Source organism: Chrysemys picta, chromosome 8 (assembly GCF_011386835.1).
Source record: "Chrysemys picta bellii isolate R12L10 chromosome 8, ASM1138683v2, whole genome shotgun sequence".
NCBI classification, from domain to species: Eukaryota; Metazoa; Chordata; order Testudines; family Emydidae; genus Chrysemys; species Chrysemys picta.
In genome coordinates, this window is record NC_088798.1 from 86171820 (window position 1) to 86315998 (window position 144179).

Genomic DNA, 144179 nt, shown 5'->3' on the forward strand with positions numbered 1-144179 from the left:
GGCCCCGCCCACCTCCCCGGGCCGAGCTGCCTGGGACCAGGGCATGGGCAGGGCCATCTCAGCCAGTGTGGAGGCAGTGTGCGGGGCTTGGCTGGGTCCCTTCAGGCAGGTGGGTCCTGAGGGAGCCTGGCCCAGGCAGGCCTCACTCCCACTTTGTCCTGGCTGATTGTGCCACTCCTAAGGGGCCGGAGCAATCCCTGACCGGCCCCAGCTGTGCTGCCGGCTCAGCCCTCACACTGACATAGTCACTTCCCAGCGGGCCAGTGAGTGAGGCTGGGGGGCTGGCAGGGTGTGGGGGAGTGGGTCTCTGGGAGATCTGTGGGGGGTTTCTGTGTGTGTTGGAGCTTTGGGCACTGGGGGTCTGTGTGGGGTACTCCTGGGCGAATGAAAACAGGTCCCCCTGCAGATTTCTTTCCTTCCCTTTAAAAAGTGAAGAAGAAGGAAAGGGAAGCAGCCAGGTGTTTGTGTGTGGGGCTAGGAACGCCCATGGGCTTAGTTTGGTGGGTATTGCCCCCAAACAGAGGTAGCATGGGGGGCACACAGGGTCACATGCCACTGCTCCTCCTTTCTGTGAGTGCAGAGCTGCCCCGCTGAAAAAAGAGGGTGCTGCTCAGCTCTTCTGACTTTGCAGCTGGACGCAACCTTCTGGGTCCTATTGCTGGTTGAGGTCCCCTTCTGTGTGCTGGGTGCCATCCTGTTTCTTGTACAACATAAGTGGCCATGGTGGGGCAGGGCAGGGCAGGGGGCAGGCTGGGAATGGGGGAAAGAGGCAGTGGGGAAGGAAGCGGGTGGGATGGGGAGGGAGTGGAGCAGTGGGGAAGGGGTAGGGAATGGGAGCCCAGCATACGGCATCCCCTTGGCAGCAGTTGGGGCTCCCCTGTTAAGAAGGCCCATCACACCCCCACCCTGACAAGCCCCATCTCCCCTGCACCTGAACCACCCTGATGAGGCCCCCCAGACACCCTCCCCACTGAGCCCCAAGCAGTTGCACCTGGACCAAATGAACATCCCCACCACACCCAGTCACCCCCCCATTGAGCTCCCCACATCTAGACACCCCCTGCTTAGCCCCAACCACCTTCACTTGGAAGTCCCTGCAGAGTCCCATTGCTCCTGCACCTTGAACCCCCCAATGATCTGTGGGAGAAGGGCACTGGGTGGGAAGTGTGGTGTAGAGGGTGCTGTGCAGTTGTGGTTGGAGGTCAGTGTGGGAGGTCTCTGGGTGGAGGGGCACTGGGCATAGAGGACGGGGGGAGGTGTCAGTGAGGGGGTGCTGAGCATAGGGCTCTGTGGTGGAGGTCTCTGGGAAAGGGAGTGCTGGAAATAAGGGTGTGGCACTGGGTACAGGGACAGTGTGGTGCAGGCCCGCCCCTGAGGGGAAGGGGCATGCTGGCACTGCAGGGCGGGGTGGGCCAGTGTGCGTCTGGCAGCTGTGGGTTTGTAAATGCTGCCCTCATGCTGGGCTGCGTGCATGATCCTCCCCCGCACGATTCCCCATTGCCCCCATGAAGGCCCACAAATATGTTTGGCGCCAGGCCCACAAAAAGTTAATCTGGCCCTGATTCATGAAAATTATGTTAACCTCACTTCCAAAATGTATTCTGGTATGAAAACAGGATTAAAAGCAAGGTAGTAAAAGTAGATTAAAGTATATCCAGCAAATTAAAGATATATTTTAGTTTTCTTCCTCAAACTTTTCCTTCAGCAACTAGAACCATCACCGGGGGATACACTCCACGACAGCGAATGGCTATTGCAACCAGAGGACTGAGCTCCTTAACCAGTAATGCTGATTTAAAGAATCACTTTAAAGTCACTTTAAGTACTCAGATGTGATTGAGGGTGGGGTGAAAGTAAACCTGTAACACTTTGCTCGATGGTTAAGAGACATCAGCACATCCTTTTTGTTATTCAGTGGTATATTCAAGTCCTGATCAATACAAGCTGATGGAATTTGGGAAATGGCACACTGAGCAACTGTGACAACAGATGTCAATGCAAAAGGGCAGCAACTCAATTCAGATGTCCCTTAACCTAATGAGAAGTCATGTATGTCTGGGTGAGTAGTAGCTGCAATTACAAAGGATAGAAAATTAGAAGGGAAGGTATCAGTGGCAGTGCATGAGAAGAAAACCCTGAAATCTCACCAGTTCCAAAGCTCATTCTAAATAATTACATGCATCAGGGAGGGAAAGTCAACTTTTGAGGACAGTGGAACATGCAAAGCAAAATCCAGGAAAGAAGAGGGAAGGGACAGAAGACAAATATATAAAACAAGAAATATGCTCCCTTTGACCCTGTACTGCAGGGATTGGCAACCCTTGGCTCGCCAGGGTAAGCACCCTGGCAGGCCGGGCCGGTTTGTTTACCTGCTGCGTCCGCAGGTTCGGCCGATTGCGGCTCCCACTGGCGACGGTTTGCCGCTCCAGGCCAATGGGGGCAGCAGGAAGCGGCGGCCAGCACATTCCTCGGCCCACGCTCCTTCCCGCAAACAAACCGGCCCGGCCCACCAGGATCAAGGCCGGCTCTAGGCACCAGCAAAACAAGCTGGTGCTTGGGGCGGCACATTTTTAGGGGCGGCATTCAGGTGCGGGCCATGCCGCCCCTAAAAATGTGCCCCGGCCGCCCTAACTCACCTCCGCTGCTGCCGCTCGCGCGCCGCTGCTCGCCCTCCCTCCCAGGCTCTCAAACCCGGGAGGGAGGGGGAGAGCCCGAGCGGCTGCGGCGCACGAAACAGCTGATTCGCGCGCTGCGGCTGCTCGGGATCTCCCCCTCCCTCCCGGGTTTGAGAGCCTGGGAGGGAGGGGGAGCAGCGGCGCGCGAATCAGCTGTTTCACGTGCCGTGGCCACTTGGGATCTCCCCCTCCCTCCCGGGTTTGAGAGCCTGGGAGGGAGGGGGAGACCCTGAGCGGCTGTGGCGCGCGAAACAGCTGATTCGCGCGCCGCGGCTGCTCGGGATCTCCCCCTCCCTCCCGGGTTTGAGAGCCTGGGAGGGAGGGGGAGCAGCGGCGCACGAAACAGCTGATTCGCGCGCCGCTGCTCCCCCTCCCTCCCAGGTTTGAGATCCTGGGAGGGAGGGGAAGACCCCGAGTGGCCGCGGCGCACGCGCTGCTTCTTTCTCTCCCTCCCTCCCTCCCTCCTAGGCTTGAGAGCCTGGGGGGAGGAGGCAGGGCTGGGGATTTGGGGAAGGGGCGGAGTTGAGGCAGGGCCGGGGGGCGGGGTAAGAAAAAAACTGGGGGGAGCAGCCAAAATTGATTTTGCTTGGGGCGGCAAAAATCCTAGAGCCGGCCCTGACCAGGATGCTTAACCGTGAGCAGCGTGCCAAAGGTTGCCGATCCCTGCTGTATTGTCTGTGCTCCTTGACTCTTATTTGAACATTATTTGGAAGTTGGAGTCTGAGGCCTTTCCAGGGAATCTTTTTTTCTTCAATTAAATCCTTAAAGAGGAAATATTTCTAAAAGGTGATTTCTAGTTGTTCTCTTTTGCCCCCTATTGGCTCTGTTATTATTTATTTATAAACCAATGCCCTAATGGAGTGTGTTCTTCATCTGTAAAATAGGACAATAATCCTACTTATCAGTGGGATGAATGCTGTATTATGTCAAATCTTGACAATGAGTTGTTGTTGGGGACATAAAAATCATCTCAGATTCCACCTACACTTCGTTCAAATCATTCCCAAAACACATTTACACTCTGAAGCCCATTGGCTTCAATGAGCTTTGGATCAGGCCTTTTATCCATGTGTGCCCCTTTTCTCCTTCAACCCCCCCGCCCCCTCCCCGCCCCTTTCCTCTTGTATGTTCTACCCTTTACTTGTCTTTCAAGTTAATTATTTATGTCCTGATCATGTAACTTTCTTCATGCAGGTAGACCCCTGCACACAACTTTGCACCATTGACTTCCCTGGAGTTATAGGAGCAGGGGTCTCCCCATGCCAAGCTTATTGCAGGATTGACACCTTAGGGCATGGTTATATAGAGATGGGTGTTATTTCACACTGAGATTGAGCATACTGGCTGGTATGTAGTAGGTAGCCTGCAGTAAGAGCATGCACATGCACTACTTCCTGTTTCACTTCTGTTTCAATCCATATAATTGTGTACACATGACAGGGACTTTGTGTGGAATAAGCATGCAACATTCTGGGTGTGTATCCCATGGTCCTTTGCCTTGTTTTTGGGCAGAGTGCATTCTTGGACTTTTCTCCCAGCGCATTGCAAGATACATACTAGAAGTCATAAAATCATAGAAGATTAGGAGGTCTTCTAGTCCAACCCCCTGCTCAAAGCAGGACCAACCCTGTCTTTTAAGTCTTTTAAGTGTTTCCTGTGAAACACTGAGCACATTTATGGATGCAATATAATAATTACAGTGCAAGTTAAAAGGAGAGGTAGCTCTAGGGAGGTTGTTCTAAATGGCAGAGAAACGAAGCAGCAGGTCACAGAAATAAGAACAGGAGAAATGTAGCTGCAGTACTCAGAACACCTGCCTTTAAGCTGCAAGGCTGTGCAGTAACTAATATTTGTTTATTCCACAGGCTATTCATAGACTTTGTGGCTTCCTCTAATTGCCTGAACCCCTGTACTGGCTGTAGGTAGAGGGCATGATAAAAACCTGTTCTAGAAATTAAGGATGAGTCACAAACCCATGATTTCAGCATTTGCCAGGATTCATCTGTGAGTGTTTGCAGAAATTTCTGTGACAACACAGCCCTATTGGTAACCCATTAAGATCTTCACTCCAGAGAAACAACAAGCAATTGATTCAGTATGTACTCTGCTTTTAGTTGATGCTACAGGGTCCCACAGAAGCATACTGTAAAATGGAGTAGGAATAAAACATACATTTTATTTGGAAAATGAACATTGTAGCAGGGTGCTGGTGCAAAAGCACCTAATTACCCCTGCTCAGCCAGCTCCAATCAAGAGAAATAGATTGGGGCTGGTGAAACAGACCTGATGCCTGGCCTGGGGATTGGCTCCACCTGCAGACCTGACAAGCAAGCAGTTATTAGGGCTGGGAGCCAGAAGAAAAGCTAGCTAGGGAAAGGCCACTCTTTTAGCTGCGGGCTGACTGCAGGAAAAGAAGGACCTAATCCTGTAAACCTTGAATATAGCTTAACACTGGTGGTGGGAGAACTCTGTGTGTGTATGCAAATAAATAAAGCCACAGGTGCTACATAACTGGAAGCCTCTCTGCACTTTATTGGGACAGCCAGTGGGCTCTCGAAGAGGGGTGTGACAGAGAACCTGTCACAAATATTTAAAAGGAGAAAGCTAATCTTCCCAACACCATTCTCCTATTAGTGTGGCTGCACTAATATGTTGACTCACAACAGATAATATTCCACTGTCTTGCAAATTTGAAGGTTACTTTAAGATTGAGCATCTGGGGAGCAAATAATTCTGGCTAGAGTACAGCTGGGATGCCCGTGACCTCTCCTAGTTTTCCACTAAAGGACCATGTGGCAAAATGCAAGGGGAAAAAAAACAGTTTAACTCAGCCAATCTTTCATAGTTGGGAGCTATTGGATTTTGGCATGGGGTATGACAGAGGAGCCATGAAAATGAATGCCAGCAAGAACCTGGAATGGGTAACTTGGCTGTTGCAACCAATTAAGTAATTCACTAAGCTCATATTGAAATGCTTTGTAAAATGTAAAAGTCAAGGAGTGCCAGCAGAGTCAGTACATTTATAACATCCCATCTCCATTGAAAAGAAACATCATCTTGAGTGCTGCTGGGCAATCCTAAAGGAATTCTGAATAATTTCCAACTCATAGCTTTATCTTTCTTCATCAGTGCCAGCAAAGAGTAACCCTGAGATGAAACTGAGCCAAATACTAATGTGGCCTCTTTCAGCTTTGAGTTGCTCAAGTACCAGCAGTCTCAAGAAACCAGAGTGACATCACCTGTTCACCTCCAAATTACTTAAGCAAAATACAACTTGCTGGATTTCCCTCAGTGTTCCTGATCTCACTCCTGCCCTCCCAATGCAGTCCCTTGCCACATCACCAATGGGATTTGTTCAAGAAAACGCTTTCTTAAAAAACAACTCCAGCATATGGTGTTATAAAAGGATATACAATGTGAGTTCAGACAGAAGTCTAGAATAGAATCTATATATTTTTAAACAAACACAAATAGGTTTTTTTTTAAATGTTAGCCTCTAAAAATTAAACTGAGGAGCCTTCAATGGGCATACCAGAGATCCTATTGAGCTGAACTTTTAGCCTTCACTTAGTGCCTTTAGTATCCCATTCAGCATGACCAACATTTTAGCAGCTCTGCTTGAGAGTTATACACAAAAGGAAGCACGTTTTAGAAACCAATATTCTCCACACTTGCTAATTAATGTATCAAGTTAATATCCATCCAGAAACTGAAAGCTACTTCCTTGGACTGATGGTTATCATTTCCACAACTTCATGGCACTGCCTCTGTGATGAACAGAACGTCTTTGCATTAGCCGGGATTATTATTCCAGTTGTTGGATACTAACCCTCCCGCTTAGGCCAGTTATCTGCATAGATTTCTTATTGTATTAGAAGAGGAAAAACTTGGATGCTCTCTCCCCAGTGCATTGAGTGTTTGTTGAAATGTTCCAGGTTTATTTTATTTGCACACAGAACAGAGAAATCATGAGGCAGCTGCCGCAGTATCTCCACATAACCAGCAGTGCCACTAACGTGTTTCCACCTGCCCTAAAGAGAATACCAGGCTAGCTCAGTCTCTGTGCCCATTCAATCCTCAGCCTCCCTGAAACTTCCATCAAGGGTGTCAATTAGTGTAACTGTGAGAGCAGACTTGGGGATGTGCCCTGAGAATAGGACTGATAACACCCACACATTTTCACATGCTGTGGGCCACCAAACATATCTAACAGCTTTGAGAGCTACTGTTAGTTTCAATTTGCATCTGTGACCCAGAGGTAGAAAGTGCTGTAACCTATTATCCTTAGCTCGACCATTCTCCTATAATTGTCATGATGTTTGAGAGCCTCATACATTTCTATCCACAGTTCATTCATAGAATATCAGGGTTGGAAGGGATCTCAGGAGATCATCTAGTCCAACCCCCTGCTCAAAGCAGGGTTCATCCCTAGACAGATTTTTGCCCTAGATACCTAAATGGCCTACTTAAGGATTGAACTCACAACCCTCAATTTAGTAGGCCAGTGCTCAAACCACTGAGCTATCCCTCTATCTATTATCTCCTTTTTCTCTCTCCCCTCCCCTCTTTCCCCTGCTAGAGTACTTTAACACCAAGAGAATAGAAATTAACTGATGTTGCTTGATTTAATATCACTCTAAAAAGCTTTAGGGCCTTGCTCACTTTGAGTGCTACTTTATTTGGTATGTAGTCCCAATGAACTGAAAGGAATATTTGTAGTATTCAGCATGGGTAGCAGATTCTCTCCCTTAATTACCAACTGATCATTTGTTCAATAGCATTTGTATGAAACATTAACTTCCTTTGCATAAGGGTGAAATTCTTCATATATTTTTAATTAAACTGAAAGCCTTCCACGTTTGCATAACATGTTTTTTTTTTTTCTATGTTGTATATCTTTGCCTATTCTTTTTAACATTTTTAATGAGTTCTTCTTCTTAGCCAGGAAACCTGCATGGCTTCTCTTTACTGTCTCTGAGCAATTTGTTGTTCTCCACAGTCTGATCCTCACTGACAGTTTTCTTGACTCTATTTTCTGTGCACAAAGAGAAAAACATGCACTTCAGTCTAGATGACTTTCATTTTAGATTAGGGAAAACAGCAATACAAAGTGAGAACAAATATAAAATCTTTATGAGAGAAAAAGCAAAGTATCTGTAAATCGGTAATGTAAAACATTCTGTAAATTCTTTAATCTCTAATCCTCTTGGAGCACTGTCACTAGTGGAAAGGCAGTTGGAGAGACTTTTCATTTCATGGTCAGGGCCGGCTCCAGGCACCAGCTTGGCAAGCAGGTGCTTGGGGCGGCCAGTCCGGAGAGGGGCAGCACGTCCAGCTATTCTGTGGCAATTCGGCGGAGGGTCCCTCACTCCCGCTCGGAGCAAAGGACCTCCCGTCGAATTGCTGCCACAGATCGTGATCGCGGCTTTTGGGGGGGGGGGGCGCTGCTTGGGGTGGCAAAAACCCTGGAGCCAGCCCTATTCATGGTATAGGAAGGATTGTTGTGTAGATAAGGTCCAGAATTGGGAGTGAGTGGAGGGATAGCTCAGTGGTTTGACCATTGGCCTACTAAACCTAGAGGTTCTAAATTCAGTCCTTAAGGAGGGCTACTTAGGGATCTGAGGCAAAATCAGTACTTGGTCCTACTAGTAAAGGCAGGGGGCTGGACTCAGTGACCTTTTGGGGTCCCTTCCAGTTCTATAAGATAGGTGTATATCTCCATATATATTAGGTTCCTTTCTCAGGCATGGGCTTCATGTGTGTCCTAAAGCACATTGAATGCATTCTGTTTCTCATCTGTAAAATGGGAAGATTAATATTTTCTTTGTCTGTTTTGATTTTTGCTCTTTAACAATACCTCCACAGCAATAGAAGAAATATCTGCCTGATATCATTGAAATATCACAACATGTGCCTTAAGTTGTTATAACAGCGCAATTCAGCAAAGCACTTAAGCATATGCTTACGTTTAATCAAGTACTTAAACCCCATTGACATCAATGAGATTAAAGCAACAAAACAAGGATGCCTTCCTGAATCGGTGCCCAAGATTGCAGGGCATTAAAGGGGAGAGTAACTCATACAAAATAAAACATATAACAAAATATAACATAATAAGAATATGAAATGTCCATAGCAAAATGTAAACACTACATTTGTCTCCAAAATAAGGTAGAACTGAGGATGAAGTGAGAAGTGAGAACCCTATATTTATTTTTTAATTTATTTATATTTATTTTGCGTTGCCATCCCCAAACTTTAAACACAAATGAACTTTACCTTTTTGATGTTGCATGGATATAAGCTGCTGTTTTGGAGATAGTTTCAATAGTTTGCAATTCCTTTCATCAACATTGTTCAAAAATTCCCACCAGAACCTGTTATTTTGACTCAAGGGCTACCTGACATACAGATAATAATGTTCACATTTTTGTTTGATGACTTGATGTTATCTCCTGTGTTCTTTGTACATTTCAAGGTAAATAATTTATTGTGAAACTGATTTTGTTCTCAGCAAAGAGGTATAATGTCTCACTTCATTTTAGCCCACTTTCACACTGGCAAAAAATGTGCTTTTTGCATGAAAATTCACTCTTCTCTTTGAACTGGGTCAGTTTTTCACTTTGTGGATCTGACCACTGATGCAGGGGATCAGACATTTGCACTCTGGGTAGAGTTTATTCACTTAGCTGTGGAAGACCGCACAAGCCCCTCTGCCTTATTTAATCCTTCATTGCTCCCGCTGAGTGAGGTGGCTATGAGCAGAACACCTGCACAGGGGGCTCTCTTCAGTCGGTAAGTAGTACTGCCACTTCAGCAGGATTCCTAAAAGTAGCAAGATGTCTAACTAATGTCTATAGCAGGGGTCGGGAACGTTTGGCACGCGGCTCGCCAGGGTAAGCACCCTAGCGGGCCGGGCCAGTTTATTTACCTGCTGACGTGGCAGGTTCAGCCAATCGCGGCCCCCACTGGCCGCGGTTCACCGTCCCGGGCCAATGGGGGCAGCGGGAAGCAGCGCGGGCGAGGGATGTGCTGGCCACCGCTTCCCGCCACCCCCATTGGCCCTGGACGGTGAACCATGGCCAGTGGGGGCTGCGATTGGCCAAACCTGCCACGTCAGCAGGTAAATAAACTGGCCCGGCCCGCTCGGGTGCTTACCCTGGTGAGCCGCGTGCCGAACGTTGCCGACCCCTGTTCTATAGAGATACTGTAGAGAAGGAGATATCCAAGAGAAGATACTCAGTGTCCTGAGCATCAGCACTGTGCTCTCCACTGCATCTCACCCTCATGCATTCCAAAATCATGAGTCAGACCCCTAAAAATCATGAGCTTGTCTTAAAAAACGGGAAAAAATAGTTATTTTAAAAAAATGTGTCTTCTGGTTTTCAAAGCTTTGGGATTCATGTTTCTAGTTTTTCTCCATAGCCTTGTTGTCTGGAGTAACAGGTCTATAAACCCTGCACTAGCCTGGAAGGGGTTAAAGAGCTACTTTGGGCTAGTGTGGTCCTGCCCCTCTGCACCTGTATATCATGCCAGGACTGGAGGAGGAGTTAAAAGGAGGGAGCCCTGGTAAAGGAACAGGCTATTGAGCTTTTCCAGCCTGAAGACAGGGTTGACAGCCTGCAGAGCCTCTGCCATCTCAGAAGAAGGGTGCAGACTTGGCCGGCTCTGGCTTTTTTGCTGCCTCAGGCAAAAAAGCCTCCTGCCCCCCCATCCCCCCCAGCGCGGCATGGGAGGGCGCCGAGCCCGGCCGCAGCCCGCTCTCCCCGACCGGCCGGAGCGCCGGTGGGAGGGCGGCGAGCCCGCCGCGGCTCTGCTGGCGGCCGGAGCCCCAGGAGGAGGGCGGAGAGCCCGGCCAGGCTCCGCTCTCCCAGGCATCCAGAGCGCCGGGGGGAGGGCAGAGTGCCCGGCCAGGGCTCCGCTCTCCCCGGCGGCCAGAGCGCCGGGGGCAGGGCGGCGAGCCGGCTGGGGCTCCGCTCTCCCCGGCGGCCAGAGCGCCGGGGGGAGGGCGGCGAGCCAGCTGGGGCTCCGCTCTCCCCGGCGGCCGGAGCCGGCGCACCACACCGCCCCCCTCCAGGTGCCACCCCAAGCACAAGCTTGGTGGGCTGGTGCCTGGAGCTGGCCCTGGGTGCAGATCCCCTAAAAAGGAAAAAGAGACTGAGACTTGCACTGAGACCTAGTGGAAGCTGAAGTGGACAGTGATACCGAAGCCAGAGCCGCATATGCTGACCCGAGCTGCCTGCAAATCCCCCCCCCCTTTCCTTTTCTTTCCTTTCCTTTCCTTTCCTTTCCTTTCCTTTATATCCTTATTTAATTTTATTTGCTGTGTGCGCTGTTGTTGTTACCCGTGGAGCCACAAGAGGGCAAGAAATAGCCAAGAGGTCTTGGCCAAAGGGCTAAGCGCTGGGCTGCTAGAAAGACACCCCCTTCCTGCAGCACCTGCTAGGGTGTGGGTAATCAGAATCACACATGAATGCTCCCCAAGTAGCCCCTAAAGGAGACACCCTATCACAGACTGATCGAGACAGCTAGAAACTTGCTTTTTTAGAATATAAATCTTGAGATTCTGATGCGATAACATGACTGCAAGACAAGAGCTGAGACTTGGGGGAAAAAAAGACCAAATATTATGAAGTTCACAATAACATTTTGAGGGTTGGTTCACATTCTGCCTTGGAGAGATTGTGTATATGTGATAAAACTGAACAAATAAAGGTTAGAGATAAAAGTTACCCACTTGTACTAAACTAGCTTCTAAAGCTGAGGCATGGGAATACTTTAGTATATATCATGGGATTCTGTTAATTTAGATTAAAAAAATAAAATTATTTTTCTAATCCTAGCAAAAGAGGTTCAGGAACTGGAACTAGTTTGCTAACCCTAAAAAAGTAGTTTAGGGATTTTGTAAAATCTTGTACTCCTTTACTTTACTTATCCCTTAGGACTACATCTTTTATAAACATGTTTCTTTCACCTGCTTTTCTAACTACTCTTCCTTATCTAATACACAATTACTATTTTCCCCAGGGATACAGGGTTGGAATAACAAGAAAGAAGGTTTCCATTTGTTTTTAAGTACATTTTGAAAAATTACTGAATATCTCTAGAAAACTGGTCCCTATTGTACCTATAACAAAATATATTATGCATGAATTCTCTTTTTATGTTATAAATTGGATGGCTTTTGAGTGGTTAGTGGTATTGTCTCATTTACATATGGATTAAATAGCCCTATAAATGTTAACGAGTTTTTTATTGATATAACTAGAGAATCAATTCAGTCCATTTTTATTTTTTGAAGTGTTCAGGGAACACAAATATTTGCTGGGCAACAGGACTGTGTCAGCCTATTCAATGGAACTATAATAAATAATTCACACATGGTAGAATTACTTAATTGTACTACCACTAGAAAAGATGTAGGAAACTTCTGTTTTTCAAGGACAGGTGACACTCTGAGTTGGTGAAGGGTACTTAAGAACAAGGCTTTTAGATATTCTGTGTCTGAAATAGCAATTTTGATTACCGATTTAATTTAAATTCTTCTTTTTAAATAATTTCTAACATACTGCTTCCTAGTTTTATGTGTCGTCCTTCTTTCTTATATTTTAACACTGGATAAAATGTAGGCATCTGTGAAAAATTAACTATGTCACATTATATTGCTCTATTGTACCTGATGAAGTGACAAGAGGAATCTTCCATGAATTTCAGACTGCTAAAGCCTGAATATATTCTTTCTATAGGAAAGACAATCCCTTAACTAAATAATATTACTCAGAACATATAGGGCCAAATCCTTGTGGAGAGTTTTGCCATTGACTCTAATAGTCATAGAATTGGGACATCAATAAGCTTTATGTAGACCAGTGGTTCCCAAACTTGTTCCACCGCTTGTGCAGGGAAAGCCCCTGGCAGGCCGGGCCGGTTTGTTTAGCTGCTGGAGGTGGCGGCCAGTAAGTCCCTCGGCCCATGCCACTTCCAGCAGCTCCCATTGGCCTGGAGCAGTGAATCGCGGCCACTGGGAGCCGCGATTGGATGAACCTGCGGACACGGCAGGTAAACACATCGGCCCAGCCCTCCAGGAGCTTTCCCTGCACAAGCGGCGGAACAAGTTTGGGAACCACTGATGTAGAAAACACCCTGGTATATCTTAATTACTTAATCCCTACAACAGCCCTGTGAGGTAAACATGTATTATTGTTATTCCCACTTTTAAGGATAGGAAAACTGATAGATAGGAAAGGTTAAGCCCAAGGTCACATAGTGAGTAAGAACTTCATTACTTCTAGCTCATTCCTCCTATGTGTTCCTTCCTCAGAGAGCTCCAACACAGGAGCTCCCAAATATGCATCCCGTAGGGTTGGGGTGAATTTTGAGAACTTTCAGAGGGGCAACTGCTCCTGTATCCTCCCTTGTGGTCCTGCAAGGATACCCACTTGTAGGGTCCTGGCTCCCCAACCAGCATCTCTTTTGAGCAGAGACCTGCATCGCTCCCCTTCTAACTGGGATTTCTCCAGGCTGCACATTTCTCTGCCTCCACTGTGTAATCCCAGCATGCCATACTGCCTAGACAGGCCAGCGTCTTTGTGCTTTGCTTTCTCCTCAGAGGCTATAAACAGAGTAATTGCCCACAGTTATAAGTTACCACACTGCCATTTCTAAGCAAGCACATGTACTCTTAAAGTTGAAGCATTACAGAGAAAACGTACTAAAAACAATAAAAGAACCTACACGCATGCTAATAATCTTATCAGAGATCACCCCTGCTCCCGCCAACTTCAGAAGAACCCCACCAAGGAGTTCTTCTGTGGTTACAAGTTCATAAAAGCTTTTTCTCAGAACAATCACAGCCATGAATATATCAACCTCTCCTTTATATGGTTTGGTGTTTGAGCTTCAGAGTCTGGGACTAGGTAGTTAGCAGACAATGGTTCTCTCTTCAGGGCATAGCTTCAAAAGGTTAGATATTTGAATTACTGAGGTGGAATTTTGTATTCACCTTTCCCCAGGTATTTCCTGGAAAACCCACTTAACTTTGTTTGCAAAAGGTCATTCTTGTCTGGCATGTTGTTTCAAATAGCCTTTTCAAGTTCACAACACTTCCCAGGATTTACACTGGTCACATCTCCCCTTTAGAGAAGTTCCATACAATCCTACAGAGAGATATATAAATTTTGTATTTTTAATACTATGGACTCCAAAGCTACTTAAACTTAATTTAATAAGGATTTTCAAGGACACTGCAGGAAATTGCTCTATCTGGCCACATACCCCATAAACTCCCTGCTGGATGAGATAATGCAAGAATATAAACCATCAGACTCTCAACCCCTGAAATGTTTGTGCAGAGCTTTTCAAATGTTGTTTCTTGGGACTCCTCTCTCACATAAGAGAATGGCTGTGCCTCTGTTGGTTTTTTCTATTGCAGCTGCTCCTAAACCCTCCCCCTTACACGGCCCTTCCTAAACATATTACTATGAGAGATAGATTGGTAGAAGCAGGATCAATTTCTGTTGTGCCGCCACTATATATTTTCATGCTGTAAGCACTACCCACCATAAAATCTGTGAGGGGTAGTGTGAACCTGGGTCCCGGCTGCACTGGGGCAGGAGTTCCTGGCCAAGGCAACTATTCCCAGTGCAAAGGACAGACCATCTCCAAGAGCAAATACTTGAAGTCAACAGTCTGCAAGCAAGCCACAGCCTGAACATTGATCCAGAGTATTCAGCAAATATTTATGAATATTGGAAATATTCTTAGAAACCAGAATCATTTTGCAAATGATCCACAAACAATAATAAAAAAAATACAGATAAATTTTTGAATAATTTGTTTGCAATAAATAATTCAATTAATTTTCTCCAGCTCTAGAATGTTTGGACATTATTTATTTATTTGCTTGGGTATATTGTTCTGTTCTGTTCAGCGTCTTATACTGCACTTACCACCATTGGATCTGAGTGTCTTAGATAGCTCGGGTGCCAGTAGGTCAGTATGTGTAGCACCTAAGAAATGATTCAGTAAGACAGTGAACAGGTCCTTCTGGTAATGAGCATGGCTTCTAAAAAGAATTGCATCTCAGTTAGCAATAAGCATTTCTCCAGGATCTAAATGCCTGCATAGTCAGTTACAAAGAACTTGTAAAACTACCGGTGATGGTGCCATTTAGTGATTTTCAATAATATTAGAAATTTCTTTTGGGTCTTCATCCAATTATATTGTTGAAACAATGTTTTGGCTTTGTGTTTGTTTCTTTATACAGGATTCAGGGTATATTTGATATTTTCCTTTGTTTAAGAGGAATTCAGGGACCAAATTTATGCAAGCATGTGCATTCACAATTATCTATAGGGAATGGGGGTGGGGAGCAACTTTTTATTGCCCATAACCATTTCCTAAGCAGATACCTGGGTTATATTGTTCTGCATACTTATTCAGAAACAACTGCAGAGCTGATATTTCTTTAATACCCTGAGGGGACTGCCAGATCCCATCCTCCCAACTTCTTCCATTAATATAATCGGAGTGTGGGAATAATGTTGTGTTACTGTCCCATACATTTTAAACAAAATTATTAGTATACTCCTCACTGCCAGTTGTCAAGATCCTCTATTTCTATCATTTGTAAGGTAAGCTTGTGCCTAGCTAGTCTGCATCCAAAATTCCCTGACATTCTGAAGGCCCTTAAGAACCCTCCAGGGTACATTCTGCTTATGTGTTTATATTCCCTAAAGAATAGTTGAAGCTTCATGAGAAACTCTGAAAAATTATTGAAACTAGAGAACATGGAGGGGAAAAAATATCCACAGATTGTCTCATAAAGTTTAAAATACATTCACTGTGGCCATACTCAAACTCTTTTGTTTTTTTTGCTTTCTGTAAACATTCAGGTGCTATGAGCATTCATGGAAAGAAAATTTCAGGCTTCAAACCCAGTGAGGATCACTACAGGGAAAAGGAGGTGCGACCATAAATAAAGATGGAATATCACTACATCAGGCCAGTCTAGGATGTTTGCAGCTGATGTAAGTTAGGACAGTCTCATATCTGCCCTAACACAGTACAGAAATAACCTGCCTTGCTCAGAGCTGGCACCAGGATCAAAAGAGTACAAAGCTACTCTTGCACATATGTGCCCCTGACCTAAGCGATAGCTCCATCAATGATACCCTAGGACAGTGGTGGGCAACCTGCAGCCCGCAGGCTGCTACGGCCCCTTAGGGCAAGCCACTGGCGGGTCCCCAGACCGTTTGCTTACTTGTTCATGGCCATCCACAGCTCCCAGTGGCTGTGGTTCGCCGTTCCTGGCCAATGGGAGCTGCAGGCGGCCGTGCAAATGTAAACAAACGGTCTGGGGGCCCGCCAGTGGCTTGCCCTAACAGGCCACGTTCAGCCCGTGGACGGCAGGATCCTCATCACTGCCCTAGGATCTAGTCCACTAGCTCCTAAAAGTTCACCTATTATTTCTCAAAACTTATTTCACAGTATTGTTTCAAGGGATAAAATTAAGTTATTATTATTAGTGTTGTTAAGTGCAGAAGATTCATTATAGCTGTAAGGAACAACAAGAGTTGCCACTGGAGATGTATTGGTTGCATGTGACTGTTGGGGGAGGGAAAGAGGAGTGGACCCAATAAATGGCAAGACTTCTTTCACACTGTAAAGGAGCCCTTATTGAACAAACCTCTCTGCATTCCAAGAAGCCAGTTTATAGCCCATCTAAGTTAATATTGTTATGGGCAAACCTGCAATTAGTAACCAGTAACCAGATAGATGGATTATTTTATGTATGTTCATCATATGAATGTTAGGAATGAAATGACAAAGGATCAGCATTTTCCCCTGTGAATCAATTAAGGTGATTGGTTTTCTGAAGCTCTACCTCATTCTCCAAAGAAAAAGATGGCTTTGATCATTCATCTTACAGATCTCATCTCATCTCTAAACTGTAAAGAAAAACAGAGTGTTAATAGGATAAAACTAGGTCTTATCAGATATAGATTTCATTATGCTAGCAGCACAAAGCATGTGCCTGGTGTGAAGATCCATACTTTTAATGTGCTTTGCTACTGAGTGAATTAAATCTTTGTTAATTCTTTCTTCCTTTCTTTCTTGTTTTGATAACAGATATTCATTTTAAATAAGGCAAAATGAGAGATGCTTTTGCACTCTTGCTGTCCTCAGATTTTTTTTCTGTAAAAGAAGCAATCTTACTTACTTTTCTGAAGAAATTCACACTTGGGAGTGAAAACAACGAGGAGTCCTTGTGGCACCTTAGAGACTAACAAATTTATTTGGGCATAAGCTTTTGTGGGCTAAAACCTACTTCATTGGTTATTATTCAAAAGGGTGTTAACTTGTAAGCAGAACTGTAGCACAGTGTTCACGCCCTGGTACTCAAGATGCCTGAAAGCTCATGAACTGTCTCTTCTACATTTTTCATTGTATACCAGAAAACATTGCAATTAAAAACAAACAAACAAACAAAAAAAACCCTCAATGATGTGTCAGCTGGGAACTCAGAGCTTTTCATTCATGGAATTCTCTGTATATGCTGAATGTGAGCATCCAAAGTGGGTATCATTGGGAACGTTGCTTTTGACTTTTATGGGAGGAGGATTAGGCCAATAACTGACATAATGATACTTATTAACCTGTGAAGGCTTCCCTGAGATTTAATTAATCATTGTTTGAAAAGCAGTTTGAAATCTTGTATTAAGGATAATACAGACATTTTAAAATATTATTATTTCTCCTGGGCTTTGGTTAGGACTGGTCTGGTTTGTGCTTCTTGCATTTGCTTTATTCTCATTACAAATGCATCTATACAGTTGAATTCTGCCCTCTGTGTGTGAGGATTCTTCATCAAATGGTATGTAAAATCTGTTCTTTATTTACCATGGATGACACCGCCAACCACCCAGTTACACAGGCCTGTAACTTGGTTTCATTTTTCACTTGGTCCTATCACTGGACCCACATATTCAGGCCAATTATAAACGTTGCTGATTTTTTTTACATATTGCTTCTAAAATCTGGCCTTTCTTCCATGGCCACATAGCCTAAATCCTTGCCCATGCTTTCATCAATTCATATCTTAATTACTGCCACCTCCACGTTTGTGTCCGCAACTATTTCTACCTTGTTCCTCTCCAGGCTATTCAGGATGCTGCTGAGGGAGAATTAATGTGAGCGGGTGGTAAAGATGGTGGATAATAAGATCGGAGAGGCAGGTGGGATGAGTGAGCCCAAAGCGAGGACAATTTTGAACTGAATTTTCATTTATCATTAATAATAGTAAAAACATAAATTCAGTCACTCTGTGTCAGCTTCCCATCTGTAAAATGGGGATAAGACTAATGCTCCTTTTGTCTGCCTTTTCTACCAAAGATTCAAGTTTTTTCGGACAAGTTCTCTTGCTATTCATCTGTAAGCAACTGGCACAATAGGGCCTTATCTTGCCTGGGGGCACTAGGCACTGTCAGAATACAAATAACAAAGAAATAATATTTCTTGGCCGTGCTCTTACCTACCATATGGACATTCCTCAAGGGTGTCCCAATGCAACTGTGGCAGCCTGTGCCATATTGGGCTTGAATGTATTTTAGCAAGTGTATTCAGTCAACAGGCAAAGCGCTTCCCTGGAATACAGCTGGCTATTTTCTGTTGCAGCAGATCTCTGTGGAGAGCAGAAAAACCTTCACTGAGTCCATTGAAATGTCACTTTGCTTGTTGCTTCATGTTTGCTTTGGTAGCCTAACATTACAATACAAAGGTTACCTTTGAGCTTGTATTGAATAAGCAATGGAGCACGTGTTCAGACGAATGTGTCTATTCCTGCTCACTCTGAGCCAGATTCTGTTTCCCTTACTACTGCTGCTTAGTGCCTTGGTCTATGAATAATCCTAGTGAAACTAATCAGGTTCCTTGAGGAGTAAGTTAGTACTCAGCCCAACTAAGGCTAGCAGGATCCTGGCTGTTAGGCAGTGTTTGAGATGGTTGTTTTCTTTCCTTCCTGAAGCTATACATGCTGAGATAAGGATATTCAAATCTCATGCTTCAGATTTAATATGGCTACCACAACATCCTGAAAGGGATATTTTCTTCACTTGTATCACTGTACACACTTGAAGGCCTGATGCATTATTGAAATGGGAATGTATTAGCCTTTATTTAAAATATTTATTGTCTACTACTGGAAAAAGGATGCCAGACTTGATGATGGTGAGTGATCTGTTCTGGTATAGTAAATCCTAAATCATAATAGTTTTATTTTGGTCAATATTTGGCCTGATTTGCTCCTGCCATGCACCTTGTGTAGTCATACTTTCAGATGGAGAATCAAACTAGTATCCTTTTTTAGACCAATACATCCATTCCATTGGTTTTTAAGAGTGGGGTGAACCTAAAGCGGTGATCTACTTTAAGGCCTTGATCCTGCAAACACTTCTTCAAAAGCTCATTTTCTCATTTTGAAGTCAAAGAGCCTATTCACATGCTTAAAGTTAAGCACATGTATAAATGCTTTCCGGATTGGGGGCTAAATCATTATTATTTCACAATCTAACCAGTTTAAAAATAAAGCCTTCTCAAGAGCAAACTGTAATACTGTTCTAATATGCTTTAAGCTACTTTTAACAAAGTAACCACAAGGATACTGTAGAGTGGAGTGCAGCAATTTTATTGAAAAAGTCCACTAGTGTGTGCAGTTCCTTTATTAAAAGGTTGTCAAATACATTGGGCAAGGAACAATTGATGATCAAGAATTAATTATACCTTTCTATACATGTTTATTTCCAAAACTATACAAACAGTGGAAAACTGTCCTTATGTCTCCATATAATCTATTAGTAATTGTGTAATAACATACATATACATCTCTCATTGCAAACTCCAAACCCATTTTTCTAGAGTTGACATTTTACATCTTTGACAATAAAAAAAAAAGTCAGTAATATTTACATGTGCTTAATGTTGCATAATTGAGCATCATACAGGTTCTGAAAACCACTGGCTAAATGAGTTTCAAGATTCACCCAGGTGGGTTAAATAGTTTTTAATACACATAAGCTATGCACATATGATTTATTAGCAAAGACACTCTTCATTTCCTTTTATTGTTTCAAGATTACCTGTAAATTGTGTGCTAGACGGGGTTAGAGTCTGTATTTTTGGAAAGGTACGCACAGAGCAAAAAGCAGCACTGACTAATATTGCTGTTCAGAAACATGAATGGGTGATGAATGATAGGTGTATATATAGTGCAAAGTATAATGAAACAAAATGAACCTGAAGTTTGCCTAGAAAATAAATTTTTGTTGGGATTGGTAAGAATCAAAGTTGTTTCTAATCCTTCTGATTAATTCAAATTGATTGTGTATTATTACTATTATTATTTATTTATTAGTATATTTGTATTACTGTAGCACTTAGGTGCTCTACTCATGGGCCAGGACTCCAGTGTGTTAAGTGTTGTGCAAACACACAACAAAAAGATGGTGTCTGCTCCAAGAGGCTTACAATCTATTTCCCCGAAACACCCTGTGTGAGAAGAATAATCAAAGTTCAGGCTCAATATGGGAAAAGATTCACTAAAAACATATGTATTAAAAGACCACAGATGATCTTGCAATGTATAATAATTGTAAATTCAGCTGAGACATAACAATGTTATCATTGGAAAATGAGGGCTAAAACAGCAGCAAACATATACAGTTACTTAATAAACTAAGTATTCTATTGGTCATACAGATTGTTCTGTCTACGTGTTATTTGTTTCAATCCTTAAGGCTTCTCTAAAGTCTTACATGAAAGTGTTTTTGTCTGCTTGAATCTTCCATGCATGAGGGAAAGGGGCAATTCTTCCAGGGGAAAAAAAAATATCCACATTTCAGTTACAATAGCACAGCCAGAGACACAAAATAAAAGACAATACTTTATGGTACCTTTGCTTCATTTATTTTGGCCAAAAGAGATGCATGCACTAGAGACTTTAAGTACTACAAGGTATTGAAATATTTACACCATTGTACATGTGTTCTTAAAAGGATGGCATAGTGAAATGTCTATTTTTATTTGAGAGGGAAGGATGGCATAGTGAAATGTCTATTTTTATTTGAGAGGGAAAGTTACTTTGCTAGTCTAGTAACATTTATTTGAAGTGAAAGGTGAAAGATGACTCTTCCAAAAAGAAAAGCCCACAGAGGACAAAGATATAGCATATTTATAGTAGATGCTAACAAACTGTACAATACTTTACCTTGAAATTCTAGCCTCAGTCACTCATGATTGAAATGACAATATCCAATCATTACTGAAAGTTGGCATGTTTCCCTCCCTTTTCCCCAATACTCCTCTATTTATTTCTATTCCAGCTGGGAGAGCTGCATGTTACCTGTTTTATTTTTTGTTTCAAATCACTTAAACATATTGAATGGAATCATTTAAATCACAATAATTATATGATAGTTTTAGATGAACAATATGATATGGTTGATATTTACTGGGTTATGGCACTAGAGAATTCAGACCACTATAAAGCGTGTCATAAATACTTTAAGTGGACTTCAAAAGGAAACCATCTCTCTAAGAAATTCAGTGAGTAAGGCTCATATCACCTATTTCCTTTCTGATTTTAAAGGTAAAGGTAGGATACCCAGTACACCAGGTTAAACAAACAGAAGGCAGTTGGAAAGAAGATGCGGGCATAGGAGTCCATTTTGGCAACGCGGATGTGTATTCTTCCATGCCGCCACGCCCCTGTTCGGCAATCCTCAAAGCAGCAGAAAAAGCTGGCACAGTCCTTGCCATCGAGACACTCATACCCATACTCTTCATCCCTTTCTTGGAGGTGTGTGGCATTGTTCATTTGAATAGTAGCTGATCTTGGTCGGATATCAATTGTAGGTGCCTGTGATGAATGAGGGACAAAATGTGGGAGCAGGAAGAAAGAGGTGGTTACAATCTTCGTAACAAACTTGATTTAGACTAATGGTCAGTCTATGCAAATAGGGGTAAATAGGGATAAATAGGGACTTGCTAAAGTATAAGGAGCTTTAATAGTAAATCCTTAATTTTAAATTATTAAAAGAATATTTGCATATATATAGCTTAAATTCTGAGATAAGCAATGCAGATTAATATTACATATTAATAAATATGAGTAGGTAGGTTTAGTGCCAAATAAATTAAACTTTAGAGGTTAAAGGAAACATTCAGGAATGCAAGTTAATGGCAATTTGGATTGCTTTTGCCTTTTATATTTTAAGTAGTTGCATGATATATGAAGACAATTATTGGTGTTGCACATGAAAGGAATTGCAGTAATCAATTGGAAATGCAGGATTTTCTTTAATAAAAGTGTGTCCATGGTTAGGCATTGGCAAATATCTGTAATTTGCTTAAAAGAGTGAAGAGAATGTTAACTGGTTCTTCTGAATCAAGAGGTTTGAACAGTCTCCAATAGTTTGCTTTTATTAATCCATACAGCTCATCATCTACCATTGTTCACCATCTAGATGTCTCTACATGTCCAACACTGTATACAGTAGCTGTACATGTATGTACATTTGCTATAAGTTGAATTAATTAGGCATTTTCAACTATTTTGAGCAATTGGTGAATATAGCATTGCATAACGCATGCCATCCAAACTTTTGGCTGACACCTGGCCATTTTTTGTATATGATTCTAGAAAATTACGACAGGTCAATTTCCACAGAATATGTCAATTCTATTCGCTTCAGCTTAGACCTTCTTAATTTTTTTCCCCTGGAACTCAATCTCTGCATTTCTGAATGAAGATCAGAGTCAGATGTAGTATACAGCTATCTATATTTGCCATTTTGGATAACAACAGCATGTGGATCCAGTGACAGTATTAGAAAATGTATGCATTTAAAACCCTTTCAAAACTCTGACATTAGGCATAAGAACACCATAGGGGTAATTAATGATGGCAGTGAATTTTGAACAGCTCATCATTAGAAGAGATTTTGGTTTTGTTTATTTAAATTAGATCATAAAAGTTAAAGGGGGTCAGAGTTGAGTTCTAAAAGGGTGCATTACTGATGCTTAGTGAGGCTGGTGGTATTGGATCCCATGGGTAATTGATAAAGAGAGCAATACAGATGCTTTAAACACATTAGGCTCTCTTAACTCATGTGATCCAAAAATGTTGGGCTCTCTTGAACTTCAAGTTCAAAACCGTAAGTGAGTTAGGGTTCGGGCTGCTGAATCAACTCTACAAATTTGTTTAAAAATCTGTAGCCATTCTACTTATTTAGGATGTTGCCCTGAGTAGAATGCTTAAATGTCTAATTAAAAAGGAATAATCTCATTTAAGCTCTACTAGTTAATTTCAGCAGTCGCATGCAGTAAATTTCCATTCCAAAAACTTTATACCTTGAAGGAAAACATCCGAAGAAGCTTTTGTTTTGTAGAAGGAAAAGAGAATCAGAATTTTTAAAAATAAAGAAAGAAAGAAGAGGAAGAAAGAGACAAAAATAATATAAATTAAAGACACTTTTTAAAAATATAGTAAGTAAAAAAATAAATAAATTATAAACAGGAAAGGGGGACAGCCTTTTAAATAAGAAACTCTGTTACAATACGGATGAGAAAATATTTCTCTCATCTCGGTAACATGTAATTAAAGTGGACAAAGCCACAAAATAGAGAACCTGGTTTCAATCTTTTCATTGTTCAGGGGAATTAAGAGCTGTCATTTGGGTCATCCCATTTTACAATTAGGGGCTATCTGCAAAGTTTGGATTTACATTTGGGGCCAAAGTCTCTGCTACTAGAAACTGGCCCTTCAACTTTCCACCCTAATGTTCAGGGTTTCTTTGAACCTTGATTTAATATCAGGCCCATCCCTACTTCTGATTTAAGGAAAGAAAACCTAATCTTCTATTGGACTGTAAAAAACAGTTGTAAATGTCCCCAGGTGCCCACAAACCTTTACTGTTTACATGACTTCTTCATTTGGTTATTTATCCAGCACAAACAAATTAATGTTTTGTTTTGTTCTTTTTGGTATATCAGCAGATCATTGACAAGCTTTTAAGGAATGAAGTTAGAACAAAATTATTTACAATAAGATAAAACTGTGCATTTCAGTGACAAAATATGTTATTCTTTATTTGCTCTCCTGTGTATTTGCTCTTCTATGCACTAAAAGTGCCTAAAGGATTTAGGTGCTCAAGTCCAATTGACTTAGGTACATTTGAAAATGTCTCTTAGGTACATTTGAAAATCTCCATTGGTGTACTCCACGTACTGTGAGTGTGTGTAGAGGGAATGCAGAGGAGAAACTTCAAATGCATTTTCTTTCTTTTTATATTTTGTCTCTTTTGGTTCCCTCTCTTCCCCACACACTTAGATTCTGTTGCTCTAGAACAGGGGTAGGCAACCTATGGCATGCATGCCAAAGGTGGCATGCGAGCTGATTTTCAGTGGCACTCACACTGCCTGGGTCCTGGCCACTGGTCCAAGGGGGCTTGGCATTTTAATTTAATTTTAAATGAAGCTTCTTAAACATTTTAAAAACCTTATTTACTTTACATACAACAATAGTTTAGTTATATATTATAGACTTATAGAAAGAGACCTTCTAAAAATGTTAAAATGTATTACTGGCACACAAAACCTTAAATTAGAGTGAATAAATAAAGACACGGCACACCACTTCTGAAAGGTTGCCGACCCCTGCTCTAGAAGAACAGAGTTTTGCTTCAGCATAGAAGGGTAAGGTACCAACCTCACTGAAACCAAATAATCTGCAAATACTGCACTGACAACAGGGGATTTCCAATGGCCTTCACTGCAGCTGTTCTAAAGGCTGTTATCATATATTTGTTGCTGCTATCAGGTAACGCTACAAGTGTTAATAGAATCACATTCTGAGGTAAGAAATAAAAAAAGGGATTCAGGAGAGAGGGTACAGTAAGGAAAATAAAACAAGGAAAGAATGGAAAGGAAAGAGAGACAGGGATTTGCAAGAAATACATTTTGTGCTTTGAAAATAAAAATTCAACACTCAAGTGCTCTGTATTCTTCGCTTTGCCTTTGTCATTCCCCAGGAAATAATGGTACATAAACAGGTATTTTTCCCTACATGAATGAATCTAACAGAGGAAATTCCCATTGTGACCAGAAGTTTTGATAATTATGCAACAAGATGGGGACAGCAATAAAAAGTAGAATAGCTGAATTTTTAAATCTGTCTTGTGCAGTAAAGAAAAGATAATTATTTCAGTGTACAAACAGGAAGTCACTGTATAAGGTCACAAGATATGGGCAGAGCTAAGACAGAGAAATTGATTCTCATATCAGTGACTCTATTAACCATAACATGAAGGCACAGTTTGGGTAATAGTTGTATCTTTCAGAACACTTTGGTTAGATGGAGCCTGCCACTAAGAAATCAATCTCTAGGCTCCCAGATAACTGTAATATATTCATTCCCCATGGCTGACTGAGTTCGTATTCCCATTTACGTCTGTGAACGGTTTACAGCTATAGCACAGTATAACAAAAAGACAAACACAAAGTAGGATTTAAATGCTCTCTCAGAAAACATAATTGAGATTTATATAGGGAAGTTTTTAGTCTTGATAGTAAAACAATACATACTGGGTTTTTCTTCTTTTTGTCTTTATCCTTGCTTGGCTTTCTGTTGCTGACAAAGTAGTGCAGGGTCCCATACTCCACCAGTGCAGAAAAAACAAAAATAAAACAAACTGACACGAAAAGATCCATTGCTGTCACATAAGAGACCTTGGGAAGAGATTTACGAGCAATTGTACTGAGGGTGGTCATTGTCAGGACAGTTGTAATACCTGGTAAGGAGACAGAATTGAACAAAAGAAATGTTATTATTTGAGGTGACAAAGTAATTCTGTCACTTGCCACATGCTGACTAGTTTTGAAGGATGGCCTGGAGTCCTGACATACAGTGCGAGTGTTAAAAAGGAGCATGCTAAGCACTGAGGGACTTGTGTATTCAGTGAGAGACTCCAGGCAGTCACAGGAAATACGAATTACAATGCATTGTTTCCTACAATGGGACTCGCATGCTATAGCACCTGAAGAATATTAGGAAAAAAGATAACTTTTCAGCAGAGGTAGCCAAACTCAACTGAGAAAAAAAGATCATCCTCAACAACTTTGTCCTTCCTTAGAACTGAACTTTTTGAAGGTTCTTTACTGTTGAAATAAGTTTCCTTCATTTTCAGTTTCTGGGCAGTGCTGAAATACCCAAAGAAAAGTATTTGCAGCTATGACAAGAGGTGGAAATGCCTAAAATCTCTCAAGGAAGGATTATGAAAAAAAAAAAGTGAAAAAAGGGGTCTAGAATCTTAAATGTCAACAAAAAGCCAAGACCTATATTTAACATCTCATATGAATATCTCATATAATGAGTTTGATGTTCATTAAATGAAGGATTAAGGATGCAATCCAAAGCCCATTGATAGTGGAAAAACTTCTACTGATTTCATTGGGGTTTGCCTCTGTTCTTCATAAACAACAAGGAGTCTGGTGGCACCTTAAAGACTAACAGATTTATTTGGGCATAAGCTTTCGTGAGTAAAAACCTCACTTCTTATGCCCAAATAAATCTGTTAGTCTTTAAGGTGCCACCAGACTCGTTGTTGTTTTTGTAGATACAGACTAACACGGCTACCCTCTGTTCTTCATAGCAGTCAAATATGTGGGGAAACTTGCACCTCACTATCCACACTATAATTCTGACAATTCACCTTAATTGTAACTAATCCACTGTCTGTGGGACTATCCTATAATTTTAAAGTTTTGGATGCAAAATCAGAATTTCTATAGGGCCTCATCCAGAGAATCCCATAGACTATGATGGGCTTTAGATCAGGCCCATAAAGATTTAACAGAAAAAAAAAACCACAATTTAATCCAGATTTGTGCTTTTAAGGATTGAAAATACAAACAAAATTTTAGGAGAGATAAGGGAAATTACCATTTTTCCCTAATTACAAAACCCCTAATAATAATAAAAAAATAATAAATAATTGTTGGCTTGAGCTTTCACACCTGCCTACATTCTTATATTTTGAGTTTACATTATGAATAACTATATACTTTGAGTACAGAAAACTGCTCATCCACACACAAGAATTGAAAGCCAGCATTGATCACCAAATAGAGACTGAACTTGTATGTATGTGAGTTGACTTCTCCTGTATAATGTTGAAGGTGAACATCACTGATGGTTTCCCACAGTTGAAATAGCCCCAAACCCACATACAAAATGACAGAAACTCTGCTGATCTGAGTCTCCATTGGAAAGAACTTTGCAATCGTGTTGGCTAACCCGTATTGTGTTTTTGTGCAGAACTGAAAATTAGGTTGGCAAATCTAAAGATATTTTTACTTATCAGAACTCAAATCCAGGTCTCTGAAAGTGAAAAGTGGGTGGCCTTAATTTTATCATCTAGCCACATAATTTTACTTTGCATTTTTAGTGCCATCAACTGTTTCTCATAAACAAGTTATATTTATCCTACCCTTAGTTTATCAATCAGCCAATTCATATAGAAATTGCTAATTGTAACTAATTGCATCTGAGACTTTTGGGACAACATATGATAGGAACTCTGATGACATCTCAAAATTCAATTGATTTATAGTTGAGAGGACTCTGTTCCTGTGAAGTTTCCCTCCTAACTTTTGCCAGATCCAGAGGTTTGGAGATTCTTAGAAGGCTGGTTTGAATTTTTGGGGTGTTTACTTGAAAGAAACCCAGACTTGGGCCTTTTGAAGTTTGCCCATCACTAGTATAAAATCATGTGATAAAAACTACCATGAAATATTCCAGGTACATTTCAGAAATGCACATATTCACATGCCTGCCTTCAAAGGTGATATGTCCCATTCTGTAGGTGAAGTAAATCCCATCGATGAAGTTCATCCCTGAGGGAAATTTACAAAGCATAGACAGACCACTGCAAGTGCACAGAACCCTTCTGAATTCAATGGAGCAGGCTGGCTGTGCATTATAAATTGCAGGATCAGAGCCTTAAAGTCTATTTAAGATCTTAAAATAGGTCTTATGTGGTATATAGGCCTTGTGTGTGCCATCTGCAGAGGGCTGTCTGAAGATGGGTGATGTTCAGAGACAATAACTTTGGCAACAGCTGAATATTTTTTGTGGGAGCAGGGGGGCCAGGAGAGGTCACATAATAAACAGTCAGCTATTAAAACACATAATCATACAGAAGGAAGTATGGAATTAAAATACAAACAACTGAGATACCAAAATATGGTGAACAATAACTCTTTAGATACAGACAAAAACAAATCTTATAACTAAACACCACCACTTCTTAGTAGAGGTAAAAGAACAGCTGATTTTTGGTGCTTTTGAGATATACATATGAGAAAAGAATGTCCAGATAACAAGATAATAAAAATAGGTTTTATCCTTTAGGCCAATAAATTTCTCTCATGCATGGATGTCCTTTACTGAACCAGATGTTCATACAAGGAAACTGGGAGTTAGGCTATTGTGCAGCTATCAAAACAAAAAGAATGGAATCAATTTTTCTAGTGGGAACATCACATCTTTTTCCAATAGTCCATTGCTTCTGCTACCATTTAAAAAAATTAATAGTGGGATATACAGACTTGTAAAATGTTAAACTATATGACATGCTGCCCAACACACTTATAACGGATCTTTTTTTTTTAAAGGATATTCTTATTAAGCAGACAAAGGAGGGTAAATATCCATTTTCTTCCTGAATACACATGCACTATAATGGCTAGTACAGATGTGATGGGAGATCTTGCAGCACCCTTAGAGACATCTCAGCAGAGAAAGCTCAAGACTTCACACATGAGACATACCCCTGTGCCATGCATGTACCTTTGTTCATGGTATTTCATGGATAACTGGCCACATTAACTCTTCCTTGGCATTGACTATATTCATGTTTTTGTGTAAAAGCCAAGCTGCTCAAATATCAGAAAAATGTTCCCCAACATTTTTATGGCAAAAAAAAGGATGAATTTCTGACTAGCTCTTCAAAAAATGCGAGGTCTTGAGTATATAACGGAATCCAGGTGCTCCTGAAACTCACCGCTGTGCAGGCTTCCACTGCAATTATTTGAAGTATGCAGTCCCTTTGCAGGACTCAATATAGTAAAAGGAGGATGGGAAAGAGATGCAAATATTGCTCGACTCACATTATACCTTGACAAGTGACATAAATTCCAGTTTCCATCTAAGTGACAAATGGAACTCTTTCGCATGTGATGCACAGGGAACTATACTAGACTTGCAGCCAGATGATCCCCTATACTGGAGCTCTGGTAGATACATAGATCATATCATACATGCTGGAAGACACAGCAACTCACCCAGAGAGGTTCTGGCTGGAACTGCATCCTTGTTAATCCAGAAAGAGACCCAGGACAGCACTACAATGAGTGTGCAGGGGATGTAGGTCTGAATAGTGAAATAACCCATTCTTCTGCTCAGGTCAAAGTAAACTGACATGACTACGTAGTCCCCTGTAAAACAAAGATATACATAGAATAGCATTTAAAAAACCCTTTAGATTTACCATCCGTTACTTAGGTATATACATACCGAGTTGTGTTCAGCATGTTTGGATAGGTGTTCTAGACACAGGCACATACACATATTCTGTAGAGCTGTGTAAACCTCGCTGAGATTGATTTCCTCTTGTTCTTTATTAAATGAACCCTGTTCACTTCCATGTTATGGACGGAAACATCCCCCATGGTCCCACATGTATGATGTACTCCAACCTTCAAGAGGAACAACTGTCTACACCGCACAAGGTGTTCCCTCCCCTACTGTCTTATTCCCCTCAACCTGCTCTCCTTTCAGCTGGATTTATTGACCAATCTGCAAATCCCTAGCATAGTGCTCCATGTATCCTAGCACCTGTCTCACTAGTACTACAGCATGTTTCCAATCACTGTATTCTGCTGATCAAAGTGTTCATGCTCTCAGTTGTGCTTCAGAGTGCTTCTCACACCTATACTGGGAAATCCTTGGTGCAAAAGATTTGGTGGGAGAAGCTGGCCCCAGGCCCATCAAAGGCTCCATTCCAATTTGTGGAAGTCTCTGTTAAAGAGAAGCCCCGGACTAGAATAGCAGGGAGGATTGTAAATCTATATTGAGGTACATTTGCAGAGCTGTAGGAGGGAAGGTCGACCAAAACTTACTCTTGCTCAAGTCAGCGTAGTTAGTTGTTCATTTTGAATACAAAATTTACAGGCATATTAAAATTAAAAACTTGTACTTAATCTTCACTAGAATAATCCCTAAGAAACTCTAACATGAAAGAATTTAGAGGTAGCCTTTCCAGGACTGGTGCTTTTTCCAATAGAAATATCTCCATCCTAGCCATTCCTCACTGCCCATACTAACCATATTGACTATAACTGTTATTATAGTCTTTATCAACTAAAGCAAAAGAAACCTCCTTACTACTATTAGAATACTGACAAACTAATATAATATATATCTGGTATATACTGAGGAGTCCGAGCAAAATGCTAAGGATCTTTTTTTATTACTTTACCCTAATTCTCATATCATTTAATGGACAGGTTACAGTTAAATATTTAAAACATACATGGTTAAAGAGAGCTATAAAATCAAAACCCATACAATTGCAATATCAATGATTCTTATCTCCTGTGAGTCTAATTGGCCACTTTGGTTTTTTTGTGTGTCAATTTGAATTTCTGTATTGATTCACTTTAACATATGCTGTTAACAGCCCTGGAATTTCTAAAATGGGTTATCTCTCTGCCATGCTATGGTAGAGATTACACTATGTATTAGCTGCTGTATTTCAAAGGAAACATCCTTTAAGAGGAAGCCCTTTTCATGTTTAAAGTTTTTTTTCTTTTCTTTTTTTTTTTTAAATGAGGCTAAAATCAGCAGAGGAACAAGAGGTAAAACAAAGACCAAAAAGTCTGAGAAGGAACGGATACAAAACACTGGTTCATGATAGAACTAACAGAAAACCGGTTTTCAATGTGCCTAGATAACTTATCAGAATATTAGAGTCCAAAGTCACATCCAAGGACATACATAGATTGTAGACCCTATGAATGTTGAAAATTGTATTTATATTATATAAAATTACAACAGTCCACTGCAGGGTTTCTTGCTTCTGTCTCTGAAATTGCTGGTCTTGAGCCAGTATGTTGGAATGGATGGACTGGTATGTAACTAATTATTAACCCCACATTTTATTCTAGTTTAGGACTGATCTCTTTTGGCCCAGAGCTCCAGAACCTGTAGCACTCTCAGCTCCAAGCACTTTTTACTCATAAGAATAGGAAATGGCATGGCTAACTCATGCCAATACCTTTTTTTTTTTTAGGCCTTCTAGGACAAAATCCAGACCTCAGAATCCATCCTGACAAGATGGGCAGATTAACTTCAACTACCCAGGTAGCATAACTGCTGTGAAGTCCCTGTGCAAAGCATATTCAATAGGACTTTATGCAACATGCCCCCGACTCCCACCCCTTGCTCCAACTTACAGGGTGGGGAAGGGAGGAATGACAGGAGAATATACTGTTACCTATATTTCCCCAGCTTGCCCAGGTCCTACCCTGTGTGAGACCCCCTATACAGCCATCCACATCCAGTCTTCTATTGTGGTACTACTGTCTGGGAGCTATGAGGCAGGGGCTTTGTTTGTTCCTTGAGGCAAATATAAATTATTACTTTGTTATTAATTAATTATATTATTATTATTATATTATATAGTACATTTCATGGACACATTTTCTTATTTTTTTATTTCTTATTTCTCCCCTACCCCCCCCAAAAAGTATATAAGGAAACTCTCAAAAAGTTAATAAACTAGTAAAGATCTTGACCCACTGAGCACCCTTTAAACATACCTTGGATTCTCACTTTGATTTCACCATGTTCCTCTCTATGAACAATTTATTTCCATGGAAATGTGAGTTCCCTTTCATTTGGCACTTGCTATACACACTGGGGACACTCCAGGGCAGGGGTGGCCAACCTGTGGCTCTGGAGCCATATGTGGCTCTTCAGAAGTTAATATGTGGCTCCTTGTATAGGCACTGATTCTGGGGCTGGAGTTACAGGTGCCAACTTTCCAATGTGCTGGGGGGTGCTCACTGCTCAACCCCTGGCTCTGCCACAGGCCCTGTTGCCTATTTGTAAAATGATAATACTTCCTTACCTCACAGTGGTGTTGTGAAGATGAAAGCCATTAATGATCACACACTACAGTTGGTGGTGATGGTTTATATAAGTAGCTAGTTAGGGAGACCCTCTGCTGTATATTTATATAGGACCAAGCTTTGTGACATATAGAAAATGAAGTGTTCTTTACACTGTAAAGATTTCAGCAGTATCAAGGATCACTTGTAACACTGCTCTACAGCCAAAATGCTTCTGAAATAAAAGTAGTCAAACTTTACTAATTCTGGGTCACTGAGAACAAAAATGATGCTTAAAATTGTTGATTGGCTCTAGTTTTCAAGATATGCTATTGGGTCAGTATATATGACCCTTGACTTGGGAATGGCGGAGGATAAGTGAATTATAAAGGGAAGGGATCTCAATTTAAACCAGAAATGACTAAAATACATCTTTGACTGGATCTAGGAATAAATCTATGACTGGGTTTGGACAGTACTTGCCTTTTAGGCAAAACAATGAATGATGCAATCTGAAGCTGGTATTGCATCATATATGATATGAATTGTATCATGTTATTCCTAGAAGTCATGGATGATGCAATCATAACGAAGCTTACATTACTCTGCTGAACAAAATGCCCTATATCAGCTCCAGAAATCATACAGGGTCGTGCTCTCTTATTTGTCAGTGTTTGATTTTGCAAAGGGACACATTTCTGTTTAGCCAAAGTGAGCAGAGATGCCTCGTACTTGTGTGAACAGTGCAGATAACTTCTGCTATGTTTGTGGTAAAGTGACTTTTGCATCACAAAAGCACAGTATAACCACTATGGTTAAGAAAGCCTATCACCTTTATTTTGGCTGCAAAATTGGAGATCAGGACAAGAGGTGGGCCCCACATATATGCTGCAACACTTGTGCAATAAATCTTCGCCAGCGGTTGAACAGGAAAAGGAAATCTATGCCTTTTGCAGTGCCAATGATTTGGAGAGAGCCATACCAGCAATTGTTACTTCTGCATGGTGCCTCCAGTTGGACTGTGCATTATCCAAACATTCCATCAGCTATATGCCCAGTACCCCACGGAGAAGGACTGCCGGTTCCTGATGCACCAGAATCATTCTCACTTGAGTCAGACGAGGAAGAGGAAGAGGATGAAACTTCTGGTCCTGAACCATTAGTGTCACAGGACCCACATTTTCTCCCACATTTTCTCCTCCTCTGAACCACACCTCATAACACAAGGTGAACTGAATGACCTTGTCAGGGATTTGGAACTACACAAGAGTAAGGCAGAGCTGTTGGGCTCCAGACTACAGCAGTGGAATCTCCTGGCAGGTGATGTTAGGGTTTCCATGTTCCGTGACCGTCAAAAGGATCTTGTCCCATTCTTCTTCATGGAAGGTGATCTTGTAGCCTGCAACAGCATCGATGGTGTGATGGCAGCCCTCAACATCGTTCATGATCCAGATGAGTGGAGACTATTCATTGATTCAGAGAAGACGAGTCTTAAAGCTGTTTTACTGCATAATGGCAATGTTTTGCCATCAATTCCAGTTGGTCATGCAGTCCATATGAAGGAAACCTATGACATGAAACATGAAACAACTTTTGAGGTGCATAAACTATGACCAACATCAGTGGCAGCTTTGTGGTGATTTGAAGGTTGTTGCTCTCTTGCTTGGTCTGCAGACTGGATACACAAAGTACTGCTGTTTTCTCTGCGAATGGGATAGTCGTGCAAGAGATTCCCACTACATCAAGAAAGATTGGCCACTCCGACAGTCATTGGAGCCTGGGAGGAAAAGTGTTCAGCATCCACCACTTGTTGAATCAAGGAAGATTTTGAGAATTTGTTAGTCTCTAAGGTGCCACAAGTACTCCTGTTCTTTTTGCGGATACAGACTAACACAGCTGCTACTCTGAAAGGAAGATTTTGTTACCACCCTTACACATCAAGCTGGGTCTGATGAAGAACTTTGTCAAGGCCATTGACAAAACACAAGCAGCTTTCAAGTACCTCTGTGGAAAATTTCCAAGGTTAAGTGAAGCTAAGATAAAGGAAGGTGTCTTTGTTGGTCCTCAGATTCGTGAACTTCTTTGAGACGATGCATTTGACCATGCACTGCGTGGCAAGGAAAAGACGGCATGGAAAGCCTTCCAGTTAGTGGCAATAAATTTTCTTGGAAACAACAAGGCAGATAACTACAGGTTGTTGGTGGAAAACCTCCTCAAGGCATACAAAAGCCTTGGTTGCAACATGTCACTAAAGAGACATTTTTTGCACTCTCATCTAGATTTTTTTCCACCAAACTGCAAAGCAGTGAGCGACGAGCACGGCGAGCGATTTCACCAGGACATTGCAACAATGGAGAAACACTATCAGGGCAAATGGAGCCCGTCAATGCTTGCAGACTATTGCTGGACAGTGACAAGAGATGCTCCATTTAATGAATACAAGAGACAAGCCAAGAAGACACTGAATAGGACTAAACTATATACATAATAGTTTTTTGCCTTTTGTTTCATAATAAATTTTATTTATATAACCCTTTTGCTGATTTTTAAAGTGTTACATAAACAGGACAGATGAAATACTATCATGTAAAGCAACCGTAAACACATGAAAAGACCTAGGTTTACAATTTATGATTAAAACTCTACTATCTACATAATATACATAGACATAAAATGTAAAAACTTAAATATCTTAGAAACAATAGCCAATCAGTTGTTTTAATTGTCATATTTGAATTCAGCACATCAAAATACATAATAAATAGCACATTTTATCTCTGAAGCAGACGACTTCTCAAAAATTGTAGACCAGTGTAATAGCAGCCACTGTGACCCCACACTGCTAAAGTGCTCTGTTTGAGATGATAGGCTTGTTGCGCTTCTCACACCATTTTCACACTAATATATCACTCTATTGACTCCTCTGAAGTTATTCTTTATTTCCACATGTGTAAAAGTGTGAGACGAGGACCATGCAAGGTATCTTAGCGATCAAAAATAATGTCAACACTTCATCAAAAATCCCACCTGACTCCCAGCCCAGTGTTCTACCCATTATATTCCATATATAATTCCATAAATTAAATATATATTTGCCTATTTTTTCTTGAACAAGGAGTGACATTGTACATACTGATAAAGAGAGCCCAAACTGTGCAAACATATACATTGCAACTAAAATATTTCTCAGTGAAAACTCTGGGATAATTGGTACCATAGCATGAAAAAGAAAATAACTGTTCACTTCAAGACTTTGAAAGAAGATAGCCTATCTTATGCTAACTATAATTATAAGCAGTTTCTTGATGAATATTTATTGGCAGTTGTTAAAAGCCAGGATGCAGTCATTTGGGATATTGCTAACACAACCATATTTGCACCCATCTATGAACACTCGACAACATATGTTATAAACACACCAAATGCTAATTCACTTCAATTATTTTAATAAGTAGCTCTCAGATTTCGGGCAATAAAATTATGCTTGCCTTTTGTTCAACCCTAGATCCAAAGTGCAGGGTAATTACATATCTGTGTTGAAAGTGTAGTCAAAGGTAACAATAAAATATTCTTTTTATGCAGCTTCTTTCAGAGTACCATATTATTGTGACACTATAAGGGCCATTAATTAGCCTTCCTCACTGTTAGCTATACATGTATCCCCATTTCAGAAGAAATTCTTCAAATGGTACCTGCAAACTCCCCTTTCACAATTGTCTCATTTTCCATCAAGCATATGTTTGGCTTTATTTTTAGGTTTCCAAAGTACACCTGGAAGATTCTCTCTCAGCACAGGTGTATGATATGAAAAATAATTGCACAACTTGCAGATATCCCGCTATCCAGATTTCTAATGTTTCTCTCCCCACACCCCTTTTACTTGAAAGTGAAGCCGAAGGTAAAAATAAACATGATTTAAAAGTATGGAAACATGGAGACATAGATAGGAATAACATTTTATTTCAAATTAAAAAGAACAAAAGAATATATGATTTAGACTGTGTGGAGAATCCCATCTTTTTCAATTAGTATGGACTATAAATGCTAAAAGCTAATCACTAGGAAATACGTTTTTGACCACAGGAGGGCACTGTCGCCTCAGAAAGGAAACAGGCAAAGACCATAAGTCTGTCAATGGAAAACAGAATCTTAAAGTTATCAGTGACTGCTCCTTAAAATTATTTGCATAAACACAGCAATGGCATGATGCATTCTGTAATATATTGACATGGATGCTCCTCCAAAAGAATGTACTACAGCTCTAAGACAACCCAAATCCTATGTGATAGAAATGTTACTAAAGTAACGGTGCCATCATAATCAGGGGCGGCTCCAGGCACCAGCGCACCAAGCACATGCCTGGAGTGGCAAGCCACGGGGGGCTGCCTGCCGGTCGCTGTGGGGGTGGCAGTCAGGGAGCCTTCGGCGGCATGCCTGTGGGAGGTCCGCCGGTCCCACAGCTTCGGCGGCAATTTGGCAGCGAGTACGCCAAATCCGCGTTACCAGCGGACCTCTCGCAGGTGCGCCGCCGAAAGCCACCTGACTGCCGTGCTTGGGGCGGCAAAATACATAGAGCCGCCCCTGATCATAATATCAGTAATTGAATATAAACTCCATGTAAATTGTTAATAGGAAAATTGTTGTCCTGTGATGGCAGACCTTACCTTCATTTTCCCCATAAATAACTAAATTAATGGGCAATAGGTCCATCAATAGTCATTAGCCAAGATGATCAGGGACATCCCATGCTCCAGTTGTCCCTAAACCTCCAACTGTCAGAAGCAAGAGGACAGGGAACTGATCACTCAAAATTGCTCTGTTCTGTTCATTGCCTCTGAAGCCTCTAGCATTGGCCACTGTCAGATGACAGTATTCTGGGCTAGATGGACAATTGATCTGACCCAGTATGGCCATTCTTATGATCTTAATATATACATTCTTGATCTGTCTCTTTTATTGTTAACACTACCAAAAGAATCTACCTCCAGCATACAAAAATTCCATTTCATACAGGGTTTAAAGAATTAACTGATTAGGCAAAATACTGGGGTTTAATGGAAAAGGTATATTTTGTTATTTTAAAGATATATTATATGAAAATACCTTCACTATATGAAGGGTTGACTTTCATGAATATAGCCTTTCAATTAGAAGTGATAGTTATACTACCTTAATCAAAGCAATCCTGGGCATCACTCTGAATAAATCTTTTAGCCAAGGTAAAGAAACAAGTGTTAAGTGACTACAAAGGTCCCTTAATACAGGGTGAGCTTGGAGCACAATTTAAAAGGCTGTGGAGCCCCAGACGTGGACCAGGACCCCCACTGTGTTAGGTGCTGTACGAACACCAAAGAAAAAGAAAGCTCCTGCCCCCAGGAGCTTACAAGGTAAGCAAAAGATGTGTGTAGACTTCAGTAGGTGGAGAAATTGGAGTGTAAACTCTTTGGGACATGGATTCTCCATTTTTCTCAGTGATGGTGCAGGGCCTTGTGTAATCAGACTGGGGTTTTCAAAGGCATTGAAGGGAGTTAGCTGCCCAAATCCCATTGAATTCCAATGCAAGTTGGGTGCAAATCTCCCATAGGTTCTTGAAAATCCTATATTAGTGCCATTGTACTGACTGGAAAAGTTTGGTGCCATTGTGATATAAATATTCAATATTATAACTGACATTTATTGGGAAAGATTGTGGAGGAAATGCAAATTTCCCCCTTCTCTCTGGAGTCAGTATGCCAGACTGCCACTTCCAACTCATTGGGAAGTAGCAGGAACATCACAGCTGCTACAACATCCCTTCTCACAGTAGCAGGTAGGGTGGGGTGCAGCCTTGATTCCACCATCCCAACATACCTTGAAGCATAACTACACTGGTGCATGAGGGAGTGTCTGCTGTGCTAGACATAGACTCAGTGCAGTTTGTGCCTTCTCTAGAGCACTGGGAAAACTGGGAGGGAAACTGTGTCTCCTTAAGTCATAATATCCACTCTCTCCCAAGCTGTTCCAGGGTCAATGCAACAATGTGCTGCCCCTTGTTACGGGCTAGATTGCAAAGTGCCAGTCTAACCCATTATTACTAATGACATACATTCGGTAAGATCTGATCTATCTGCCTGATGTTTCTTCACTTCATTATTAATTATTACATTTAAAAAAAAATTGAAAACCAGAGACTCTCTTACTTATTTCCCAAGACCTATATATGGTTTTCTGCAGGAGTCTGCTATATTTATGAGTTACCATGTGGGAACTCCATAGTTAAGATACTACTGAAAAATGCAGTTAGAGAGACATCTTACTCTATGGTGGTTTTGCAAGAAAGACAAAATAGCTATTTTCCAAACTCTCACAATTTACGAAAGGGATGCAGATTTAATATCTGTGAAAAATGTAAACGATTCCACTAAATAAGTTAAAGTTTAGAAGCTGTTCAAAATGACCCATTTCTGATTTTTATAAGTTTTATAAAGTTCTGAGGGTCCGTCTAGTTTAATACCTTTAAAGAGGTGAAGTGTCAAATTTACCATGTGAAGAGATATTGATAGTATCTTGTCTAATACAGCATGGTTTTGTTTGCATTTTTCACAACTTCTTTCATTTCTGCCAAAGCATTTGATGATAAATGCACATGATGATGGATGGATTTTAATATAAATGGGACAGTGAAGCTACAATGAAGGTGATATATAATGAATTTAACCAGGGCCACTGTCAGGATTTAAAGAGCCCAGGAAAAAGAGCCCACCAGCTGTTCCATCCGCACCCCACCACCAAGTGGTAGACCCTACCATCAACCCTACAGCCTCATCCTCCCCTCACTTTTGTTTCTGTCCCTCACAATGATTTTAATTCTGCCCCTCAGTCAAAAATGACTATTTTACTTACTATTTCCAGGCTTCATTGTATTTGTTCATTCATTTTTCAACCACACAAAGACTAAACAGTTTAAAAAAGAATTAAAACATTCATCTGCTGCAACAACAAAAAATAACATTCCATTTCCTTACAGTTGTACAGCTGCAAACTTCAATAAAAAAAACAAACAGATTTTTGGTTTTGGAGAAAACACATTCAACATTAATATCTTTCGGGGGGAGGGGGGAAGAGAGGAATCTGCTGCAGCACTGTAGATAGTTGCTTAAAACAAAACAAAAGCCCTCAGAACCTCTGAAATCCTACAACTGAATGTTCAGTATTTGGTGTGTCTGTCTGTTATGTAAGGGACAAGGCAAGCCGTGATTATCATTGATGCTGCATGGCATCTGTACTGAGTGAGTTCCATTCCTGTCCATTTCGAAACCATGATTATAGTTTGATTATGTAATGAAGTAAAACAACATTAAGGTTTGCACTGTAGTCGATTTATAGAAGATTATCTCTGGGATTCAGCTACCCACAAGCCTGGTTTTCAATTTACATTCCAAAAGATGAATGAATCCTAATTACCTTCTACAACATGAAGAGAGAGAGAGAGTGGTTGGTGGTGGTGTTTTGTTTTTAAACAAAGTGTGTGTGTGTGTGTGTGTGTGTGTGTGTGTGTGTGTGTGTGTGTGTGTGTGTGTGTGTGAGAGAGAGAGAGAGAGAGAGAGAGAGAGAGAGAGAGAGAGACAACACATTCTGATCATGGGGAAAAAAATGGTTTGTGCTTGTGTGTGTAATGACAACCCCAGCAGATGAATCTACTACAAAATTGAAGAATCATATGGCTATCCAAAGAAATGAAATAACTTTACTGCTGGCTACCAGACTGACAATTCATGGAGTTTGTTCAGTCCGTGGCCACTCATTTCATCTTGGATTTTGATATCTCATTTCATTTCACAAATGGTGTTCCAATATCATTTAGTTTCTAATTATAGGAGGGACCACTGTAATGATGCCAGACAGTAGCTAAATGTCCATCAGTTTCATTAGTGGAACTCTCCCTTGTCCCCTTTGAATCTATGGGAACAAAACTCAACCATAAGAATTCACTGTGGCCTGAAAATTTTGGCACATTAGGGGTCTCATTGTGATGTGTGTTTTAAATAGTCCATATTTGAACACTAAAATTTGAAGAAATCTTGAATGTGGGTGGCTTTGCATAGTCCAAACTATTTTCAAATGCAATTCTGTCAGTACTTCTTTCCCCGTCTGGGATGTAATTAAAAACAAACTAACTCTTTTATTTTGAAAAGCAGCAAAGCAACTGAGCTGGCATTAGCAAGCACTTTCCAGCAAAAACAGGAGGATTTTTCGTGTGCGGGATTAATGTGCATGTATGGCAGTGGCATTGATGTAATAGATTGTAACCGCTCTAAAAGAACCGTTCTGTGTAAATAATCTGCAAATTAAATAACCTTCTGCTTGCTCTCCCTTTCCCCTTCCCACTACGCTTCAAGGTAGGATGGGAGCTCTGTGTTTCACCTCTGAGCTGTTCAGATTGGTTAGAGTATTTCTTTTCTCATTAACTTCTGGGACTCAGAGTGATAAATATAATAATGAGGCAAATAACTTAGCAAATTTAAAATAAATGCACATGTATATGACTAACACCTGCAGTTACAGCAGCTAGAATAAAAATAATATGGCCAGATTTTCAAAAAAATCAGCATGTAAAGGGTGGAGTTCTTTTACAAATCTGGCCAGATATGTCACATGGGGTCCTCAGCACTTTTGAAAATCTGGCCCTTATTTAGACGCCTAAATGAAAGATTTGCTCTGTAAACCTGGCCCTGAGGGTGGGTGCTGAACCTGGCCTTGATTTATTTTCAATATTTTGACCAAAAGAGTTATCATTATAAGTGTGAAAGCTCCAAGAAATAACGAGATTGTATATTTGCGTAAGGAAAAAATATTGTCTGATGATATAATCTTGCACAGATGCAACCTTGCAGCTGTTACAGGGAGGCGACATGGATGGATGGATTATTGTTGTGGACCTGTATGGATGTTTCAATGTTTATGAATTTATTTACCTATCCCTGGTGCTTTAGATTAGCTACTATGCTAGGATTATGGAACTGCATGGGATGGAATTTGTAAAGATGCTATTAATTTAGTCATGATAAAAACATAACCATTCCTTTGGATAGATAGTGACAAGGAAAGAAATAACCTAAAATGGTGGACTTTTAAAAAATTGGTTGGGAGGGTGGTGGATGAAGACAAATTTTTAAGAGACCGTATTATGGGGGAGGTTTTGCATTTATGGACTTCCTAGACGAGAATGTATTTTCAATAAATATTTGAATGACAAGAGGGAGGGAGTCCACTGCACTGAGGATATGGAGATTATTCTGAGTATAGCAGGATGCTTGGAAAAAGGCATGGAGGTAGGAGTGAAACAAACAGAGCAGGAGAAGACTTTGTACTTCCACAGTGGAAGGGGTCCAGTTCTGTCTAGTTCTTGCATCTGAGAATGGCAAATGGGGAGGCTTCTTCAACATAAATTTTCCCATGCACATCTTTCCTCATTCTTCCCAAAAACCTCAGGAGAAGGTGCTGTAAAATAAATATAATGCTGATCTCCACAATAGGAGAAATCAAATTAGCTAAAGCTTCTGTTCCAACTAACAAACCACTTGCATCTAGTGTCAGGAAAGCTCCCGAAAACCAGCATTACTGTTGAATGAGCAGAATTTTGTGCATGCCATGGGCATTGGTGAGTGGTATAGTTCACAGAATATTGCCTCACGGATTCTCTTTAAAGTCTTTGTGGATTGTCTGTGATATGGCAAAGGTCAGTTTGAAATTCCTCTGAAAGCCTTTCATTCTGGGAGAGGAGAGAAATTCAAGGGTACTGGGCATTAATTTTTCATCTTTACATTTCTAGTTATTTTCAGAGCCAAGAGACAGCATTATATAACCCCCACTGCTGTAATAAAACCAGATTTTTTTTCTGTTTTTCCCTCAACAGGGTGGAGTACATGAAATGCAGGGAAGTCAAGTTCTATAGGGAGGGTACAGATTTTACAGATTCATTCTGTCTGAACCCCTAGCAGAAAGTACCACTAGAACACCAGCATCATGCTTCCACAGAATGCACACAGAAATCACTCGACTGATGGTCTTATAAACAAAGAGCCAGGAAGATTCTGGGATGCAAGGAGGAACATAAGATGCTTTATTGCTTGAGTTCCTGCATTTTTTTAAAAAACAACCTCCATTTCATTTATTTTTGGCTTCCTTTAAATATTTTAAAAGATTGCATCAGTGTTTCACTGGAATTTTTGTTTTAAACCCCCAGGAAACCAATCTAAACTACCAAGAAAAGACTAAAACTCACCCGGGTATCAGATCCTGGAGGGCAAAACATCAAGGAGCAAAAGTATTTCAGATCAAAACCAACTTTCTCCAAAGCTCATCATGATCAGCTCCCAGCTGTCAGGCACTTCAGAGAACCAGGGCAGCTCAGTGATAAAAGGAGATGAATTTCCGCACAAGTACAAGAGCCAAACAAAGCTAGAGAGAGTGAAAAGTGGATTGATTTTTTGGAGGAAACAATGCCAGACAAATACCGCAAGGAGGCAGTGTGGACTAATGAATAGGTCTCTGGACCAGAGTTTAAGAGTTCTGAGTGCTAGTCCCATCTCTACCACTGACCAGCTCGGTGACATTGAGCAAGTCACTTCATCTCTCTGTTCCTTTACTGGCCCCATTGTTACTTCAGAATATAAGCTCTTTGGAGGAAGGAGTATCTCTCATTTTGTGCTTGTACAGTGCCTGGTAGATTGAGGCCCTAAATTATATGGTATTTTTCACCGAAAAAAGTTTCAGCTGAAAAATTTCACCCAGCTTTCGTGAGGAGGAGATTGGTTTCCTGGCTGCCAGGACTAAGAGTAAGGGCTGTCTGTACTTTCTGAATTTGCTTGTGTGTCAGCGTTCTAGGGAAATACTCATTAGTGAATTACATCCATTATTGGTATGTGCTGAAGAACTGTGAAGCACCCACTAGGACATCCTTTAAGTGTGTACATTAGTCTTCATTAGACATAGAAATAAGCTCCCATGAGGGAAAAAAGATAACAAATCACAGTCTAAACAGCTTAAAGGCCGGTAGTTTCTTCTTTCAGAACCTTCCTCAATACAGTTATGTCTAACAACTAAGGCACAGATGCAAGCTTGAATATCAGATGCAACAATCTTTTCCCTGTTCCAGTCAAAACCAGGTATTTTAATTAACCCATGTCTGCATTTTTGTCTAGAGTCTCACTTGAGCATGCGGAACAAAGGTGTCAGATAAGCATGATAAAGGTGCAGTCACTAAAAAGAAGTTGGCCACACTGATTTTTGTGGATCCTCATCTCCTGGGCATTGCATGTCTTTGTAACAGAAAGACATGATGGAAGGGTCAGGGAGAAAAGGAATGATAATATTTCTACTTCACTCTTAATGATTTAGTGGTTTTCTGGGTAATATCAGAGACCACGAGACTGAAGGAGTGAGCAAAGCAATCGATAATATAGTGGCCTTCAGAATCATTATGTAAGAACTACAGGGCCGGAACCTGGGAGGTTTTGGGCCACTGACACCTCTGCGTCACCACAGGAGGATTAGGCTAGGCTCCCTGCTGGGCTCAGCAGGAAGAAGCACCTAACAGGACCTGAGTGGCATTCCCTCACGGCCTACTGGTTGGCCGATACCAGTATTTAAACCAGTAAGCCATGAAGTAGAGCGGTCTGAGCAACAACACAGACTGCCTGCCTGTCTCTGCTCCAGACCATGCTTGTGATAGACCCTAGGCTTTGGCTTTTGACCCTGGTTTGTCCTCAATTTCACTATTTGACTGCTGTCTGTAACCTGACACCTGACTCTGATCTATTGGTAACCTGATCCTACCTGCCTCCTGAGGCCTGATTCTTAGTTTGCTCTCTTGCCTGTCTCAGACTGTGATCTCCTGGTACCTGACTGGCCTGACTTCTACTGTGACCACTAGGTATGACCACCCACATCCCAGTTGTGACACGTTAAGTGACTTCAGCTATTGGACCCATTGTTAGAGACAAGGAAAATAGCCTAAACTTTCCATATTCTAGCCACATACAGAAGGTTGTCCAATATGTACTGGGGAATGTGGACTTTTTCGAGGTGATCATGTGATTTTTTGACCAAAAATTTTACTCTTAGCAACTGTGAAAGTATATGAAAGTTCATAACATGTCACAATAACCTATGACTTTTTGTCTGCCTGAGAATTAACCTTAGAGAACAGGTCAAGTTATTTTCAATACATAAATGTTGTGAACGGGTGCAAGAAAGCTAGAGAGAAAAATTGAATTAGTCCAAACAAAAATGGCCTATTGATATAAGTCAAGGACTATGGTGACAGCATTCTTAGTAAGCAAGAAAATGTGGGAATGAAGTTACCTATACCAAGTTTGGCCTTATGGAAATGGATTTACTTGGTGGACAAAATAATGAGGATAAAATATGCCACCCACTTTTACACCTTAAAAATAGACTTTAAAAAAAAATCACCTTCTTTCCCCATGTCATCCCCAAACCTGACAGCATTGCAACTCATGTAGACTCTTCTCAGCTTCCTTGACTTCAGGTCAGAAGGAGCAGATCAGGCTAAGGGATTTTCTTTCCAAGAGGAAGGCCAGTTTGCCTTGCTCTTGTTTAAGGACTTTGTTTTTACCCATGAGTGGTGAATATCATCACATCTAGTTCTCAGCCCATCAGAGGGGATATTTAGTTGCCCGCACCACAGAGACACATAAGATCCCGTATTGTTCTCTCTTCCCATATTTTATTGCTTTCTGCCTCTTTCCATCTTTTCTACTAATCCTATCTCTCATTCCCTTGGCTTTTCATCAAATCCTGAAATCCAAGCCTGCCATGTTTAAAGAAAAATGATCAAACCAAATGATGTCCTTTATCAGAATGTGAACCAAGGTCCAATCAGCAGGTGTCATAGTAAACTTTCCATCCAAAGCATCCACTCATAACCAACTAGTAGTCCAATGTTCCAAAAACATCAGCAAAAGCCGTATTTCACTCATCTTTTTTATCCGGTATCAGAGGGGTAGCCGTGTTAGTCTGAATCTGTAAAAAGAACCTCACTTCTTCAGATGCAAGAAGTGAGGTTCTTACCCACGAAAGTTTATGCTCCCAATACTTCTGTTAGTCTTAAAGGTGCCACAGGACCCTCTGTTGCTTTTTTATCCTGTCTCTCCTCCACCTTTTATCTGTCTGTTTCTTAAAAACAGGATAAATGAATGCCCTCCACACATCAGGACTGAGAGTAAAATTAACATGTTCCTTTTCAACAAAGAAAGGTTATTAATGAAAAAAGAAACTTTAATTTTTAATTCCAAAAGGATAAAAACTTTAATTGGGTCCAAATAAAGTACGTGTTGCATAATCACCCAACCACAGTTTCAATATAAATGCTAGTTTTCATTTCCTGGTTTTTTTCTGTGTGTTTAATCAATCAACTTTCAACTTGAATGAATGTTTTTGTGTGTTGGCCAAATAACCAAGTAAATCCAAGATCTCTGTAAAAATAAATAAATAAACGTAAACCTATCACTATTTAATGTTGGACAGTGCAGCCCATAGAGATAGTGCTTGCTTATATTTATATAGAAATGTGTTGAAATGTAAGTAGGATCAAAAATCTATTTCCTAAAGATAGGCTTGACAATAGTTAAATAGGGCCTGGTAAAATTAGTACAGTAAAGTCGGACAGCTCAGAGGCAAGTTAGAGATAAGTTAAGATATAACCCCAGGTCATGTTGTAAACACGTTCTTGTATTAAGTGGTTTTAACAAATGTTTTTGCATTTTCCTAAACATTAACAATTTACCTATCTATATTGATAGTTATTGATTACCCCCAATACATCATTTCATTTTTTCATGCAAGTACAAGTTAAGCAAATGAGCATCACAATATAACCATAGACTGCACTATTTTATATTAAAGGGTTTTTAAAATATTTATAATTCATTGAGTCATTCACAGTCCTCCAATAAATTAAATTATCTGTAACTGCCATGGAGGATCGACCCTTAAAGAATTCGGTTTGGTTTTACTCTTCCTTTTGTAAATTACTAATTGGGAACATGTGCATTGAAAGTTACAATAGAGAAAGAGTTTATAAACACCTTTACCTCTTGGGCATTTAAGAGCACTATCGATACAACATTTCTGGTGCTGTGACTCTAGGCAATGATAAAACTGATCTACTTGCCAAGGAAGGTGCACTAAACAGAGTGCCGCAGGAATTTACATGATCTGATCAGGCATCTCCTGTAAAATTCCAAGTGGGAACATTGACTTGAGGTCAGGGAAAGAAAGCACAAGCTACTTATGATGCTACTGCTTTCACTTCTGCAGGTGGTAGTCTGTTAGACAGAACTGGTATGACCTTTATCAAAGATGACCCCAAAAAGGATTTGCTCCAGGCCCAACTGAATGATCCAAAGGTATCCATTATGTCCAAGATCCTGTTAAATATCCTATTACTGATAACAATGGGAAACAAAATCCAGTACTGCAAACAATGTAATTTAAAAGTCAGACTTAGCATTAAAAAAAACCCCGACCATTGTTTAAAAAAACAGACAAAATTAATCAGGACGGTGCCTGGGTCCTGGTGGTGTCACTGAGCAGAGAACTTAGTAGTGGGTAAAGAGCAACAGGAGAGCTGGTAGGAGCCCCCCTGAGGGATCAACCACTCCAGTGAGCTGTCAAAGACAGCTAAACATGAATGACCTCTGTACAGCCCGGGGGAAGCAGGGACTGTACTTCACATGAGGATCTCTGAGACACAATATCTCTCAGGGCTACTTCTGGGCTGATGCAGCTTATGCGTGACTCCTTGCTGAGGGCTGTGTCTAATTTATACCACCTTAAACAACTTTTCAGAATATGTCCTCCTCCAATCCCCAACAAATCTCAGTTATACTCCATGTCTCTCTGCTTACTTCTGTGTTACTGCTGCACTGTGACTCAATACAGTCCTGCTGCAGCAGTCTGTAGCTGTTTGTGATTATCAGCATGAGTTGATCACACCTGAGCAGTTCACTGTATCAGTCTATGAGCTCCACTCTGTCCATTATCTTGGTATATGATTGCAAGTTGTGTGTGTGTGTGTGTATATATATATATATACACACACACACACACACAACATATATATATGCTGGAATTGGGAGAAGAAAGGGACCATGTCCTTTTTATCTGTTTGTACAGCAATGAGCATTTGTCAGTGTTCACATAATAATAATATCAGTGCTGGTGTTCTCTGCTCTTACTCTCACTCCCAATATGCAGCCAAGTGCAGTCTGTATAATATGTATCATTGAATTCCACACTGTGTCCTTCCTATAGTCTAGCCAAATGCAGTGGTGCAAGTAGAAATCATTTCTTGCCGGTACTGCACTCATGGGAGGGACCCAAGGAAGGTCACGTGACCTTCCCACGTGATCCTTCATGTGACTCATCCCTGTCCCACCCCCAGCCCAGGCCCCCAAACAGATGAGGTTGTAAAATGATGCTTTAGGCCTCTGGTGCCACCTGTACTTCCAGGTGTCATTGAGGACCCAGCAGCACCCCAAATTGAAAACTTCTTAAATGAAAGAAAGATAGGAAGGACAATCACCCCACTTTCCCTTAACACACGATCAGTGCCTCCCTTATGTCCAAACTAAGCTTCTGCCAGCTTGCCTCTATCTAAGTATTGCTGTCCACCAGTCACTAGGAAAGCAAAGATGCTGTGCCATCTGGATTTGATGAAAAAGAGGCATAGAACTGTGTGTGCCATGTGCATCTTGATAGAACTACAGCCCAAATTGTTTTATTTTCCTCAGCATGACATACAGGAGGGGCAATCAAAATGAGCCTGGCAGAACATGCATGAGAACTGTCTCTGGACAGATAAGCAATTGATTGAAATCACATTCTCTGATCTCTTGGGGCCAAATCCTGTTCTCGTTGAAATCAAAAGGAGTTTTGCTATTGAGTTCTATGGGAACAGGCTTTGACATTTGGAGAGGAAAGAACAAAACCACTCAAGCAAGGGCTGTGTTGCTTATACCACAGGTATCAAAGGCTGCTGACTAGTGTGAGAAAATCAGCAGACATCTGATCTTTGTCCATTGCAAGGGAGAAATCAGCCTCTTTGAGAATGTATTATTATTATTACTGCTGGTCATAATGTGCCCTCTGCTCATGAGGTTATGTATGTGTCTTGTAGCACTCTTCTGAACACCAGTTGGAAGGAATTTTTTTTTTCAGTAAGTGTGGACTGATTCTTTTCTTTTAGAAGGTATGGAATTTTTTCAGGTTCACACTGATTAACACAGAAAACAATTGGGGCTGTTAAACTTTCTTCAAATTCCAACTTGAAAATTAAGTTCAGCTATATTTTCCAGTACAGTGATGAAATGGGTGTTTGTATATACAAACATCAACATGTTTAAATACTCACTTTCCCCAAAAATATGTAGTATTTCAGTCTGTTTATATGGAATATGGGAGTTGGGTGAGGAGCCATTTCAGCATATGTATGACTTATTAAAATACAGTTTAAATAGAACTGTATCCCAACTGCATTCTTGTATTGCACCCAAACATTGCATTTCAATGGGAGATTCAACTTCCTTTATAGGAACAGAAAAGACTCCTGAAACTCTTACCACAAAAGTGGTCCATAGACATGCAAGTAGTAAGAGTTCCAGGAGTTTGTTAGACTAGTTTGGCTGCAAAAAAGAATTCTATATACACTGGGGACAACACCTGATACCTGTCAGGCTGCAGAACTGGGCTAACATCAGAATCCAAACATCCTCTGGTCAGTGCAAGCAGAGGCATTCCTCTACTGATTTGAACTTGATGTGATGCAGTATGAATGTCATGGATAATTCAGACCAATGGGGAAAAACAGAATCAAAAAAACTGTTTAAACACCTTCTGTCCCCCCGTCCCACCGTGCTCCTCTTGAGGACTCCTGACCAATTTAACAGCACAATACACATGCTAACAAACTTAAACAAAGCCTAGAGTACCACCATATTTGCACTACTGGTCAAATGCAGCTTCTGTCCAAGATTCTCAGTGCTGCTACTACTTATTTCTGGACAGTGTCATTATCTCTCTTTTGCCTAGAGCGAGTGTTGTTCTCCACAAGGTGGAAGGAATGTTTAATATTTTCAAGAGATGGATGCTGCTCGAGAATGACGATCAGGAAACATCCGTCGAAGTGGGCATTCACCCACAAAAGCTTATGCTCCAATACATCTGTTAGTCTTAAAGGTGCCACAGGACTCTCTGTTGCTTTGATCAGGAAACAGTGCATGGTTTCTGTTTCCAGCTGACACTGGCTATAAAAGGTATCCATGGACCCCATGAGGATGCTTCTGCAGTGAGCTAGGAAAACAAATTGCTGATGTTCTGCTTGTCTGCCTCGGATGCCCATCCTAGTGCAAAATTATGCAACATTTTGTACCGGAACAAATCCACCACAGTAAAGTGACACTGACATATAGTCTTGTATACTGGTGAGGAGCTAATGTGACTCAGTGGCTGGGCGGGGGACATGGCATTTGGGAGGCAAGGGCTCTACTCCCAGATCACAGTGTGAACTTGATCAAGTAATTTAATCTCTAAAATGGGGATAATGATTCCCACCCACATTGTGTAAAGGGCTTTGGGATTTATGGGTGAAAAATGATATACAAGTTTTATGCATTTTCATTATTGTAATATTTCTAAATATTTCCTGAATAATAGAACCTCTGTATATAAATATCAACTGAATATAAATATTAAGCTACTTGCCCGTCCCTAATATAGCTATCAGGCCAAATCCTCCTCTGGTGTACAACCATTGCAGGAATTGGCTAAGGATATTGCATGTTTCACACAGTAAAATGTACTATAGTCTCGTGAAAGTTTGAAAAATCAGTGAAAAAGCTAATAAGCAAAAATCAAAGAACAGGCATGTCAAAATTTGATTGGAACCATTTTGATTGGGGTAAATTTTAAAACAATATTTTCAAACACCAATTCTAAAATGTACAATTTACCTAAAGGAGCTGCATACAACCTTAGTAAAGAGTACAAAGACGTATACAGACAATGGGGACAGATTCTGTCCTGTATCAGAACTCTGCTTAGATGCTTGCACAGTTCCTGATTCTGAGAGCCTGCCATAGCCAGAGAGCCATTGCCATAAAGTCCTTAATGAGTCTTATGCCAGTGCAGAATTGGTGTAGTGGTAATCCACCATTGCTGTTCCCAACACACCCACTAAACTGGAAGAGAGATTTGGCAGAGGTGTAGGATCAATTAACAACACAGATGTGCCAGCAGGGAGTTTTCCTACATGGCGGGGAATTCTTTCCTGGTGACTTGTCTGTGGATTATGACCCCTGTATGCCACCTGAGTGGCACAAAGTGGCCAAAACTGGGCTGGAGATTCTGGACCACTATGCTGACTGTCATGTAGCAAACCTTTCAGAAGCTGGACTGTGTCAGAAAGTATATTTCCACCCCACAACTGTACCAAAAAGCTAGGATATAAATATAAACTTTAGAAATAAAAACAACTGGGCAAAATATGCCTCCAGATATGTGTCTCTTTCTCGCTCAGAAAATGAAAGCCCCAACAATCTCAAGATGCATTGTCTTCATCTGAAGACCTTGCTTTTTCAGCCTTATTTGCTGAACTCAGACAAGAAGAGAGGGAAAAGAGGAAGAAATAGCATCTGTACATTTTTAAAGAATTTGCTAGTTTTTATTTCTTAATTGGATTGCATGCAACCATGCACAAATATGTCCATATACCAGTGGGAACCTTCTATTTTATTCATAAAACAGAACTTTTAACTATGTATGATATTATATTGCTGTCCATTTCAGCAGTAATATAATTATTGTTATTTGTTATATTTGCTTTGGGTTAGTGCCTAAGAGTGCCAGTCCTGGTTCTTCTAGGCACTCTTCAAACAAAAAACAAAAAGGCAGTCCCCTCCCAAAGGCCTTACGAGTAATAGTAGTAGTGGTAGCTTTTGCTCTGTCTCTTTTGTCCATCTAAGCTATGTAATGTGCTTAAATGTGTACTTGCATCATTCCCATCACTCCAATATCTGACTGCCTAAAGCTGAAATTCAACTTCCATTATAATTCCATTTTTCAGTTACTCTTAACTCTTTCAAATAAAACCATTTGGGGATGAAATGTCCCCTGTTTAGTCTCTGCTCAGAGGTGAATTATTCTGAAAAGTGTGAAATGTGTTCAGCCATTTTGTGTGTGTGTGGCCTGCCCCTTTAAAGGTTAGAGGCCTGGAGACGACAGCCTGGAATGTCTCTCTCTGCCACACCTGGAATGAGGTCTGGGATTAATTAGTAGAAACAACTGGGGATGGAGGAGCTGAGTCTCCTGTAAAGAACAGCAGGAACCTGAAGAGAAGGGTATGCAAATGCCAATGCTAGGAAGCTGCAGCGAGAGGGAGAGATACCTGTAGGGATGACAGTGGGACCAGGGTAGTTGCTACAATAAGGCAGGGCTAGGTGCAGCCTGCTAGGGTAGGAAGGACCTAGCGACAACAGAGGAGTTTGGCTGTGTCCAGCTTAAGGTTGGGAGGAAGACTGTTGTGTTAGGAGCTGTTGTATTAATTTAAAGTTCAAAACTAAGGAGGGCTGTTGTCATGAAAGCCTTTGTGGAGTTTATTTAAAAAGCCTCTTGAAAGGTGAGAAACCAAGGCAGGCCACCGCAGAACAAACTTTGGCCATTATGGGTCACTTGTCATTGGATTGGCTATCTCCTGAGTGGCCTCAGGGTCTCCCCTGCAGGAGCCTTGCTTACTTTTTACAGCCTCCTGCTGCTTTTCATAGAAGCTCCACCATGCCCAGCTAGTTCTACTAATTAACCCCACACCTCATCCCAGGCGTGGCAAGAAGTGCTAATTGGAGGGGGCTGGCCACCCTATCATAGTGTGCTTATTTACATATGTTCCGTAAGTTCTAATTAGAAATTTTGCACAACCAACTCCACAGCAGTTAGACCACTGTTATTCAAACTAGGAAGTATTGCATTCTGCATATCGGAGGAGCGGAGGGACTCCCCTGGGGGTACATGGCCCAAATGGGGCATGGATGGGCCAAGATTAGATGACTTTATAGTGCTACTTAGCTACACAGGAAGAGCAGGTTGCACCCTTGAAAGGGTACAATAATGTGCATGCTGTCCCATGCATCAAGTTGATTTGGGAGACCTTTTGCTTTAAAGCAGGATTCTGCCTACCAGGCACAATCTAGCCCTGATTTTTGTAAAATACATGGGCAGTAGGATTTTGTTAGGTTATTTGCTAAATATAAGCTTTAGATCATTGGGGTGCAACTGAAGATGAGGCTTTGCTTTTTGTTTCTGATCATTAAAAAGCAGCTTCAAAAGTTGGTGATGCTGTGAAAAAATTAGCTTACACAAAATCTGCAAAGACTTCAAAACCTGCCTATGACTTTAAGAAGCCTGGTGTATTATATGCTGTAAAATAAAGGGAGTATATGTTTCCCTAGAGGACATTAGACACAAAAGAAAGAGCATAGAGATTAAATCCTAGAACTCTCACCTCTTTCATTGAATGGCCTCAGTAATACATTTAACTTACATAACACCTTACACAAGTCCATGGAGTTACAAGAGAAAAATTGGGATCTCTAGTTAGCTGAGTCTTGTAGAATCTATATGATGCAGGGAAATATCTTTTTTCCCCCATTTACAGATGGGAAATCAAAAGGTTAGAAAGGGAAAGTTATGTGAATCTATGTCAGACCATTCATCAGCATCAAAACTAAGATCAGAGCTCAAGTCTAATAATTTAGGCCAATGCATAACCCATAAGACTGCTATAGTTTACAGGATAGTCACTTACCCACTATACATGGTATTTGTAAACTGGGGATGGTAACTAACTGGTGTTTATATAATGATTTTTCATCTGTAGATCTCAAACCACGTTAAGGTGCTATAGCAGACTCCCTGGGATCATGGAATTTAGTGTTTTCAGACTTCTACCACTTTTAAAAATATAACACTTGGACGCATAGTTCTGACCTTTTATCATTATTTAGGCATGTTTACAAATAAAGAAAACACCTAATACATTTTAAAGTGAAATGTCTCACTAGGATGGACTCTCCCTCAAAACTACCACTGCAGACTCCAGCGGAGACACAAATAAATGCCATTACTCATTCTCATTCTCCCATCAGTCTGCCTAAGGATGATGCCTCCTCCGTCTGTAGATTCCAAAGTAATCATGGTTTGTTGAGCATTTTGTCTTGCAGAGCCAGGTGCAAACCTTCAGCAATGTGCAAATTAATCTTGCTCACAATCACAACCAACATTTAACAGCATAAGCAAACGCTGCCAAAAGGAGGTGCTGCAGAACAGCCCACTGTATGATTGGTGAGGAAATTGAATAGAGGAAACTGTCAAGTTTAGCTTTAAGAGAACAGTTATTTATGTGCCAGGAAAGGAGATGACAAATGTACTTGGGTATATTTTTAGCCTTCTTGAGCTTTTTAGAAGGATATTGTTGCCAGGTGGAGAGTGAGCAGCTTTGGAAGAAAGAGAGAGAGAGAGAAATTCCAGGTAGAGAGTGTGAAGGAAAGAGAGGAAGAGAGAGAAGACATGTCAAACCCAGAATCCCTACAAATTTTAGATAAAAAAATAAAGCTTATGGATGTGAGGAAAGAAATGGAGCAAGAAGAATGGCCCCTATTATGGGAGAACAAGAGGGGATGATTGCACATAGCAAGGACACAATCAGAAAGAGATGGTTGGGGGAAGGAAGGAAGTATGATCAGGGTATAGAAAATATAAAGTAATAGAGACAGATTGAGTCAGAGACAGTGATATGTAAAAAGCAACAAAGAGTCCTGTGTCACCTAATAGACTAACAGACATATTGGAGCATAAGCTTTCGCGGGGGAATACCCACTTCGTCAGATGCATGGCAGTGATATGATATTCTAGAATCATACTGGCTCTAGAATAAGAGAAGGAGACAGTCTTGAGACCTTGAAGCAGCAATCCTAAGGAAAGAATGGAGCAAGAGTGTGTTTTGATCAGGGATAATATCTCAAAAGATCCAGCTGAAGAAACATCAATATTTTATATTCAGTATCATCATTTAAGTCCTAATAGATCAGTTTAGGATGTGAAAAGTACCCATGAGACTACAGACACCATCTTCGACTTACTGTTTCTGAGTATTCAGATTTATATTAGAAAATGAAGCTCTTCCAAACAAATGCAGGCATTCACTCTTCAAAATAAACATATCCAAGGGAATGTTCAGAGTCATGCAAAGTGTGGTCATATGGGAACTTATAGCTTACATTACAATGTGAAAATGGTGGTACTGGATTTGTTTTCAGGACACAAATTGTATCCTAAAAGAAACATACATTTTGAGGTTCATGTGAACCCAAAACTCACAGTGAAACTTGGGCGCCTGAAGTCATAGGCATATCCTAAAAAGAAATATTCCATTGTGAATAAGAATCCAGACTGGAATAAAAAACAGCTTTAAAAATGTTTTACCTTGGGAACCCTTAAAAAAAAGAGGAAACAGCGGAAAACTCTCTTTAGTCTAGGGTGACCAGATATCTCAATTTTATCGTGACAGTCCCGATTTTGGGGGCTTTTTCTTATATAGGCTCCTATTATCCCCCCACCCCCTGTCCCAATTTTTCACACTTGCTGTCTGGTCACCCTACTTTAGTCATTGAGAAATTGTTGAGATTTTCCTTCCTAAATTAGAACAGATAAAGTGAGAGGCAGAAGGGAAATCCAACATAAACCCCAAACATGACAAATAGAAGAAGATAAAGTGACAAGTACAACTATCAGCACAAGCATTTGTGACAGACCCAGACCAGTGCGGTACAGGACTCTGGTAGAGGGCAAATATACTGGTCACTGGATGGAGCAGTTTTCTGTTCCCTGAGTGACCAGAGAAGGGGCTGCACTAGAGTAATCAGGAACCTGCTAGAACCAGTTAAGGCAGGCAGGCTAATTAGGACACCTGGAGCCAATTAAGAAGAAGCTGCTAGAATCAATTAAGGCAGGCTAATCAGGGCACCTGGGTTTTAAAAGGAGCTCACTTCAGTTTGTAGTGTGAAAGTGTGAGGAGCTAAGAGCAAAAGGCGCAAGAAGTGGAGAGGGAGAGGGAGAGGGAGAGGGAGAGGGTGTGCTACTGGAGGACTGAGGAGCACAAGCGTTATCATACACCAGGAGGAAGGTCCTGTGGTGAGAATAAGGAAGGTGTTTGGAGGAGGACATGGGGAAGTAGCCCAGGGAGTTGTAGCTGTCATGTAGCTGTTACAGGAGGCACTATAGACTGCTGCAGTCCACAGGGCCCTGGGCTGGAACCCGGAGTAGAGGGCGGGCCCGGGTTCCCCCCAAACCTCCCAATTGACCTGGACTGTGGGTTCTTCCAGAGGGGAAGATCTCTGGGCTGTTCCCCAACCCACATGGTGAATCTCTGAGGCAAGAAAATCCGCCAATAAGCACAGGACCCACCAAGATAGAGGAGGAACTTTGTCACACATTATAGTCAGTGCCAGGATCATGCTGCGCCATATAATCCAAGTCCAGCCAAATAACCCAAAGGTTATGCCTCCCCCCCATGTCATGTAGGTCATACCACAGTTTTGGCCTATTGATCCTAGGGCTAGTGGCAGCTGAGCTCACAGAACTGTGATTCTCACTCACTTCATTAAGCTTTGGATCAGACTTTTACTTCCCCAAGTAGTCATATTGAGCTCAGTCATGATATGGTAGTGTTTTACACACACTTTGCACAGCTCTGTATGGCAATAAAAGGTATATGGCAGGGGAGAATCAGGTCCAATGTCTTTCTTATCCAAGAGGTTATGCATTAAGACATAAGTTAAAACATTAACCAACCAACAAAAAAGCCCATAAAATGCAACACTTGAGGCACAATTTTGCAACCACTGGTATATGTGGGCACAAAATTGTGAATGCAGTTATTTGTGCTCCAATACAGATACTAACTATTCAGCTACCAAACATAGGTCAGCACTGGAGCTAAAACTAAGGGCATAAAATTTAGTGGAAAAGATAGTATGATGTAAAGATGAAGTCACTAGAACATCTAAAGTGCAGTGTTTTATACCAAGATGCCAATATTTTTGTGGGCAAGAAAAAGTAGGGGTATTGTTATTCTATCATAACCCAAGTTAAAAACCCTTCCTACAGTGAAGTGAGTATTTCTGTACCATTTAAAGTATAAAAAGAGGAGACACTGAAAGTGTGTGGAGGAGGAGGACTGTTTAAAATCAATACATATTTCCTCCTAGACTATTAATGGTTTTAAGAAGTAAATTCTCTCTCTTCATTCCATTACTAACATAAACACAATCACATGGACGTTACAATCACAGAGAATAATGAGCAGCATGGTGCTATCTGCATCATATAGTGTGTTGAAGAGATCTGCACTGAGCCTGACCCAACTCCTCTTTGAATGAGTGGAAGGATTAATGTTGCCCTCAAGAGGAGGTGGGCTGAGCCATAAGATGTGGATGCTCTTATTTCGGATGGTGGAGAGAAGCTGCATGTCTGTCTCAGTACTTCTAGCCCTTAGTAAGAGGGCAGGTCTGCCTGTCATTAAAGAATTCTATAGCAGAAACTTTTGGAGATGGTCAAAAAAGGGACCCATTTTTCATGACATTTTTCACAAAAAATTGTCCTTTTCCCTGCCAAAAAAATTTGAAATTATCCAGTCAGCTCTAGCACCTTTTATTTTATCCATTAATTCCAAACTATGAAAATTAACTTCCAAATATGCCTCTGACCTATTGAATGTAATGGCGTTTTCCGCTGTAAAGTCCTTATGGATTTTAGGATGAGTTTTTCCCTTTCCTCACAAATACTACAGGAGCTGGTAAAAATAATTTTATAAGGTCTTCCTCAGGTCACCAAGGCCTTGCTTATCTCTTAGGCACCATTAAAGATAGACAACAAAGACATTTCCTATCCCCATAGCTCAGATACTATCGTGATGAGGGACATATAAGCACATAAATGGAGACTGATATTGGTATGAAGGATAGCAGAGAAGATTATCTTGGAAAATGGTTTCATTCATCAGGTGCAGGCAAACACCATAATGCAGTATTGGCTGCCACTTCTAAACTTACTGAATCAGCAGCAAGGGCAGAAAAAGCTGATTTTGCTAAAATATGAGCTTAGCCAAACCTAACGGAAATTCCAATAACCTCCAAGAGGCCTCTTTTGGTTTCAGCTGGAGTGTCAGTATCTTCAGAAGCCGTAAGTCCCTGGAACCAGTACCACAATAGACATTGTTTTCTGTTAAAAGCTAGTTACACCAACTGGACTGGTTAAAAATATTCAATTGAAACTTCTGAACCATTTCTTAAAACTGTGCTTATGAAGCCTGTTTGAGGTTCTGTAAAATTCTGGTTAAGGCCTGCGGTCTCCTTTGGTTCCTGCTATTCATACTGGTGGTGGTTGATGGCTTGCAGAGCAAACAGAATAGCTGATGCTATTTCATGTCCGAGTTAACATTTCTACCTTGTTTGCTGAACAAAATGGGAGTGGTATTGGGAATGAGAGACAATTCGAATTTTGGAAACCTGTACCCCAGATGTTGACTTCCCAATGCTGAATATGCAGATACATTACCAATTCCAAGCAGGGATGGACCTATGTTTTGCAGGGCCCTATATGAGGCAAATGGGTCTCATCATCCCTTCCCATTCAACACCCCTATCTCCTCAGCCTGTCTCCTCCTTCCTGCTATAAACCTTTCTTTGTATGGTGATTCAGCAGCTTCTAGTGACCCCCTAAATGGCCTGGGAAGCTAGGAGATAGAGCTGGTGCCATACTGCATTCATGCAAAATTCACTTTTTGCTGTAATTTGCAGCAGTAGAGTAAGGCAGAAACGCAGAGAGGGAATAAGGGATGATACTTGTCCTGGCAGGTTGGATATGTGCATTGTAATACAGAATCTATGGAAGTGCAGGGTTCTGTATGGTCACATAGGTTGCATTGAAGCTGCCACTCTGTTCATGTTATTCATTTTCTACAGATAAAGCCGTCAATGTGACTAAATGTGACTAAACAGATTAGGATGCATAAAACAGTCACCCAAGCTTGTTCATGTTTATCTTTCTGTGGAAGACACTATCATAATAGACCTGAGGTTGAGATGATTGGTTGGATGTAGGAATAATACACTGGCTATTCGCTTGCAGCTGGAGTCCATTACTTATAGCCTCTAAGTGAGGCAAAATCAGTCATGATGTTGAGTCAATTGTTATAGCTGAGCAGGGTACATAAAAAACAAACAAAGCGATAAAAACCCCACTGATAGCTCGTCATACTACATGGAGGTATTTGTTTAGCAGGAGCCCAGGAATTTCCTGGCAGGGATGTGAAAATGCTTCTTTCTTACTGATTGCCAGTGTCTTTAGACAAGTTGACGTTCCTATAAGGACAGAGGAAGCAATCTTTCTTCAACAAGCTGTCTGTCCAGCAGCACGTTTCTTTTTAGCCTCCAGTGGCACCATTCCATAAGAAGCATTTACCATTAATTCACACACGCTGCATACAGGAGAGTGAAGTAGGAGCCAAGAGAGACAGCAGTTCATGTAAAGCACTGCAGTAAAGCGAAACAGGATGAGTAAACAATTCTCAATGACCACAGGCTTTAACTGCATAAACGACAGTAATGGTGTTATTAAATTGCATCCCAAAGGGATGCCAATGAATCTTAAATATTACATCTAGTTTTAGTATAAAAATGTCTCTGTTCAAAAGAAAACCTTTGTGTCTGCTCAGTTTTGTGGGCCAGATTTTGGAGCCCTTATACCACTTCGTGAACACTTACTCATGTGAGTAACCCTATTGGAGCCAATGGGACTGCTTGCATGAGCAAGTTCTCACAATTCTGAGCAAGGGTTCCAAGATCTGGTTCTTTTTTTCACCTCTATTACTACTATTTATATGTATTGCCATAGAATGGAGGAGCCCCAGTCCCGGAGCAGGACTCATTGTGCTAGATGCTATACAGAGAACAAAAAGCCAGTTCCTGCCCCCAAAGAGCTTACAATCTAAGTAAATTATCACTGAAACTTTGTAATATTATAATTTAGAAAGTCAATTTTTATTCCTTGTGATTTTTCTTCATCTGGATCATTACTGAGTCTTTCCTTTATATTTATTTTTATTTAAATACTGTACACCCAGTTTTCAAACTTGGGTGCCTACATTAGTATCACCAATTTTGCATTCAGATGTTCATACTGACAGTCCCTAAATTCACCTTTTGAGTTCCAGTGCTGACTTTAGCCACTTCAGGGAGCTCTAGTTCAACTAGTCAAGTCTGAAAACTGGGCTCTGCAAATGAATTTTAGCACTTCTAAAAGTGAGGGAAATCAGCACAGGCAAGAGATAGGCATAGATATGGGAGAATTTGTTGTGAAGGCTTTTGCCTCAGCTCTGTTAATATACCACCATCCGGATTGGAACCGGTCAATGATTATTAGACAAACAACATATTTTTCCTAATTTTGCATGCAGAGCTCACTAGGTACCCAAAATCCTGGATGATTGTCTGAACATACCCAAACTACATGCATCTCTTAGAACTGAAAATTTAGGTGGAAAATTGCAGAAGAGTTTTATATTTCATGCTTTCAGGGAATATCCAAAAAATGTCATGGGAACACACGTAAGGTATTTTGGCTCTTCCGGTTTGCATCTCATCTGGAAGTTGAAGTTGCAGACGCTTGAGAAAATTAATTAAAAACAAAAATGAACTGAACTTTCTCAGAAATGGCTCTGTTTGGAGCTTTGGTTGAAATTCTGAGTCACATATTACTTTTTAAAAAAATCTAAACTTGTTCTTACAGAGAATCCTCTTATCACTCAGAGAGACACAAATCCTCTTATCAACTTGCATACATTTATGGACAAATGAGAACACACTACAGAGAGGAATACAGGGTAGGGAGCCCTTTTCACTTACCTTACCTGGGAGCACGCTTGTGTCTGTTGGATGGGTTGAAACTACTGAGATGTGCTGAGAGCTCCAGAGGGGGAATGCCCGCTTGTCATCATTAGGGTGTTTTAGCATTACGATCTTGAGGAGTTGTGGTAATTAACACAATATTGATCATGACTTAACACTCAGCATAGACAGGTTTACATGATACCAGCTGGATTTACCTTAGCTTAGCCAGCTGGCATGACATTAAACAGTGACAGTCCTTGTCTGCACTGAGTGTTTAACATAATATTACCATGACACTCAAGAACATGTTTTAATATGAGCTAATTGTCTAGTGAAGTCTTACGTTGGATGGGATGAGAAATAAGGGCATCACCGCTCTCCTCTGTGTGTACAAATACACTAAGGGAGACGCGCAGAACACTTTGCAAAGGTGTAACTTGAACCATTTCTCAAGCAGGCTTCCCTCAGTGCCCAGACAGTATTATGCCTTTTGAAGAGTTAATGGTTCTACGTATCTGTTCTCAGACACTGCATCTCCTTCCCATCTCTAGTACAGCTCAGGCTTTTAGAATCCATATTTGGACCCTTAATGTTTGTACCATTCATTAGCAGTGTCTTTTTCACTGCCGAGTTCTCATCTCTTCTGCTCAACTCAATGAGATGTTGTCTTCACTGGAAACTGAGGGGGAGCCACAGGTGCCAATAAACCACTTGCTTCCATGAATAGTTGAAAGCTTTTTAGTTCTTTCTAGTTCTATAACATGCCTGTTAATAGAGTTGTTGGGTTTTTTAATGATAGAGATGGTGGGGAAAAAAATAACTGGGTCCTTTTGTGTTAGTCAGTAATATCTTTGGTTTTCTCTGGGTGGCAACTTAACACTGCTACTAAGTTGTTTTTCAAGGAATCATGATAAAAAGGACCCCTGGATCTGGAACAGTGGCAGAGGCAGCAGGAGTGAAAGATGCTCTAATAAATTACCTTTGGTTACTGCTACTGAACCTGCACAGGCAGTGGGAGTAAGAGCCATTGTAGTGTCCAAGACATTAACTTTCTTCTTTGTGATTTTACCTTTCTCATTATTCTTGATAGCTTTGTTCCAGACTAGTAGTCTACTGCAGTGAGCTGAGAAATGGACTTCCAATGAGGGAGGCTTGGAAGGATTCAGTTTTTATTTTTTAAGAATTTGAGTGGATAACAGCAGATTATATTCCAAGAAAATCCCCCCAGTTTTTACTAACTTTAATTTTTGCATAATTTAATGTGTCTACTATATGACCACAAATAATAATTATTTATTCAAAATATAAAGGCTTCTGCTCTCATTTATATTGGTTTTTCACTTATTTAGTCAGGAAATACCAAAAATAGCATATGACCAGTTATGACACAGGTTATATGACAAATCAGCGATAGTTCAAACTAGCATTGTCAAGATGTTCTAAACTCAGAGAGAGGAAAAATTGTTGGATGAGCTACAACTTAAGTGATCTGGAAAATAAGCATTTTTCCAGCTATTGACTTCTAAGGAACAGAAATTTGCTGACTAGTACCACAAACATTTTCAGCCCTCACAAACTAGGGAATTTGTTCTTCATGTCACAGTAAGACTTGTCCGCTTAAAAACCAGTGTTGTGAGGCATCATTCATTAGCTTGTAAAGTGTTCTGAGATTCCCTCATGTAGGGCATGATAGAAGTGGGAAGCATTATTGCATTAACTTTATCCTGCAGCTCTTTAGCAGGATATGTTATATTTTATTTATTATATTATTCTAATAATTGTACACTCTGCTCAGTGGCAGCAGGGAACTAATTTAATGGACTGTATTTTCTTTTTAGATAAGTGGCATATATATAGCTGATATATATATCAAAATGAGGAAATTATGCCTTATTTAAAAGGAAATAAAGAAATATGGTATTTGCAATAAAGAATTCATCCTACCAGCAGAAAGCAGGCCAGTTCATCTTAATTTATTAAACTTGATTTCATAAGGATAAAATATTGTTTCCCATTCAGAAGGAGAGATTACTGTATTTAATGTTTCACTCTTGTATTTCCCTTCCTAGGCGACTGATCCTAAGAAGTATACTAAAAATGTTACCAAAGCAAAATGATCTCATGTGTGGAACTAGAGAGTACATCTACCAATAAATGTAATATAACAGCATGTACAGTATTTACCTGCAGGGTAGCTATATTATAGGGAATTCTATTAAAAGCATGCACATGCTGTGCCCATTTCCATTTAATCTCCTATTTCTATTTTCTTTTTATTTCTAACACAATTAAAAGTAAACTCTAGACCCAATGGAACTATGCCGATTGATGTCAGCTGATCACCTGGTCTCTTAAAAACCCGATGGTCTTAAATTTATTTTTCATATCATTTTTTCATATTTAAATATTTAAGTTGATTTGGTTGTTATTACTACATATTGATGTTGTGTGACTCTGACAGGTCTGTTGCACTGCCATGCATTTAATCAGTCTCTTCAATTATATCCACTCAGAAAAACCCACAGCATCTTAGCTAAGTAGGTTACCAAAAATGCTGTGTAATGACATGAAGCTGAGAAGCTAGCAATTGCACTTACAGAGTGAAGGGATTTAATTGGGCAAGAACAACCTTGGAGGCATATGTGTTTATTATTTAGGACACATATACACCAGAGGCAAATCCAAATTTATTTCAAATGAGCAATCCCTCCGTGATGCACACCATCCGCATCAAGCTAACACTGCCTTCACACATTCCTTCTAATGTTAATTTTTAACCAAGCAATTTAGGTTTGTTAAACCCTGATTCAAATATATTACTCCCACAGCAAGAGGAACAGGAAGGAGTTGAGGAAGGAAGAAGTGGAGGAGGGGGGAAAGAGAGAGGTAATCATTGCTGAAATAATTGTACAGTGAGTCAGTTGTTATGTTTGGACACATGGAGTTTCCAGAAATAAAGCATGACTAGGGAAGAAATCCAACAATCAGTGCAATGTGGATCAGCATGCCGTTTACCTAGCCTTCTTCATGACTCCATAACTGCATAATAGCCTTAGTTTGAAGAGTTCAGGATATCAAAGTAGATTCACATTCTACTTCCATTGCAGAATTGTTTAATGTATCAAGTTGTTTAGATATGGAAGTTGCTAGGTGCTGAAAATTCTAAATAGCATTTTAGGCAACTCACCAGAATATTGCACTTATTCCTATATAATTTTTAATATGCTCTTCTATTATACAGAAAAGTCTTCTAATATAGGACTTAATATACAGACTCAGAATAGCTCAAAAGTAATTATGAATCTACATTTTCTTTAGCCACTAAGCCATTGTGTATAATCTTTTTGAACTAATGATTTCCCATTACGATTCATTTTAATTAGATCCATCTTTAATAGCAAACAATAAAATCACAGTGATTTTCTCTTGTGATACTACAATAGTTTCCATGACAATCAATCATTCATACCAATATTATGATTTTACTGCAAACGGGAAGGGGGAAAAAAAAAGAAGAAAAAGGAAAAAAAAGAACTGGGCTGTGTAGGGGAAGTTTTCATTTTATATACATAATGTGCCTCAAAGACTCATCAGTACTTACAAAGCTATATTCACAACTGTGCTAAGGACAACATGATTGTTTTTGTGATGTCTATAAGTTGTTTGCTTTGGGGAAAATGCTTCTGAAGATGGGATCGGACTATGGATTTGCTGTTTTTATCCTTAGAAAGAAAAACAGTCAAGAGACCTTTTTTCTTTCTTTCTTTCTTTTTTTACAAGTTTAAATTTCATACTTCATATGTTCAGATTATTTTTCCTACTATTTTAAATAGGTGAGTAATTTTTTTTCTTGAAGTCACTGTTCTCGCATATCAGAAACAGTCCTATATTTATATTTATTACAAAACCAATTATTGCATTCAGCACAGGTGCTTTTCTAATTAGTACTGCATGAGAAGCAACTGAGATGTTTATAAAATCTGGCAGCTCCTTCACTCTCTGATTGCTTGTATATTAATCTCTTTTATCCCTACCTGTTCTTCCTAAAGCTGTAGTAAACCATGCTTGCAGGACAGATACATAGAAAGGCAAACTTGAGCCTAAAGAGCATCTGCTCAATAGGGCACTCTTACTATCTGAGGGTAAGAGCACTTTTATGACTCAGCTACAATTCCCACCAGGGGAAGTCATCTTTTTACTTTGTTGGGGTGACTCAGGCAGCATTACAGCCATGAATAGACAGGACTGATCAAGGAATAAGATGGCTGAATTATGGTCACTGAAATGTCAACACCCATGTGATTATTGAAACCTTTAATCTTCCCTAAAGAGAGAAAATCTTTATCAAAGAATCTTTCAACTCTTCTTATAGCCACAGTTAGCAGCAAGCAAACTTGAGGTAGAAAATGGAAGTGTAAAGTTCTCAGTATCTTTATAAATGCAAACTTGAATAGAAAAGTACATCTTTCAAAGTATAGGAGTTCAAAATATGTATTTCCATAAGAACACGGGATTTTCCCCAGCAGTTCAGACCTTTAGTCCACAAAGTCTAAATTTCCACTGTAAAAAGATAGTTACAAAGTTAGGAAGTCTTCTTGTTCTGAATGCTTTTATTCATTAACAATGAAACGCTGATAGCCCTTCAAACTCAGTTACAATAGCAGTATGTGGCTAATACATCCTTTATAATTCAGCCTTCTTGGCTGTGTGCTCCCTCTCAGCATTTTGCATTGAGCTGTTTTCCAATAGTCATTGCAGACAACAAAATTACAGAATCCTAGCATGCACTGATGCAACTATCGTTGTCACATTAGCCCAAAAGTTCCCACTGAGAGCTGTTGTTACTGAAAGAATGACATTTATTTTTCTCCAAGCAGCATGGCAGGGCTGCATCACAAACTTTGCTGCACAGTGTCCAAAAATAATAGACCTCAACTAATTATATTTCCTGGATGCCCTGACTGTGTCCTGTTGGATTTCACAAATGTATGTATTAGAAGCCCTTGTTCCTTAACATGGAGTTTGACCTTCACCGCTGAAGTCAATATAAGTTTTGTTATTGACGTCATTTGCACGGGATCAGATCCATGGTGATTACAACTACTTCAGACTATAGCACAGAATGGCATGGTGGATGGTCTTTTCACACTGTTGTCATGAGGTGCTGCTCACCTGCCTCTGCTAGACAGTAATATCTCATTGGATTGTATGTGCTATTGTCATATGTGACGTTATGAAATTCGGCTATATATATATGTTACTGAAACATGTTGTGAGGTTGAACACACCCACAAGCAGCCTTTCAGGTACAACAGTAAAAAGGCCAAACAATAATAATAGCTTATTCAGGAAATGCACACAAGCACAAGGATTACACCAAGAACTGTGTACAATAGAACCCTCTCAGAGATAGTATTACACAATGAGAACTGTTTGACCCAGGTCACAGCAAAAGGGCTTTCCAGCAAGTGGGAAGAAGATATAAAAGGGGGGAAATGACATCACAATGGTTCCTCACTCTCTCTACAACAACACACCTGGAAATACCGGAGGGGCAAGGACTGTGGGAAGTGATGGTCCCAGGCTAGAGGGATTTTTAGCCTGTGTATGAAAACCTGGGAAAGCCAAGGCAGATTGTACCTTAAGAATCTGCCAGCACGTTTATCACTCAGGATGATAATTTGCTAATTCATATCCTATCTATCTAGTGTGTTAAGTTCAGTTTGCGTTTTTGTTTATTTCCTACAAGTAATTTGCTTTTATCTGTTTGCTATCACTTAAAATCTATCTTTTGTAGTTAACAAACTTGTTTTTGTTTTGTCTAAAACCTGTGTGTGGAAAATATAACTTGGGGCAGAAAGTTGTTGCATATCTCTATCCACATTGAGGGAGGGGGTGAATTTTATGAGCTTACGCTGTACAGTTCCCTTTGCAGCACAAGACAGTATACGGTTGGGTTTACACTCCAGAGAGGGGGTGTGCCTTAGCAATGGGGAGGTGCCTTAACTGAGCCTTTCCACGCAGAGGATCTCAGCATCTGTGTGTGAAGCTGCAGCTGGGTATGTCCCGATAGTATTAGGAGACAGAAAAAAAATCAGGCAAAAACGTGAGCATGTGTAAATTGGTTCATCCATGCAGTTGAGTAAATACATTTATAAATATTCATTTGTCACACAATTAACCAATTTGGATGGCCAAAGGTGGGACATGCAGTGATATATTTTTGTGCTCTCACCTCCACCTTTGCTTTGTGAACAGATGACTCATCTAGAGCTGTACAAATTATTCACAGTAAACAAATGTTCCTGAACAGATTATAATATCTACAGATGTGTTCATTATTCATAATTTTTTGATTAATAGTTGTATGACTAAATTTGAACTTCTGGACTATTCAGAAAATGGTTGCTATGCAGATTCACTGATCTTGTTTGCTATTGTAGGATTGGTCACATAAATTATATGGTATTATTTCTATTCCCTAGTTGGGGGTTCTCAATTTTATAAATAGAAAAAGTCCTTTTTCTGTTCACAGATTATCCAGAACTATATAATTGTTATGGAACAATAACAAAATAACAAGTATTTTGTGTGAATAATAAAAAAAATATATTTACTGAAAAGTGGACCCAGTGTGAATCCACTCACAAGTATTATTGTATTAATGGCAGTTTTACTTTCTGCAGATATTGTTATGAATAAAACTTTTTTACTTGAATATTCACAAAGCAATGAATAAAAGGGTGGTCTTGTATGCCATCAACAAATAGGTTTTGTTATCAAAAGTATTCACTAGTATTGTTTATATTCACCCACCCAGCTGTATCCTAAGGATTACTTTCATAGGCAGCAAGACAAGGAAGACTGCTGGGTGAGTCTTTCTGTATCTTCTGGAGTATTGTGTCTATTTCTGGATGCTAGATGTGGAAAAATTGGAACCACTCCAGAGGAGAGCAACAAAAATGATTAAAGGTCTACAAAACATGAGCTATGAGGAAAGATTGAAAAAAATGGGTTTGTTTAGTTTGGAGAAGAAAAAACTGAGGGTGGATATAACAGTTTTCAAGTACATAAAAGGTTGTTACAAGGAGTTAGGGTGAAAAATTGTTCTTGTTAATCTCTGAGAGTAGGACAAGAAGCAATGGGCTTAAATTGCAGCAAAGGAAGGTTGAGCATTAGGAAAAACTTCCTAACTGTCAGGATAGTTAAGCATTGGAACAAATTGCCTAGGGAGGTTATGGAATCTCCATCATTGGAGGGGTCGCCGCTTGTGTAGGGAAAGCCCCTGGCAGGCCGGGCCAGTGTGCTTACCTGCCCCATCTGCAGGTCTGGCCAATCGTGGCTCCCACTGGCCGCGGTTCGCTGTTCCGGGCCAATGGGAGCTGCTGGAAGCAGCGCAGGCCGAGGGACTTACTGGCCGCCGTTTCCAGCAGCTCCCATTGGCCTGGAGCAGCAATCCGCAGCCACTGGGAGCCGCGATCAGCCGGACCTGCGGACAGGGCAGGTAAAGACATCGGCCTGGCCCCCCAGGGGCTTTCCCTACACAAGTGGTGACCCCTGTTTGAGAAACCCGGCTCTAGACAACACCTATCAGGGATGGTCTAGTTCAGTGGTTCCCAAACTTGTTCTGCCGCTTATGCAGGAAAAGCCCTTGGAGGGCCAGACCGGTTTGTTTACCTGCCGTGTCCGCAGATTCGGCCAATCGTGGCTCCCAGTGGCCGCGGTTTGCTGCTCCAGGCCAATGGGAGCTGCTGGAAGCAGTGAACCGCAGCCACTGGGAGCCGCGATCAGCCAAACCTGTGGATGCGGCAGGTAAACAAACAGGCCTGGCCCGCCAGGGGCTTTCCCTGCACAAGTGGTGGAACAAGTTTAGGAAGCACTGGCCTAGTTATTACTTAGTCCTGCCTTAAGTGCAGAGGACTGGACCAGATGACCTACTGAGGTCCCTTCCAGTCCTACATTTCTATGATTTCTTAGGAGAATTCAGCTAGAAATATTTAAACTGACAGAGAACATAAGAGTTACTGTACCACTGGGGTGCTGAATATCAAGATTTGGGGTTTCAGTCTGTCTTTTCTGCCTGCTGCTTTAAATGTTCCATTGTCCTACAGAGAAGATGTTCTTTTGGCTCTTGTGTCTGAAGTCATAATTTAGTATTGCTTTAAAAAAAAAGCAAACAAGGGTTGCGAAATAAATATCCCCCTAAAGCATTAAGAAGGGACCAATAAAAATCCCAAAGATAATCTCAGACTCACTAGTTGTCCACTGCCTTGCACCTGTGCAATGTGATGTTTAGGTGAGTGCTGCCCACTGCTAAATCCGAATACAAGTATTTAACACCTATTAACTAGCTAAATTCTTCAGTTTTGGCCATGGAACACTTGGTACTGCTCAGGAGGGATTATGTGCGTAGGTGGCTTTAAAACCCGCTCCTCCCTACCACCCCTAGTCCTGTGGCTGCTGTTCACTGGGCTGGACCATCAATTCAATTTAGAGCAATTTAAGGGTTGCACCAACTTGCATTGTCTGCCCAAGGCATTGCTAGGTACAGGGACATTTCAGCCATGACCCTTTGGCCCTATCCCTGTACTATGCTGGCTTCTAAACAATCTCAGGATTGTGCTATGTAGAGGAGAACCTCCTGCAGCCATGCAAGTCAGTTTTAGGGTAGCCTTGAAGCAGAAGAGCAGTTTGAAATCTGGCCTAATGCAGATGAGAATTGGGCTATATAAGTCATCTTTGTACTTTCCTGATCCTGGGTTGGCTGTGCCAGTCATGGTCATCTCCCATAAGAACAGATTTAGGCTGTGCTAATGTTCACTGGCTGCTAGTGGCCCAAAGAACTGTTATGGCAGTTGGGGTAGCCAACACATAGCGAGGCATTGGACATGCCCCTGTCCCGTAAATGTGCCACTATTCAATTAATATTGCTGATCACTGCATGAAGCTGCTGTGCAATTGCAGTCTCATGTCTGCTCCCTGGTAAATATGATTTAAAAGATTATCAAGTGGATATGAAATATTTCTGTGAATAATAATGTATAGAATACACTATGTGATGCTTTGCTGAGTTTACGTGAGCATCTCCATTTCCTACAGAGACATCTAAATATGACATACAAGTATATGTGTCAATACCATAGTTCAGATTAAAGCAGAAACATGGGAGAAAACTGATGCCTGTTAGGTGCTCTCTAGGATTTAGGAGGATTGACTGCCTGCCAACTGTTCACTTCATTACAATGGTGCATCAAGATCAAATATAAGAGCATGTAAATATGTTCTGTTTAACAGAACAATACCTCTGACCAAATTAACTTGTGCAAGCAAAGAAGGTTGCTTGGGGAAAAAAGGTTAGTTTCCTACCTGAGTGAAAAACATCAATACAGTTTGACCAAGATTTTGTGAGCATGGACTGAGGTTCATGGACTGCATGAAACCTCATGCCCAAGCTCAGTTCAATATGAATATTTCATACAGCTGTGTGGTAATGGCCTATGGACATGTGAAATATTTGATTGTAAAGCATGTGAGCTAAATCACTGCTGTTCCAACAACACAGATCTCAGGAAACAAAAACTTGATTCTCAATGACATTCTGCCGCTTTGCTCAACTCCACAGCACAGACAGCTCACTTCACCCATGGCTAAAACACAGTTACCTCTGGTGTCGTGCTATAGGTGGCAGCCATTCTGTACCAGCATCACAATAGCTTTTCAGTAGGGAAAAAAATAGTGCATCCAACTGAAACTACAGGGGAATATTTGCAGGCAGAGTGCAATTATTTCCACTTAGGAATCTGATGCTGAAGAGCTGTCTCCTGCTGCACAGTGAAATCGTTTGGCAAATGAATTAACTGCCTGAAAGCTTCCAAATGTTTCAGGTATATCCGCACAGAATGCACTGACTGTTACTGTGCTACTGAGTGTCTAACGATCCAGTCATTTCAGTGGAGTATTCGTAGACAACTGCAACAGCAGCTTAGCACCCTTAGAGTTAATATTTCTTATTTACAGGAAACAAATTCTGGATGTCATCAGAGGCTAGAGCCCATTTGCTCAGTCTTCACTTGATTTTTTGGTTCCATGTGACTTTCCAGGTAAATTAGAGATGGTTTGAAAAGTTCACTATTTATGGGAACAGGTTCACAACTCAGAATGACTCACTGCATTTAAAAGGAGATGATAGAGTGGCTCGTGATATTCTAGTCAGTTTTTTTCTTTTGTAGAGGACAATATTCTAGGGCCAGATTTCCAAATTTGGGCTCTCCCAATTGTGTGCTGATAGTCGTGTGTGCGTCTAACATGTTGGTTGTGTGCATGCACATTAGGTAGTTGCATGTGCATGCAGTCATTTAGGCAGGGCTGTCAGGTCTTACACATGTTATTTGACACTTAGTGAACAACCAGTGGGGCCTGGGTATCACAATATCTGTGTGAGCAGCTCCTGTGAGGCCTGACGCACTCACCACATCTAAACATTGTTGTCATAATCTGCATCTAAAAGGTGTCATGTAAGACATCATATCAAAATTCATAACTCACTAGTCCTGAAAATCATGGGGTATATGTATGGCATGGGTACAAAGAGTTATAATTATGTTCTTAAAATGTGTTGGGCAACAATACATAAGCCCAGTCTGTCACAGATAAAATAATGTGAATTTGCTTATCTGATCAGCCTAGTCTTCAGGCAGAGATAATGGAAGTACGCTTACCCATAAGGTAACAAAGCTATCAAGATAACAAGCAGTGGAGAAGACAGCATGGTGTCTATACCCCAGCAGCAGAGAGAAACTTTGTCCGGGTTTACTTTTCAAACAATACATTTCAAAGGTTTGCTGAACTATAAAAAGAAGGGGAGAGAACCCCATAGTTATCCTTCACCTAAGGAGTCAAGGAAACCAAGTGCTTTGAGCTCTGTGTGTTGTGTCCTGGCTAAAGGTTTAACCAGTTATGCTGAAAGAAAGTCCATGGTGAGAAAAACAACTTTGAACAAAAGACCCTTGCTTGTTAAGTTGAGTTTTAGTCTTAGAAACACATTTTTACTTTGTATTTGTTTGTAACCATTTCTATCCTTATTGCTTATACTTGGTATCATTGAAACCTATGACCTTTTGTTTATAAACTTGTTTTACTTATGCCATAAACCAACACGGGGGCTGACTGAAGTGAAGTGTTTGTCAACCCCAGTTAATAAGCTGCTGTGTACAGTCTCTTCAAAGGAGCAGCAAACTTGCTAAGGTTTTCTAGGTGCTACAGGAAGAGGGTCTGGCATGGCAGAGAAAGTGGTTTCTGGGAGAGAAAACAGGGCTGGAAGAGCTTTGAGGTTCCCGTGCAAAGAGTAACTGGGCAGTGGAAGCCAGTGTATGAACCCGCATGCTTGTATGCTGGCTGTTGGTGTCAGAGCTGTGAGCCACAACAGCACAGCAGTTAAGGCAACCGGAGCTGCAGGGCAGGTGTTGACTGAACCCCTTACTGCCCTGGGTGAACCCTAGAGCATCATCTGCATTCATCTACGTAATGAATTCATCTGCAGTATTGTGCTTCCTCACAGCCCAGCTAAGAGCTTGCACATTCAGCTGGGCTTGGCAGGAAGTGAGGTATCTTCTCTGGGTTACAGGGGGCTGCTATGGCACCAAGTTTTAGGGAACCTTTCTGCTTCTGCTTAGTCTGCTCCTACTGATGGAGCCAGGCCAGCATGGAGTGCTGGGAAGCAGGTGGTTCTGGCTAAGAGGCAGGGTTGGACAGAGTGGGAAATGTGCTAAAATGAAAGAAAAGCAGATTTAGGGAGGCTGTTCCAGACTCCCACTGCCCTAGAACAACTCCCTCGGTGTCTTCCACATCCAACTCTCATGCTGTGCCAGTTCTTCCTGCCACCCAGAAACTCTCTAGGCTCTCTCCCCTCCACATCCAATTAACAGATTTTCCTCCCGCCCCTCCCCCCCAGTATCTTTCCCTCCAGGCCATAACCTGATCCCTATTGGCTCCTCCAACACACCAAGTTGCGCCCAGTTGCCACTGCTCTAGGGGCCCATGAAGTAGTAATCAGTGACTGTTTATCATTACAGAGAAATGTCACACATGGAGCTACACAAAATTTGGCAGCTATGGTAAGGCCTTGTCAATTTTAGGGAGTTTTTTTCAAAAAATTCCCAATGATTGTGCCACTGAGCTACACTATGGATCCACCACTAGGACTGCCACTAGTCCAGGTGGATAGCGTTCTAGGGACCAGACAGGTCAAGCATGTGTCCAAATGCCTTACTTGTGCACACACATTGGGGATTTCTTCATATAAGTTAGCTATATGCAAATGTATCCATGAACGCTCGAGAGGCCGACTTTTAAACTCAGTTGAGGAATAAGCAGCATGAAATAAACACATAGGGAACAAAGGCATTGAATTTTGGACCCTGAGTAGAACAGCAGGAAGTATAGCTTGGTTGCATTGCAGACGTGTAAGTGTGAACCGTGGCTACAAATGGAATGCATTTAAGAGTAAGGACACTGAGTAGAAATGAATCTTATGCACCTTGTCGTAACTGCAATTCTCAGCCTGATCATAAGGCACTTAGCTATATGCTATTATCTTTGGCCTCTCTGGCATGCAGTAGCCATCATACTGATGTAGGAGCAGGATTCCCCAGGCTAATTTTGTTTATACGTGTGACCCTGCACACCTGCACTGGGTTGAATCAAGGCTAGACTCAGTTTTCATGCAAATAGCTCTAGCAATAAAAAACCGAGAAAAGAAAATAGAGAGAACATATGATAAACACTACAGGGAGGAGATGCTTATGAACACAATGTTTTTCCAAGTTGTCTGTGCATCCCCAGCAGGCCTTTAAGAGAAGCTCGGCAGGACTAAGTTGCTTTGGAAAGCATTTCTTGTCACTGATCTAGTGTTGGCTAAAGTAGGTTTTTACTGACTTTAAATGCACAATTAATATTGATTACTTTATTTGTTTAAGTAAATGAAAAAGGGCAATGTGCACCAGCATACTAATAACAAATATGAGCTTTAAATTATATTGGTTCTCTCAGAGCACTATCGTGGTTTCTCAGACCAGATTAATGGTCCCAAAGGAAGAGCTTTTCGTTTTGTGAGAATGCATCATTTCTTTCAATGAACACTCTCTTAACATTACAAGGAACATCATCAAATGCTCTTGATTCACAAATGCAGGAAGCAGTGGAACAATGGAACTGAAGCTTGTAGCATGTTCAAATTGTATTACTTTCTCCTTCCAGCCAAATATTCTCCATTAGAGAATGGAAAAAAACCAAGGAAAGGGAAACAGCAAATAAAAGAAATGCAAGTCAAGTTTGAGTGAAGTCAATGTGATATTTGCTGCAGACTTTAATAGAGCAAGACCAGACCCTAGAACCATCCACTTATTCATTGCTGCCTTTTGTGGATGTGCCTGTTTTAGGGGCATGACTGAGGAGAGATGCGATGCTGATTATATATTTTTCCTTTGGGGGTGAGTGACTCAACCATGCCTTACACAATGCAAGTTATTAGTAGCTGTGTTCCACCACTCTCTCCTTGCCCTCCTTTGCACCTTTCATCTGCCAGAAATGGTGAAAGGTCAAACATTTCCTTAATGAGATGACAAAATATTTTCTACAGCAAGGATGGCAGAAAGTGCTTTAAGACAAATGTGACCACAGGCTAAGAAGCTTCAGTCCTTTTCTTCCTACCCAGAAGACTAAATATGTCATCAGTGGTTAATATCCACTTTCTCAGGAACTAGGAACCCGACATATCCTGAACCACATTGTTTTCACTGTGTATAATGTACAAGCAGGCAGCTTTCAGCACTCCTTTTGATTATGCTGGCAATGCGACCCTTTTATTAATAATTATTATCATTAATTATTGTCACAAACCCACAGATCTCTTTGAAATTGTGGAATAAAATTTGGTATAATCAAAAGAAACCTCTTTCATTTTAGCATTCCTTTTGAAAGTAAGAATCAACAACAAAAGAAATGTACATGAAAGAATATTAGTATGCAATACCCTTTTGGACCCTTAATAACTTCCACCAGTCTCCAAATGGCTAATCCTTTCCACCACCAATGCTAGAGTGTGTGTGTTTCTGACCTGATTTATTAAGTGGCATGCACTTTCCTGCCTAGTTAATGGAGTAATATTAAAAATGGTGAGCTTCTTACTTTATCATTTTAAAGTCTATTACACATACTAAAGGAGGGTGACACAGATAGAAATATGGAGCAGAACTACCTGAGACACACCATATCTAGTTCATAGTAGCTTTTAATAATTCAGAGCTAGCCCCGAGTAAGGGGCAGTGTGCAGCTATGTTGCTGCAGCAGGGACTTGTAACTTTGGGTCACAATTCTCTCCCTGGCTACCCCCTTGCTTTGGGGGGAGGAGGGACAGGTATCATCTAGTATGGCCCAATAGTAGCTTATTAGCCTCTGCACAACAGCTCAGCTACACAGCCCAGTGTCCTTAGGGATCCAGTAAGGCTGCACTTATTCTCTGCTACCCACTCCCCATCCACCTGCATTGGAAGGGAGACTGTGGCCTCCAAGAGGCTGCTCTCTCCTTCCTATGCTGCTGAGTGTGCAGGGCAAGCTTGTGCAAGAGACAGCATTTCATTTTGCAGGATACATGAAGATCTGGTGACTCACAAGGAGTTAAAATCAATTTGTTCTACTAATTGCCAGTGCTGAGCTCCATACAATCATATATCTTTTTTAACATAAAACAAAGAATTTGAATGAAAACAGATTAGAAAAAAATAGTTTCTTACCTGAAGTTGTCTTCACCACCTCAGTAGAATTTCTCAGTCCAATAAAAGTAAACTGGTAGAGCCTCCAAGATCTGGTGTCTCCCACTTCCACCGAACTGCGTTTCCACTGGTAAATAATTTCTTCCCTGGGGTAGCCATCTTCAAGACAATTCCAAATACAGCTTCATACTCTTTTAATTTTTTAATTTTAATTTAAAAAATTATGTTGTGGGAAACATCTTCATTTTCTATTTATCCAGAAAAATATGGAGCAACATAGTCGGGGCGTGGGGGGGGGGTATGTTAGTTACCTTTCAATTCATTTAATATTTTATTTATTTTCCAAAAGCGCATTTTTGGATGCCTCCTCTTTTCTCTCTCTCCCCCCCCCCCCCCACCAACTTGAGACATCTAGGGCACAATCTGGCCCTTCTGAAGTCATTGTCAAATTTCCCATTTCACCCTAAAGCTTGATTTCAGAGATGTCAACCCACATGCCAACAGTAGTCAATGGAGTGGCACACATATGCAACAAGTGTGACAAAGATCCAGATCACAACATTTATTAATAAAAGCTAACTCTCATGGCAAGCATAATAAAGCATTATGAATATCTGTGTATTCTCATCTACGCTATGTGTTTCAAAGCACATACCATTCTCAAGTATCATTATTTATTATACTATATCTGTGAACATATACAATGTGTACACATTTACAGAATAAGTTCCAGATCCTCCCTGATCCAAATTCAATTGAAGACAACAGATTGTGCTGATTTACCCTAGCTAAGAATCTGGCCCTAAGTATGCCAGTGCAAATGAAGGTGGAATAGGTAATTTAGCACACTACTTACAGCTCGAAAACTCCAGCGGACAGGAATGTTCATCCATTGGGAAGTTGTGTAACTGCAACTGACACTCAGCATCTATTGTCAACCTAAAGAGAAGAGATGACAAAGATTTAGTATCAGAATATACAGCGCATGCCATAGTAATTTCTAATGAAAACTAGTGTGGCCCACAAACCAAGATTCTTATCAACATGTCCCCAGCCTACAAAATATACAAAACACAAAATATTATACACACATAAGTACTGTGTACAATGGGTATAATTAAGACATGATGATGGGATTGAAATGGGAGCAGGGTTGGGCACCTAGTAATTCTTTGCTCAGATTATTGCCTTTTTCTTCCTTTCTCATTTCATCCCTCATTGATTCGACTTCAAGATCACCTAATATACTCCAAGAAGGTAAAGCAATCTGCTCATCAGATAACAATATTCTGCTCTCTAAATACGATTTTTTCACTGGTGTCCTTGTTTAAAACTGTTCGAATTTACCACATGCTCCATAAGTTCAGTGACAGTTTGGGTTTGTTTTCTGTTGTGGGGATGTTTTAATATCACTCACTAGCGTGAGTCCAGTTGGATCTTTCAGGCTTGCAAAAAAGCTTAAGTCTGTGTTAGTAATTCTGCCTCGAGGGGCAAGGTTGGCTAGAACATAGTCATACAAATGCCAAGATTCTCACTATTTTCATTAGAAAATCACTTAAGATTTGTTAGGGAATTTAGTGCTCATGAAAGTGAGTGACCAACAGCAGTGGCTACAGCCAGGCATAATTCCGGCATGCACTGTGCAAGCTTCAACACACAAGTCTTTGCTCAATATACCATATTTCATCACTTCCAATATTCTTGTAATATGGGATCTTGACTCAAGCCAAGATTTATTATCAGAATTTGAATGTTACTGGTGCTGATCATGATATTTAATAGAACTACTGATTACATGTTAATGTCAGATCACTAAAGAGAGAAACTGAGTGTTTTGAGGAGAAAGGAAGTGAGGTCTGAAGAGAGAAGAGAGCATGGTTTGAGATATTAAGACCTATTTAACATGTCAAAAAGCAGATGTAGGATGTGATTTATCAGACTGACTTTGATTCACACTGGATTTAAATTCCAATCATTTTCCTATCTCTTCTTCAAAATCTGATGCATAATGAATGTAAAATAACTACAAAATAAAACTCTTGTAATTCAGACATTTCTTCCTACATCAAAAAAAAATTCTTAACCAATGAAGAATGAAGACATTTTTTTATTAACCTCTAAGAAACCAAAAGGGAGATACATGAACTGATAGATACGTACACTGTCCTAATAAAACTTTGATGAATATAAACTCAATAGGCTTTGGATCAGACTCTAAAATGACTGATATTACCTCACCCATTTTGTCTTTATTTCCACAAGGATTTCCAGGAATTAAACATTTTTCACCTGGGAGCTTTATCCAGCTCCACTGAAGTCAAAAGGAGCATGAAATGGACTTGAATGAGAACAGGAAACTTTGATGCAAATTGGTCATAAATATGATTAATTCAATCAATGATTTTAAAATCCTCTAATTTAATAGCTAGAAGAGAAAATGATAGGAGTGGCAAAACAACTGATAAGCGATAAATTGTAAACACAAATCAGGGACAAGATTGTGATACCCTTATATTGAATAGTTCCTTATGCCTCATGTAGTTCTATTTACTTTAGTGAGATTCCTTGAGGAATAGGATAGTAAAATCTGGATGAAAATGAGACCCTTAAACTATGGCAATATCCATCCCTCTAAATAGACAAAGTACAAATGATCTAAGCATTTCACATTTTCCAGGACATTTTAAAACTACAATCAGACAAGTTATGTTCTAAGTCATGCATTCCAGTTATGTTTAAATCTCTCCTATGATTAGAAATTAATTTATAAGGTATTTCCTATTCACATTGCAATTGCATAAATGTACTTCTTTGGCTTTTCCTTGAGGAACCAAATTTAAATTCAAGTGTAAATACCTTAGTGTATATAGCACTCTGCCATCATTCCAGATCCTGAGCATCCTATTGGGCGTTGTTATCCAATGAGCATCAGCCTTCTTGGAGTTTCGGAAAAATGTATCTGGTATCCAGATCTTCCCAACCATGTTACTGTTCAATCGGAGCACTTTTATCGTGCTGTTGAATTTCAGACGTCTGTCATACCAGGTTTGGGCGAAAAATATATCGATTGTGTATTCCTGTTCATTAACCAGAAATAGTAGTGAAAACATTGTGCACGGTAGTGTCAGAGGTGCACTTTTAAAAGCATTTCTCTGAAAAACCTGAAAAGGTATTTGCAGTCACTACAAGAGGGATTGATGCTAAAGCTGGTTGAAAAACTTATTTGATAAATGTTGTGATTTTTATTTTCAAAAATTAAGGTTTGTTGCTCCCCCCCCCCATTATTCACCCAGTTATAACTGATAGCTGCTGGTTGTATCTTTTTTCAAGTCAGTATGTCCCTCCCACCCTCCAACCAGTCTTAGTTGGGAGAGGTATGTTTGATCAGTTAGGTAGGGGATACACAATCCCTAGGGTCCTGTGAGGAGGCATGGAAAGAAGGGGAAGGCTTAGCTGAGCTGGAACCTCCCCTTTCTCTTTCCCTGCCCTGGCACCTAGAATGCACATGGAGGTCATGCCTGATCAGGGTGTGGGGTCAGTGGAAGGGAGAGAATTCTCTGCCTCTCCATGTCCTCCCATTGGCCAGTCTGTGGTAAGGAAGGAAGACTTGATTGTCCCTTATGCTTGTCCCCTTGCTGCAGCCATTCTGCAGCTCTTAGAGGTATCGTTTGAACTGTGTTTCCAAGAGGCTGTGGGTCTGGGCAGTCACTAGTTTGGGGCATGAGGAAAATATTTGTTTCATATGGCAAGATTGGCAAGGTGTCTGATCAGGGTTTTTTTCTCCTTCCTTGCAGCATCCTGGAGGTCCAATTCTAAGTTAGTTAAGAGAGAAATTTAAAAGCTTTATGTTAATAAGTGACATTTGTAATTTTGTTGCAATTTGCAGTCACTGTGAAGATCAAAGGGGCCAGCTACCAACAGTAAATATAAGAGACCCAGTAGAAAACTGGTGGACCCTATCAGCGTACAGACCTTAAGTCTTCACTATCTAACCTTTTATGTACACCTTCATTCCACCTCATGGGGAGAGGGGAAGAGGATTCAGAGGTGTACTGAATCCTAGGGATCAGGATGAAGGGGGCCACCCCTAACTATAGGATATTTGACATCAGGTCATTTAAAACCACAATGGATCAAAGGAAATGTCTGGTATCTCTTGTGGAAGGTCTACCCTCCAAATATTAAAAGTTAATTAAAATGCAGATCCATCCCTCCATCTCTGCTTCATTCTACTGTGTGTCATGATCAATGTCTTTATTTCTATATCAAACAATGCCTCTAACACAAGTGTTATGATGTACGTATTACACAGGCTGTTTCTGGCTGTGAGATGACACGAATACTAAAGTATTGGCCCCTCCTCACCCAAATTATCAACATGTTCTGGACTGGATCTTGCAAGCCCTTGCATGATTAAACAAGGGACCACAACATGGTTGCACAATTGTGAGCTAGAAACCGTGTAATAATGTTATTAAACACACTCACACCATTTTCTGATATAAAGAAAACTTCTGCTTCCACTTCCCCTTACAACCATGCCCTACTCTTCTCCATGAGATTGATATAATAAGTCTTTTAAAATAAAATACATACAGTGCAGTGTCAAAAATAATGGAAGCATAATTGCACTGCAACTATAAAGGAATTATTGCATGCCTCAAACCGAATATACCAATCATTAAAAGTGTAGCAAAGTGTTAAAAACAGTTACCTACCATATTGATAGCATTCACTGGACCGATGCTATTTACATACATGTCAGTGTGAATTACTGTTGGTTTCACTGCAAGTAAAACAATAAGAATTGCTAATACAAATGAAGGTTAAAATCCACTACATAAAAGTGTTTATTTTGTGTGTGGTTGGGGAGTGGGAAGTAGGTGTGTGTGTGTGTGTGTGTGTGTGTGTGTGTGTGTGTGTGTGTGTGTATGTGTGAGAAAGAGAGAGAGAGACGCACATTTCCAAACAGCAAATATAGTACAAAATAAATTTTACAGCAATAATTCCAGTTCCTCAATAGACAGAGAGATACTTCAGAGCCGGATTCTGATTGCACTTTTACTGGTGTAAATGAGGAATAATTACTGGACTCAAAGGCAATACACGGGTGGTGAGTGAGATCAGAATGATGCTATGCCCATGTCGTGTTGTCTGTGTAGGGGACTTTGTTTCTCAAAAACATATTTGATCAAATGCTTCTCCTTGAGAAAACAAACACTTTTTTCAGAGTCCTCTTACACTGTGTTTCATCACTCATTTCACATGATGGGACTCAATGCAATGTGACAGCCATAGCCTGAAGTGATGTCTGCAGATAAACAATCATTTCATGAGTCCAAAACAACGTTTGGGGCTTGCAAAACAGGAATGGAAAACAATTGTTAGACTAATTTAGTTTGAAATATTGTTCCCCCACTTTGACCATATTAATTCCAGACACTCCTACTTAAAACAAAATCAATCTTCCCAGATTATTTTTATGGATGTTCCACTCCTTTTATTCCCTAAATTCTGGGATTGGGAGAACAAGCCATACAACATTTCTGGTTATGTGTTTCATTGGGAATCCCTCTGCAATTTTTACAATGTGTACGTAAATATTATCATTGGGTGTTACCCACATAAACACTCAGGTTAACTTTCTTTGTGGAGTGTAGGTAAAAATTGTCATCCTTGGTTTTAAACTTTTTCACAGACTTGCTTGAGCTAGCCTATTTCATGGAGCTTGCTGCCCCCTACTTCCCTTTGTTTCTCTAGTCCATGACTTCTCTGCTCCTTTCCACAATCTCATTATTATTATTCTATGAGACCCTTCACTTCTGTAGTTTTTATGATCTGGAATAGGGTTCATATGTTGCTTCACTTCTTTAACTACTCCATTGCTTTTCTAAGCTCATCCGAAAACTCATATGAGTGAGAGCCTCAGCTGATGAAAATGGATATAAACCTTCAGTGGTGCTACGCTCATTACTTCAGCTGAGGATCTAATCCATATCGTCTCCCTTTTTCTATACTTCTTTCTACCCTCTCCATCTGCTGCTATGTATTATTTGTAACTCTGTGACTGTATAATTTAACTGTTTAGAGCATTTAGTGATACTCACCAACATTTACAAAACTGAATGCTTAAAGTTAAACTCCTAACTCCATGTTTTGGCACAAAATAGAAGTGGCCTGATTTTCAAAGTAGTTGAGTTTCTGCAGCTTCAGCAATTTCAACAGAATTTGTGGGTGCTCAGAACTATTGCAAATCAGGCCACTTAGGTGCCTTGAGATGGATTTATCAGCCTATCCTTATACACCCTTATACACAAGCCTGACTTACACATCTTGGCCAGAGAGTTTATGATAGATATTATAAAAAATGAAGTTATATTGTATTATATTATGTTTTCATACCTTCTTTGTGTGGATTATGCTTCCAATACATATATTGCAATGTGAGAATTCTCTTCCTCCAGCCCCCGTTTCAATTAAAAATAGGTTAGAAAACATACCTCCTATGTCAGGTCTCAGTTTGTTGTCATATCCTTCCAGCAAGCCATTTAAAATCAGGGTGACATCACTCTCGTGGACTTTGGGAGTCAAAACCCATGTTTTGTTGGATGTATAATCTTCATAGTCATCATCCCCCTTTTGGCTAGAACTGTGAGGGAAAGAAAATTGAAGAACAAGAAAGTCTTGAAAATCTGAATGTTGGAATTACATCCATACACAGCCCCTTTTGAAAACGTGCTAAATGAATAATCCGGTTCTAATAGCACTGCAGTACTTCAGAAAGCATTACACAATGTTGCCCATTTGACGACAGAAATATTGTAGACAGGATGTCATGTATTACCTAAGGTTAAAGTTCACTTTAACCTTAGGTTCACTTTAGTGAGCTTTCCTTTGGTATAAAGAGATCATTTCCTGTGTATTCTATGGTACATCAATGCTTCTGTCCTTTGAGACATCTGTTTCTTCTCCTCTTGACTCAGCTGGGACCTATTATAAAAAAATCTCTCGTTGTCACTTAGTTTCTGCAAAACTCCAGTAGAATATTACTTTGTACAGACACCATGTACTTGCATTATTTCCCTTTGAGATGATAACTTGACATATCCTATTAATGACAAGACCAATAATTAGATGAATTCAGACAAACTGTCATGTAGCCTCACTACTCTACGACGAGCCTGAGTTTGTTGCACAACTGGAAAATTCAACACAAATAGTTTGGGACTTGGTTTTCACTTTCACTTTTGCTCACCAGAGGCCAACCAAAAATAAAATAGTCGATCTGCAATTTTTTTTTCTATCACCAAACTAGGACTCACAGGAAATCCAGTAATCCAACTCTCATACTATAGAAAGGGCAAGTCAGATGCTGAGAACTGTAAATTACAGCCTGTGTTTTCTTCGAAATGCCTGGCTCTAATACCAGGGAAAGTGATACTTCTCTGGCACAGTGTTAGCAGATACTGTGCAAGCTCTTTCACACAGCTCTGCCGATGCTCCTCTATCCTGAGCTGCTGCAAGATTCTTCCTATTCCAGCCTTCAGATCGTTCTTGATTTGAGACTGTTATTGGTGCTGAAAACATGCTAAATTATATGGGGTTGGGGTGTTCACAAATAAGAACTAGAAGGAGGTCGCCACACTCATTTTTGCTTGAAAACACAGTCTCATATCCATAATGTGCAAATTATAGCCAGACCTGTAAGAGGCACTAGTGGGGGAGGGATACAGGAACTCTATCTGCTGGATCATCAGCTGTGCTGAACTCATGCTTGAAGGGAGGCAACCCTAGTGCAAATAAGTGCGGCCACGGGATCCCCAGCGACCACTCTACTGGCCCAAAACTGCAGTGAGCTAAGAGCCCAATCTTTCATCCTTAGATCACCATCTCTTTGCCTCTGGCCCACTCTGGAAAACCCTTCTGTAGAGGGAAGAAAGGCTGGGTGGCATAAATCCAACTATGCTTACTCTATGCCACTATGGGATTCCAGCAGCACAAATGAGATTTAACGAGGGCTGAAGATCTGGATCAGTTTCTCTTCCCAGTACAATATCATGGGAAGAAGCCTTAATGAAGCTGCTTGCTTTCCCTGGTAGTGATCATGCAAGGTTCTTAATGTCTCTGAGAGGAGCTGAATGCCCTGCCCTTGAAGTCAATGGGATTTAAAGGCATTTGGCATCTCTCAGGAAGCAATGCGGGACTGGACTCCAGAGTGGAAGACAGGGCTATTTGGTGATGCCGTCAGAACCATACATTCCGGAGGAGGTAAGGCTGGGACAAGGTCAGCACTACCTTCCCTGTACACAAGCTAGCACTTGGAAGCTGATACTAGAGGTAGTGCATGCTATACCCTTTAAACATGTTTAGCAATACCATTGTTGTGTGCACTCCCCCAGACATCCCTCTGTACTGCTTAGGCATCATGTGCCACCAGCCATCACCAGTCAGATACTACATAATCCTCCTCCACCCAGCCTAAGAGAGATGTACATAATTGAGCCTTTAATGTTTATTGGCGATCAAAAGGACAATTTTTAATTGGCACTGTGCTGCATAACTCTCCGCTATGTAGAGACAAACCGGGCATGGATAATTAAATTGGTGAGGGAAGCTGGTTTATTCAACTGTCTGGAGTTTCAAACATTTAATTGCATTTCAAAGGAACAAATCTCAGGCAATATACACCCTCCTGTATGGCTCAAGAATCCATATAATCTATATTGCAAACACGGGATTGAATTATATGTTTTTTAATCTGTATGAAATGCATAGAAAACCCAAATTAATTTATCACAGCCATGAGTCTTTGATGTAATCAATTAAAAGTTTTTTCAGAGTTCCTTCTGAAGCAGAATTTTCTATTTTCCTACGTGAAAAAGAAACTCTAAATAAAACATCTCTTCACTCACAGAACACATTCCTGAGTACGAGGGAGGTGAACGAGGTTTTTAAAACTTGAGCTGCTGATTACAATGGTTAGAATGACAGAGAGAATAGTATTCTTATTTGGCCTAAAAGTATAATACTGAAGACATAGTCCACGAAAGACTTTAGAGTCTGGATTCGCAGTTTTATGTTGTCTGCTTCGTACTGCTCTGGTGACACAAAATTGCCATAAACCCAATTTAACTGACCAGTGAAGCCAAGTTTATTACAGCGGTGTTGCATCATCAGAGCAGTGCAAGGCAGCCAGAGCGAGATGGTGAATCTGGCTCCAGGGAGTCAGTGGACAATGAGTCTTCAGTAACTGTATTCTTATCTGACCTAATAGTCAGTCTTTTATGAGTAAACCTAAGCACAAGATTAGACCAAGTAGCAGTTTTTGTTTAAACTTGGTTATTTTTAATGTTACTCTTTGGTGCCCTTCTTTTACATTTTTATAATTTATATTTTTGATTAAGTGAATATAGATATATTTTAAAATATCCACATAAGAGCTGGTTTACACAAATGCAAATATAACCTGGTAAATGTTGCCTGTGATTTAACAGCAGCTTTTTAAAAAAATGCATTTACTAGACAAACAGTGATGAAGTTTAATATTGGGCATGCTCTGGATATATAAGAAAGCAACTATTAAATTGTAAATCGTGACCCTGACGGATGAGGCTGGTCATGCTCTGATCAATGCTGGATACAAATCAGGGACAAAATTGGCCCGCGCTGTAGATGTTAGTTTTATGATCAGAAAACTTGCTATGTGAAAATGGCATCTCCTCACACAACAGAGCTGCACCTTGTGTCACTGAGAGACAAAAATCAAGTTTTTGCTACCATAGACAGTAAGCATTAATTTTTGCAGAGTCCACAGTTATAAGGTAATGAGCTCCAATGCATTCTGCTCATGCATCTACTGCAGAAACATTAATCAAAACCATGCCATTTAATGGATATAATACAGTTTGGCCCACCAAATGTTATTACTGGTGATGATTCAGTAGCCAAAAGTTAGTGTTTCAGGCCTCAAGATACATTTTAAGGACTAATATGTAGGAAAGAGTTCTGTCTTTTTACTTGTAAACTAAGCAAATGTGGTATAAAAATCCTACAGAGAACAATAAACCTGGGAACTCCATGATACTATTTTTAGAGTGACTTTTCAGAATAGAACCTGGCTTTAAATTGAATAAATTCTCATATAGCAATATTTCCACAATCATATCAGTATTTATTTCAGAGATCTAAAGTACATACCAAGAAGAAATTCTCTCCTAGCTCTCTAAAATGAGTTTGCTTCATTGTGTTTCTGTCTTATTTAAATAATGTATGACTTCCAACTTCTAGCTCTAAAGAGCATTTTAGGGGGAAAAAGAACAATTTTAACAGCTGTCTCTTGTTTATTCAATGTTGAGTAGAACTTACAAATTTGTAAAAGTTCCCTTTGGCAGTACATGGAAAAAAAAATTTTTAAACTCTTTTTCCTTGTGTGTTTTATATACTTACAATCTATTGGTTTGAATTCTTTAGTCTGTTTAAGATTAAAGTATGCCCAATACTGCTAATCTCTCAATTATATGTAGATATGAAGGACATATATAGCATTTTATAAGACCATGTCTATTACATTGATAGAAAAAGAAAATATAGTGCAGTGCCGAATGTATATGGAAAATAAAAACTTTTGAAAGTGAAGAAATGGAACACAGTAGATGATGCAATAGGAGCTAGAATGCTAGAGGAGCAATAAGACTTCTTGAAATATCATGCATAATTGTCTATCTAATTAGGCTGGAAGCTCTTCTGGTCTGTGTTTGTACAGAGTCTCGCACAATGGCCCAATTTTGATTGGAGCCTCTAGGTGGTAATGTAATACAACTATATTATTAAGTTTTATGATATGCTCTTTTAAAAATATTTAAGTTGAGAACATCTCCTCATTATACCAATGTTTTCTATTCCCAATTGACAGTTCCTGAGTGGTGATGAGCACCTGTAGCTCTCGTTGACTTCATGGGGACTTGCAAGTGTTCAGTACCTGGCAGGATCAGGCCTAATGGTATTAAAGGATGGGAGAGTTTAGGACTTTTCAGATTTATTTTTCGAGACATCTACAGACAACTTTGTTGATTGGCAGCACACTAGTACTAAAGATTCCATTTCATCCTTGATGATGAATTTCAGGAGCGGGACAGTGATCTGTTTGCTCTCCAGGGAGGTAGTGTCTATTAAACCTTCATCAGTTGCCACTTCTGGCCATTTTGAAATCCCAAACCTAAAAGGAAATCAAAGGCTTCAGGAGTGATTTAATGAAGGGACAGTCAGTCTGATACCTAATGAAAGTTATGTTCTTAAAGCCCCATTCATATTCTTAAGACCCTCTGAGCCCATATTATCAGAAACGGACTGGTCTATCTTCCAAGTGTTTTCAGCATCATGAAACTAAACTGGTAAAACTCTCCTATCAAGATTATTTGGAAACACTTAAGGAATTATCTTTTTTATCCTTATGAATACTAGAGGACTTCAGATGGAATACTCAAACGAGTAAGCAAATGTACATTTCTGTTTTGCTAATGTGCATTAAAGCATATTTTTTAAGAAGTTAATTTGTTTTAGTCATTTTGACACAATGATATGCCCTCCTATCCTGTTGACAGCCTGAAAGAATAAAATATAGGAATTCAAGCCATTTTATCAGAGGTGTTTGGTCTACTGTTTTGAGGTAGAACTTCCTGAGTTCTAATCCCTGCTCTAAGCCAACTCTTTCTCTAGTTTTGGACAAGTCACTTAATGTCTCTACCTCAGTTTTCCCATCTGAAAAATCCAAATAATAGTAATACCATCATAGGTCAGACTCTGATCTCCTAGCTTAATATTTAATAGAACTTCAATTTCAATGGGAGTACTTCAGTAAAGTACTATTTAGTGTAACTAAGGGAGTCATAATCAGGCCCCTAGAAACTGATCCTGAAAACACTTATGTTCCTATATAACCTGCCATGCTTGAAGAGTTACTTATGTGCATGTTTGCATGATCCTGTTTGCATTACAGTGGAACTCCTCATTTGACTCAAGCTACTGACATGCATGTTGGCAAAGTACTTTGAAGCTGAAAGTTGCTAAAGACTAATCATTATTTATTAAATTAGATCAGAGAATGCATGAATTTAGATCTAAAGACACATCATCCCACAAGACTGGGAATCAGGAGAATTTAATTGTATTTAATTTATATGTATTTAAATGTGTCTGTCTAAAGCTAAAGGCACACATGGATCAGTCCACAAATGCATACAAAATTAAGAGTCAATTCCCAGTAGCGTTACAGATTTTGGACTTTGAGTAACATAGCCTTTTTTGTCTCAGCTTTCCCAACTCTAAAATGTGGATGACAATACTAGCCCTACCGTAGAGTGGACTTAGTATTTAATTCGTAATGTTCATTAAGCTCTTCAGATTATAGAAGTGCAAGTCTTATTCAAGTTGTTAACTCTTATGGGCCAGATCCTTAGACCCTATGCTGATTTCATAGAATCATAGAGTTAGAAGAGACTGCAAGGGTCATCTAATCTAACCCACTGCCAAGATGCAGGATTTGTTGTGGCTAACCATCCAAGACAGATGGCTGACCCAGCTCCTTTTCAAAATCTCCAGTGAAGGAACTACCACAAGCTCCCTAGCCAGTCTGGTCCATTGTCCTACTGTTCTTACAGTTAGGAAGTTTTTCCTGAGATTTAATCTAAATCTGCTATGATGTAGTTTGAATCCATTGCCTCTAGTCCTGCCCTCTGTCAGAAAAGAACAACTTTTCTCCATCTTTTTTTATGGCAGCTTTTCAAGTATTTGAAGACCACTATCATTTCCCCCTCTTAATCTCCTCTTTTCCAAACTTAAACATACCCAATTCTTTCAGACTTTGCTGATGTGGCTTGCATTCCATCCCTTTGATCATCTTTGTCGCTTGCCTCTGGATCCTTTCCAGTTTTTTTTCTACATGCATTGACCAAAACTGGACACATTACTCTAGCTGAACCCTAACCAGTGCTGAGTTCCATGGTACTATCACCTCCCATGACTTGTATGCTATGCCTCTATTAATGCAACCTAAAATTGCATTTCCTTCTTTTGCAACAGCATTGCATTGCTGACTCATGTTGCGATTGTGATCTACCCCAACTCCCAGATCCTTCTCAGCAGTGCTGCTCCCAAGCCAGTTTGCCCTCATTCTGTATTTGTGCATTGGTTTTCTTCCCTAAGTATAGCATCTTACATTTGTCTTTGTTGGATTTCATTTTGTTTTCTATAGCCCATTTCTCCAATTTATCAGGGTCCCTCTGAATTTTAGCTCTATCCTCCAAAGTGTTGGCAACCCTCTCCCCCCAGCTTTGTGTCATCTGCAAATTTGATCAGTATGCTCTCTGTTTCTACATCAAGTATGGCATTATAGAAGTTAAACAACACCAGACCCAAGAACAGATCCCTGTGGAACCCCACTTGAGACCTCTCTCCAATCTGACATCATTCCATTATTAGTTATTCTTTGTGGTTGTTTAACCAGTTATGTATCCACTTAATGGTAGTTCCTCCGAGCCTGCATTTCTCCAGCTTACTTATCAGAATGTCATGTGGGACTGTGCCAAAATCCTTGCTGAAGTCCAGGTATATTATGTAGGTATATTACCTCATCTGTTAGCTAATCTTGTTACGTGCTTGTAGAATGACTCATCTACTTCCTCTTCCTGATTTGGTGATCTACAAGAGACTCCCACCATAACATCACTACTATTCTTTTCCCTTTTTATCCTCACCCAGAGACTCTCAGTAGGTCTGTTGCTCACTTCCTCTTGGACCTCAGAGCAAGTGTATACATTCTTGACTTACAGCGCAACACCTCCTCCTTTTTTCCCATACCTATCCTTCTGGAACAAGCTGTATTCCTCCATGTTGGTAGTCCAATCAGGTGAGTTGTCTCACTAAGTCTCTGTAATGCCAATTAAGTCATAATTTTCTTCATATACCATGACATCCTGCCAGTGGCGCCGGAACCCTTTTAATAGTGGGGGTGCTGAAAGGTGGGGCCGGACAGAGGTAATTGGGCAAAGTCTGAGGGCAGGCGTGGGGCCAGAAGTGGAGCCATGCAGCCAGGACCCTGTGTGCAGTGCCAGCAGCAGAGCCCCAGATGTGGGACCAGTGGCCAGGACCCTGGGAACAGAGCCCCAGGAGTGGGACCCTGGGCGCACGGCCAGCGGCTGGGAAGCGGGTCTGGCAGCCAGAACCCGAGCCCGAGGGCAGGGCCAGGGACCAGAGTCCCGGGAGCGGGGCCCTGGCGCGGAGCCCCATGCACTGGGCTGGGGAGTGGAATCCTGGGCACAGGGCCAGTGGCGCCACATAAAACCTGGGGTGCTGCAGCACTCCCTGCACCCCTAGTTCCTGTGCCTATGCATCCTGCTTTTAATACCAGCTGTGGATCCAGTCCTCTATATTTATTGCAATACCAACTGTTCACACTTCTGGAGATCACTATTCTCAGGAGAGCAAATGTAGTCTCTATATCCCTATTTATGGAAGCCCTTTGATGGTATAGATGGTTCTCTTGTGCAAGCCCTTAACTAGCACAAAGCCCAGTTCCATTGACATGTGCTCTTCCTCAGTGCACAAGAGTGGAGGATAGCAGGGTTAAAGGATCATCCCTTACAAAGTATCCTGCTCCCATGGTGGAGTTGTGTGGTGCTATGGGGAGTTACTTTATTCAGTCAGTGGGTTGATGCAGCCTGTGAAGAGCAGCTCCTGGGAGGGGATACTTTCCTCCTCCTCTTCTCTTGGCTGTCTAGGGAGACACTCGTAGTGCAACTCAGTACTAACAGACATGGCCACTGTGCTCATATGCTACTCTTTAAATAAATACAAAGAATGGAAATGCACATCCTCATTGTGTATCTGCTCCTGCTCCTAATATTTTGCCACTACTTTAAATGAGGTTAAGGTACAAGAAGTGACCTCAAAAATGACATTTCAATGTCTTAAATATATTCTCCCTTAGAGATTTTGGAGTTGAGTTTGTTTTGTTCACAATTCAACATAACAGGCCTAATTATCTATTTCTATACTATCATGATTTATTTAGTTTCTTATACAATGCCCATCATTACACTTTTGGATTGCCTTTTTTGCTAGCCCTCATTTAATCTATGACCATTCAGGTTTCTGTTTGCAAAGAGTAATGTATGTAGCTGGCAGTTTCCTCAAGGGGAGATCAACTCCTGTTTAAAATTTATTTGGAGTAACCCTAATCAAGTCAAAATTATCCAAATCAGAGACAAATTAGTATAATTGAGAGGTGAATCAGACCCACAATTTCTTGGCCAGCTACACCTAGCATGTGAAAATCAAGCTGCACTCTTTCTGATTTCTATATTATCATGATCAACAATAGTATTTTTGAAATCTAAATCTAGGGACAGATTGTTGACCACATACTCCTACTAGTGATCAATTAATCGTGCAGGTAATCCCACTGAAGTTATGCAAACAACTGTTCACTGATGTGAGTAAAGGGTTCACAATCTGGCATTTAGCAAACAATTTGGTTGGTGTTTCAGGAGGTAGAATAGAATGCCACTCACTTCTCTCCAGCTGTAATGGCCCACACGTAGCCTCAACATTCAGACCTGGGGCCAGATACTCAGCTGGTGTAAATCTGCATAACTTCAGTGTCTTCAGCTGAGATATACTGATTTAGACCAGCTGTAGCTCTGTCCCTTGATTCTTTGGCCATGTAAAAGTTTCCCATTAAAATAAACTTCAAACAGGAGTTGATCTCCCCTTGAGGAAACTGCCAGCTACGTACATTACTTCTTGCAAACAGAAATCTGAGTGGTCATGTTGTTCCTGAACAAAAAACCTGTAACAGTCCTGGACAGTCACCGACTAATTAGTTCAAATCTACTAGAATATGTTTTGTTTGGTTGTTGGTGGTTGTTGTTTGTTCACAATCTAATCTTTTATACCAAAAAGGCCATAAAAGCCAAGCCAGAGTTAATCTATTCACACATACAGTAAATCTTCCACTAAAAGCACTGCTGTTTTCTCCCTCACACTGAAGGATTGCTCTCTTCCTTCGTAATACTATTTAACTTAATGAATGCAAGTAAACACAGTCAAGCTAAACTCATGCTCTGATACATAAAAAAAAATATTATCCCAATCTGTCTGTCATACATTATTCATAATGATAATGTGCTCATTCAGAGGGAAGGACATTTTCCATGTTCCCATTGCGGATACAGTAAGGCATGAGACACTGTGGAGACTGGAGTATTTGCAGGAGGTTACAGTACCTCTGGAGATATAGTCACTGTCGTATCATTTCTGGTTGATTGCAGATCATAGTCTATGTAAATCTAACTCAATTAAAATGAAATATATGTTTACATAAAATCATGGGTCAAAACATTCGATCTTTCTATCTTAGGTACATAGATAGCCACCACTTCCACACTGAGTCTCCCATAATCTTTAAGTCCTAGGCTAGTGCTTTAACCAATGGACAATGTTTCCTGCACTACCCTTAATTCTTTATTATTATTACCAACACAATTTCTACAGTCATGTCTCGAGGCTCCAACCCAGTTGTCGTTTGGAACTATACAGTCACGTAACCAAAGGATGGTCCCAGTCCCAAAGAGCTAACTCAGTATGTAGCTCCATTGAAATAAATGGAACTACTTGCAGAATACAGACAGGCAAATGCTCAAAACTTTTGAAGGTATAATAATGTTAGTCTTGGGTGTGATTTTTTTACAGCATTTTTATTCTGGCAAAAGCCACAAGGTAGAAGCAGTTAAACCTGCAAGAAAGTGCTTTCGCCAGCATAGCTTGTTTTATTCAGGGAACTGGTATGAGTTATACTAGCAGAAGCACTTTTTTTTCCTGGTACAAGCTGTGTCCATATTAGAAGAGTTTGTTGGTAAAGCTATATAGGACTTAGGTACTAATGATTGTCAGTAAAGGTATCATAGTCTTTCTGCAAATGAGACTTATCTAGACAGCAACATGGAAGGGTATATCGAAGTAGCTGATCTGATTTACAACTCGAGTACTCCAGTTTTACAGTAGTATAATTCTATTGAAATAAAAATCGGATCCCCAAAACACAGTATATGTATTTTTTCTAATTCTCCCCCCTTTAGAAGAATAACTCTATGAATCTGTGAATGGCTTTTTTTCCCCATTATTGCTTGGGCTGTGATCACATTCCCCACATAAGCATGTGACATCCTGCAATTACAACACATTACACTACACACAGCTAATAGTTTCTTTATTCTATGAATTTTTAACCAACAACAGTTACATACTCCAATCAGTCACACTAGCATAGAAATCAATTAATTTTTCCAGAAGCAACTAGCTAATTCCCAAGGTAACACACACACACACATGTGACCCACATTGTTTCTTCTAGGAAAAGCAGGATATGAACTTAAAACAAAGAAGCCATTACTGTCTCAGGGGAAAAAAATATTAGCACAAATCTTGTAAATCTAACAAGTAATTATTGGGAAAGAAATTAATGTCTGTTCCTTTACTGCTGCCGAGATAAAAGGGTGATGAGCAAATTGATTAATAGAATCCTAAAATCATAAAAATTAAAGAGGGAAAAGATGGTGCATATAGTTCAACATCTCTGCGAAAGTACAACTGTTCTCTATGGTATATTTTCCAGGGATATGACACCCAGCAAGCAAAGTGTCATAGCCTGAATCGTTCAAATGATTTAAATTTTCAACAAAAATATTATTGAACTTTGCAGATTTATAATTAAATAATCAGATTGAAACTCAAGATGTCTAACAGTAGTAAATGCTGTTGAAACAGACACAAGATAAATTACTAGAGGCCCCCCAACTGTAGTTCAATACAAAGAACTATGAACAATTGTCAGAAAAAAATGCTAAGGGAAACAAAAATGATGGGAATTTCTGTCTTATTTGTCTGTCTATATATCTTGTCTGTCTGTCTGTTAAATTGTGCTCATCAGTGTTGTATCTGAGCTGTTAGTTGGTCCTGTCATTGCTCTTTCTTCAGATATGGATATCCACAACAAGCATCAAAATGTTTCACTTCATTTATTTAACATTTATATGATTATAGCATATGAAGCAATCCTTGATTTAATTGTGTTGACTGCTGCAAGATTTAGTACATTTAACATTGCAATTTTACCATAGTCTGCAGGGATCTTAAAGCAGCCACACTGTATTTCCTTGATATTGCATCGTCCTCATCTGAATTAATAAATTCATATTTTTTAGAAAATCATGTTCAAGAGTAAGAGAAATTAAACTTCAGAGTTACTCATGTAACTGGGGTTGTTCTGTTAGCTAAGGATTTTATTTGGCTCCTAAATATGATTTCTCTCCTTATGTTAAAAGACAAAGGAGCTTTTAGTCAAATCACTGAACCAATATTAATAAATAATGTGACTCTTCTGGGGCAGATTAAGACAGTATTGACTACCCGAAGTGTTCAAAAATTATAAAGTATGCCCTCAAAAGCTCACAAGATTGACTTAAAATGCATGAGATTTCCTATATATATATATATATATATATACCTTCCAGTTTTCAAGTTTTTGAGGCATACATTTTCAAGCTTTTCTCTACCATGAAGATTATTACTTTTCATTACCATGAAGGTTATAAACTCACTTATGGCACCTTTAAGACTAACAGAAGTATTGGAGCATAAGTTTTCGTGGGTGAATGCCCACTTCATCAGACGCAAGCCAGGCTTGCGTCTGATGAAGTGGGCATTCACCCACGAAAGCTTATGCTCCAATACTTCTGTTAGTCTTAAAGGTGTCACAGGACCCTCGGTTGCTTTTTACAGATTCAGACTAACATGGCTACCCCTCTGATACTTGAAACTCACTTATGACTCACGATTTATGTCATCCTATGGGTTGAGGCACTGGAGTTTTAAATAGAAAACAACAAATATTGCAAGACTCACATAGATTCTAAGGACAGAAGGGGCCATTATGATCATCTGGTCTGACCTCCTGTACAACAGGCCATAGAACTTCCCCTAAATAATTCCTTTAGAATATCTTTTTTTTTTAAATCCTATCTCAATTTAAAAATGATCAGTGATGGAGAATCCACCACCACCCTTAGTAAATTGTTCCAACGGTTAATTAGTCTTGCTGTTAAAAATGTACACCCTATTTCCAGTCTGAGAACAGGAACATTATTTGCAATTAAATGCGGTTCAAACCCACAAAAATCACTGAATAATCTTCCTGAAACTAACCAGAGTTAGAGGAACCCAGAGGGCTAGTCACAACAGAAGACTCTTAAATCAAGGAAGAAGCCTGGAAGCCTCTTCAGAGATGGGTCCTGGATTTCAAATATACCAGGATCATGGTTAAGACACATCTGAAGTTTACTTACATATTGAAACTTGCAGCTTTACTTGGTTACAGTGAATATCCCTATGGATTTCTCCTGAATATGGCAATGTCTGTCAACTCACAGCCTATGAACATAGACCATACTTTGGGTTCTACAGGTCTTCTGACAGTCATTCAACCTCACTGGCACTAATCAGCCATCTCTAGCCTAACACAACTGCTGTTAAATCTCTTCAGCGACTCCTGCTAAAATACTGCATGACATTCAAGACTTTATTAGTCACTATAAAGCTGTTACTCACAAAGGACTGGTTTATCTTTCAGTCATTCTGTGTCCACCCCCAAGACATTCTCTCAGATAAGCAACTTCTTGTTAACCACATGATAAATGTAAGTCCCTCAGTAGCTGGGATTTAACCAGCTAAGCTCCACATATGTGGATTCAACTGAGGTTCAAAATGCAGAATTCAAAGTTTTGTTTGCTTTCTATAATAGTTCCTGGGATTACTTTTTATAAATCCCCTTGGGAATACATGTGAAAAGTGCTGTGTCAATACATATTTCATTTTATTGTAAGATGTGATTTGTTTTGTATTCATTGAGATGGAAAGGAGACATAAAGAGAGCTGAATGGCTCAAAGGATTGTACTAGGCTTTGGTGTCTTTCATATCTATGCTACTGGTTCAAATCTAGTCCAGACTGATAGTGACTGAAAGTAATGAAATGGACTGGTGGCTTCTGGACAGTTCCTCAATTGTTGCCATATTACTGGGAATGGACACCATTGTTGGCAATCTCAGCAGAGAGGTCAAAGGTTAAATGGGAATGTACCATGAAATGCAGCATCCCACCCAAAAGAGGTATCACCAGTAAAAAGCTGAAGTGCACTGGTTGAGGGAGTTGATGTTGAGGATTGTGATAAAAAAAGGGCTTTCATTCTCCAGTTCTGTCAAGATGAACTTATACATGTAGCCAATGTTGAATTATCTTGCAATGCAAGACTCCCTGACAGAGATGCTTCAATAAAAGCTATGCTAGCCGGTGAGAAATGTGTACAGCAAGTAAGGAATGGGGTACCTATGAGGAGAGGTTTAAATATTCAATGAGCTGCAAAAACAACATTTGTACCTTTACAGAATCTGATGGATTCATAAAAGTGAACAAGTGATTCATACAAGCACCCACAATATCAGATGATTATTTCAATTTATCATAGGATTCAAACTGAGCTGAACATTTTATAAGAAAGTTTTCTCATATTCTATTTCCAGGAAATAGAATAATTTACCCACCTTCCTCAGGTTTTTTGCTTTGTTTTTCTAATGTGCTTATTTAAGTGGCAAAAACACAAAAGCAGCCTTTTTTGCAATACGTCACCAGGTTTGATTTCCATTTGGCCAGAAAAAGGAAGAATAGAGTCGTAGAGTTTTAAGCCCAAAGAGACCACTAAATCATCTAGTTCAGATATCGGCAACCTTTGGTACACGGCCCGCCAGAGAAAGCCGCTGTTGGGCTGGGACAGTTTGTTTACTTGCAGTGTCCCAGGTTTGGTTGATCGCAGCTCCCACGGGAAGAGGTGGCCACAGCCCCCATTGGCTTGGAAAGGCGAATCGCAGCCAGTGGGAGCTGTGATCGGCCGAACCTGCGGATGCTGCAGGTAAACAAACTGTCCTGGACTGCCAGCAACTTTCCCTGATGGCCATGTGCCAAAGTTTGCCGATCCCTGATCTAGTCTGAGCTCCTGGATATCACAGGCCACCGCTATCACCCTTCACCCGCACACTAAACCAAATAGAGGTATGTATGGAATGTATGCATGTATGGAAATGAACAAGAGGAGAAATAAGTGTGGGTAACCTTTTCACTTTAAATTCTTACTTTATTCCAAATTGTTTGCCTATAGCTAAGCATACAGTCATGACCTTAGGAAAATTATGATCCTCAAATGGGTATTTGCAGTTTTTGAGATCAACACTTTCAGAAGTGGTGTTTAATTTGGAATGCCCCTAATTCTGTGTGCCAAATTGGAGATACCTTCAGCCTGACTGTCATAGCTCCCATTGCTGAGCTTTCATGGTGTGACATTTTGTAGATCATCCAGACCACGAATGGGTTCTGTCACCACCTGCCCTGTAACCTTGAATACTGTGCTTCTATAGCTCAGATCCTTGACACCCCTAGCCTATCCACAAGCACAAGGTCTCATCCTGGCTTCCACCAACCTAGTTATTCATTGCAGGGTAACACCAACAGCTCTTCTGATCCTGAGTCTCCCCAAATCCGTCCTTCCGGAGTTCTTTCCTGCCAGACACTTGGACTTTTCTCCTCCGGTTCATCACCCCCAAAGTTGTGAAACCAGTCACCCAAATACCAGCTTACTCTGTCCCCTATACTCCACACAGTTTGCACAAAAGAGACCTGCTTGGTGTAAAAATAATTTTATTTAATAGAAAAATCAGATTCAAATATGAACTAGTAAGGGAAAGCAAGCATATACAGATTACCCAGAAAATAAATATAATGACAAAAGAGGGTGACCAGATAGCAATTGTGAAAAATAAGGATGGGGTTGGGAGGTAATAGACGCCTATATAAGACAAAGTCCCACATATCGGGACTGTCCCTATAAAATCGGGACACCTGGTCACCCTATGACGAAACCTCAGGCTTTACATTTCCATATTAGATAAAATCCCCTTTCTAATACAAATTACCTATTGTCTTTGAATAATTTCCCAGTGGACCCCCAACCATAGGGGGATCCAGCAGAGCTAAAAATTGCAGTGCACACATTTGAGCTCAGTCTGGAGCCCAGGCTTGGAAATCTGACCAGGGCATGGGGATCTCAAAGCCCAGACTCCAGCTCAAGCCCAAATGTCTACATTGGAATTTTTAGCCCTACAGCCCAAGTCCCATGAGCCTTGATCAATTAACCCAGTCTGGGACACTCAGTAGCCTGGGTTTTTTATTGCAGCATAGACATACTCGAAGTGCCTCATTCCAAGGCCTGGCCTATGACTCTTCCTGGGATAATCACTACTTGTTGCATAGACTCTAACCAAACATTTTTTCATGTTTAGAATCCCATTTTGGGGCTATAAATGTGATGTTAAAAATGAGTAAGACTAAAAAAATAATCTAAATGTTAAAATGTAAATGCCTTCTGAATTTCATACATTCTCATCTTCCATGCCTCATGGGCTGGTAATACTGACCAGAGTATAGGTTATTGGAATGGGACTCAGGCTCTTCCATTTATTTGCTGTATTATAATGCTTTGTGATCTGTGGATGATAAGCACTGTGATAAATATTATAAATTATTGGAAGGACAGTTGAGAAGGAAAAATCTTCCTGCTGCTGATTTCACAATGGATTAGTTACCCAATTTATTAGCCAAATATGTAGGTGCTGAGTTTTTCTTTTCCCCTGGGGTGCTCCACCCACACTCTGCCCTGAGGCCCTGCCCCCACTCCACCCCCTCTTCCAAGGACCCACCCTCACTCCACCTGTTCCCGCCCCTGCTCCATCCCCTCCCTCAGGCTCCTGCCTGCTCTCTGCTCTCTACCTTACTCCAAGCACCTCCCCCAGCTGCCAAACAGCTGTTTGTCGGTACAGTGGTTTGGCGGTGCCTCCTATCAGCTGTTTGGCAAGGCCCTGATCAGTTAAGAACCTTAATAAGAACCCTCTGAGGTATGTAGTAAGAGGTTCAGTTATTGGCAGGTTAACAAAAAACAGTTTTCCTTAGGGGGAAAATAGACTTTCTGCATATTCTGTGTAAATCAATGTTTTAAAAAAAATCTTATAAACTGAGGATTATTTATATTTCTTGGGTGCTATCATGATAGTTGACTGCACCAGGTAACATACAGTCCAAACTGGAATGATAATATAATGCAGACATAGGAACCAGGGACTAGATTTTCTGTAGCTCTACACAAAGAGCACATAGGAGTCAGAGTAGACAAGGTCTCCTCATCTCCTTACATGGTTGCATTTGGGTGTTCCCATTGTGGCTTGGGTGCCACGGGAGGATAGCAAGGGCTGCACACCCAACACTCCCTCCATGGGAAAGTGGACTGTTGGGGTTGGAACCAAGACAACAGCCTCCTTATACACCGGATAGTGTAGCTGGCCAGTTACAAGGAGGGAAGAAGTAACTTACTTCAGAGGACAGGAATAATTGTCTGTAAGTATGAATCACAATTCCATCCCAGAGTTCCTCCTTGGGTGTTGCTCCTACATGACATCTCATACTGAAGGCTGAGCCTAAAAGCTCAAGCAAGCTCCAGATGAGCAAGGATCTTGAGGTATGATTAAAAAAGCAGTGCAGAGGGGGCTTGTTTGTTTATTTTAGTCTCATTTCTTGTTCCTTTCAGTTCATGGAAGGATTTTGATTGAAATACTTCTCAGAAGAAGGATTCTTGAGGAGGGATCTGAATGAAGAGAGAAGGCTGTTTGGTGCACAACTCACTTAATAACTCATCATGATGTTAAATCATTCATAAAAGTTCAAATGAACAAAGCCTGAGCTATTTGAATTCTTTTCTAAAATACATTTGATTTCACTACATTTTGAATACACAGTATATAGTAACTTGTGTGCCTATAAACCAATTTATATCATCTACGGCACGGCCCTGTTTGCCCTCATGCTTGAGGAAACAGAATGTGCAGAGGCGGATGTGGAGTTTAGTCCTGATCACAATGATGATGTGTGATACTTTAAGAAGACAAATGGTATTTAAGTAGCTTTGTGTTGATGAGTGGGAAAATATGCTTTACAAATATAGGCATGTGTAGACACTTGTTTCTTATTTACTCTAATAACATTGCCTGTGTTGTGGTTATCATGGATCTCGGATGTACTTGGTTGCTTGGTATCCATGATGACCTAATAGAAAAGGATGTCAATCACTGATCTGTGACTGTGTGGGCAGTAAGCCCTTTATGGCATCTGGATAAGAACCATCATGCACTTTATATAAATGCAGATATGGTTACTCAGGGCCCAATTCTCCCACCTATATTCCCACAAAGTAGCACCTTATTCTGCAAGTAGTTTGAAAGGCTATGCAAGGAAAGAGCCAACTTTCCCTCCCCTTTCCCTTGCCTGACATACATAAGGGTCAGCTGCAAGTGGGGAGCTCAAGATCTGCTACTGGGATGCTCTGCATTGAGAGCAACTTGCCCAAAGGAGAGTGGTAGTGGCTGAGATTAGGCAGAGGAATGGCTTCACCCTTTCTGAGAGAGGATCTTCATGCTGATAGAAAGCTGTATGGCTCAAAGCGGTATAGCAGACTGTGCTCCCTCCTACAAATCAGGGCAATGAGGGAGCTCCAGGATGCTCATTCTGCCTCCAAAATATAAGTGTTCCCCTCAGAGTGGTGCAGATCTGCAGTGCAACTTCCTGTGTATTTGATCAGTTGAACTATATTTTTCCAATAAAGTATACAGTGGACACATTTAAAATTATTCACTGAACTTTACAAATATTATTTAGTAGGCCTTCCTATTTGTAGAGCACCTTGCAGTAGAGATATCAAAGCATGTCCACAAACATTCATTAATTAAGCTTCAATATACCCCCACAGGTTGATATTAACAAACCCTGTCTACAAGCCAATCAGCAAGGAAGTTGAATTGACTTTCCTATAGGACTCTCAATTAATCGCAATTAACTCAAGCGATGAACACAAACAAATTAACTACATTAAAAAATAGTCACAATTAATCACAGTTTTAATGGCAGTGTTAAACAATAATAGAATATCAAGTTAAATTTGTTATAAATATTTTTGGATGTTTTTCTACATTTTCAAATATTGTTTCAAATAATGTTCTATTTGGAATGTTCCCCTTTAAAGCTTGCAGTAGTTCTACCTAACATGATATCTGAGTCACTGCTGAACTGTCTTTCCCTACTGGGAAACATGGCAAGGGAAGGAAGGAGCGAGAAGTAGAGTGGAAAGCAGTGCTTCCAAGACTTCACACTGCCCTCCTTGGCTAATGACAGTACAGCCCTCTCCTAATGATCTCACTCCATTATTGAAGAGATGAATGCAAACCTAATACTAGCTCAGTCAGACATAATTTTATTGTTAATTCCCTTCTTCAGATACAGAACAAATGTTCCCCTATCATCCATAGTGACCGTGAAGAAGGCAGGTTTCCTAGACAGCCACAGGGGGACTGGCCCTGTTATACAGCTAATGACAGAACTCACGGAGAGCCCTCATTTTAATCACCACAAATGGCTACCACAAACCTGAATCATGGATGGTCAGAGATTCAAATCTAAACTAGGTAGTGATGAAGAGTTGTTAGCATCTGATACTACTAGCCTATCTTGAATTAGTTCAACATAAGCTTTCCTATTCAAAATAACAAAATGCCATATTCTTTGTTAACTGGCAAACACATTTACAGTCTTATCAGGATGCCAAGGAATGAATGGGCATTAGGGTCTTGATTCAACTGTGTTTGAAGTCAGTGGAAGTCTGTCCAAGGACTTCAGCAATTGATTGATCAGGCTTTAACACTGACTTCTCCTCTAATGATGGTCCCCGGGTGACAAATGAGGCACTTTGTTGGTTCTATGATTGGAATGTCCTATTGTGGCTGAACAGCTGGTCTGTGCCAAACCATCAGGTTGTGAGGAGGATTTCCCCCTGCCCCATCAACCTTTTTTTGATACCCTGCATAGAGCCTATTTAGTCTTGATTTGCGTGGAGCAGGAATATTTGTCCCTAAGGATTTAAAGTGATTTAATCTGATGTGCTGCAGTAAGGACTTACAAAGGAAGGTTTATTTATTAAGGTGGATCTTAAGGCATTTTAGCCACAAGTAATGCCTAAAATCCTTACATCAGCGTAATCAGGAATTTTAGCCTTTTCTTCAAAAGGAAGGGAAATGAAAAGAAAAAATAACTGTGTTAAGGTAATGTTCATTGTAAGCTTTTTGAGGCAGGAACCATATCTGTGTTTATCCAGCACAAAGCACAATGGGGCTTTCATGCTGAGTGTAGTCACTTTTGGCATTACCCAATGCAACCTTATTGTATCCCCCGCCCAGACAACCTTCCTTCTTCCTACTACCACATCCCCTCCAAAAAATAGTGATTTCTGTTCCATCCCTCACAAAAAAAGTAAAAACAAAAAAAACCACAACCCCACCCTGATTCTGGTCCACAATGCTCCTAGTCAATCGGAATGAAAATCACGGTTTTCATGTTTATAGAGAAATGAATATGATAGCCATGTATCTGCAGTCTGTTCATGTGTGGATTTTTAAACAGAAACCAGTTTTGTGCTGTTTTTCATAAACCCAGCGGAGAAGCCTTATCTTCCATCCCAAACATTCTCTTCTTCCCTCCTCTTCTGTCATGCTTAAAACATCACCATCCTCCCCATCACTCAGACCCACTTAGGGTTTTATTTTTGATTCCTCCCTCTCCATAGCTCCAGAGATCCAGGTCATTTCCAAACTTGCCACTTCTTCCTCCTCAACATCTCCAAGATACATCCTTTTGTCTCCATCCCCATAGACAGAGCTCTCATTTGAAGCATTGTTATAATCCTCCTTGATTGCTGCAATGAACTGCTCTTTGGCCTCACAAACACACACATTTCCATCCATACAAAATGCTGTTGCTAACCTCATGTTCCTTGCCCACAGGTTTGATCATGTAACTCCCTCCACTGAATCTGTTCATTGGCTTCCTGTTCAATAAAATATCAAATGTAGGCTTCTTGTCACCAAATACAAAGCTCTGCATAATGCTTCCCTACTCAGATCACTTCCATTCCTTCTTCCTTGCAGCCTTCTATGCATGGCACAGTCTCCCCAGGTTCATCCGCAAGGCCCTTCTTTGTATACATTTAAGTCCTTCTTAAAGACTTGCTATTACTGTCCGCAAGTTGACTTGTATATACACTGTCTGTTGTAATTCCCCTTCCCCTGACCTCTGTCTACTTGTTAGTCTTTAGATTGTGAGCTCCTTAAAGCAGAGACTATCCTTCTTAACTGTTTGGAAAGCACATTGTATAAATAAATAAATAATACATAAATAATAATAATAATTAATAATAGCAGTGGCCATTGGAAAGCTCCACTGGTAAACTGAGCTGTTAACCTTGACACTCAGGTCAATGGGACGTGCACCTAAGCCCCCCACCCAACCCCAGAGTTATCTTAAGAACATAAGAAAGGCCGTACTGGGTCAGACCAAAGGTCCATCTAGCCCAGTATCCTGTCTACCGGCAGTGGCCAATGCCAGGTGCCCCAGAGGGAGTGAACCTAACAGGCAATGATCAAGTGATCTCTCTCCTGCCATCCATCTCCATCCTTTGACAGACAGAGGCTAGGGACACCATTCCTTACCCGTCCTGGCTAATAGCCATTAATGGACTTAACCACCATGAATTTATCCAGTTCTCTTTTAAACTCTGTTATAGTCCTAGCCTTCACAACCTTCTCAGGTAAGGAGTTCCACAAGTTGACTGTGCGCTGCGTGAAGAAGAACTTCCTTGTATTTGTTTTAAACCTGCTGCCTATTAATTTCATTTGATGACCCATAGTTCTTGTATTATGGGAATAAGTAAATAACTTTTCCTTATCCACTTTCTCCACATCACTCATGATTTTATATACCTCTATCATATCCCCCCTTAGTCTCCTCTTTTCCAAGTTGAAGAGTCCTAGCCTCTTTAATCTCTCCTCATATGGAACCCATTCCAAACCCTTAATCATTTTAGTTGCCCTTTTCTGAACCTTTTCTAATGCCAGTATATCTTTTTTGAGATGAGGAGACCACATCTGTACGCAGTATTTGAGATGAGGGCGTACCATCGATTTATACAAGGGCAATAATATATTCTCAGTCTTATTCGCTATCCCCTTTTTAATGATTCCTAACATCCTGTTTGCTTTTTTGACTGCCTCTGCACACTGCGTGGACATTTTCAGAGAACTATCCACGATGACTCCAAGATCTTTTTCCTGACTTGTTGTAGCTAAATTAGCCCCCATCATATTGTATGTATAGTTGGGGTTATTTTTTCCAATGTGCATTACTTTACATTTATCCACATTAAATTTCATTTGCCATTTTGTTGCCCAATCACTTAGTTTTGTGAGATCTTTTTGAAGTTCTTCACAGTCTGCTTTGGACTTAACTATCTTTAGCAGTTTAGTATCATCTGCAAACTTTGCCACCTCACTGTTTACCCCTTTCTCCAGATCATTTATGAATAAGTTGAATAGGATCGGTCCGAGGACTGACCCTTGGGGAACACCACTAGTTACCCCTCTCCATTCTGAGAATTTACCATTTATTCCTACCCTTTATTCCCTGTCTTTTAACCAGTTCTCAATCCATGAAAGGACCTTCTCTTTTATCCCATGGCAGCTTAATTTACATAAAAGCCTTTGGTGAGGGACCTTGTCAAAGGCTTTCTGAAAATCTAAGTACACTATGTCCACTGCATCCCCCTTGTCCACATGTTTGTTGACCCCTTCAAAGAATTCTAATAGATTAGTAAGACACGATTTCCCTTTACAGAAACCATGTTGACTATTGCTCAACACTTTATGTTTTTCTATGTGTCGGACAATTTTATTCTTAACTATTGTTTTGACTAATTTGCCCGGTACAGACGTTAGACTTACTGGTCTGTAATTGCCGGGATCACCTCTAGAGCCCTTTTTAAATATTGGCGTTACATTAGCTAACTTCCAGTCATTGGGTACAGAAGCCGATTAGTGCTGCCACCCTGCCCTTCAAGAAACCTCTTTTCATTCTAACCAGCCTTTCCCCGCACATAGAATCAGATCCAACTGGGCATTGCTGCAAGTTCTGAGCCTACAAGTGGTACCTCTGCAACACCATGATATGCAGGTGGCTACTGGCCTAGACTACCAGCTGGTGGCCATACTTATTCTCACCATTTTTGTAGAACAGGGGAACACTGGGTTGTGTCAGAGTTGGATAGGGACAAAAAAGAACAAGATGGAGAGAGAAAACTATTAGTGTATTTAATAGAGAGATGTAATAAGTGTGGCAAAGGGAGACTGAGAGCTAAGGAGAGAAGTGAAAATGAGGAGAAGATTAGAGGAAAAGGAAGGTGAGAAAAGAATGAACAATTGCCTCCGACCAGCAGCAACATCTTCTCCAGACCCAGATACTCTTTTTGCTCCCTTTTGTTGCACTGCTTCTGCAAGTCACCATGCACAGGAAGGGATTTGGACCTTTATCATTTCTTTCTTTTTGGAAGACAGCACCTCTGTTTCTAAAGAGCTCCCGAAAATGAATTACCCCATTTTTTTCATGACGGGAACCCACAGAAGTATAAAAATGGAAATAACTTCTGTTTACTTTGACTTACACACTTACTTTGACACATCTTTTTGTCAGATATGTGCAGCACAGTGAACCAGGGCCCTAGAAGTACAACAGTAAGAGTTTCTTATAAAATGCTGCTTATGTCTTAATGAGGTTTTCTTATATATATATAAAACTCTCCATTAATTATGCTCTGCCTCTCTCTCATTGTTTGCAAGATTTTATAAGGAACATTTTGCCAAAGGATCGGTCAACTGGAAATGCAATTTAGTAGTTAATCCTCAATCTGCCAGGGTGCACAGACATCCGTTTATTTCTGAAGATATCCTGATGCAGATTAACAAAAGCCTCATATGACCAGAACATGCTATTTATGTTACAAAAATATAACCTTGAATGATTATTGAGAAAAAACATTCATGTTCTGATTTTCTACTGATTCCTAAGAAACACTGTACTATTTCCGAGGGGTTATTTAGGGTAAGCATGAGATGCCCTTTAAAATGTGTTTCTCTACATAGGTTTACAGTACCATGGATATTTCTTCTGTAAAGCATGGAAAGTTCATAAAGGTTAAGAAGATAAATGGCTCAGCGAATTGCCAGCCTTTCAACTCAAGGATTTGCACTGAATTCCAAGATGAGGTCCAATAAAAAAATCACAACTTCATACAAGATTAGCAATTTCATATGAACAGGCCTAAATCAAACGTAAAAATTATTTCCCCCCCCCCAATATTCATTTCAAATGTTCCCAATTCTCCTTGTCATTCTTAGGGGTTTCCTCTCCATTCCATGTGTATAAATAGAGTCCTTAATTTTACATTGTCCATATATAAAATAGATTATAATGCCTTACTTAAAAGTAATATTTACTTTTCTTAGATAAAGGCCAGATTGTCACACTTAGGCATGTACTTTCATTTGGGCATGCCTGACTTATGTCCAAATAGCCACTATATATATATACCTTCAAAACACCTAAGTGGCTATGTACATATGGAAATATCAAATTTGCACATATATGCATTGTCTATTTACTCATATACATAATTTACTTATTATTTTGATATAAAAAGGTGCCTATTTCAAGTTCTATTCACCTTTGCCATCTCTTTGAAAATACACATCACATAACAGAAACAATTCCAATAGAGACTCCTATAAAACCTCAGGTAAGTGTGCTAATCACCTATGTTTTTGTGAGGTTGGTTAATTTCTATTATGCTTATCCTATCACTGTCTTACTTGATTTAATCTTGGGAAATTGACAAGTCTGTTTATTTATTTGGTACATTTTTAAAAGGTAGTCAAGGGTGCCCAAATGCTCTTTTCTTATGCTTTCTAAAAAAAACAACCAAATAAATAAATGAGCACTGATACATGATGATCCATCTTCTATTTTTACCACACTCCCAAGTTATAGACTCTAGTGACAAATGGTTTACAACCTACCAACACCGTCTCTGTTTTCTTTGTTTACTTTCTCCGCCAATTAGAACACGCTTGTGTCTTTGAGCAGAAATCTTTAAAAATGGCCACAAATGGCCTCAAATGCTGTTTTTTCCTGCATTACTTATATTTCTATATTTTCAGAATTGGTCAAAAATGTGGTAGGCTTTATATAGCTAGATATAAATAATCACTCCCCCCTCAAAGGAAAAGATTGCACTTACTGATTTAGTATCTTACTGCTTACTATAGTGTTCTGAAAAGTCAACAATATTATTTTCTCATTTTCAAAGAAGACAGAGCCTCCAGCTTCTGGCTAATTGTATTTTGATTTGAGCGATAAATCTGAGGCATGTTACCCCCAATTTAGACCCCCTTGGAGTTACTTAAACTCTCTTATATTTAATTTGTTACTTGTGTCATGATACAGCAAAAATAGAATCTCATGCTGCACATTAAGCATGTAATTAATCCCATTGACTTCAAAATCTGTCCCATTAACTTTAAAATTGTGTGTGTGATTCTAATTGTGTCTAAGGACTGATCCAGTATAGCATGGAAGCATAAACTTAACTTTAAGTCTCGTTGACTTATAGTTAAGAATATAATAAATAATAACAATAATAAATAGTAATATTCAAAGAGTTTTACGAAGGAGGTCAGTATCATTATCCCCATTTTACAGGTCAGTGGCAGAACTAGGAATATAATCCAGGTTTCCTGAGTTCCAGTGATTTGTTGGAGCAGGTTCTTAGTTACATTTAGATTCACATGCACAACTTGTAACTTATTCCTCCAGTTCACACCTTATATCACATCTGAATTTGTCGCAGTGAATCTGACATGCTATAACTCATGTGCCAAGGGGTCAAAACAAAGGAGCATAGTAAGAAAAACAGGTTACAGAGTGTTGCTGGAAGTATCTTATCTTACAACTTCTTTTGCATTCTTCTGGGTCTTCAGCATATAAATTACAAGAATGTAGACTCTTATATCCCCCCTCACCTCAGCAAATGGATGTAATTAGATCTAAGGAAATATAAATAAGTGTAAGGGAGCAATTTTATACTACTTTACAAATCACTTCTGAATCTGAGTCCATGAGCACAAATCCTGTTCCCTGGAAAGTCACTGGGAGGTTTCCCACTAATTTCTTTGGGGGCAAGACTAGACCTGTTGTTTGAATATTTTGTTTAGAAATAAGCATGCATCTCTTTCTTTATTAACACCTCATATTGTTCACAGTCCATGTTTGCAACTTTCACTCAGAAAATGCAAGTTCTGCACTTAAGTGGAGAAATTCTCTCATCTCCAGAGGGCAAAACAAGATGTATGCATCACTTAAGTCCTATTTAAGACCTGCTTTGTTAGCAAAAGTGGAATTTAAGTAGATGATAGTCATTAGGCTGGCCCTCTGTCCAGGAGTGAATTTCACTCTAGAAGGCAGTGTATCTGCCAAATCATTTTTCTGGCCTAGAAACTAAGAGCTTTCTACAATGAGTGAAAGAAAGAAAGAAAGAAAGAAAGAAAGAAAGAAAGAAAGAAAGAAAGAGTTAAGTATACCTGTTTTTTTTTTAAATGTTGAGGAAAATGCTTTGTCCAATGTAATGTATTATGGTTACATATTTTCATCCATCTATAGTGTATCTTAATGTTATTTCCAAGTTCCCATTTATGAAAACATCTTTAGCTATAAGAAATTATACTATATTGTCCAAATTCTCCTCTCAGTTATACTTGTGAGATCTCACTGACTTCAATGGGTATAGCACCAGTGTGAGGAGAGAACTGGGTCCATGGTATCCACTGCAGATTTTCAGTCACCTGGTGGATAAGGATGTCCATTTGTCATTAGAAATAAATGGGAATTGGGCAATCAATTCCCACTATCTGTGTTCAAAGGAACTGGTAATGTAATAAATGTCCATAAAATATGCTGTACTGTCTAGTCGACCTGACATGAAAGTTGAATGATCTCAAATAATGCCTAGGTGAACAATTTATTTTATATATGGTATTTATTTTCAAATCACAACTCCACACTCCTTTATCTCCCATCCTGCTAGGAATAGCTACTCAGGCACTCTCTACTGACACTCTCACTTTTAACCACGGTCTGTCTGTCTGTCTGGAGCCGCTGTTGTGTAAGAATTCTGGGTGCATCTCCAGAGTCCTATGATCATTCTCTATTGTGTGAGACAATGGTTCTTACTACAGGAAGAGAGCAGAGAAATTCAGACTGCAGCAGACTCTAGTTACTGTGTTAAATAATGTTTACTAAAGGAATAATTGGACTGTTAAATACAAACTCTTGTTGCTTTAATACAGATCACAATACACTGTCTATCTAAGAACTCATGACTCTCATCACCATAGTACCTGTGCACATAGGTAGGGATATGAAATGTAGCAATATGAAACAAAAGCAAACACATAAAGCCCAAGGAGTGCATATATATTACAGTAGTTGGTGTGTTGGATGTCTTCCTCTGTGCCCAATCTGCGGAGGATATTAGTTTGTTACAGCCCTATCTTTAGCTTCAGTCTTGAAAGCATGTGGAGACATAGTCCTCAGTACCAGTTATTCATAATAAGATGTGTGTAAGTGTGTAAGTATTTGTCTGGCACTCTAGTGACATTAACAACTCATCAGACATATTTTTTTGTCTGTCATAGCTTTATGTAGCTTTTGTTTTGAAACACTGAACCACTTGGAGATTATATTTCAGTTCAGCTAAGAATTTAAATAAGTCCTGAATGTAACACACATGAACAGGCTTATTGACTTCAGTGGAACTGTAAAGTTAAATAAGTGTAAGTATTTGCAGGATCTGCCCAAAATAATTAAGTACACAGAAAATATAGCAAAAAAAATTCTCATGAGGGTATTTCTTACTATGAAGGCAAATAGCTGCATAAAACAACTTGCGTGAATTGAAATTTCACTTGTTGCACTTTGTGGGCATTTAAAAGCTTAAGCTATATCAGCTCTGGAGGCTACCAGCCCTTATTTGCTGGACACGGAGGCATAAGCAGGGGCTTGTCTAGGATTTAATTGCTGTGGGACTCACACACTTGGGATGAGCTTTCTCTGCCCAGAAGTATGTGAATTCCTACCTCTATCCACTCCATTGAGAACCCTCTTCCATCCACTGAATTCAAGTCTGAGAATTGTGAGAAGAGTATCTCTGTATGTCTCAACTGCTGGGATGGAGTATAAGCAGAAAAGGAACCAAAGTAACAGAAACAAGCTGGAAGGTTGTGGAGTCTGTGGCGCACAGATGTAATATGAACCATATAAGAAACATCACCTAATAAGAACAATAAAAAGAGTAGATTTGTTTATATTCTAATATCCTGGAAATGCTGTGTAAACATCAAAGCTCAAACTTTTCTTTTTTTATTAAACACTTCTTCCCTCTCAGAGTTTGAGAGATGAAGGCTCTCTGTGAAAGACTTTCCAGCATCACTTTATTTTTTAATCAATGTAATTTGGAGTACCCTAAAAGCAAGTTAATTTTCAAGCTAAGGACAACTAATGTAGTTGCTAAAGCGGAAGTTACTAAAAGGGCTTATCTTGTTTTTCAAATCCCTTATACACTTGCCAGCAGGAGACTAGAGTCTTTCCATGGGTCATCTATAATCTTTTAAGATATATGAAGTTATTGATAAAGGGATCTTGGTGGGACTTTCACTTCCCTATTAATGTTTCAAATCCAGCTCAGGTCAGTTTGGTGGTCTAAGTTTGATAAATAGAGGCTGTTCCTAGTTCCAGTTCCTGTTAGTCTGGTAACCACATCACAAACTAACACCATAATTTACACAAACTAGAACCCTTGCCGGAAGTCTCAGCAGAAGGGCCAAGGAAGAATGGGCATGAAGAGCTAAACAACACCTGAAATCTGTCACTGTCCCTGAACTCTGGAATGCTTGTTGGGTGGGGAAGCTCACACTTACTCTCCCTGTGCTGTACCAACTCTGTTGGCACTAACACTTCAGTATCCAGGACAGTCAGAACCCCAAGCTTCACAATAATCTAAACAATTATAATACTAAAAAGCTACATTGTTTAACAAAAAAAAAATCAATTCCATTTTCCTGTAGCCATTTACAACATGACATTTCCTACACTGCTGTTTTTTATGTTAGTAAGATTCATCCTGTGCCTTGTCATGGGGCCATAGCTTGATATCCTGCTCCTGCTGAGTAGCACCTGACTCCAGGAATGGTCCCATTGACTTCAGTAGGACCTTTAATTAATGAAGTGCTAGTTGGTATTTGTGAGAGTATCAGAATCTAACACATAATAAGAACAGCTCTGTGAATACTGCAAAACCAAAGTTCAGCAATATTTATTCAGTTTCTGAATGACTGTTCAGTTCCACAATAGTCACACCCATTTTTACTTCCTATATACGCACATTGCATGTGTTTTTGTTTATATTAATGTTTGAGAAACATGTTCATATGAATATCCATATTCATATGTGAACAAGAGTATTTTTGTGCTAATACATGATGGATATTTGTTGGTCATTGTTCATTATTTGCTACTAAGCATTTGTTATTTTCCTGCTTTAGCCAGTTACAGAGCAGAAATATTACCATGTAATGAGGTGAGCAATCTGACACCACAAATATATAAAGTGAATAGTCAAAGTCCAGCATTTCACAAATGACCAATACTCTGAGATTTGTTCAGATGAACAATTTCTACAACAACTAAGAATAGTGAAAGAATTCAAAAGCTACCCATGAACAATATGCAAACAGAATAAGGGTCTAAATTAGTGAGCAAACTTATTCACAAACAATAGCTGCAGTAATTAGATGTACATTGGCTTGTAGTTGCATGTGCAAGGAGTTTAATTAAACATTTGTGCTCATCAGTATGGTGTCTCTCTGGAACAAATATGTAATTATTGTCGGAACATCAAATAAGTCATGTGTTAATCTATTTAACTTTCTAGAGCTAGAGTGCAGTTAATTTTGATGACCATAGCAGTTCTATTTGACATCAAGTATCAGCATTTTTAAAAATGTACAAAAACAAATATTATAGTGGACAAATTTGATATGAAATATGAACACTGAGCCTGATTCTTGTCTCACTTTCACTACTGGAAAGTAACTCTACTTAAGTCAATGGAGTTCCACTCCTGTGAAACAGGTGTATGTGAGAGGACAAACTGTATATGCAATACAATTATGAATGTCATGAAACTGTATACAAGCATATGTTAACACATTAATGTGCAGGGTCATAAGAATGTGCTTTGTGGCAGTGCAAAAAAAATAATCTAAACTAATAGATGTTGTGAAAAAAAGTAGTCCAGTGTTGTATCACATTTGTTTTGAGACAATGAATGAACTCCTGGTCCCATTGAAGTCAATGGGGCTGGAATTTCACCCAATAACTTTAACTTACTTTATTATTCTAAAAGTCTCTCTTAAAGCTTTTAAATGCCCACAAAGTGCAACAAGTGAAATTTCAATTCACACAAGTTGTTTTATGCAGCTATTTGCCTTCATAGTAAGAAATACCCTCATGAGAATTTTTTTTGCTATATTTTCTGTGTACTTAATTATTTTGGGCAGATCCTGCAAATACTTACACTTATTTAACTTTACAGTTCCACTAAAGTCAATAAGCCTGTTCATGTGTGTTACATTCAGAATTATTTAAATTCTTAGCTGAACTGAAATATAATCTCCAAGTGGTTCAGTGTTTCAAAACAAAAGCTACATAAAGCTATGACAGACAAAAAAATATGTCTGATGAGTTGTTAATGTCACTAGAGTGCCAGATAAATACTTACACACTTACACACATCTTATTATGAATAACTGGTACTGAGGACTATATCTCCACGTGCTTTCAAGACTAATGTTTTATTAGGAATATTGTCTCCACGATAGAAGTAACAAACTTTCTTAAATTATATTTAGAATTAAATATATTCTTTTATGCTGACAGATTTTAATGAAGTGATTATCACCTTTATTTTTCAAATACTAATGTACTAAAATATCAAAGTTAAGATGTCTCTGTTCTTTACTCTCTAGAATAGGAGGTCAATGAGAGGACAGGACCATTTTGAATACCAACTGGTTATCAGCAAAACACAGCACTTTTTGGTGGGTCTTCAGATGTAATTTAAAATCACGAATTCACATTTCAAAGAGTTTTATTTAGTCTTTTAAAAGTTCATTAGGAAATTCATCTCCAATAACAAGGGTTCAGAAAATCCACCAGCAAGAGCAAAGGAATGGGTAAAAGAGAGTTAAAACAATGTTCTGGTTTTATTTTACTTGAAGAAAGATGATAACATAGTCAGGAACCTTGTGTGTATGTAAACTGTGCGCATTTTCCAGTAAAGAAAAAGAAAGACACACATGGAAGGATATAAACAAAGACACGGTCACCTCAAAAGAAGGCCTCAACATTTATTCAGGGTGTTTCTTAATTTTAATTGCTGTAAAGGTTCATTTTCCATTGCTTTATTCGTGGTAATAGTAAAACACTATTTAAGAAATCAAAAAGACTTTACACATCCTTCCCTACAAATAAACAAAATGCTTTTCCTCATGGGCTCATCATGCTTCACATCACTATTACACCTTTGCTCTATTTCTAGTTATTTTACTTTCCACCTGGGATTGTGTGAAGCTCAGTCTTACAGCAAATAACATTATTTTTTTTTGTTTCCCTACACAGAGAAAACCAATGGCTTTTCTGCCTAGGAAAGAAAAATCCAACCAGTGGAACTGCTCAGTCTGATTTCTATTTAAAATCATGAGAGCCTGCTTTCAATATGGCAGTACACATGGTGGGGGATGGGGGTGAAAAAAGAAAGTACATGTGAAACAGGAGCCCATCTGTTTTTCAATATTGTTAAAAATATAAAGGGGAAGGGATACTACTTGCATTTATACATGAAAGAAAGGAGCCCTTGTGTGACTGTGGCGAATATTCTATCAGGCCATGAATGGCCAGGTACTTTGCAATGCAATGATACTTTGTCACCTAACCTGTTAAATGCACAGTCCACAGTTTTTACAAGAATGCCTGGTTCAGCATAATGCTTTGCGATGCAGCAATACTGACCCCCCCCTTTAAATCTCCCCTATACACACACTCCCTCTTTTTTTCTTCTATTACTAAGATATTTGTTTTCTATTTCCATTTGTGTTTGCAACAGACACACACAGCAAGCATAGGTCTTCTGTACTGTACATGTCAGTATCTATGTGTGAGGAATACACCGGTTATCATGCCAGTGTAAACATTTGCCTAACACGAGTGACTATATGGATAACATACACCCTGATACTACATCCCAATGCTGACTGCCTCGGTTCCAAATACCATCAATAACAAAAATGCAGATCTGTCCTGGCTTCCTCAAGCCAGCGAGGTTTGCATACGAAAGTGGATCTCTGTCCTTGGTCCTGATTCCTTGTACTGGTTTCATTACCCTGGTACTGAAGAAATGTAAATATAGGGTCTTGGAGACATACAAGCCCAAGCACAGCCATGATGTGACTGCTTAGGAAGAAGCAAGGATGAATACAGTGAGAATCTGCCCACAAAACACGGCTATATTATAACTCCATGCACTGTAGCAAACCTTAAACCAAAGAGAAAAGGCTTCCTTAACATGGCATCAAATTCCACACAAAAATCACGCGTGTACCACCCTTCACTTAGCCTCCCCATTCCTCTCAATGCAAGAATTGTAAAGCCAATAAAACATAGCAAGATCCCAGCAGCAAAGGCGATCGATGGAGGCAATGCTACTCTCTAAACCTTCAGCATTCTCACAACAGCTCTGTGCATTTGCAAACTGTATCTTCGTCCCCTCCCCAAACCCCCAACCCCCAGCAAACAAGCAGAAAAGCACATCTTACCACTGGATGAGGGAGAGAAGCACAAGTGCCCACACCATCATTTTGAGAGAAAATGCAGGATTCGAGCTCCCCAGGCTTGTTGGATTTGGAGGACTCATCTTTCTTTTTCTCCCCCTCTTTCCCTTTCCTCTTGGTTGCAGATGGATCCGTCCCTTTCCTTCTTTATTTTTATTTTGTTGGTGGTTCCCACCCCACCCCCCCTACCAGGTCCCGTCAGTGGGATGATACATTGCACCCAGCTGCAGGAATTAATATTCAGAGGGGGCAGAAATCAGATCTGCCCAAGCCTTTTGCAGATACAATAAAAAAAAGTCAGCTTAGGCAGCAGCTTCCAAATCTAGAGAAATAATAAAACTGGGAGAAACAGGGTGGGAGAGAGGGAGGACACACACAAGAAAAGCAGGCAAGGTAAGGAGAAACACACTCACACACAAGCACATACTCACACAGACACCGGTACACAGACAACACAATCCATCAGCACAGGAGAAAGGGAAAGGAAGGGGGAGGGTAAAAGAGTGGGGGGGAAAGAATAAAGCAACGGAGCTTCTGCCTGAATGCAGATTAACTCTGAGGTCAAAGTGGAAATGATGCACACTGCTGCAGCAGAGATTAACACATGCGTGGTGTCAGCCGAGGTGCTTTTTAACCTTTGATTACACATATGCAGGCAGCCCAGGTTTTCATTTTGGAGGCAAGAAGGATCTGGCAAGTACAGAAAGGAAGGTTGAAAGAAAAAGCTTCCCCTACGATGCAGAGCATCCTCATTGCTTTTAACAGCCTGCAAATCGTTATTGCAAAGGGTAAAAAATAGAAAGGATGGATGGTGGGGGGGGGCGTGAAAGAGGGGAGGGATGGTTGTTGCTAAGTAACTCAGGAAATGGGGAAGGCAGCATTGGTGGAGTTGCTATGAATGAGGTGGTTTAGTGTGTGATAGGATTAGGGAGAATTCGCAGGGATCTGATCTCCCCTCCCCCTAATAAAATCAGACTAGACAGATGCAGGAAATGCCCTAAAACAAGACTAAATGGATAGGGTGAAGAACAATGAGTGTGTGTAAAAGCTGGACCTTGCCAGATCCTGCCAATTTGTGTCCTCAGCCACCCAAATTCCACTGCCCAAAGAGATAATAAGTCTAGATGCTTTTTGCCACACACACACACACACACACACACACACACACACACACACACACACACACACACACACACACACATTGAGACCGCAATATATCCCAGTGCAAGAATGCCATACAAATCCCAATCTAGCACCTGGATTCTGCCAGATCCTACCAAGTTTTGGCCCCAAATTCCACTGGCTAAATAGAGAACAAGTCTAGATGCCCATATTGGATACACAACAACAACCAAAATCAGGATAATTCCATTTCTTAAATGGAGAACAAGTTGAGATGTAGCAAAAACTTCTGGATCTTAGTACCAGCCAAAATACTTAGATCTAGCATCTGGATCCTGCTGGAAAATGCCAGTTTCTAGCCCCATCCCCCCAAATCCCACTGCTAAAAAGAGAATAAATCTAGATAATCCAAGTGTATCTAAAATTACAGATATTGACACATTTTGTTGCAACAAAGCCTCAGAAACCCAGGTCCAATCCCTGGAAGCCAATTTTGCTTCCCCAAATATGACTACATAAATAGAGAACAAGTTTAGCCACTCTGAGTGCATACAAATATCCTGACCCTGATGTAGCCTCATGCTATGGTGTCTCAAAAACTTATATCTAACACCTAGATCCTATGTTTATAGTTGATTTACAAATTATGGTCATGATTCCTAAAGCCACTGTAACTTGATGGACTTCAGTGGAAATACTCCTGATTTATACTAAAATAAGTGAGATCATGTTTGGCCCTACACGTATAAGAATCATTTCACCCACCAGTGGCATGCAGACAGTTCTGGGATGAAATGCTAACAAATCTGTCAGTATCTCAATACATATATATTATACACATTTATATTTGGGGCCCAATTCATATTGCCCTTGTTCCTCTCTGGTAGAATAAAGGATTGTAAACTGGCCAGATCTGGCCCATGGGGAATACCCCTAGCATTAAAGCGTTCCCAGACTGCTGTTGAACTGCTGTAATGGACCTCTGGTATGCTAGAGCCATGGCCAGAGCATAGCTGCATTCCATTTATTCAGTTGTCAGAACAGCCTTTTGGGAGTTCTTGTCTTTGAGAGTAGTTTAGAGCAGCCCTTAGGCTGAGAGCCAGACTGGCCTCTGGTTGGCCTAGGAACCCAGGGGATATAAAGGTGGTGTTCAGCCATCATTGTCCTACCCATTGGTGCTAGGCTGAATAGAGCTCAGCCACACCTATGAATGTGGCCCATCACATTTCTAAGGAACCTATCACCTTTTTCTCACCGTGTCAATTAACAGACTGTTCAATGGGAAACAGCGAGGCCAGCAGAGAATTCCCCTATTGGAGGACAGAACCCCAGCTGGTGTAAATGACCTGCTGCGCCTCTGCCTCACCTTTCCAGAAGAGAGGTCATGTTGGGCAATTTAGAAGGGGTGCTACACTAATCCTCTACTGGCTTACAGTCTATTAAGGAGTCTGTGTAAGTGGCACAATTTAGAGCAGCCTGGCAGCAGCTCTGTCTTGTCAGAGACAGGACTGGCCCTTATAATAGCGGAAGTATAACTGTGTCCCTGACACTTCCCCTACCTTCTGTCCTTCCCAAGCAAACCTCTAGTGCATGAATGAAACTTACCCTTCAATGGCTATTACCCCAATGGCTATTACATTAGTTTTACATTTCACCCATATTATGGCACAATATTCCAATACCTTTGATGGCTCTAACAGCATAGCATGCATTAAAATACATCAAGTCTATTCATTAAAATAAATTTGTAATTTTGGGGTGGCTATATACTTTGAGTGATTTTAGTGACAAATTTTTAGCCCAAGTCCATCCGGTTTTGTGCCTGTGCGTCCATGAAACCACAACTAATTAGCAGCAAATTCCCCCCTCTTCCCCATTCCTGGAGTCCCCAGCTGAGGTCACTCAGACATGAAAGTAATTGATCACAACCATTAATCAATATTTGGATATCAAAGCAGTAGGAAATGTGGGTGCATATGGTTATGAATGAAAAACTGTTCCTGCAATTAAGGAGTCGCTAGCTATTGAGAACCTGGCCTTTCATGTGTTTTTAGTGCTCTAGTTTCTGGTTATATAGACAACTTTTTCTGCGAACAGGTTGTTTATTTGTTCCAGGTAACAAGTAATGTAACATCTGCTGCTAGCTAAATCTAGTAGGCTATTTGCCATTTATATACATATTGCCAAAGGAAATGTGGCCTTCTAGTTTTGCTGGCAGATGTGATGGAATTAGACTGTGAAGTTTTAATAAGATCTTATTAAATTAACATGAAGGAACAAATTCACAGCCAGGCTGCGATGTAGTCTAATTTTGTGTATGATTTTTTTATTTTTGCAGTATGTGTGCGAAATTAACGCGTGCCCCCCATCCCCCCATGAACATGCCATAGAACTTTTCAATTGAACGTATGATGACTGCACAATTTTTATGACTGCATTTATGTATAACCATACCTTTCTGAAAATGAAGATGTAATAATTATACAGGTAGGTAATTATGCTAAAAAAATTGTTCATTCAGACTTAGACCAGAAGTAGAATTTTGGAAAGTGCCTTAGTGACCTATGAACCTAAGTTCCATCTTCAAAAGTGCTGATGCAGGTTAGGTACCTAACTCCCAATCAGTCAGAATCCTTCCAGATTCTATAAACCTATACAAATATCTGGTAATTGCATGATATTTTCCAAGAAAGTTTAATTATTATTATTTTATTACTTTCCTCTGAGAATCTCAAAGAAAATGAAACAGTTGGGCAAAATATACACCTCTACCCTGATATACCGCTGTTCTCAGGAGCCAAAAAAATCTTACCGTGTTATAGGTGAAACCGCCTTATATTGAACTTGCTTTGATCCACCAGAGTGTGCAGCCCCCCCCCCCCCCCCCCCGAGCACTGCTTTACCGCGAATTTGTGTTATATCGGGTCATGTTATATCGGGGTAGAGGTATAATTACCCCTATTTTATATAGGGGAAAATGGCATAGAGGGATTAAATGACTTTCCAAATGACACAGAGCATTTCTCAGTGTCCAAATTGGGAATAGAATCCACGTCTTTTGTGTCTCCATAAATAACTGTAAAATTCATTGCTCATGAGTGGGATAAGCTAATATCAAAATATAGAAACAACATAATTGAACTTCTAACATCTTAAAATCATATGATATTTTATAAAAACAAATTCAAAGCAAAGCAGAGAGGGTTTTTTAATATGAATACACAAAATATAGATAGATGGTTGTTTGTGTGTATATATTATATGGGTGTGTATGTGCTGTGATCAGTTTGCCCATGAAGAAACTTCAGAACTGGACTTGTCAGAATAAGAGAATGGAAAGTGGAGCCCACAATTAGATCTATGGGTCTAGTCTCTTTTCAGTCCATATTCAAAACACTGATGAGCTTTCAGAGGAGCTATAGTACACATGTGAATTGATTCGAAAATATACCCAGTAGAGCGAGATTAAGATCTCAGTTCTGAGATTATTATCCTCTTCTTAGTGGACAGGATTTCTAGGTCTTGCAAAAAGCTCTTTAGATCAATTCTTCCTGAACACCACTGCAACTGTTAGGATTTATACTGAAACAAAAACACAGAATATTGCATTCATTTATTTACTTTGATTTTGATGTAAAATTTAAAAAAATGTTAATTGTTGACTAAATTCCTCTACCATCCTTGGAGTGCTCAAGTATTTAACTTTACAATCTTCTAACAAAAACATACTCTTATCAAAAATTGCTAATTTTACCATTAACATCTAGCATCTCCTCATCCCAAAAGTCTCTGGATAAAGACTCTTGAGAGACCCTCCTAATACCTGGGAGAAAAGATGGGCTTTGCAACATGTCTGGAAGGTCGGGTTCTATGGGACTGTAGTAGGTTCGCACCGGGGCTCTACCCTCCGGCACGGAGGGGTGCCACACCGACTCACTACAGCACAGACAGTCAAAGCTCAGGCCCCCTTTAGGCAGGGGCTGAGCGACCCACAGTTCAGGGAGCTCAGGCCCTCAGGCAGGGCTGAGCAAACAATCAGCTAGCTCAGGCCTTTTGGTGCAGGGGCTGAGCAACAATCAACAGTTTAAAGTAGGCCCAGGCCCTGGATCAGGGCAGGGCACAAACAGTCACAGCTCAGGCCCTTTGCTGCAGGGGCTGAACAATCATCAGTTAAGGGGCTCAGGCCCTCTGGTGCAGGGGCTGAGCAACAGTCAGTTAAGGGGCTCAGGCCCTCTGGTGCGGGGGCTGAGCAACAATACACTTGGGGGAGGCCCAGGTTCCTACCTGAGCGTTGGGTGAGGGGGAAGCCTGCCACCCATGAGCGGGGCTGGCAGGGGGGGACGCAGGCCCACCCACTCCACTGCGTCCCAGCCCGGGGCCCTAGCAGCGGTTACTGCCACTGCTGGTCAGTGGGGTGTCCGGACCGAAACACACTGACATCGGCTCACATGTCTCTGCAGCCTGACCGGGGTCGGCTACCCACGGGCTACTTCCATGTTCCCCCTCAGGGCCTACCTCGTTGGCGACGCCGAGTTCGGGCCAGTCCAACAGCATCGGTTCCTCTGGTGCGGGGTTTGGGGGCAGATCCGGCAGCTCTCCACCAGGGTAGCTGGCCCGGGGCAGGCTTGGCCCGTCCTCCTCGGGGTAGCTGGCCCGGGGCAGGCTTGGCCCGTCCTCCTCGGGGTAGCTGGCCCAGGGCAGGCTTGGCCCATCCTCCTCGGGGTAGCTGGCCCAGGGCAGGCTTGGCCCATCCTCCTCGGGGTAGCTGGAGAGAGGTAGGCTCGACCGGCGCGGTGGTGTAGCAGGCGGCTGTCTCCCAAGCGGGAGCTCGGCCCAGGACGTCTGCTCTCTCTGCCGGCCTGGGTTGCACTGAGCTCTGCAGGCGGGCTTTTATACTTCCGGGTTGGGGCCGTGACCTCGGAGGGGTGGGCTCCGGACCCAGTGGCTCCACCCACGTTGGAGTTAGGGGAAGTTCGGCCCTATGCGGGACAGAGGGGCGCCACACCACCTCACTACAGGGACTAAATGAAGAAGCACATTCTAAAGTGATGGGGTCATCACACAAATGCCCTACCAGCAACAGCCAGCTCCAGCCTGTAAATAATGGGGTGATTTCTAAACCAATTTCACCTACTGCTAAGGACTGCAAGTGTATCAACATGATTTGCCCCACCTTGGGGGGGAGCTCTAAAAGGCATGATGTCTACATATTAGACACTACTAGCAACTACATTATCATTCCACCCTTTAACAGAGTGCAATGTACATTCATCTCTATATCTAGAAGGTTTTGCTGGCTGATGGAGTAGTTCCAGCTCTTCCCTGTCTTATCTGGAGTAGCTAGTGTCTCTACTTGAACTAGCATTGTTCAGTCCTTGCACTGAGAGTATCACCAGCCCCTGGTTGAGGCTCCATGCACACTCCCTAACATCTCACCTTTGGACACCCACACATGATTTTATCACAGTTTAGCTCATCATGAACTAAGTTGCACATTGTTAATAACGGGGAACTACAACATTGTGTAAAGTAACAAATTCAGGAAATTAAAAATGAATGATAAGATTTGAATTCGAAGAGCTTTCCATGGAAAGTTTTTGTCTTTGAAATACTGTTTTAAATAATTATTTTATGGTATTTGATCATTACAATGACCCCCAATAAATTATTTAATCATTCTTGAAGTAACTTAGGAATCAGCACTTTCTTATGGCACGATATGTCTGCCAACACATTCTACACCTCCCAGATGCTCAAAGTGATCACTGGCAATTTGGCCTTCAAATGATTTAGTAATATTTTAAAGCACCATGTATATAAAAGTGCAATCTCTCCACTCAGTTATTTAACCCAGCTAATGATAAGTTTGTTACTGTATTAAGTCCACTTACTTTTGCTGTAGTGTACATTAAAAGTCAGGCTGGCTAGGCAGTGGAGGACAGACTCATGCATTATTTTTTCAGTTCATTCTTTTCATTTACTCTGTAGAATTGTGGTGTTTAATCTTTTTATTCTTTTGGGAAATTAAATATTTAATATTTTATGGCTTACTATTACAAAAAGGGGACTTTGAGGATGCTAAAATCTGCCCATTCGACACATCTGTAATATTAGTCTTATTCCTAATTGAAGAATAAAAATTCAAGTTCACATTAACCAAGAAAACTTTCAAGTCATTAGCTTCTCTATTCTATCACACAGCAAGCAAGGCAGCATCACCAGATATTTAGTTTCTGCAGAAATGCAAGAAAAACATTATGGCCTCAAATATCCTGAAAGCTGTTATTTAATTCAGGAAGAAGGCATTATTTTATCACCCTTTTCACCATCTTTAAAGACAACATTGTTTCTTTCCAGCTAGAGTTAAATTTGTAATTTCCCAATTTAGACTCCAATTCAGGAAAGCATTTAGGTACACACTTACATTTAAAGAACAGGAGTGCTTGTGGCACTTTAGAGACTAACAAATTTATTTGAGCATAAGCTTTCGTGGGCTACAGCCTACTTCATAGGATGCATAGAATGGAACATATAGTAAGGATATATATATATACACATACAAAGAACATGAAAAGGTGGGAGTTGCCCTACCAACTCTAAGAGGCTAATTAATTAAGAGAAAAACTTTTGTAGTGATAATCAAGATAGCCCATTTCAGGCAGTTTGACAACAGGGCAACTCCCACCTTTTCATGTTCTCTGTATATGTATATATATCTCCTTACTATATGTTCCATTCTATGCATCCGATGAAGTGGGCTATAACCCACAAAAGCTTATGCTCAAATAAATTTGTTAGTCTCTAAGGTGCCACAAGTACTCCTGTTCTTTTTGCGGATACAGACTAACATGGCTGCTACTCTGAAACTTACATTTAAAACCATGCTAAACTTCAGTGGACTTTAATGTGATTTAAGCATGTGCATGAGTGGTGTCCTGAGTAGGGATGCTCTTCTAAATCAGGGCCTTAATTAGCAGACAAGGATGCCGTCTCATGTAGAATAAGATGGTGAAACAAAGGCTAGTGTTCATAGAAAAAGTACTCAACCCCCAAATGTCAGTTTTTATTGTTGAGCTACCATTATTTTCCTAGTGAGTACAAGTCATATGTTATTAAGTTGCTTCTATGCCACATATATAGCTTTATCTCATAGTACTCTAAACTCAGATCTAGCAACACTAGAAATAACTACTTTTGTTCTTTCATGGGTCCTCTAAGATTCCTGTTTCTCACCTCTGTAACATATTGACCATCCCTATGACACACCCTCTTATATCTGCAAACCAACTATATGGACTCTTGTGGTCGTCATCTTTCTGGTGCAGAACCCCCCCCCACTGCAACTCCCTTCAAACCCTATCAGTCTATGTTGAGCATCAAGTAGACCAGAAGGCTCACTTAAGTGTGATTCAAGAAACATCACAAAGACTTGAGCACATTAGATACAATTGTGTCCCCATTAATTCAATTACAAAGCTTTTATTGACTAAAATGTTGCAGGACTCTGCAGCAGTCATAGCTCCCCGCCATCAGGAACTGATCCTTGGTCTTGCACTTCCCTACCTGGTTAACAGAGATAATTTAGAAACCTTCAAAACGATCTGGGCTCCTTTCCTAGAACTGTAAGATTAGTTCAACATTTATCTATTTAAACTGAATGAATGCATGGACTCTTACTAACATTCCTGATGGCTGCCTTACAGGTGTTGGCAACAGTCTTTGGGCTGTAGTAAGGCTTCAGCTCCTATACATCCCCTTCATGGACAATTATAGCTATTGGACCCATATATTTCATCATTCACCTAGTGACCACATCCTATCTCTTAGCAGACTCCTTAATTCCCCTGCAAGCTTCCACACAGAGAAAGTCACCACAGAGAAAGGTCTGAGAAGTTACCTTGTGTAGACCTTTCAGGGACTGTGGCTTACTCTCAGCATAAAGCAAAGTCCAACAGTATAAACGTTTTACAGGAAAAAATGTCCTTTGTAAAACATAAGGATTTACTTGTTAAGTCTTCTACTCTTGGGATGGGGCTGTAAGAGAGTCAGCTCAGTAACAGCTATTATTGAAGATATGATCTGGGAAAAGCTACCTATCAATTCATTCTGTAGTATACGTCACATCAGGGTTTGAAGTTTTCTTTGGGACACAATGTAGTTGCTCGAGACTCTCTAGTGTAAGGAAAAATTCCAAGTGGAAAGCTCTGCTCATCTATGCTAGACTAGAGGAGATGGTTTAGGGGGTCTAAACATATTTTTTGAAGTAGCTACACTTCCTTGCAACACATGTTCAAAAGATATCAGGTCAGTTCAGCAGTATGTTCATCTCTGGTAGATGTGTGGGACAAAATTTAGCTGTTCGTGTAAGGTGTAAGTGGGCACAAATACATATATTTTAATGAGTTTTGCCCACCTGAAAGCTGGACCACATCTATCAAGGCTGGATCTTGACCTATTGAGTTCTATGGAGTTTGTTGTTTAGCAAGTCTTTCTGGTAAACTTAAATTCCAATCCAATTTAATGTTTGTTCTGTATCAATATTGAAGATGGCCCATTATATCTTTATACAAATACTTGTTTATTATTAGTTAATGATTGTATAATGGTAATAAAAGGACACTGATAAGTGCTTTATGCAGTTGATAAAAGATTATAAACAAGAGCAAAATTCTGCAATACAAAAGAGTTAAATTGATTTCTTTTAAGGGAGAAGAAAAACTGGTATAACATGCTGGTAAAGGGTTCCAATTAGATATGCAGTGGTTTGAGTACACTTGACCATGCAAACAGATCATGAGTATGCAAATCAACATCAGTTTTTCCATGTTACACATGTCTGTAAAGCTACAAGAAACAGATAAAACAGCATAATCAGATGCAAATATTTAAAACAATTATAACTAACAGTAATAGAACTTTTATTTGTGATGTATGGGTTGAATGCCTCAGAGGTCAATGAAATACTCATGGGATCAGATCGTGAACAGCACTGACATAGCACCATTAAAACTAATGAGCTACACCAATTACACCTGCTGAGGCTTTGTCCTATGGTTAAAAAGTAGTTATCTAATCCTAAAGAAATTTATCACCACTACAGACTAAGGGATAAGGTTTTTGATACATTTTCTCCTGACACTTCTAAGTGCACTGAGTCCTTTGAGATTATTTCCATAATTATAGGGTGAGTGTGGATCAAGTTTCACCATATATAGGCCCAGCTAACACACAAAGCACTTTGAGGCAAGGGCCATATTTGTGTGCTCTGTTTGTGCTGTGCCTAGCACAATGGGGTCCTAGTCCATGACTAGCGCTCCTAAGCATTATGATAATACAAATAACAAATTATTATAATTGTAAAGTGGCTGTAGGATATTCAGTATCATTCAAATTCTGCCCTCCATCCCTCCACAGACATGTAGGGCTCAGAGAATCATAGAAGATTAGGGTTGGAAGAGATCTCAGGAGGTCATCTAGTCCAACCCCCTACTCAAAGCAGGACCAACACCAACTAAATCATCCCAGCCAGGGCTTTCTCAAGCTGGACCTTAAAAACCTCTAAGGATGGAGATTCCACCACCTCCCTAGTTAACCCATTCCAGTGCTTCACCATCTTCCTAGTGAAATTGTCCACATCCTTTCTGTAGTGGGGGGCCCAAAACTGGATGCAATACTCCAGATGTGGCCTCACCAGTGCCAAATAGAGGGGAATCACTTCCCTTGATCTGCTGGCAATTCTCCTACTAATGCAACCTAATATGCCGTTAGCCTTCTTGGCAACAAAGGAAAACTGTTGACTCATATCCAGCTTCTCATCCACTGTAATCCCCAGGTCCTTTTCTCCAGTCAGTCCCCAGCCTATAGCAGTGCATGGAATTCTTCCATCCTAAGTGCAGGACTCTGCACTTGTCTTTGTTAAACCTCATCAGATTTCTTTTGGCCCAATCCTCCAATTTGTCTAGGTCACTCTGGACCCTTTCCCTACCCTCCAGTGTATCTATCTTCCCCCTCCCCCACTTAGTGTCATCCGCAAACTTGCTAAGGGTGCAATCCATCCCATCATCCAGATCATTAATGAAGATGTTGAACAAAACCAGCTCCAGGACCGACCCTTGGGGCACTCCGCTTGATACCAGCTGCCAAATACACATGGAGCCATTGGTCACTAGCTGTTGAGCCCGACGATCTAGCCAGCTTTCTCTCCACCTTATAGTCCATTCATCCAATCTATACTTCTTTAATGTGATGGCAAGATCACGGTGGGAGACCGTATCAAAAGCTTTGCTAAAGTCAAGGTATATCACATCCACCGCTTTCCCCATATTCACAGAGACCCCTCATCATAGAAGGCAATCAGGTTGTTCAGGCATGACTTGCCCTTGATGAATCTATGTTGACAGTTCCTGATCACATTCCTCTCCTCCAAGTGCTTCAAAATGGATTCCTTGAGGACCTATTCCATGATTTTTCCAGGGACTGAGGTGAGGCTGACTGGCCTGTAGTTCCCTGGATTCTCCTTCTTTCATTTTTTAAAGATGGGCACTATATTTGCCTTTTTCCAATTGTGTGGGACCTCCCTCGATCACCATGAGTTTTCAAAGATAATGGCCAATGGCTCTGCAGTCACAGCAGCCAACTCCTTCAGCACCCTCGGATGCATTGCATCCAGCCCCATGGACTTGTGCATGTCCAGCTTTTCTAAATAGTCCTTAACCTGTTCTTTCACCACTGAGGGCTGCTCACCTCCTCCCCACACTGGGCTGCCCAGTGCAGCAGTCTGGGAGCTGACCTTGTCTGTAAAGACTGAGGCAAAAAAAGCATTGAGTACTACTTTTCCACTGTCTTCCTCTGTCACTAGGTTGCCTCCCCCATTAAGTAAGGGTCCCACACTTTCCCTGACCTTCTTCTTGTTGCTAACATACCTGTAGAAACCTTTCTTGTTACTCTTCACATCCCTTGCTAGCTGCTGCAACTCCAGTTGTGCTTTGGCCTTCCTGATTACACCCCAGCATGCTTGAGCAATATTTTTATACTCCTCCCTAGTCATCTGTCCAAGTTTCCACTTCTTGTAAGTTTTCTTTTTGTGTTTATGCTCACTGAAGATTTCTCTGTTAAGCTAAGCTGGTCGCTTGCCATATTTGTCATTCTTTCTGCACATCAGAATGGCTTGTTCCTGCGCCCTAAATAAGGCTTCTTTAAGATAAACCCAGCTCTCCTGGACTCCTTTCCCCCTTCATATTAGCCTCCCAGGGGATCCTGCCCATCAGTTCCCTGAGGGAGTCAAAGTCTGCTTTTCTGAAGTCCAGGGTTTGTATTCTGCTGCTCTCCTTTCTTCCTTTTGTCAGGATCCTGAACTTGACCATCTCATGGTCATTGCTTCCCAGGTTGCCACCCACTTCTACTTCCCCTACCAATTCTTTCTTGTTTGTGAGCAGCTGGTCAAAAGGAGTATGGGCCCTAGTTGGTTACTCCAGCACTTGCACCAGGAAAAATAAATATGATTTCACTTTTTGAGTCAGAGGGAACGATTATAATGCCAAGGGTCTACACCTACTATGCACCATGGAACTCTGGGTAGCCTTGCAGGATTGGGGCAGGACAGAGCCATGGTGGGACAAATGTATGGCTAATATTTGCAGCAATGAGCATCTACCACCTTTCAACCAGCCCAGTAACAACATACAAAACATAACAGATTAGGGTCTGCCCATGATAATCCTAACTGAAGTTTGTACAGATAATCACGCTGTAACACTAGTCCATCTTGCTACATAGAACACTCATACAGTATACATTCATTGCTTGTTTCTCATTAGCTTTTTAGGAAGTTGCTCTGAAAACCCAATGGATTTACAGGCAGTAGCATACTTTAGTCACCTTATTTGAATACTGCCTTGAAACAAACAAAAAGGATGACAATTATCAGGTCTGCATATATTTTCAACCCCAAGGAGATAAATTCCAGGGTCCCTTTCATCTGTATTCCCAGGACTCAGCCAGCAACATTCAATACTTTTGAAAGCAAGGCCATTATGAATTAATTTGATAAATCCGACTTGTTCTGTTATTTGAAGGATGAGCATCCAGAGCCTTTTGGCTAGACTCATATTCACTCATGAAACTGTAGGCTTTGTTTATTTCTGTTCATTTTTCTTCTTTATGAAATATTTTAATAAGATATTTGAATTGTATTAATTTCTATTCAACACATGTTTGTACACTTCTGTCCTCTGCATGATATATGCACGTTTTAGTTGTCTTCCTGTCTCTGTTGTATAAATAAAAAATGTTTACAACAAAAATGAATTAAAAGAGGTTCACTGTGAAAAATCTTTCCTATTTAGCTGGACATTTTCTAATACAAGAATTATTTCCTGTATTGATCACTAATCTTTTTCCATCTCTTTCCCACATAATGTTATGTTCCAGAGCTAAACAAATTGTGCCCTGATCTTGAAAACATGTGCTTTACTTTTGCTATCAGTAGGACTATGAACAGTAGTAAAATGAAGCACGTGTGTTTGAAGGATTGGGGCATGGGGTCATTAATGGAGCTGTGACAATTTAAACTGACTGAGAATCTGTCGTCTAGTGTCTAAGAGCATAATCCTGTAGGGATAACCACTCAGATTCATACTTATTGTTTTACATTTGTCTGAGAACCAGTTGCCTCCAGATATGTTCATTTAAACTCAACTTAAATAAAAGTTTACAAAAATAATGAATTTCTGCATAAAATACAATTAAATTAAATGAGCAATTACTTGTAATTCTATTAAATTAAAAATAAATTGAAGTTCATTATTGTTAATTGAAATCAATCATTTATAATGCTTAATATCTTTTGCAAATCTTCAGATATCAAGCTAATTCCAAATTAGAGCAGTTAAAAGGGATGAATAGAATTTTGTGGTAATTTTGTAAAATAATTTATTGCAATTTTCAGTGAAATTTGAAATGTTGACAAAATTTTTCACTGAAATGCAAAAAAACCTTAACCTGTTCTAATTAAAATACACCTCTACCCCGATATAACACAGCCCAATATAACATGAATTCGGATATAACGCAGTAAAGCAGCGCTCCGGGGGTGGGGGGGCAGGGCTGCGCACTCCAGTGAATCAAAGCAAGTTCGATATAACGCGGTTTCACCTATAACGCGGTAAGATTTTTTGGCTCCCGAGGACAGCGTTATATCAAGGTAGAGGTGTAGTGTGTAATGGGATGTATAGGCTGCAAGCAGAGTTTGTCAGGCATTTCTGCCTCTAGTAGTGGGATGTGCAAGAAATTGCAGAATTGGGTTATTTTGTTGGTAATTCATAGAACTGAATTGGTTTCTCCAGGAAAATGTTCAGGATTTTCAAAAAAATTCCTGTCTCATATTGGGACAAATGATCAAAAATTCTAATAGATTCAGGTTAAAGAAAATATTTGTTTGATAATTTTGAAAAAAAAGTATTTCTGGTTTTTTTTTAATTTTTAATTTATTTAGTACAATTTGCTTACATTTCTAAACAAAAAGCAGATGAGTGATAAAGCCAGAGATATAGTCCAAAACCCCAATCCCGATCTACTGAACCACACTTCCCCTTCAATGACAGCTGTGATGTTCAACACCTCAAAAAAGAACCTCCAGCATTTTGCAGGATCATATTCTCTGTAAGGCATGTAAACAGAGCTGAGATCAGTGATAAAGTGTCCCAAATCATGGTCATTATGAAGTGTTCTAGCATGCAGTAGTTAAGACCTTGCTTTCAATATTGAGATAACATGAAATAGTGATCAAACAATTTTTGGAATAACATTAAGAAAAACATTCCCATTTTCCTTTTAGTTATCTCAAAGAACTGACAAAAATGTATACCCACTCATTTAGTAAATCAAAGTAAATCAAAACAATTGATGACAATTTAGACATTTACTTAAAAAGCACTCAGAGGCCTGATTAAATTTTTTAGACCATCTTAGGAAAAAAAATAGTGGGGTGAGTAGCAAATATTAGAGGCAAAGGGAGATTAGGAGTATTGCTTAACAGATCAAAAGAAAATGGACAGAAAGACGTGATTATCAAGGACGTTATGAAAAGTCTATGACTTCTTTTCTTCTGTATCTCTGAAGGTCTCTTGCAGTTTTCTAGCTTTGAAGTCTATAGTTAAACTATTTTTAGCAAAATGTTCCAAACATAAACCTACATCTTGTTATATTTCATAAATTTTGGTCTTGTACCACATACAATATGCTTCAGGCCTGTGGGTGTTTTTTGGAATTTCTTCAAATAGACAACATTGCAGAATTCACAATCCTGTAATATGTTTTATGTTTCTATTCCTATTCCTTTTTCTTTTATTTTCTATTTTAAACAACAGAAGCATCTTCCTCAATTCCAATCCACCTTTATGCCGCTGAATGAGTATAACAAGTTCATGTGGACCATAAAATAATGAAATACAAAGCAGATCTTCTCAACAATATTTGGTCCTTATTTGTTCAAATTACGCCAGGTATTTCTCATCCATAATAAGTCCAGGATGCACACCTTAACATACTTAAAGCTGCATTCATAAAGAAAGAACACTCCACTAGAGAAGTAGATCACATGATGGAATGGACCATCCTAATTCCCCAAGGAACCTACTGCAATACAGAGGAAAATACCACTGGCTGCACACTCCTAGTTGTCACCTACCACCTTACACTAGAACCCATCAAACAATCAAAACCCATACTTGATGGGGAACCACATCCTGAAAGAACCCCTTCTGAACTTCAAACAACCCCTCACCTTGCAAAGCTCATCGCCAGAAGGAAGCTCCCCACAGACCAGGACACATCAACTCAAAGCGGCACCAGGCCTTGCCATAACAACAGATGCAAAACCTGCAGCCATATGTCTACTGCTATAATGACCACTATGCCGCACCACACACCTTTCAAGATGCATGCCTATCACAATTTGTGGTGTACCTCATTCAAAATATCAAATGCCCCACCAATAACTATGTGGGTGAAACTAGACAATCACTACACTCTCGACACAGACAAATGATAAATGACAAAAACATCCTATCGCCCGTGTATAAACACTTTTCATACAACAGCCATTCCATATCTGACCTCATTCTCAAAGTAAACCTATACAACACCTTCAAAAGATGAGCCTGAATGCTTAAACTCATAACTGCTTTAGACATCAAAAATCATGGAGTCAATAGAGAAACTGGTTTAATGTCTCATTACAACAATCAGTAGCCCACTAATTCTCCTTTGTCTCATGAGTGCAGAGTTATCTATTGCCCACTTCATTTTGAATGGTTTCTTACAACATGTAGTCAATTCCTTACGCTTAACAATCTGCTCCACCTTGTAGTTAGCTGTGACACTCTGATTACTTTCCCGAGGGGAAGAAGAGCTCTGTGGAGCTTGAAAGCTTGTCTCTTTACACCAACAGAAATTTTGTTTCACAATATTGAAATTTCATTTTAATGTTTATATTTCTCCTTTGTTTATTTTATATTATTTTATGACATGTCAGTAGTAGTAGTAGTGCATAATATGCGTAATATTACTTGTTAACAACAAGCATCTGGTCAGTTACACTACTACTATTTTGTAGTGGGCATCAATGAAACAACAAGAATCCTTTCAGTTTCAATCAGCAGCTGCCAGGGCATCCAGGATTCCCAGCCCCACAGTAGTTTACTATGTGTACAGCTGGAGATGCATGGCAGCATATTTCTTTTCAGAAACACCATTTTTCAGTGTTTCCAAAACAAAATATTTCCATAAGTTTTCAAGTTAGGACTTTTGATCCTGATTCAGGATGAAAAATATTTCTGAAAACTTACAAATTTGGGCACAACTAAAATTTGGTTTCCCAGCCACCTGTGTTAAACAATGATGTCAGGATGCATCTAGGAATAAAGGTGAACATCAGTTACCTAATTCCCTATTCAAGCTGCTAACAAGTAGACAGGTTTTCAGAGGTATTAAGCACTCATAGAATTGTGTGATGCTTAAGTTCAGGCAATCAAGTGTGAAAACCTTGGCCATGGTTTATAGTAACTTGCATGCCCTCTGCTGATGGGATGGTTGTACACAGAGCAGCAGAATACAAATATTAGACTGGCATCCACTAAATGCTAGGGGGCTGTTACAAAGTTGACACAAGCGCTATGGCTGCTTTATTCTGTTCCAGGGTCTGACCAGACCCAGTCGGTACCTATGATTGGGGAAATAGAAAAAAGACAGGAAACCACCTATGCATATTCTCCCTTGTTCCTCAAGTGCATTTCCTCATCCAGGAGCACCCTGGACTCATTTGTTTTCTAGTAATATTAAATCCTGTTATTAGCATTCTGTTTTCTGATCTGGACATAGCCTTACATAGAAATGTGTCCATAGCCTGTAGTATCTGGTTACTGCATATGATCTGAGTGTCACTGCTCAGGATAGCCTTTAAGTAAGTCTCAACATTTCCAGAGCTTCCTCACTCACTGTTTGATTGGTCTGTTAAAATGTATGATAACAAACATTGTTTTAGATTTCCTTAGTCGCCGAGTGAAAACTGAGGAAATGCAACATTATTCTTAGAAAAAAAATACAGGCTGGAAATAGGAATAAGAGCAGATGGCACAAGTTAGCATCTTTAGAGATTATATTACATAAGATGGTAGGAGGCAATTTTTTAAACAAAGTTGCTATTTACCTCTTAAGTAACAGAAATATTCAGCAATGCTCTGATAACCAAAGCTCAGTTATAGTGTGGAAGCAAATAGGTATGCTCTGTAGCCTTAATATGCAGTAGTTATTCTCTGTCCTTATACATGAAAACTAAAAATCTTACTATTAAATAAAGTGCTTTCAATATTAAACAGGTATTTAAGTTTAAAATCTAATTCACAGGGACACTAGCAGTAATTATACATTTCTATTCATTGTGGGTCTTTAGACCCTTTTTCCTTTTGTTTGAATTCATTTGAGAGAGAATTTAATGACTGCCTAATTATTTGACATAGGGCATATTGCTCTTAATTTGCTAATTATGAGTCTGATACAGTCACAATAATATCCATCACCGAGGGGTCTTTCCAGACAAAAGAGCACCTACTATGATTTTTGGCTGTAAGCTCTCACTATCATGCCTCTTGCTCTGATTTAGGAGCACTTTTATTACACTGACTTCTGCAGTACTGTCACAGATCTATACGTTGGATACAGGTAACTGTTCTTACTATATTGAGTGGAAAGGAAAACAAAATAGACTCTATACTTTGCAAACTATGAAATGTAAACAAAAGTGATGATAGTGATTAGACTCATCTTTTTCCCTGAGGTACTATGGAAATAGATCAGATCTTGGAAAAAACTGTCTTAAGTCTATTGACATCATGTGTTTTACTACAGCCAAATGCAAGTTTATGCATTTAGGAATTAAGAATGTAGATCACATTTACAAGATGGGAGAGAGTATCCTGGAATGCAGTGACCCGGAAAGGAACTTAGGAGTAATATTAGGAACCCAAGTGAACATGAGCTTCTAGTGCAATGTTGTAGCTAAGAGGATGAATGTGATCCTTGGACATAGAAGCATGGGAATATCAAGTGGGAGTAAGGAGGGGATATTACCCCTGTATATGACATTAGTGGCACAGTTATTGTAATACTGTGACCAGTTCTGGTGTCCACACTTCAAAAAGGACGTTGAAAACTTGGAAAAGGTTCAGAAAAGAGCTACAGGAAAACTTTGAAATCAGAATAACATGATTTATAGTGGAAGACTTACAAAATTCAATCTATTTAGTTTATCCAAGAGGTAGGTAAGGAGTGACAAAGGTAATTCAGGGTGCTCTGAAATCTAACTAGTGTAATATTTGATTTAACTTAACCCATTTGAACTTGTTTGCCCTGACCCTGGATTATTTTTGTATTTATAATATATGTAAAATAATCAGTGGAGCTGAAGCAGTGTAAAACTGGAGTAACATTATGATTATTGAACCTTATGATGTTATGAACATTATGATTATTGAACAATTTCATCAGGAAAGAAACACACAAACAAAAAAAACCAAAGCCAGCAGAAGAGAGGTAATACAAAGGTTTTTTTAAAAAAATTCAAATAACCAGGCCCTTTCCTGAAAGTCAGGAAAACCTAATTAACCTAATTCAGAGAAATAGTCAAAAGCAATCAGCGTTGGCCTAACTCTACTCCTATTGAACTCCATGAAGCTTTACTTCAGCTTTACTCGTGAAGCAACAATAATGTATACTGTGCAGATTGCAAGAGGTCGGAGAAGTGCTTCCATCACCTACGGCCTGCTCCTGCTCTTATTGATATCCGTGGCAAAGCTCCACTTGACTTCAGTGCTGCAGGATTAGACACATATGTACATTACATTTTGTCAAGGCTGCTTCCCCACTTTGAACTTTAGGGTACATATGTGGGGGCCTGCATGAAAACTTCTAAGCTTAACTACCAGCTTAGATCTGGCCCGCTGCCACCACTCCCAAAATGCTAATTCCCTTCCCTAGGTAGCCTTGAGAGACTCTTCACCAATTCCCTGGTGAATACAGATCCAGACCCCTTGGATCTTAAAACAAGGAGAAATTAACCATCCCCCTCCTTTCTCCCACCAACTCCTGGTGGATCAAGATCCAACCCCCTTGGATCTTAAAAACAAGGAAAAATCAATCAGGTTCTTAAAAAGAAGGCTTTTAATTAAAGAAAAAGGTAAAAATCATCTTTGTAAAATCAGGATGGAAAATAACTTTACAGGGTAATCAAACTTAAAGAGCCCAGAGGAATCCGCTCTAGCCTTAGGTTCAAAGTTACAGCAAACAGAGATAAACACTCTAGCAAAAAGGTACATTTACAAGTTGAGAAAACAAAGATAAAAACTAACACGCCTTGCCTGGCTGTTTACTTACAAGTTGGAAATATGAGAGACTTGTTCAGAAAGATTTGGAGAGCCTGGATTGATGTCTGATCCCTCTCAGTTCCAAGAGCGAACAACCCCCAAAACAAAGAGCACAAACAAAAGCCTTCCCCCCACCAAGATTTGAAAGTATCTTGTCCCCTTATTGGTCCTTTGGGTCAGATGTCAGCCAGGTTACCTGAGCTTCTTAACCCTTTACAGGTAAAAGGATTTTGGAGTCTCTGGCCAGGAGGGATTTTATAGTATTGAACACAGGAGGGCTGTTACCCTTCCCTTTATAGTTATGACACATGTGATTTCCTGTTAACAGTAATAGGGTAGGAAATGTGTAGGTTAATTAAACGCTAAGTCACTTCAGTGCAGAATTGCTGAGCTCCCACAGTTCTAGTAGAAGTGATTTGGAACTGTAGGTATCCAGCCCTATAGAAGAGAAATAGGAGATAGAAGAAGAACAACAATAAAAATGAGAAATAAAAAAGAATGGTTCTCTCTAATTCTAATGAGAAAATCTATCCAGATTTAACAGGCTCAGGCCAAAAAAGTATCCTGCTCTGAGCATTGTTTCCAACTCAGGTTTTGACATGTTGGTTTTGGGATTTAGGATTTCGAAGATATCTGAGGTAAAATGATGAATTTAGAAGAATGTCTGTTGCACTGTTGATCTATATTGTCTGCTGGAGATCTTGGTGTTTCTATTTGTAAATATAACATTTTAAAAGTTACAGAATCACAGAATATCAGGGCTGGAAGGGGCCTCAAGTGGTCATCTAGTCCAACCCCCTGCTCATAACAGGACCAATCTCCAACTAAATCATCCCAGCCAGGACTTTGTCAAGCCTGACCTTAAAAAATCTCTAAGGAAGCAGATTCCACCACCTCCCTAGGTAACCCATTCCAGTGCTTCACCACTGTTTTTCCTAATATCCAACCTAAACCTCCCCCACTGCAACTTGAGCCCATTACTCCTTGTTCTGTCATCTGGTACCACTGAGCACAGCCTAGATCCATCCTCTTTGGAACCCCCTTTCAGGTAGTTGAAAACAGCTATCAAATCCCCCCCCATTTTTCTCTTCTGCAGAAAAAATAATCCCAGTTCCCTCAGTATCTCCTCATAAATCATGTGCTCCAGCCCCCTAATCATCTTTGTTGCCCTCCGCTGGACTCTTTCCAATTTTTCCACATCCTTCTTGTAGTGTGTGGCCCAAAACTGGACACAGTACTCAAGATGAGGCCTCACCAATGCCGAATAGAGGGGAATGATTACATCCCTCAATCTGCTAGCAATGCTCCTACTTATATAGCCCAAAATGCTGTTAACCTTCTTGGCAACAAGGGCACACTATTGACTCATATGCATATTCTCGTCCACTGTAACCCCTAGGTCCTTTTCTGCAGAACTGCTGACTAGCTACTCGGTCCCTAGTCTGTAGCAGTGCATGGGATTCTTCCGTCCTAAGTGCAGGGCTCTGCACTTGTCTTTGTTGAACCTCATCAGATTTGTTTTGGCCCAATCCTCTAATTTGTCTACGTACCTCTGTATCCTATCCCTACCTCCAGCGTATCTACTACTCCTTCCAGTTTAGTGTCATATGCAAACTTGCTGAGGGTGCAATCCATGCCATCCTCCAGATCATTAATAAAGATATAGAACAAAACTGGCCCCAGGACCAACCCTTGGGGCACTCCACTTGATACTGGCTGCCAACTACACATGGAGCCATTGATCACTACCCATTGAGCCCGATGATCTAGCCAGCTTTCTATCCACCTTATAGTCCATTCATCCAGCCCATACTTCTTTAACTTGCTGGCAAGAATACTGTGGGAGACCGAATCAAAAGCTTTGCTAAAGTCAATGAATAACATGTCCACTGCTTTCCCCTCATCCACAGAGCCAGTTATCTCATCATAGAAGGCAATTAGGTTAGTCAGACATGACTTGCCCTTAGTGAATCCATGCTGACTGTTCCTGATCACTTTCCTCTCCTCTAAGTGCTTCAGAATTGATTCCTTGAGGACCTGCTCCATGATTTTTCCAGGGACTGAGGTGAGGCTGACTGGCCTGTAGTTCCCCGGATCCTTTTTCTTCCCTTCTTTAAAGATGGGCACTACATTAGCCTTTTTCCAGTCATCCGGGACCTCCCCCAATCGCCATGAGTTTTCAAAGATAATGCCCAATGGCTCTGCAATCACATCTGCCAACTCCTTTAGCATGTGCTCATCCAGCTTTTCTAAATAGCCCTGAACAACTTCTTTCTCCACAGAGGGCTGGTCACCTCCTCCCCATACTGTGCTGCCCAGTGAAGACAGGCAAAAAAAGCATTGAGTACATTCGCTTTTTCCACATCCTCTGTCACTCCTCATTCAGTAAGGGGCCCATACTTTCCTTGACCTTCTTCTTGTTGCTAACATACCTCAAGAAAACCACCTTGTTGCTCTTAACATCCCTTGCTAGTTGCAACTCCAAGTGTGATTTGGCCTTCCTGATTTCACTCCTGCATGCCTGAGCAATATTTTTATACTCCTCCCTGGTTATTTGTCCAATCTTCCACTTCTTGTAAACTTCTTTTTTGTATTTGAGATCAGCAAGGATTTCACTGTTAAGCCAAGCTGGTCGCCTGCCATATTTACTATCCTTTACTATCCTTTCTACATATCTGGATGGTTTGTTCTTGCAACCTTAATAAAGATTCTTTAAAATACAGCCAGCTCTCCTGGACTCCTTTTGCCTTCATGTTATTCTCCCAGGGGATCCTGCCCATCAGTTCCCTGAGGGAGTCAAACTCTGCTTTTCTGAAGTCCAGGGTCCGTATTCTGCTGCTCTCCTTTCTTCCTTGTGTCAGGATCCTGAACTTGACCATCTCATGGTCACTGCCTCCCAGGTTCCCATCCACTTTTGCTTCCCCTACCAATTCCTTCTGGTTTGTGAGCAGCGGACCTGAATTCCTGACCAGATATGTGAAATTTTGTATTCAAAATTTAGAGGAAGCAGATTTGTACCTATAAGTTGTGAGTGAGTTTAGAGTGATAGGCAATTATCAATATTCTCTTGTGGACACTCACAAATTATTGTGTGTAATTGGACTACAGCTGGAACTAACTATTTCAGTGTTTCTTTCCCCTTCTATCATATTTGCTGATTTATTCTGCAATTACAGTCAACCAGGTTCAAAATGAACATGTGTGCAAGTAATTTCAATATAATCCATTTACCCAAACTAGAGTGACTTTGGGCATGATTTACATTATTGCTAAAGCCTGGCAATAGGTTATTATTACTATTTATTATTACCAGCCCTAATCATGACCAGTGCTAGGCACTATACAAATACAGAACAAAAAGGGTGTACCTCCCCGAAGTGGCTCTCAATTCACGTGTAAGAGAAGAGACAACAGATGGATAGTCAGACAATGAAACAATATTGGTCAGCATGATAGACACTGGTCTCTGCACACTAGCAGCTTTGCTGTTGTAAAGTTTTATGTAGTATTACAGTATAGGACAGATTTGAGGAGGGATTTGAAGATGGATAATGAGTTAGCTTTATAGATGGACACAGGTAATGCTTCCAAAGCATACGGGGCAGCTTGGGAGAAAGTACAAAGGTGCTTATTTGAAAATTTCATAGGGGGAAGTGCTGGCATCATGGGCTCATTGGAGGTGAGCATAGTCAGCTCAATAGCGAACAATAGCGAGATAATAAGAAGGATGGGGATTGACTATGAAGGCCCTTGAAAAATAATACAAGCAGCTTGTGTTTGAGCAATAAAGAAGGGGGAGCCAGTAAAGGGATTAAAATAAGTGCTGTGTCTAGATTTTTCTAGACTCATTTTTTTGTAACTCCTGTTCCCCAAAATGTCCTGGACCCCCTTCCTGTCTCTCTTTGGCTTACCTCCCTCCTCTGACATGTTCCCTCACACAGGAAACTATCTACACCAATACTGAACAAACATTTAGTAAGATGGGCTTTACCTGCTGAGTCTATCAGTCCAATCTTAACTTATAGAGCAGGTTCTGGATCCTTTATTTCCTGGCTGAGAAATGACTCAGCAAATAGGTCTCTCTTCTTGTGAAGTGGAACCGTGTGTGCCAGGATGAGGCTCACCTTTATGTGCTTCTCCCACTCTTTCTGCAACCAGGATGGCTGTCTCTCATTCTCTCACAAAGATTTCTTCTAGGGCTGACTCCCAGAACCTCCTGATTGGCTTTCCTCCTCTTTTCTTCCCTCCACCTTGCCCACACTCCAGATGCTCTTTTCACAAAAGGAGGGGAGTGGTCAGACATCAGGGGGCCTGTGATACTTTGGCTGTCCATTTGCAGCCTCTGATCCCAGTCCCAACATGCCGAGAGATCAAGAAGCTTCCAACTAACACTTTATTTGTAGTCTTCTCTTCGTCAGAGTCTCTCAGTGAGAGAGGAACCCAGGTGGTTATGTAAGAAAAATATAAATTGTTTTCCAGTGTAATCAAACAGCTCAACTGTAGGATGTTCCTTTTCCTCCTTCTACCACATTTAGAGTGTTTTATAAAGAATACAGTGACTGTATAAAGCCAACAGGTCAGCAATATATTTCAATTTGCCAGAGAGTATTTTGTGGTTTTTAAATCTGCAATCCTACGCCTTTCTGCCTAAGTGAGTAGTGACTGAGTGGAGCACAAAATCAAGGCATATATTTTCAAGGTGCAAAAATGAAATCACATTATTTAATAATGCAATCCCTAAATGGAGCCCCTAATTTTTTTGGGGGGGGAACCAAAGCCCCTCAAAGGCTCCAGTTGTTATAGCCCATGCTATATGTTGTACTGTTGTAGTCAGTATTAATGCAACAGCATAATATAATAATGTTTTTATGAAACAAACTAATTATAATGGTCCCTTATCCAGCAAAGCACTTAAACATGTGAGTAGATCCTTTGAAGGCAACTGAAATCAATGGGACTACTCATGGAATTAAAGTCAAGTATGGGTTTAAGTGTTTTGCTGGATCAGGGCTATAAGAAATAAGGTGAAGAAAGAGAAAAGAGTAAAGGGTGAGAAAGAGGGAAGAGGAAATCATTTAGAAAAGTTACATTCATCCATCAAAGTCTGTAGCATTATCATGAATCCAATGACATCTGAGAACACTATATGAGCTAGATCCCAGCTGCTGTAAATCAGCATAGCTCTGACTTCAGTTCAGCTATGGTAATTTATGTTAGCTGAGGATCTTGTTCTGCATTGTCAGTCTAAAGTTACTATCATTCTATCTCTATCCGAAGCAACTCTTCCACATGTGTGTTAAATGTTAGCAGGTTAGTTGTAGTGCATCTTTCCAATTAGATGAGAAGATCTTCTGTGCACCTGTTCATAAGATATCCATCAATCTTTTTATGGATAGCCTATCTCTGATGGAAAATCAGGTGGTTTTATTATCTTGTGAGTATCATAACTGGTAGAGCCCCTTTGTTACGTATACTTATTCCTCTTTTCCTTTTCATATCTTTAAATGCATAATTTAAAAATTCTAACAAAGAAGTGATTTTTTTTGGTATTAAAATCTAAAGAACCTTTAGGAAAGTGGCTATATGTGAAGCAAAATTCTCCTACAGGCAACTATGGAGTATCAGGTGCAATTGGGCAGCTCAGATGATTCTGAAAGTATTTATTTATCCTTTGCCATTTCATGTGGTGTTTGTTTGTTTTTGAAATATGAGATTTGTAGATTCCAAAGCCAGAAGGGACTACTGTGATCATCTAGTCTGACCTCCTGTATAACACAGTCCATAGAACTTCCCCAAAATAATTCTTAGAGCATGTATTTTAGAAAAAAAAACATCCAATCTTGATTTAAAAATTGTCAGTGATGGTGAATCCACCATGACCTTGGTAAATTGTTCCAATGGTTAATTACTCAGCATTAAAAATTTAGGCCTTATTTCCAGTCTGAATTTGTCTAGTTTCAATTTCCAGCCATTAGATCACGTTACACCTTTCTCTGCTAGATTGAAGAGCCCACTATTAAATATTTTTCCCTATGTAGATACTTATAGACTGTAATCAAGTCGCCCCTTAATCTTTTCTTTATTAAACTAAATAGATGGAGCTCTCCGAGTCTATCACTACAAGGCAGGTTTTGTAATCCTTCAATCATTCTCATGGCTCTTCTCTTAACCCTCTTCAATTTATCACCATCTTTCTAGCAACTGATCTATTAAATTATTATTCTCCTCCTTTTCATCAACTCAGATCATTTTAAAGAGTCTAATGACGTGAAATGAAGTTTAGAAATAAAATTTTTGTCTACATTAAGAAACTTGCCATTAACGGTAACTTTTGTCTACACTAGGAATATTTTGCAAACAAACATTTCCTCTTGCTATTTATACTGAGTCAGTTCCTTTATACTAGCACCATCTGATTCCTAAGATAAACAAATATTGATAGAAGCATGATTCTGAGATATCCTACAAGTATAGGATTTAGAAGCTGGGTAAAGGGTAATTAGATTCTTGTCTGACTCATTTAATAGATGCATTAAGATACACAGTTAACACAGTATACTACAACATGGAACCATATTTTACCCAGCTCAGGGGACAACTAGATTGGAACCAGATCCCCTAACTCAGTTGCAGTTACATTGTTCACAGGCCTTAAGAGATAGTAATTCTGGGCATCTGGGGAATTTAAGGATGTTTTATAACGTTTGTCACAGATTCCATATTAGACCTTTCATTGGGCTAGTTGGCTGAGCACTGACAGATCTGCTGGCACTTTGTATGTAAGAACCATACATTTAAATTCATAACTATTTGAAGACTTATCTTTCCTCATGAGATTCTATTCCTGAAATAAATTCTAAAATTCATCCTAAATCTTGCTATGAAGATTTTATTGTTTTGAAGTCAAACGAGAATTTAAAATATGTTTGTGAAAAATAGGAGCCTTCATGTAATCGAACAGACCATTTGTTTTGTTTGGACTTATGCAGCATCAAGGGAGTAATAGTAAGAAAGACTGCAGTGTGTAGAGACAAAGCACAAACCTCACTTTCTAGATATAATCAAAGGCTTATTCCACTCCCCTTCTTTTGTGGAGAAGCTTCTATATTTGGCCTTTGTAAAGCAGTCTCCTGGATTATACTGTATGCCTTAGCACTACAACATCTGGCCTTCAGCAGTGATGTCATGTGGCAGATTAATTCTTCAGGAGGTGGTGCAGTAATTCTTCCATATGGTGTACTTGTTTATATCATTTTAGTCCCAAAAGGCCAGGACTAATTCTAAGGCCAAGGAATATACCACAAATTGGCAATTGTCTTCAAATTCTGCTTCAGTCTATCAGGGAACTGTCCTTGTTTGACTTAGTTATTCTTGTTAAAATGTTTGCCTGATATTAATATTTATATCATTTTTATTTCATTCTTTATATCACTACAAGGGCAAAGCTAACAAATTTAAGACAAAGGTACTAATCTATACAATAATTAATTATTATTTTATGTATCCGTCACCACCTAGGGAAGACCATGGTAACATAACTCAAAAGTTCTAGACTGGCTTCAGTATTTACAGAAAATAAATTTCTACATAGGAACATATTATTCTCTTTCGAGTAGAGCCAACTGATGGTAAGGTACAGACCATACTGATTAGACTGGGAAAAGGGAGGAAAAGGGGCTTTTAATTGGTAAGGTTAGATATACCCTTCATATAGCTATCTAAATTATTGAGGAGATTATTTTTGTACCCTGTTGGTGAAGGAAAGAATACTGCAGTGTGATATTATTTTTATATCATGATATCAATATTCTATCAAATAATCAGAATTTTTTGCATATTATTTTAAGAAGATAAGAATGGCCACACTGAGTCAGACCAATTTTTCCATCTAGCCCAGGATCCTGTCTTCCGACCATCTCTGGTGCCAGAGGGAATGAACAGAACAGTGCAATTTATCAAGTGACACATCTCCTGTTCTCCAGTCTCAGCTTCTAGCAGTCAGGGAGACCTTCATAACACCCGCTTGCAATGAGTTTCACAGGTTGACTATGTGGTGTGTGAAGAAATACTTCCCTATGTTTGTTTTAAACCTGCTATTCATTTTCATTGGGTTACCCCTGGGTCTCGTGTTATGTGAAGAGGTAAATAACACTTCCTTACTCATTTTTTCCATGCCACTTATGATTTTATTAACCTCTACCTTTGGTCATCTCTTTTTTTAAACTGAACAGTCCCAATCTTTTAAATCTCTCCTCTTATGGAAGCTATTCCATATTACTAATCATTTTTGTTGCCTTTCTCTATATTTTTTCCAATACATCTTTTTTTTTTAGATGGGGTGACCAGACGTGCACACAGTATTCAAGATGTGGGTGTACTACAGATTTATACAGTGACATTAGATTTTCTGTCTTATCTTTCCCTTTCCTAATGGTTCCTAACATTCTGTTAGCTTTTTTGACTGTGGCTGCACATTGAGCAGATGTTTTCAGAGATCTATGCATGATGACACCAAGATCTTTCTTAAGTGGTAACAGCTCATTTGGACCCCATCATTTTCTGTGCAAAGTTGGGATTGTTTTCCAATATGCATTACTTTGCATTTATCAACACTGAATTACATCTGCCATTTTGTTGTCTAGTCACCCAGTTTTATGAAATCCCTTTGTAACTCTTCACAGTCAGCTTTGGACTTAAAACTATCTTGAGTAATCTTTTTATCATCTACAAACTTTGCCTCTGTATGCCCCGGATAATTCATTAATATGTTGAACAGCACTGGTTTCAGTACAGATCCTCTAATTTCCTCTCGCCCCTGTGAAAACTGACCATTTATTCCTACCCTTTGGTTCCTATCTTTTAACCAGTTACTGATCCATGAGAGCACCTTCCTTCTTATCCCATAACTGCCTACTTTGCTTAAGAGTCTTTGGTTAGGGACTTAGACTTTCAGAAAGTCTTTGACAAAGTACACTATATCCACTGGATCACCCTTGTACACATGTTTGTTGACACCCTCAAAGAACTCTAACAGATTGATTAGGCATGATTTCCCTTTAAAAAAAGCCATGTTGACTCTTCCCCAACTTATCACAATAATCAATGTGTCTGATAATTCTGTTATTTACCAAAGTTTCAACCAATTTGTGTGGCACTGAAGTTAGATTAATCGGTCTGTAATTGCCAGGAGCATCTCTGGAGCCTTTTTAAAAAATCAGTGTTACATTAGCTATCTGACAGTCATCAGATACAGAGGCTGATTTAAGTGATAAATTACATACCCCAGTTAGTAGTTCTGCAATTTTGTATTTGAGTTCCTTCCGAACTCTTGGGTGAATACCATCTGGTCCGGTTGACTTATTACTGTTCAATTTATCAGTTTGTTCCAAAACCTCCTCTATTGCCATGTTAGTCTGGGACAATTCCTCTGATTTGTTACCTAAAAGGATGGCTCAGGTGCGAGAATCTCCATCACATCACATTTAGCTTCTCCGCAATGGCCTTGTGTTCCTTGAGTGCTTCTTTAGCAGCTCAATCATCCAGTGCCCCACTTATTGTTCGGCAGATTTCCTGCTTCTATTGTACTTAAAAAAATCTGTTAGTTTTTGTGTTTTTTGTCTTTTAAAATTTATGACCCATTCATTCTGTGCCCTAATTACATTAAACATAATCTATTGACAGAACAGATGTCACAAGAAAAGTGATGAACAGAAACTATATTAATGGGATATTGTGAATGCTTTCCATGTAGAAGCAATTTCTACACATGTAGTTCTGGAAACTTTTCAAACTTTTAGTTCTGTGTATATAAGTCAAGTGGTAGCTGGAGATAGGAATGTCTGATGGTGCCAATTACATTTACTTTTATTTTTCTATTGGGTTTTACTCATTGATGTAAACTATACAGATAGGAAATGTATCTGTAATAGTTTTTGTGGGGAGGGATTGGACTTTAGATTCATTTTTGACTGCCAGAATTTCTGCTATGGACAGAAGAGGTGATAGAATTAAAATATTGGGTACCCACATACCTTTTGTGCCTATTTTAACATTTTTTATTCCTCAGGCTGGCTTGTGATTACTGCCTTTTGAGAGCTTTTATTTTTCTTTGTTATTAATTCATTTTCTCAGTATGTAGCCTCCTTTTGCAAGCCTCAAAGCATTTTCAAGCTATAAACATTAGAGAAAGGAGCCCCTGCCAACCAACAAAATGCAGCCATCACTAGGGTGAAATATCACAGACATTAAAATGATGCTGTAGAAATGGCAAGAATCTGGGAATTTCATCACATCGTCAGCCAATGCCTGATGGTCTGATATCATTGTGAAAGCGCCACTTTTAAAAGCAGGGTATCTGGGTTTGACAAAAACAAAATGATATGTTAGCTAGGAAC

At 40.1% G+C, this 144179-nt stretch overlaps 1 protein-coding gene across 2 annotated transcripts; it reads right to left on the minus strand.

The window, feature by feature from the left end:
* Positions 1 to 19343: 19343 nt before the first annotated feature.
* On the minus strand, positions 19344 to 114521 carry GABRG2 (gamma-aminobutyric acid type A receptor subunit gamma2). Of its 2 annotated transcripts, XM_005297981.5 has the most exons (10): positions 113732 to 114521; positions 81171 to 81319; positions 79389 to 79456; positions 77527 to 77747; positions 75527 to 75609; positions 74692 to 74829; positions 29073 to 29225; positions 25314 to 25519; positions 23082 to 23105; positions 19344 to 21588 (listed from the first exon to the last, which is right to left on the minus strand). In XM_005297981.5, the coding sequence occupies exons 1-10, from the start codon at positions 113827 to 113829 to the stop codon at positions 21313 to 21315; spliced, it is 1416 nt and encodes a 471-aa protein (XP_005298038.1). In that variant the 5' UTR covers positions 113830 to 114521; the 3' UTR covers positions 19344 to 21312. The 2 variants fall into 2 exon arrangements, with proteins under 2 accessions (XP_005298038.1, XP_005298039.1); XM_005297982.5 differs by lacking the exon at positions 23082 to 23105 and having other exon boundaries at positions 113732 to 114265.
* Positions 114522 to 144179: the final 29658 nt, after the last annotated feature.

Bases quoted from the DNA above. Each gene is read 5' to 3' on its own strand.
- GABRG2 (XM_005297981.5), bottom strand. From the start codon at position 113,829: ATGAGTCCTCCAAATCCAACAAGCCTGGGGAGCTCGAATCCTGCATTT. The intron at 79,457-81,170 runs GTATGTTTTCTA...TTTTACTTGCAG, and splicing joins ACTGAGACCTGACATAGGAG to TGAAACCAACAGTAATTCAC. The intron at 23,106-25,313 runs GTATGTATTGTT...ACAAAACAAAAG, and splicing joins ACAAAAAGAAGAAAAACCCA to CTTCTTCGGATGTTTTCCTT.